Source organism: Triturus cristatus, chromosome 7 (genome assembly GCF_964204655.1).
Source record: "Triturus cristatus chromosome 7, aTriCri1.1, whole genome shotgun sequence".
In the NCBI taxonomy this organism is placed as follows: domain Eukaryota; kingdom Metazoa; phylum Chordata; class Amphibia; order Caudata; family Salamandridae; genus Triturus; species Triturus cristatus.
The window spans coordinates 1,561,631,740-1,561,775,918 of record NC_140590.1 but is presented as its reverse complement, the minus strand read 5'-3'; the positions used below and the strand labels follow the sequence as shown (position 1 = coordinate 1,561,775,918).

The window sequence follows — 144,179 nt, the reverse complement described above, 5'->3', positions numbered from 1 at the left end:
CGAAGGGGACCACCGAGCAAGCGTCAAAGTGGCACGGGCGAAGCCGACACGAGCCGTACCAGGGACCGCAATGTGGCGGTGCGAGAGGATCAAAGTCAATGGGCACACTGGGTTCAGGCGGAGGCAAAGGCACGAAGCGAAGGCCGAGTAAAAACCCAGCCGCACAAAGCAACTCCACTGTCCAGCCACTCAGAGATCCAAAAGTGAAACCGAAAGTGATGAGACGGCCGCCGGCACAGCCCCGATGCCGTTGTTGTTCAACTATGCCCCGGCTCCACAGTTCACCTTCGCACCGGGCACAGCCATCAGTTGGGCCTCAAAAGTTCAAACCACCATAGATCAGGTCTCCCAGGTCCGATTTGGTTTCTGAAAAGAGTTTAGGGTTCAGCCAACGTTCATCTTCCAGAATCCGTCAACCAAGTCAGGATAGAGTCAGGATAAGTTCCGAGGAGCAGCGAGGGTCCGGGGAGCCCTGTGCTCACGCGACCATCTTGGATGCGTGCTAGGCTCCTCCTCTCCTCTCACGTGTTTTAATCCGTGTTGTGTGCTGTTCATGTTTCATTACCTGTTTGGAAGTTTAAATGCATGGCATTCATGTTTCAATACATTGGGCATTTACGTTTCAGTACATACCTTTCGCAGGCTTAGTTGCGTGCCATTCTGGTTTCAATGCATTAACATGTTTCATTCATTCTCTGTCATTCACGCCCCACTGTATGTTAGACACGTGTTTAGTGCATGTCATAAACATGAAGCAAGTGGATGTCATGTTCACGTTTCAGTGCAGCAAATCTTGAAAGTCAAAGTCGCCTGCATGCCTGTTACTGCACTTCCTTTTTAGGTCTCGCTGAGTCAGCGCGCATGCGCTGCTCGGAGAGACATTTAGTAGGTGAGTTTTCAAAGTGCTGCTGGCTGGCCTAGCGGTTGCATTCAAGCGAGCGTGCACACGCGCAGCCGACAGCTTTCAGCTTCCGAGGCGCCATCTGGAGCTTTCACTTTTTCCACCGTCGCACGCGCACCCCTGCTTTCACTTTTGCCGTCCCACTCGCGTGTTTGCCGGCGCGCACCCCTGCTTTTATGTTTTTCACGCGATCGCGATCACTTTCCTTTTGATTGTTTCTCCACAAGCCAAGCTTCACCCATCTCCAAGCCACCTACAACGTCCCCACTGCATCACCGTATTGTATGTCTTCCTCCTGTCCAGCTACTTTTCTCCAGATGCCAAACTTCTTTCCAGCCATTCTCATGTTCTTTGCCTACCCAGCTTCTCCTCTAATGGTGATTCGTATCTGTTCAGATTATAGCAGTACACAAGGAGCATCAGAAGACTAATCTCTCAGTTCCCATGCCTCCTGCAACTCAACACATAAATGCTTCAACTTTCAGCGGCCACTGTCAAGATCTGAATCAGCAGTGGCGACCCTAAACACCTATTAAGCACACAAGTGTCTCTAGCTGGTTAGACTCAGCCTGCAGAATCACACTCCCGACGTAACGGTCAATAAAACGGTCCCTTTTATTACCTATGTTACAGTAAAATATTGTGACATAGTCACACTCCTGAACATGTGGGGTTCACCAGTTCCCGACCCAGAACCATACCTTACATTTCACTCTGAAGCACGCGAATGATCTAGGATCAAGCAAGTCTCAGCCCTCATTGTAACACCTCCTGCTGTGGTTACTTTGTTCTTAGTGCTGCTGGTTCATGATCATGCTCCCCTGTTTGTCTAGCTCTCCATCAAGTTGCTATCCATATTTGAGCAAAGCACTGACCTTTGCTCTTGTACCTGCACGTGGTGTACTTCAGGACCAGCTCTTGATGTCTGTCCCTCAGTGAGCACCATCATGGTTATGACTTTGGTGAAGGAACCTGCACGGAGTGTTGCTGCCGACAAGTAATGTGCTCCTGGGATTGCACCTGCTCACTATGCAGAAATCTTCCCACAGTGCTTTTCACTGCTTGCATATTTTCCCTGTTTCCCTAGCTGGTCACTTGACAGTCTGATACGGCATCTGAACTGAGATTGACTCCATGCTGTCAGAGGTCCATCATAGGCAGCAATCTGTTGTTTAGTCACTGCCTGGTGTAAGACCTATCCAATAGTCGTTCGCAAGCAGCCCTGCTACTGACAACACAAGACAAGTACCAAATACATATAAAAATGATTGGAAAATAATGCCCTTAAAAATTAATGCTAGAGAAGCTAAAGACAAACTATAGCTTTGGGCTGAACACAAAAATAATTTTCACTATAAACAAACCCACAGATATTGGCTTTGTCAGAAAAGAAATCTCTGCATTGCTGACCACTACACTGACCGAGGCAACGCGATGTAGAAGGATCAGTCAACAGCGTTAAACAATGCACCCCTATGTCCAAAGGTATCATCACATAACAAGCCTTGGGAAAGCACATAAGTCTCAACAATACAAGATGTATTCTTCAATTCTTTTGACATGTTGTACAGCAGGGCTAGTAACACGGTTTGAAGTCAAGAAACAACAAGCATTGGCATAGCCAATAGGTCTCGCCTTTGGGACCTTATAAGTGTTTAGCCATGCAGCAGTTGATGTAAAGATATTGTGCTGCATAACTAAATACTTAAGCGAGACCTATTGGCTATGCCAATGCTTGTTTTAGTTGCATGAAAGGTGCATTAAATTGATTGATTGCCAAGGAGGAGCCAGGAGGCCCAGTGATCACAGGCTGGCTAAGGCAGGATCGTTTTAATTGTTATTGGTTACATATTTGTTTAACAGTGCGATCAGCTTACAAGGGCACTAGGTTAGTGCCCTTCCATTTCTGGTGCTTTGCAGAAGTTTTAAGATCTTATTAGAGTTTCTCATTGCTCATATGGGTGTAGTTGTTGATATTTATATGTTTACCTTGTCTTCATTGCTTAATTTTTGCTCGCGCGAAATGTCACTCATAGTTGTTGAATGTCACTCGTAATTACACTGAAATTATGAAAATGTCACACATAAGCAATATGAAACCTTGGCAGCTACGCAGGGCTTGTCAAATGACCAACTGTGTAGACACTCTCGGTCAGTGTGACACGTGGAGGCAATACACACATACATCAGTGGCCCACCACACCCATGCTTGTATTGATCTTATACTTCCACCATATAGGCGTCTGGAGGCGCGCCTTCCAAATGACCCTCAGTGTGAAGACCCTTGTCCGTTTTCCATTGCCCATGTGGAGCCACGGCAGATATCACTAGAGGAGACGCACCAGGTTTGGCAGGCCTCCATGGCGAGGGTTTATGAAAGGGGCGACAAAAATGGCAAACTACTCTACCGGCTGGCCACCAGACCCATGGCATCCCGGGTAAACTCTGCAGTCTTAGACTCTGGGAGTACGCCTTCATAGTGCAGGCCTTTGCCAACTTCTATCGATGGCCCTATGCTGATGTCCTGAGGCCAGCAGATGAGAGAGACTCCCTACTGTTGGGAAGCATGTTCCTACCCACTGTGTCTTGGGCTCTAAGGCAGGAGCTTGACCAGCCGATTACTATCCGAAGAAATCGAGACGGCTATCTCCGACTTTGCCTACAGGAAAGACACCTGGCCTAGGAAGCTACCCTGCAGAATTTTACGGCGCGTGCAGTGACATCCTCTCCCCGCACTTGCTATCACTTTATGAGGAAGCAGCTAAAGCAGGCCACTTCCCAGCGGAGCTCAATATGGCCATCATAGTGTTTATCCCTAAACTGGGTCCAGCGCCCAACACATGCAATGCGTATCGGCCCATATTTCTGATTAATACAGATATCGAATTATTTTCCAAGATCCTCGCTACTCAGTTAAAAAGTGTGCTGACTATTCTTATACACTTGGATCAGTGTGGCTTTATACCATCCAGAGGCTAATAGGCACTGCCCGAGGAGAGTCCACGTAGCTTTGCACACTGACAGTTGCTGCCATCTTCCAGTGCCCTTCTACTTATTGACTTTGAAAAGGCATTTGACATTGTGGACTGGACCTTCTTGACCCACGCCCTTCACAGGGCAGCCTTGGGACCTCGCTTCTGCAGGTATGTCAAACTGCTATATTTCGAATCATTCCCGCAAGTGCAAATTAATGGTATGGGCTCTGATCCGATCCCTATTTGTTGGGGAGCCAGGCCGAGCTGTCTTTTCTTCCCCCTCCTCTTTGTTATTGAGCCACTGGCGAGGCTTATCCGCTGTGATGCGCAAATACAAGGCTGGTTGTGGGAGACGGTCCACGATGATCGAATTGCTCTGTGCGCTGATGACGTTTTATTATTCATGATCAACCCACCAGTGAAGGGCCCGCGCTGTATGCAAACTCTTTATGGAGAGGCCTTGGAACTACATGTTAACTGCGCTAAACTTGAGCTGGTTACCCTCCACCCAACCAAGGAGTGCTTCGAATGGCAGTCATCCATTCCCGTATGGAGCTTGAGCTTACGATACCCAGCAATTCACATCACCCTTCTTCCCAAGCTGGAATGGACCCTTAACTTTACTCCATTGGTCCAAAGGGTGAGAGCCGACCTAAAGTAGTGGGGGCCTCTCCCACTCAATGTAATGGGTAGGGTTACACTATATAAAATTATGGTTTTTGCCACGGTTCCTGTACCTTTTCCAAAACTTCCTGCGGGCGATACCTGGTCATTGGTTCCTGGAGATGGGTGCTATAGCTATGACATTTCTGTGGAACAAATCCAGAACGAGAGTGGCACTGACCAAATGCCAACAACTTACGTACGACAGGGGTTTGGGCATGACCAACCTCTATTTGTACTATCTGGCGTCTCAGACCCTAGTCATCAATGACTGGTTTAGTATGAGCTGGTCGGAACCAGCATACAGGGTCGAACAAGCCTCGATGAGCTTTGGTGCTGTGCTGGGGATGTTATATGTTACCCCCATTACCAGAACGCTCCCCGAGGTCAACAATGTGGTCCTACTCTGCTGCAGTGCAGCTCTCCAACACACAGGTTGGGATGCTAAACTTACAATGCAGACTGACCCCTTTATGGAGAGGGACTTGGTTGCGAGAGACTGCTGGCCTAAATGGTTTCGCCACATGGGACCTGATTGGTATATCCCTGTTAGGGGATGTCTGGTCTGGTGGCCATATACATACTTCAGTTGGCATTTGCGCTGTCATCCACATGATTCCATACATATCTGCACCTGTGACACTCGCTTCGGGCGCACCTTGCTCTGGACATTGAGCTCCCTGAACACAGTCCATTAGAGGCGAGGCTACTGATGGGTGTACAGCCCAAGGTGGTGATCTCCCAAATCTACAGATCCCTGGTCATTAATGCCCAAGACATGTTTGCATCGCTGCAGACTCAGTGGGAGGAATGGGTTGGACCCCTGGAGGAGGAGGACTGGCGGGACGTCAGGATGTCCCCTCGCACCATAACGATCTCATCTAGGCGAAGGTTAATGCAGGTATACTACCGCCATTGCGCCTATCTCACTCCCATTCTCTCTTATATCGCACGCGCCTCCTCCCCAGTCCCGCATGCTTCAGTTGTTCCCATGAACTGGCGGACTTCTATCACATGGTATGGATGAGCCCATTGATTGCCAGTTACTGTGGAGAGGTGGGTGCCTTGCTAGGGATTTTCAAAGGGATTTATTTGACGAGTTTTATATAGCGCTGGCTAGACCCGGAGGTATCAAGAGAGCTTTACATGAGGATTAAACAGTGTTACAAAGTTACATCAGTTACAAGAGCTTGGCATAGAAAAAGGAAATTATATTACTTGGGTATTTAATAACATAGCAATAGATCAATGGGGTATAGAGGGTAATGGGGGAAAAGTAAATGGGATAGAATGCAGATCAGGTCTCAGCAGACCAGGCAAGGGGTGAAGCGCAACAGGGGATACCAGGAAGTCAGAGCCAGCAAGCCGGTGGGGTTATTCATGATCGACCACATCCAGAGCCGGAGTCCCTCACTGCGTCGGGTCGTAATGTGAGCTGCAGCGGGTCCGAGGGAGGTGGCAAAAAGGTGCCTTACCGCGATCCACAAGAGGAAAGGGGTGAAAGGTGCTTCAAGAGAAGGTCGGGTTAGGGCAGGGGTAAATCCGGCGGAATAAAGGCGCTAACCAGTGGGATAAATCAGTCTGGGAGGATTTCAGTCAGCAAAAGGGCGGATCCAGGACATGAACCCCAAAATACCTCGCCACAAAATGGCGGGGCAGCAGGCAAACAGGAATCCGGTCTTAAAGACCAGCAAGAAAAACATACCCAGGTACAAGTCAAAGTAGGGGGGCAATCAACAGCACAGGATGGAGTAAGGCTGGAGGTCGTTGATCCCTTGCGCGTCAACAAGGTCAGGGGAAAGTCAGCGTGGGGAGCCCAGGCAGCGGCACCGGAAGACAAAGGCAGCAGCGGGGTCAGGAGGGCGCGTCGACACCAGGAAGGGAAAACAAACTCAGCAGTACGGGCAGCCGACCAGGCCCTCACAAAGGTTGCTCAGTGGGGGGAAAACACAATCCATGCATCCCTGCCGCAGCCCCGGAAAAGGCACAGCAGGTCGCCAGGCCACCTCAGCCCAGGTCCAGAAGCAGGCAACAGCCAGGAGGAGTGATCCCCAGTCACCACAACATGCAGTCACCAGTGCAGCCCAGCCTGGCTTTGGTCGCGATGTAAGGGATCAGCAATCAGCCGACTCACGGGGTCCACCGGATGGTGGGGAGGCTCACCACTGCTGCACCGCCACCAGCCGACGCACGGGTTCCACCAGATGATGGGGAGTCTCACCGATGCTATGCCCCCAACGACTGTCTATGGCAGAATCTTCAGTGTTTCTTCAGCGAGGAGGAGGGAGAAAAGAATACACAGCGGAGAGACGAGGAAGAACAGTGCCCGATGTCTGGCTGGGTAGGTGACGGCTGCGGCGGGGACCGGAGCCAATTCTCCTCTGTAGCTGTCTGGGCAGCTGCACCAGGCATCGGCCATGTTGCTCGGGGCTCCCTGTACAGCTCCTCGATCAAGTTTTGATCGAAGATCTCGAGCCAGATGCGGGGGACTTGGAGAGACGACGACCGTAGTGAAACGTGACCCCAGGTAAGTAAGAGGTTCAAAAGGGGGGTAGAATATCTGAGGATTTGAGCCAAAAAGGCTATCCCTAGCCGGGAGCTCCTGGCCGGAGCTCCTTACCTGTCGGCCATCTTGCATGAATGGAGGGATGAGAGCAGATCAGGCATTGGTTGGCAAAGCTACGCTGATTGCAAAGCGGGATATAGCCCAGAGGTTGAAAATGCTCATCCCGCCCTCCCTGGCTCAATGGTGCTGACAGGTGGATTAATGCGCACAACAGGAGAAACCAGTGTATGAAGACTGCCCAAGGAAACACACAGAGATATGGAGCAAGTGGTTGGACACTTTGGGCTTGGTGCCTTGCTGTAACGAGGCTCTCGTGCATGCATTTGGGTTCAGACGATGTCTGGCTGTGAATGGGAAGCATATGATACTGCTTTGCGACTATGCTGGTCTTGGGGTCATGCTTGGTTATTTACTGTTTATGTTTTCTCTTGTATTAACCTAATAAACTTGTTTCTAAATAAAAATAAGGAAGGTTTAGGCCTGGCAAAAGGTTTGTTTTGCTAGGTCGAAATGGCACACATAGGCTGCAATGGCAGGCCTGAGGCATGTTTAAAAGGCTACTTAAGTGAGTGGCACAATAAGTGCTGCAGGCCCACTCGTAGCATTTAATTTACAGGCTCTGGATACATGTAGTACCACTGTACTAGGGACTTACAAGTAAATTAAATGTGTTAATTGGATGTAAGCCAATTTCACCATGTTTAAGGGAGAGAGCAAAAGAACTTTAGCACTGGTTAAGTGGTAAAGTGCGCCAAGTCCTAAAAGTCAACACAAACAGGTTCAGGGAACAGGACGGTGAAGGCAAAATATTTGGGGGATGACCCTACAGTAAAGGCGAATCCTACAGACTCCTACATAAATTGTACATCCATTGGAGCAATTCTAATTTGCGTGCCTATTTTAGTGAGGCGCTTCTTGCATACAAATGAAATGTCTCACGAATATAGGGAAGTACTCAAAAATGTACTACAGACCTGGCAACGATGCAGTTTGCTTCACTGCTTATCTGTAAATGTCCTTAAGCGAACGGCCTTCATACAAACTAAAAAGGACTACATAGTACGGAACATACTGTTGTGGCTCAGTGGAGCAACAATAAGGAAAACAACATGACACACGTCTTCCCATTATAACAAAAAATAAAACATACAGTACCTTAATATTATATACAGATACATATAAAACTAGAATATAATGTGCTCAAGTTCTATGGTACTAAGGAAAAATATTCACATAATCCTCCAACCTTTTTAGCTTGGAAATCATCCTGCCAGTTTTTTTAAAAGTTATTCCAGTAGTGCTATGTGTCAACACGCATCCCTAATTTACACGAAGGGTCGATGGACAGGAGAGGGAGAATCGCTCAGTCAAGATTATTTAGAAAACCTGCACAACAAGGCTTTTCCAGTTTTCAGTATTTGTAGAGTTATTAAACTAATATTATTACAGAAAGCAAAAGTCATTAGAGTCAAGGGAATTGGCATAAAACTAAATCATTGTAATGCAGAATGCTATGTGCCTTTAAGAACGTAAGTAGCCACAGCACATTTGGAAATTAATCAGATTAATAGTATAGTAAATAGGCCTAAATACAAAAAGGACCCAGAGCCTCTAGTCCTCTCTAAGCAACAAGCAGAAAAGTCTGAAATCCTAAAGGGAGGATGAAGATGAAAAGATTGTGACTGGCTCTTTCCATATAGCATTCTTTTTATAAGGTTCTGGACGAAGAAAACAGACAAATTCATTGCATGATTTTACGTAAATTTGCAGCACAAAAAAACGTTACTTGCACAGCACCAATCACATTAATATCAAAACAACACTTACTTATACATTAGTTTTATTGGTTGTTTAATGCATGATTTGTTGCACAAAATAAACTGTATGATTTATAAATGCAAAAACACAGGTCAAGTCCAACTTTATTTCGGTTACATCAGAAACACATTATTAACATAAAACTCAAAAAAGTCCATTAAACAAAGATTAAAAACATCGAGAAGTACAAAACACATTACTTGAGAAAGAAAATAGAGAGGCCTCAAAAGGCCACCAGAGAGACTCATCGGGGATATGTATTGGTGCTATGTCAGACCTCATGTAAAGCTACCTTATCCCCAGCATAGGAAAATCAAAACAATTACATGATTTTGACATGACGATTACCAGAGAACATACAAAAATATATGGATAAGATACGGGGCAACATTACATAATTTTTTTTAAAGAGCTACACAGTCTGTCCCAGGGAAATGCGTACTTCATGTAACACAGAATTGATTTCCTTCTGTTAAAAGCACATTTAAACAAGCATTGAAAATGCAATAGGTCTCGCCTTTGATTAAGTTAAAGCCATTTGCTTTGCTAATGGTATTGTATAGCAAAACAAATGGCTTTAACTTAATGAAAGGCAAAACCTATTGCATTTTTAATGCTTGTTTATAATACTTACATTTAAGTATTTCACTGCCTGCGGGGAAAGGAGGGTGTATACTTTTCCCAGTGAAAGGGTTGGCTGGGAGACAGCGAGAGGGGATAATGGGAAGCCGGGAAGGAGCCCCTTGAGTGGACACAAAGCATCTGGCTTTTATTAAACGTTTTGAGATCCTAGGCTGCTGGGAGCAGCGTCTGCCTATTAAAGACACTGTCCCCAGATATCCCAGATGATTGTAGTGTCCTGATGGACGTATCTGAGGGGGCGATTAATCCCCTACCACAACACAAAAATAAAGAAAGCAGTGAAAAACAGACAAGACCGGGTGGAAAGAGGAGATAGAAAATGCAGCGCACAAGGGCAGATCTACTCAAGTGTGACAGACCATAAGAGACCGAAAGGAAGGAACGAAAATCAATGTAAAATTACAGAAGGGTAAATTAAGTGAACGGAGCGACCGCAGTGAACAGGAACAACAGTTTGAAAAGGTAATGAGAAAGAACGCGACCTGACGTCTAACCAAGCAGGCTAAAATGTTGCTGAAATAACGTTTGAAAACCATGCATCTTTGCAGAATCTATAAGTTATTATTTTCAATCCTTGGGAGACAGTACAGTGGGTTAATAACCCATCTGTACAGATCCATGTTACGTGCAGGTCGCTGGTTCTAATCTCAGGCAGAAAACAGCAGCTAGTGCAGGCAACTTTCTTTATCTTGCAGACCGCAGACTACAACGTCACATGTCATTCAGGCTGCTCAATAGGCTAAAGCACCTGCTGCAGACATTTGTGAATACACATGTGATAAGTGTGTAGCGCAGTTTTCAGTTCTAGTGAGATAGGTCCCTTCCAGCGTGGCTCAACCGTACGAGCTCTGCATGAGGAGAGCCCTAAAAATAAATGAAAAGGGCTTAGAAGGCTAGGAATTTGGAAGAGGTACCGCTAGACGTCATCACTGTTGCACCAAAGGTCATCTCAGATACAGACCATCGTGAACCCTGTTCCTGCTCCAAACGCCCACCCTCTGTCGAGCTTGCAAACAGTGGCATCTAATCTATCAGTGAACAGTATGCCGCACAGCTTCACAGGTGGTCTGTGGCATGAAGGCGCTACCTCTAACCAGCCCCTGATATAGAACAAGACGCCCTGCGTTAACATGAAAGATAAGTGTTAGAACATAATGCGTGGCAGAGGGACAGGCGCGAGGAGGCAAGCACGTGGTGGGAGGGCGCGGGAAAGCTAAATCAAGCTCGCGGTGGGAGCAGAGAGGAGACGCCATGCGCGTGCACATCGCCTGTCTGTGCGCGCACATGGTTTGTCTCCCTTCGCGCACCAAACCGACAACAATAGTCTCTCCAAGGCGAAGCCGCGCATGCGCTGCGTTCGCTAGGCAAGACCTAAAAAGGAACAGATATTTACACAAATAAATGTGGAGTCAAGCTGTTGTAAATAGGCCAAGGCTACCCCATGGCTTCTAATGCCATGAGCGGTAATTATTCGGATTTAAAAAAACTTTTGTTAAAATCAGGAAAAAATTGGCATAAAAAAGTAAAATGCAACAGATTCTGAGGCGAGGATTCATCGCATGGGCATAACAGTATTTTGGATGGGTCAAACTGACCAAGAGGGAAACCCAGTTGCCATCTTGCAAAACCCAGTCTAAAGTGGGTGAGTATAATTCTTTCCCACGTTCTTTCAATCCATTCCAAGGATGGCTCCAAGGATGTTGTACTATGGAGCACAACGTACTTACAGAAGGTTTAATAAGTTCATGATCCTCTCTGAGGCAGCATTTCTTCGATTTGAATATGTTTTTTACCCAGGCCATGTCAGTTTTGATCATAGTATCAGGCTCAGAAAAAAGGTACGGCCTTCCCAGATTCGTCAGCTTGGTGTTGATATAATTAAGCCAGGGGATATTCAGGCCTTTCTCACATGAAAGGCAATTCTTGACAATCTCCATATTAAAAGAGGCACGTGGATTTATCCAAATCGAGCACCTGGCGTAGAATGAATGTAGATCACGCAGGTGAGACACCCAGTAGTCTCCTCAACACCCTGTTTTGTTCTCCCTGAAAAGGCTTTGTGTTGGAGCATCCCCAGATGTCTCACCCATAAGCCAAAATTGGAAGACACTGTTTTCTACAAACCTACTGCAAAGGGACCACTGTTTATTTACTAATGCAATTGGAAAGTTTTAAAATGAACCCTGCCGAGCTGACAAGTTTCTGGCAGATTTTGGCAGTGCATGGACCCCAGTTACCTTTTGCATCAAAGACAACATCCAGATATGAAAAATCCTAGATGAGAGTATCAGGGTGTCCTTGTAACAATATACCCCTCATCTTAGTTTGCCTAAGGTTACAGGCCATGCGAAAGCTTTTGGATTGATCAGTAACAAGTCCAAGTGACCCCATAAAGATGACAAATTCTTGAAAGAAGATGTTAAGGCCGTCGGGGGTTCTCAAGAATAGGATTACATTGTCCAAAAAGAGTAAAGCACAGACCTTTTTCCTGTCAATAGAGGGGGCGTCAGAAACTTTATTAGATAGGGCAGCGCCTTAGCAATTAATATACAATAGAAACAACTCACCTGAGGGACCAAACCTCACTGAGGCAGATAGATCATAGTGCAAAGCTCTCAAGAACTGAACCAAGTCACCATCCACCCTAAATTAGTCAGGGTCTCCCGTAGTTTGAATCTCACCACACTGTCAAAGGTGCAGGAGAGGTCTATGAAGGCCAGGCAAATGGAGCCCTGCTTAGCAACCGTATAATTGCTGATCAGCAAGTGCAAATTCAAGTATTGCTCCACCATGCCAAACCCCTCACGGAACCCATACTGCACCTCCAGCAGAATGTCTGACTTCCTGACCCAAGCTGAAAGGCGTTCCAGAACCCCTCTCCCCACCAGCTTAACAGCTGAATCCAACATGGATATCGGTCTGTAGCACACTAGGGAATGAGGGTTGCCCCTTTTAAAAATAGGCACAATGACTGCAGATCGCCATAATTGAGGGAGGCCCATCTTGAAACAGTTACTAAACAGGGGAGCCCACAATTCTGGAGATGATTTATACAAATCCATAGGTACCCCATCCAGCCCTGGGGACTTGTTTAAGGGGCTTTTGATTATTGCTTCCCTAGCCTCATCTAAGGTAAATTCCACTGCTAGTAAAATATAGGACTGTGTTTTAACTTAAAGACAACCCGTTTTTGCAATTATCAACGCTTCATGCAGCATGTATTTTCGTTTCTATTTAACTTCCATGTAACTCCTAGATTGTCTCACTGGCAATCACATTTTATCTCCGTGCGCCCCTGTCACAACGCTCCCTTTGACCTCCTGCTTAGCGCGTCAGTTTCATTCATTACCTAACCGGCTTCCAACATTTTGCGCAGCCTTTAATCACTGTGTTTTAACTTAAATGCCACCATTTTTGGAATTATTAACGCCTCATGCAGCATGTATTTTCGTTTCCATCTAACTTCCATGTAACTCCTATATTATTTCACTGGCAAATCACATATTATGACAAACGCTCACATCCCCCTTGGCTAGCGCGCCGGTTTCTTTAAACCTTTTTTAATCTCTTTAATTTGCAACTTGCAGCGTTCCTTTTACCTTCAAATTAAGCCCCCAATTTTGCGCACTCTTATTATAAATCCCGATTTTAAGAGTGATTTCTTGAATTTTTTGCTTTTTCATATAGGAAGACCTTGTTATTTACTGAAAACCGGTGAGCAGTCTTTCTTGCCACGTGTACAACTAATGAGACACTTTGTTTGTTTCTTTTTTCTTTTTTTTCTTTTGTTTGTTTTTTCGGTTTTTTCGTTGCTCTTGTGAATTTTTCCCCTCCTTTCACCTGCAATTTTCTTTTGACTTTCCTTTCTGGTGTCACTATTAAAAGTTATTGGCGACCTTACCGTATTAACCTGCAGGCTATGCGTTCATTGACTTTTGTATCATCTCACCTTCTGTTTCCTATAATTATGACACATACTTTCTCTTTTCACAATTCACCTCTCGTATAGCATTGTTGGTTCTGTCCCGGGTATGATGGTGCGCCAAGGATGTTTTTTTTTTTTTGTTTTTTTCCAATGCTATGATTCTACCATATTAGCAATGTGACAATGCACTCAATAAGACATTTGTATTAATATTGTGCCGATTATTTATTTATTCGCCTTTCATACTTTGTTTTATGTTAAAACAGAATGTCGCCGCTAATAAGCCTTATGTTTGATCTTTTCTTTCTTCCTTGAACCATCATGTCTTTCTTATCGTCTCTCTCTTTCCCCTCGCATTCTTCTTCCCTCTCTCTCCCTCTTTCTATCTCTTGCCTTGCATTGTCGATTTCCTCTTCCCTTATCACCATCTGTTTTCCCTTGACTAATTTCCCGTTCTCCCTTTTCCCCAAACTAACACTCTTGGTAAATCTGCCACACTCTTTCTTTCTCTCTTTCTCTCTCACTTTTCTCACCCATTTTGTATTCAACTTATTCTTGGTTTTCTAATCACTCTAGCCTTGAAAAAGCCCAAGGCCAATGGGCCACTAGGGCGAAACACGTGTCGGCTTGTTGCTTTTCCTCTCACAATTTATACCTGTTTTGTCTGCCAGAAATAAAAACAACACAAGTAATTTCATTCTGAGCAATGCTCTTGATGTTGATTATCCACTGACGTGGACCAATTAAGAAGGCATCACCCTCCACCGTTTCCTAGCGTATTGAGATTAGCAATATAGTCGGATTCAAAGTACCCATTATAAGAATTATTTAGTATGATGCGCAATCCATTGGGACACGTAGATAAAAACACTTGGAATAAATTCAAACTGGAGGGGAGTGGGGTGATACTATGATCCAAGGAAACTTTAAACCAGATCGTTAAACTGTCTCTGGTACTGCCCGACAGATATGGGACTGCGGAAACCATGTGGGAATATTAGCCATCAATACTGAAAACATCAGTTGCCCATGTCTGTTGAAAGAAAATTATATCAACCCAACATATGAAATGGTCCCATTCTTCACAGCAGTATTCCAGAAAAGGATGTTAACCCCATGGGCAGGGTCCGTGGGGGTGGTTAAATATGCCTCATTAAATAAAAAAAGATAACTCTTTGTAATCAGTATCTATCAGTTTCCCATGATTTACTAAAGCATGAGGTATACATGGTTGGACAGCTGAGGGACCCTGTCTACATGTAACCTCCTCAACGGAGGTCGACTTGGCCACATTACACATACTGAGTCAGTCAATTGCTGACAAGGCACCCAGGGGGGAGAAGCGATTGTAGGTGGGGACATTGTGAAGAGATGGTTGAGGTGCCATAGGACAGGAGAACCATACCCGGGTAATGGGGTTTTTGCCAGGTGCCTATAAAAAAAGCCCAGGGGCAGGATCTTGTCGTTACTGCTTTTAATTTGTCCTAGCTGAGAGGCCCAAATTAGTTCACCAGCGACCTTAGGGCTCCTGAAGGTGACGGTGACAGAGTCACTCAAAAATTCTTTGTGCATCTTTACGATCCATCCCACCCTTCTTGCCATAAGAACCTCAGGGAATAAGCTACCCTGAAACCTGGAATTCCTGTTAATCCAGTGTAAAGCTTATTATTAACTCCACGGTAGACTCATTTGCTTAAGGGCGCAGTATCGAAACATTAGCCATGACTATGACATAGGGGCATGCAGAAGGTGGAAGAGCACATCTTGTGGTGCACCCTAGGGTCAACCCTGTATGGTTAGAGGGTAAAATATGGTTTCCCACTGGGCAATAGCCCCCAACTTGTGTACTGGACATCACAGGGTCCCTCGTACCTGAGGGGATAGACATGGCTAAGCCAGGGACAAGAACTACACCAGGCATGCAGGTAGACAATTGCCCCCTTCCACAGTCCAAGGGCTGATGCTCCTGAGTAGAACTTGAAGTCCTCTGCCTGGTAATAGTATCCTCCCAATTCACTTAGTTTAGCCTCAATGCCTACAACCCTCATAACTTAGAGTCAAGAAGGTCAACAACCTCCTTGCTAAACTGTGCAAATAATTCCCCATAGACTCTTTACAATTAAGGAAGTCATAAGTGAACTGTATGTTTGTGAGTAGGCCATCTTTCTGTTTGGTGTGTGGCAGCAGCGTTTGGTTAGCAGCCTGCATGTGGAGGAGGGAAGCACATTTACCAGGATGGTCTCTACCCACACATTCCTGGCCCGATAAGCTGGCAGAGGCATTGCAGTCAGTAGGTAAAGCAGCTGTTTTCAGCCAGGACGCTTTCTTTGTCTATGGCCCTCAGTGCCTACTTTCTAAGCAGCTGCCCCCTCAGTGTTGGTGTCTTGCTTTATACTCCCAAATAAAAGAAATTCAGCACTCCCCAGCAGAGGCACTCCCAAATAAAGCAAGAAAACACCTTTAAAGGGGTCGCAGCTCACCAAATGAGGTACATCAACACACCGTTTTCAGAATAAAGCGTGGGGTTTTATTAGTACAACACTCTCTAACAGAAAGGCTTTCCCAGATGGCAAATGAAAGCAACATGCAAATGTAAATATATATATATATGTATTTATATATAAAAGCAATCAATAATGAATCAAATAATGTATGGGATAAAACACAAACAGATAATTATGGTAAACACATGAAAATAATAAACACAAGTCAGATAATAATGAAACATTTGCAAGTGAAATGCAAAGGAGCAAACTCTAAGCAGATATTAATAATGGAACATTCACAAGTCAATTGAGAGCAAAAAACATAAGCCGTTAATAATAAAGGAACATTCACAACTCAAATGAGAAGCAGATAACAATAATGGACATCCAATGCATGAAACAAACGCTGTCAAATGCAAGAGAGCAATAACATGAATAAACACTGTCAAATGAAAGACTCAAATATAAAGAGCATGTATACCCAGAATGGAAGCATAGAAAATATATACACAGAATACATCTGATAATGGCAATGAACAAGAACTAATAAATAAAAATACTTCACAGGCTGGTCAGTCAGCACACAGACAAAAACACATGTAAAAATAACTCAATATCTCTGCTTATATCTCAGTACCAATGATCAGAGAAAATACTTCACTGGCTGCAATATCTTCTTCTTAGCACACACAAGACTGCGGGATCCCAAATTACAGGGGTCAAGAGACTCCTTAAGCCAGGAAATGCAGCACTGAGTAGACGAATCCGTCTCTCAGGAGAGAACCCAGTTTCCGAGCCAAGAAACCCCAGTTTTATAATATTCTCAATGCACGAGGAGTTTTTGAGAAGACACCCTCTACGTGTGCAAAACTCAAGCCAGACGGAGTCAGAATTAAAGATGGAGTCAGGGCACGTTAAAGCCCATTGGTAAAACTCCATTGCCCAATGTACAACATAATGCACATTTGTGCATCGCTGCCTACAGCACTATACTCTGAAACAGAGAAGTACATTCCACACATTTCTCACTCTCGAACTTTCAAACGCACATCCCACACGTTCTGTTCCAAGCAAGGCTGTCTGAAAACACTCCTAGTCTGAAGCTATAAGGAGTCACAAAATGAAATCACAGATCAAAATGCAAGTGCAGAAAAAATGATGTCGTACATTCAAGATAGATTGAATTAAAACACACAGAATCAATTAAAACAAAGGTAGTCAAAGGTCATCACGTGGTCCCAATACATATGAGTGCATATAGCACTACAAGCTTATGCTTTGCCATCCTGCGAAGCCCAACAGCAATCAGCAGGAAGGTCGAGTAAGCACGAAGGGGACAAACTGAACTGTGGTTGAAAATAAATAAATCCATAGAAACACTTGAGGAGCGGTCTCAATAGAAATACATAGTAACTTTAAAAAAAAAAAAACAAGGGAGGTGGGCCACCCTCCGACGATCATGGATGTTACTGCTCTTAACTTGGCCTAGCTGAGAGCTCGAATTAGTTCACCAGAGACCCTAGGGTTCCTAAAGGTGACAATGACACAGTCACCCAAAAATTCTTTGTGTGCCGCTCAGCTGGACTGCGGTGGTGCTTTATAGCGCATGGCAAGGGTGTTGTTAGCCTCCTCCCCCTGGGTCCTGCAGTGTCTGCTGGGGCCTGTAGACCCTAAATGCAGGGCTTTAAGTGGGAAACAAACGTGGGGGGCTCTTAAAGGGGTGTGGCAAACCTCGTAAAGGGGTGTGGCCTATCCAAGTAGGGGCATGGTCTAAATCAAGAGGCTCCCTTCAATTTCCATGAGCCTTTAACAAGATACCAGCCTCGCTGTGTGTGAAGGCTTTGCTTAGATGAGGACCATCAGGAGTTTTGCAACCTCCCTGGGAAACGGGTGGCAGGCCTAGAACCCTTAGTTTGAATTTTTGGAGGAGTGCTGGTTCAAGTAGTGCTATCCTCTATGACCGCCAAGTTTCCTGGTCCCACCCACTAAGACACTCCTCAATTGCTGCTAAGTCAGTGACTGGCTCAAAGCATTGCCTCCTTTAAGGTCTCACCTCCTCTCACACTGTGAAAATATTTTGGCTGGTCTAAGTTAAGGTAGAGTAAACCAAGAATAGAAGCAATGCTTTTGTGGCTATGTATCCTTTGCTTTGATCTTGTTCTTAAATCTCCAGCGATGTGAATGCTTTCACTGCAGCCAAGAAAACAACAATTGACATAGCCAATAGGTCTCGCCTTTGGGACCTTATAAATGTTTAGCCATGCAACAGTTGATGTTGTTGCACCAAGGATATTGTGCTGGATAACTAAACACTTATAAGGTCCCAAAGGCGGGACCTATTGGCTATGCCAATGCTTGTTTGTATTAAGCTTGGGTTTTTCCCAATCCATTTGACTCTAGTGGTGTAACGCCAAAGGCAGCACCCCCGCTCTGAAAATGGTTCCAGTACCAGGTTGAAGTCTCCTACTACAAAAGGAGAATGGCCAATAGTGTCCCTAGACTGATATATGGTTATTACAGAGCCATGGTGGCAGCTTTATGGGTGTCTTTGAGAAAATCAACTTGTCAAAACCACCCGCTATGCCTAGGGTATTTCCTCAGACCTCTGACTCACTTTTAATACATAGCGGCTACCTCAGACTCGTTCCACGTTATTACTTTAGGGTGCCAGTGTGGGAGGAAGCCTTCCACTTTACTGTAATGAAACTTTGGTCAGAAAGGGCAAACATTTCCACACTGCATTTGCATTGCACTGCATGGGCGTCGAAACGAGCGCAGGGCTGTTAACCAACTGACAGGTGTCACTCTACAACACACAATTGGCACAAAGCTAAAGAAGAGCACTGTCGTTAACAGGATTCATTTCACATCTGGCATGTTCTGGCACAGCATTGTCACGAACAGGTGTAATTTGATACTGCTTCTCTCTGAACTCGGGCGCACCATTAGCTTTGACAGCTGTCACTGCACGCTCACCGAGCTGAAGCACAGCGTTAATGACATTTGTCACAGCACCAACACCGATGATGTCTCTCACTGACAACTATAGATAGGCCTTACCGGGAAGCAGGTGAGGGCACAGTCTGCGTGTACGGACCAATGACCAGAGAGCACGGTGAGCGCCTGGAGAATGCCGATGGCTGCCAGGGCGATGAGACCGGCCTCGGGGTAGTCCGCAATGCCATACACGGCGACCATAGGTAGAGCCAGGCGGGGTAGAGAACTGAGACGAAGGGCAATACGTTGCAGCAGCCTAACAGGGGCCGGCGGCGGTGTAGTGACACCAGGCTTACAAGTTCATCTCCACCCGGCTCCCCCGGCGCTCTGAGCACCTCTTCCGCCATATTGGCCAGCTCCGCACTTCCGCCTGCCGCATCAGCTTCTGACCTAGCAACGCCGGACACTTCCGCTCACGGCCGCAACAACCACCACTTCCTGTAACCTTAACATAAAACATTGACAATTAAAAATTTGCGAACATTCGTGACAAGAATTTTCAATTCTATTAAGGACAACGGAGGCGAGGATTATGCTTCTCATTTCTTTGCTTTATTCAAACAGCAGCCAATAAAAAAACATCTTTTTATTCCAAACTACAAATCCCATGAGTCCACTGCATCACGATACCATAGAGACTACCACAATATAAGGTCCCGTCGAGGCAGACACCTCCTCTTTCTTTGCGTGACCGTTAACTGTTAAGACCGTAACTTGAAACAAATTAGTCCTCTTTGAACTGAGATCCTGAACTAGTGTCTCTGCGAGCAAAAACATCCGGCAGTACAACTTGAACTTCGGCTCCAAGGGACGAAACCCACATGATCACAACAGGTGAGCGAGCTCCACATCGCGAAGGGGCAACCATGCCCAACGAACTCCTTGGACAGCAAGCCATCTTCACTTGCCACTGGAATCTGAAACAAAGATAAAGGTTCCGTAATAACGGTAATCTCTCAAACCATGTTCCAATCTGAAATGGTATAAACTTTACAGGCATAAAAGGGGAGGGGAAATAGAGGATAAAGAAGGCAATACAATGCAATTCAAAACCATCATCAATTGATTTATATATACATTGCAAGAATCATATAAACTCCGGGTGGGATAATCCTCGCCTCCGTTGTCCTTAATAGAATTGAAAATTCTTGTCACGAATGTTCGCAAATTTTTAATTCTATGTCAGGACCGGAGGCTCCGATTATGCTTGTTTAAAGCCCAGCCACCACCACAGATGCGATATCCACTATAGGTTTATAATAAAACGATTTAAAGGTAGACTCATTAGACCAATCCGCAGTGCTCATGATGTCGGATAGGGTCACACCCAAGGAAAAAGACTTAGACGCCATTGCGCCCCGCACAGAATGCGCACCAAATTGAGACACATCAATGCCTGCTTCATTCATGAGCCAACGCACCCATCGCGCCAAAGTAGCTGATGACACTGGGCGAAAAGGCATCTGCAATGCAATGAACAGTTGACCCTGCATGTCAGAACGGAAGCTAGCTGTACTTACCTCGTACGCTTTGACACATTGCACCACACATAATTTGGGATTATCCGGAAAAGCCGGATAAGTCACTGAAGTGGAATTGGTCTTGGTTCGTCTGGAGATAGAGAAAGTCACCCCTTCTGGGGAGAACTTACGCCCCGCTAGATCTAAAGCTCTTATATCAGACACTCTCTTGCACGAGACCAAACATAATAACATCGCCAGCTTGGCGGAAAGCTGTTTTCGTGACAGGAGTTCATTTGGTGGCCAAGATTCCAAAAAGCGGAGGACCACCGTCACATCCCACAAAAAAGAGTATTTTGGACGCGGAGGTTTGACCATCCGGATACCCCGAAGTAGTTTACACACCAGAGGATGTTCTCCCACTGGCTTACCCTCCAAAGGAGTATGCCCAGCGGAAATAGCGGATCTAAAATTGTTTACTGTCCTATATGCAAAACCGGATGATGCCAAAGAAGCAAGGAAATTCATGACCATGGAGACATTAGCTGTAGTGGGATCAACGTCCCGTTGAATACACCAGCTACACCACCTGTTCCATGCTGATGAATACCGCTTATGGGTATTATCTGACCATGCCTGCTTGATGAAGTTGGAAGCGTCTGCCGAAAGGCCTAGGACCTTCCATCTATCCCTTAAACTCGCCACGCCACCAGAAGTAGTTGATCTGAGATCACTAATGGATGAGGGGCCTTGAGAGGGTCCAGCAATAGGTTCCATCTCTGAGGTAGGAGAACTGGTGTCGCACAGGACATTTCCAGAACTATCGGGAACCAAGCCTGAGCTCTCCACAAAGGTGTAACCAACACCATCTCCGTCCGCTGGCGTCTGGCTTGAGCCAGAACCCTGGAAATCATCACAAACGGCGGGAAGGCATAACAAAGGACTAGAGGCCAGGTTTGAAGAAACGCATCCTAGGCTAATGCCTCTGGATCCGGACGCCAGCTGTAGAAATCCGGAAGTTGTTTGTTCAGCCATGACGCGAACAGGTCCAACTGACACGGACCCCATAGGAGATTCAGCATCCGGAAGACTCGAGGATGTAACCGCCAATCGCTGTAATCCCGTAGGTACCGGGAATGCCAGTCGGCCACCTCGTTCTTCCGACCCGGAAGGTATTCCGCTACTATTGACAGATTGTACTGAAGACAATAATGCCAAAAATCTTTGGCAATCTCCGCTAGGATGCGAGATCGAGTACCCCCTAGTTTGTTCACGTACCGGACTGCCGATATGTTGTCCATTCTTTGAAGAATGCAGCAGTTCATCTTCTGCGGAGAGAGGCTGCGAATTGCGAACGATCCCGCTAGCAACTCCAGACAATTGATGTGAAGGGAGAGTTCTTCCGGCGACCAACGACCCCCTGTCGAGACCGGACCGCAGCGGGCTCCCCAGCCCCTACGGCTGGCGTCCGACTCGATCACCACCTCTGGGTGGGACCCAAAAATGGCTCTGCCATTCCACGACTCCATGTGGTCGAGCCACCACAACATTTCCCACCTCGCTTCCTCTGAAAGAGGGATCTGATCGGTATTGCTGAGGCCTTTGCGGAGATGTTGAATCTTTAATCGTTGGAGAGCTCGGTAGTGAAGGGGTCCTGGAAAAATGGCCTGAATCGAGGAGGCCAACAAGCCCACTACCCGGGCTATGGACCGTAAGGACACAATCTGCTTGTTCATGATCGATCTCAATTCTCTCTTGATCGTTTTGATCTTGGATGCAGGAAGGAGAAGCTGGCAGGTGCGAGAATCCACCTGAAAGCCCAGAAACTCTATAGATTGCGTGGGTATCAGAACTGATTTCTGAGGATTCACAATGAAACCCAGATTTTGAAGGAGAAGAATGGACCACTCTAGATGAGTCATCACGAGACGCGGACATTGCGCCATGATAATGACGTCGTCCAGATAGACGATCAGCCTCACTCCGCAGGAACGCAGTGACTCCATGGCTGGACGAAGGAGTTTCGTGAAGCACCATGGTGCTGACGAAAGTCCGAAAGGAAGAACAGTGTACTCGTAACAGACGCCTTGCCACAGAAACTGTAGAAAACGGCGGTGAGGGGCGTAAATGGGTATGGCCAGGTAGGCGTCTTTCAGGTCCAGACGGACCATCCAATCGCCCTCCTGCAGCAGATCGCGCAGAAGATGGACGCCCTCCATTTTGAAATGGCGGTAAACGATCCATCCATTGAACTCTTTGAGGTTCAGGACCAATCTGTGCCCGCCCCCTTTTTTCTCGACCAGGAACACGTTGCTGAGGAAGCCGTGGGAATGGAGCCGAGACTCGACAATCGCCCCTTTCTCTAAAAGAAAGTGTATTTCTCCTGCGATAAAACTCTGATTGAGTTGGGAAAAGTGGATGGGATGGGGAGGGGAATGCTGGACGGGAGTGTTGTACATCTCCAATTTGTAACCCTGTACTGTTTCCAGGATCCAGGGATCCTGCGAGAGCGCCTGCCAAGCATGCAGGAAAAATTGAATGCGACCCCCCAACTGTACCTCTGAACAAGGGATAAGTCTCACCTGCAGATCCGGACTCCTGGTGGTTTCCTTGGTTGCCACCGAACCTGCCTCTGCGGAAGCGGTTCCGCGCTCGTCTGGTGGGGTAGAAGTTGGAATTTCCGGAATAATTGTCCTGGTAACCTCCTCTGTTGTGGTGTTGACCACGCTGGGCGCCTTGGGGTTGACCTCGGCCGGACGACCGCCCTCGATTTCGTCCGGCCCTGGCGAAAACCGGTCGGAAGGCTCGCCGTAGCGATTCCTGCGCCTTATCAAGGCCGCTGAAAGTAGCCACGAATTTGGTGAGCTCCTTCAAAAAGGGTTGCCCAAAAAGGAGACCCTGGGCTACGGGGCCTGCCTCCGAGGAAGATAATTCCGCCAGTTTAGGGTCTAACTTGAGGAGGATCGATCTTCTCCGTTCGCTAGCCATAGCGCAGTTAGCATTGCCCAATAAGCATACCGCACGCTGCGCCCAACCAATGAGGTCATCGGGGTTCACTGGGGACCCGGACTCTTTTGCCTGGAGACCCATTTCAAGAATTTTTGCCAATGGCCCGGACAAATCCAAAAGCTTGTCCTGGCATGACCGTCAGGCGCGGTCAATGCCCTTTTTCGGGTCCTTAGAATATTTGCGCAGGTAAGTTATCATGGTTGGATCAACTTCAGGGGTTTCCGCCACTCGGGTCGGCAAATCAGGTCTGGGGCACTCAGACTTAAGGCGTGCCCTGACGTCCTTTTCGAAAGGGCGACGAAGGTTGGACTGGAGGTAGTCAGCTACTTCTTGCAAGGGGGTCCATGCCGAGGAATTGGGGTGGATAATATCTGTCGGGTCGAAGGTCAGGTGTTTAGGCTGTGGCGTGGGTTCAACATGATGCTCCTTCCGAGCTTTTTTAGTATGGAGAATGCGTTCCTCCTGATCGGACTCCCTTGTCTTCGTGAGAAGACTCATTCTGGTCAGAATGCGCTAAATAAGCGTGATCATTCGCTAAGGCCTTAGACAGCCTAGCAAAATCCTCTGAATGAGGATTAGCAGTCTTCTTGCCATTCGATTTGGGGTGACTAGTCGTGGCCGGGAGCCAGCCTTGCTGGCGCGCATAGTCATTTAGATGCCGTTTAAGGGGCGCAATCGCTCTCACCAGCGCAGAGCTGACAGAATGCTGAACTCCAGCATCTAAGGCATCAACGAGCTCTTGCTCAAATGAACCCGCAGATTCAGATTCATAGTATTCCTCCTCATAGGCATAAGCAGCCATGACGGTAGCAATAATCTGATAGTACTACAAAGGTGCGCAGGGAGGAATAAATCAGGGGGAGAGGGACAACCCCAAGCAGGCTAGGCACAAGTGCCACAATACGTGATTTTGATAGTCGAGGGAGGGCCTGCTACCTCTCTCGGCAGAGCCTATGCAAATATTGTACAGCCCTGAGCACAATTATCACTCGGGCGTCAGCTGGGGCACAATACGGGCTTAAATGTTTGAAATACGAGCGTTTCCCGCTCCGATATTCCTTCGTTATACAATGCTCAAAAAATGGCCGCCGCGCATGCGTGGAAACGGCCGCCCGTAATCATGAAAAGAGGACACGCGCGAGCAGAGACGCGCCGTCCTCAGGGCCCCCGATTACTCCCGCTCCACTTGAATACAGGCTACGGGCGCAGAGCGCCCTGCCGGAGAGGCCGAAGCGCTCTCCGCTCACGAAAAAACCCACACGCGAATGAGGAAACTCAAACGGACACAGAATAAACAGAAGACGAGCGAGACCGCCTCGTCAAGCAAGTCAGAATAAATGCTCTTTTGACAACTTACACTAGATAAATATCAAATAAGCGGATAATTAGTAAGGTAATACCAAGAATCAAGCACAGTGCGCGTCAACCCATACACCACAATCATACGAAAAGCAGAAAGGGAGAGGCACTTAACTGGCTGCGGGAGCAGCAAAGAAAGAGGAGGTGTCTGCCTCGACGGGACCTTATATTGTGGTAGTCTCTATGGTATCGTGATGCAGTGGACTCATGGGATTTGTAGTTTGGAATAAAAAGATGTTTTTTTATTGGCTGCTGTTTGAATAAAGCAAAGAAATGAGAAGCATAATCGGAGCCTCCGGTCCTGACATAGAATTCGCCTGCTAAAACGTCACTTCCATTAAAAGCGACTTGGCCCCTTCTGTAAACAAGCAAAAGCAGAAGAAAGTTGTAGGCATATAAGAGACATAAAAGGAAGAGGAAGGGAGAAATAGTAGAAAAAAGAGAGATTCTCGGAGAACAGAAAAACAAGCATTTACAATGCAATGGTCTCGGCATTGGTAAAGTTAGAGCTATTGGCATTGCTCATGACATTATTTTTGTTTATGTTTTTGTTTTTAAAACATTTAAAGAAACGGCATTGTCATGAGCAATGCCAATAGCTCTAACTTTACCAATGCCGAGACCATTGCATTGTAAATGCTTGTTGTTGTTTATATACACTTAAAACGTATGACTGGACGTTACTAACAATAACAGCAACGGAGCTTCTACAACACACTGGCTGGAACGTTTAAAATTTCCTGAAATAATCGGAGAATCACAGAACAATCCCCTCACGATGGAACACCTTCTAGAAAGAAGTGCGTCTGGTCTGTGGTAATGACCACCAAACTACGGAAAAGTGAATAAGTCACAGCTTCACGTCAAAACAAGAAACATAGGACATACAAAAGCAACTTAACTCGGAAAAAGAACTACGTCGTTTGTGTTCGGGCACCACAGCTTAAATGTACGCATCTCACTAACCCCTTGGCGACAAGCATGCAACCAAGTTAGTAAAGAGTATTTACTTAACAGGCCCAGTGTCCCCCCTCCAAAAACATACCCACTAAACAGTCGTGATCACGACAGTATTCCAACAAATACAAGGGCAGGACAGGTACGATAGTGACGTACAGAGAGAAGAAAAGGTACGCTGTCACTGGCTCTGTGATGGCAAAGGACGAGCAAACGCAATTAAAAGACCCCTTCCCCAAGGGGCAACACCTCAGCCGTGAAGCCTGTTTGGGGGGGGCTGTGCAAGGAGTGTCGCCGAGGCAACCTCTGCAGAAGGCAGCCCTTCATCCAGTGTGCAACACCACACATAAGGCCTGAAGCCCAACCGGTGAAGGCCTGGACCCACACCCTCTCCATTCCCATGACAGGTTCCCAGGGGCGCGCACAAAAGCTGCGCGAGGGGCCAATCCGCGCTCTGAACAGCGACGCTACTGAAAGAGTGCTGAGACCACTGCCCGTCCCTTCCCACCTCCCGGGTCACAGACACAAAAGACCAAGACACTATGTGCTTCACCTGACAGAAGCGCTGGCAGTACTCGCTGGCCGCTTTCTCTGCAGGCTCCTCGCTCCGCCGCAACGCCTCTTCTAGCGCTCTCAGCTGCTCACCAAGCCCCGGCGGCTCCCTGGGGCGCCCGCCGCCACTCTCCTGCTCGGCCTCCTCGTCCGCCATCTTCACACCGCGCTCCGTCGCGTACGCACTCTCCGGCGGGTCACGTGCGAGGACAATGCCACGTCCGGGGGAGGGGGGGCGACTCGGGCACCGGGGAAGGACTGAGGCGAGACGGATCACGTGACGTACAGCGGCGGAGAGCACAACTTGGCGCGCGGGGGGAGAAGGCGGTTTAGAATGGCCTGAGACTGGCACAAGGCCCGCCCCCTCACATAGGAGAAAAAAACAAAAAGCCAGATCACGCTGCAGAGTCGTTGAGAAGTGTTCATGAAGATACGCGACACTCGAGAAGACAGATCCCCGATCGGCCCTGGAGCCACTAGCAAGATGTATATAGAATTAAAGACACAGAAACGTAACAAATCGGAATAAAAACATGCATAGTCAACTACTGTAAAACTACACAACACAACACCACCGCCTTTCTCCGAGGCAGAGCAGAAATGCCTCGGAGAAACGCAGCGTCCTTTTCGGATTCGGGGGCGTGTTTTGCTGTTGTCTCCTCCCTGAGACTTCTCGCAAAAAACAAGCCCCCCGATCCGAAAAGGACGGGGCCTAATAGGAATGACTGACCTCTTCTCCAATGGCTGGCCAGCATTCAAGAGGCCAGCCAATGGAGAACAGGGGAGAAGAGGGGCGGGTTCAAGCCCCTCTTCTCCAAGTCATTAAATCTCGGAGCGAGACTGCGCAAGCGCAGCCTTCGCAGCCGAGACCTAAAAAGCACACACGGGAAACAGAAAAGTAAACAAGCCCGCGAGTGGTGCGCGCGCGCGCCACAGCGAGCAATCTGGTTTCATTTCAATTATCGCGCAGCGGTTGCGAGCAGCAGCATATGTTTCCAATTATTGCGCCCGCGTCTGGGCACGATAATTGGAAACATATGCTGCTGCTGCGTGTAACCGCAAGCATTAGGCCGTGGGTGTGAACATGGGGGACAAAAAGGTGGGACAAACAGAGCCTTTGGCCAATTGCGTGCTGTCTTTGTTAAAAAGACGCACGCTAAGGCCAATAGCCTGGGACAAAACAAAAAGCACACGCACAAGCTATGCGAGCGTGAGGTGAGCTTTCTGAAAGCCCTTACATAAAGTCGAGCAGCGCATGCGCGCTGCGCTAGGCTCGACCTAAAAACGGACCGTCTGTGCGAGGCCCGAAAACTGAGCCCGATAGAGATCCGTTTTGAGGGTCCCTTAAAAAAATTGCTGGTGCTCAACACTGGACAGACCCGGCCCACTTAAAGGAGAAGGTGTTGTCAGTTTCCTCTCCCTGGATGATGCAGTATCTGCTGGGACACGTAAACTCTCACAGCTCTTTGCAGCGGTAACAAACTGCTCCCAGGACAGTGGGGCTGCGTTGACACTTAGCTCTAGGGGAGGGTGTTGTCAGCCTCCTCCCCATGGGTGCTGCAGTGTCTGCTGGGACACTTAGTACCTCAAAGCTCTTCGCGGCAGTAACAAACTGCCCCCAGGACTGGTGGGCTGCGTTGGCGCTTTATGGCACCAGGGGATGGTGTTGTTAGTCTCCTCTGCCTGGATGCTGCAGTTTCTGCTGGAACCCATAGTTCCTTGTGGCGGTAAAAAACTGCCCAGGACAGCGGGGTGCTTTGTAGCTTCAGGGGAGCGTCTTGTCCTCCTGGTTGCTGCGGTGTCTGCTGGGTCCCGTAGTTTCTCAAGGGCCTCTTGTGGCAGTAGCATACTGCAAAAATACAAGAAAACAAAAAATGGCTTCTGCACATTTATAATATCGACATGGACGTTTAGCTCATAACCTTGTAAGTACCTCTTTTCCCGAGGAAGCTAGAGGTAAAGTACATTTGTGCACAGGGACAGAGATCATGGTTTGCAGCTGAATTTCAATGATATTATGAAACAAATAAAACGTGAATGAATGCAGCTTGTGCACAACAAATAAACATACTTTTCTGCCCTGTGACAAGCGCTCTTGTTAATGAGGCCTGGTTAGGCTTACTAAACCAAACCTATATTAAACACTATTTTAAAATAAAATATTTTACTTTCACATGGGCACTGTCAACTGCCCAGTTCCACTTACCCCTTCCATTTCCACACATACTTCAACAGTCGCTACATTCTCCAACCAATCCAACCTTCTACTCTTTCTATTAGATCTCTCTAGACCTTGCTTGCATTTAGATAGCTGCCCATGTGCAAAAAGAACTACATCCTGGTTGTTATTTTAATATTTATACCTGTAGTTTGGCTTTTTCGATTTCACCTATGTGCCTTCCTCTGATGTTATCAATGTCCATATTTCGTGACATCAGTTCTGGTCTGTGACCTGAGCAATAGTGAAATTAGTTTCAAGAAAATCAAAAACTTAAGAGCTGTGGATTCCTAACTTCACAGATTGCAGTCAATATCTGTATAGCCGTACATAAATAAAGATTTCTTAGGCATTTGTTACATTTCTCAGTCCCATTGTTTAACTTTACATTTGATTGCCAGTTAGAAGAATGAATGTTGAAGTTTGAACTGCACTTTTTGAGCTGGTGACGTTTCTTGACACTAGGTGTACAACTCTGGTACGTTTCCCATTACTGACTATTGTGCACAATGAAACATTTCATAGTAGACATGAAGGAAAGTTTCAATTCTATTAAATACACGGAGGTGAGGATTATGCTCTACTTTCTTTATTTCCTTTCCAGCAGTCTTCAACTATCAAATAAAAAAACTATCCTTCTCATTATGCGCAGGGAAAAGTTTAACAGAGATCAACCAATCAACAATCCAGGATGTCCACAAAGCTAGGAGTCCCCTGGATAACTTCCTCTTTCTTGACTGCGACAGGATCCATTTGACAATTTCCCATTAATCCGCTTTGGAATCCTCTGAACTTAAAACAATCCAGAAACAAGTAGAATGAATCCGAACCTTCCCATCCTAATCAGAATGTAATTGATAATTATACAGCATCAAACATAAGTTAACTCACGGTTGATACAGATATACTGAGCCCAATGCCATATAGACATACATGAGTGAAACAGTACATAATCTCTTTAAAAAGAATAAACCAATACTTAATGCCATATGAATTACTGGAATCATGCTACAAAGGAGGACTCCATTATCTACCTACATCAGGGGTGGGAACAAAAGGGAGAGTCTCATGAAACCTGGGCTGGAATAATTCTTGCCTCCGTGTCCTTGATAGAATTGCAACTTTCCTTCATGTCTACTAGAAAAGTTTTCCTTCTATGTCAGGACCGGGGGCGAGGATAATACTTGTTCAAAGCTTGCCCACCACCAACAATGCCATCTAAACGACTGGTTTAAAATAGAACCTTTTGAACATACAGTCTGACCACCAGTCTGCAGCTTTGATGATATCTTCAAGGAGAGCCCTTAGGGAAAACGCCTTAAAGGCCATTGCCCCTCTCACTGAATGGGCTCCAAATTGCGAAACTTCAGTGCCCGCTTCTTGCATGACCCAGCGAATTCAATGTACTGTGGTGGAAGGTGAGCCCGCTTTGAAAGGTTTCCTGAGCGATATTAACAGGTGATGCTCCCCAGGAGGCCGGTGCTCCTCCATCATGCTTTCACAAGCCTTAAGGCAACGGACCACACACAACTTAGGATGCTTATCGAAAGCAGAATATGACACCATTTTGTAATCAGACTTCGTGAGCCAAGAAAGGGGAAACGTGATTCAATGGGGAGTAAAAACCCTTACGGGGATGTATAAACCCTGCACATTAGACACTCTCGTGCCTGATACCAGACACAAAAGCATGGTGAGTTTCGTCGATAATTCCTTGTGTGACAAATATTTGTTCGGCTGCTAAGAATGAAAAAGGTACACTACCTTGTTAACATCCCACAATTTTGAATATCTGGGCTTTGGTGGAAGCGCCAAACGAATCCCTCTCATCAACTTACATACCAAAGAATGTTCACCCACTGGAGCCTCTTGGATGGGAATATGATCCGCAGAGAAGGCTGACCTGTAAGAATTGACAGTATGATACACCAACCCCATAGATGCTAAGGATGCCAGGAAATTCATGATGTGAACCACTTCACAGCCTGTGGGATCCTGATGGTTCCAAAGATACCAACCAACCCATTTGGCCCATGCAGACCTGTTCCGCTTGTTTATGCCATCTACCCAGGCCGCTGCCAATATTTTCTCAACCTCGTGTGAAGCCAGGGAGTCTCCAGCGCTGCCTGAAATCCGCCTGACCATGAGGGACATGCAACCTTGGAGGACTAATGGATGGTGATTGCCACGGGGATCTGAAAGGATATCCGAATCTGAGGGTAGAAGCATTGGAGAATCCCAGGAAAGTTCCTGAAGAATTGGAAACCGTACTTGAGACCTCCAAAAGGGAGTGATCAAAACCACACTTCACCTTCTGTTTGCGGACCTGCGTTGAGAACCTCATAATCATGAGGAAGGGGGAAAAGAATAACTTGTCTCCCGTGACCAATCCTGGAGGAAAGCATCCGTTGCTGTAGCCAGGGAATTTGGCTTCCAACTGAAATACCCGGGGAGTTGATGGTCCAGGCGGGAAGCAAAGAAATCCACCAAAAACGGACCCAAAAGAGCATTCAGCCTCTGAAAGATCAATGGATTTAGTTGCCACAGACTCATGTCCGACCATTTCCTGGAGCACTAATCCACTATGACATTGGAGGCCCCCGTGAGGTATTCCACCATCACTGAGACTTTGTGATCCTGGCAAAAGGTCCAGAATTCCTTGGCTAGGTCTGCCTAAACTTTGGATTTGGTACCCCTTAGATGGTTTATGTAGTGAACTGCAGACACATTGTCCATCTTAAGGAGGACACTGCAGCTGGCCTTGTCCTTCCTCCATCAGTTCCAAGCAATTGATGTGAAGCTGTTGTTCATCTGTGGACCATTTTCCTCCTGTAAAGGAGTCCCCGCAGCGAGCATCCGAAAAGGATTTGTTGCCATCGGATTCTATAATTATATTGGGAACTGAACTAAATATGGCCCGTCTGTTCCACGCTTCCATGTCGCATAGCCACCATCTCATTTCCACTTTTACCTCGTCTGTAAGCGGGATATGCTCTGAGTATTAGAGGCCTTTTTTTAAGAAATGCTAAGCCTTGAGGTGATGTAGGGCTCTGTTATGGAGGGGATCCGGGAAGATCGTTTGGATCAAGACAGACTGGAGACCTACCACCCTGGCTCTCTGCTTGAGAGATGTGGGTTTGGCCAACGAGACCCTCAACTCCCTGCTAATCTTGGATACTTTCCGGGAGGGCAGGCTCAAGGTCTTCTGTACCGAATCTATTACAAACCCAAGAAAGGTGGGCTGCCTGGCCGGCACTAGAAGAGACTTTTCCTCGTTGACCATGAACCCTAAACTCTGCAGCAAGTCCACTGTCCTCTGCAGCTGCTCCGTCAATCGTGACAGACATTCATTCAAGCGAAGGAGGTCGTCGAGATAAACTATGAGGCGGAATCCTTGAGCCCTGAGGGATTCCACCAGCGGCTTGAGTACCTTGGTGAAACACCAGGGTGATGAGGATAGCCAGAAAGAGAGCATAGTGAACTCATATACCTGCTCTCTCCACATGAACTAGAGGAAACAGCGAAGTGGAAGAAAAATTGGGACTGCCAGATACACGTCCCTTAAGTCCAAACGTACCATCCAGTCGTCGGGACGAAAGAGATCGCGCAGCATCTTGAAATGTCTGTAGATCAAACATCCATTGAACTCCTTTAAATCATTTACAGGGCACTGCCCCCCATCTGCCTTGGCCACCAGAAAAATATTGTTTAGGAACCCCGTGGGTAGATGGAGGTTGGGGCAATTGCTCCTTTTTGCATCAGATCCACTACCCATTGATCTATTAGGGTGGACTGATCTCATGCAAAAACCTGGGTCCTGTTAAACTCTAAATGAAAACCTCTGACAGTTTGCAGTACCCGTGCATCGTAAGTAATCTTTTCTCAATTGTGTGCGAAAAGCGCTAGTCTGCCTCCCACCCTGATCTGGGGGGTGGGGTGGGGGGGGGGACGCAAACTCTCACATATTGAGGCCTGGAATTGCCCCCTGGAAGTGCCTCTGGAACCACGTCCATGGTGACCTCTCCGTTTCTGCAAGAATTCTCCCTGTCTGGATGTATCCTGCGCCTTTTTCAAGCCTCTAGTAGGGCCTTGTGTGTGGAAGCCGCCAGCCAAGCACCCTCTTCCAGAGCAGTCCCGACAAAAATGTGTGGCTGGAAGACTTTCCTAATGGAGGCCTGCGCCTTTTTCAAGCAGGTGAATGTGGCAACAAATTTGCTCAGCTCCTTGATGAAAGGTCCCCCAAAGAGCTTACCTTGTTCTACTGCACCTGCTTCTGAAGAAGCCAGGTCCCCCAACTTGGAGTCAACTTTCAGGAGGAGAGAGTGACGCCTCTCCATTGATAGGGCACAGTTTGCATTCTCTAAGAAGACTGGCAAGTTACGCCCAGCCCAAAATAGACTCCGGGGATAGAGGGGAATTGGAGGACTTGGCCTCCTCTGCCAGATCTAGAATCTTCGTGAGTGGGCCACAAACATCCAGGAGCTTGTCCTGGCAAGACTTTCATGACCTATCGATGCCCTTTTTCGGGTCTCTAATATACTTTTGCAAAAAGGTGGCAATGCGCGTATCTATCTTGGCGGTCACTGCCACCTTGTCCGCGAGGGAGGGGCACGGGCATTCGCCCCTAAGGCAGCCAAGACCTCCTTCTCCAGGGGATTTATGAGACGTCTTGCCACAAACTTGGAGACCTTAGTTGAAGGGGCCCATTTCACTGAACAGGGCTGTACAAGGTCCTCAGGGAGCAGCCTGTCAAAGGAATCCTCCATGTCAAGTAACGGCTCCGAGGGAATTGGGATCAGCACAGGTCGCCATGCCCTGTAAGGGCCAGCCTCATCATTGGACTCACCATGGGAGTCCTCCTCTTCTATGTCCAGGCCGTGAGGGGTGATAAACTAGCCATGTTCGCCAAAAGATCAGGCTGAGCCCGCAGATGGGCAAGCCAGAAAGGCCTTTTTTAGACGCTCAAATGCCCCCAGATCGATGCCAGTATCAGTTTTTTGCTTGGGTGCGCATTTAATGGGGTCAGAACAGATATATGCCATCTCCATAAAGCGACGCTCAAAGGGCCTCATGGCCGCCATAAACGCCTGATAGAGGCATCTACTGCCTCACAGAACTCATCGTCCAGAGGGAGTACCTGCAGGGACTCCTCCTCTCTGTAATTGTCCTATATATTACCACCAATTAAGGGTCAAGCAGAGTAACACACGCAGGGGGACTTGCCAACTGAAAAGCCTCTTGGGATGAAATATGCTCCTTTAATTTATTTGTAAGCCTGAGTCTCAACGGTTTGGCGACTGCTTACAGTCTACAATTTGGGCATGCTGAGCGCAAAAACCATACAAGTTACTGCCCCGGAGCAGACTCACCCAAACATTGAGGGGTGTCAATACACCTAGGTGTGGCCCATAAAGCAGCCGTTAGGAGTGGGGGAGGGGCGCTTCCAAACCCCGGGGAAGGGGCTTTGGATGTGCTATGAGATAGCTCAAATTGAAATGGGTACGGACCCACTTGCACACGCGGGCATCAGCTGCTTGTTTAATCACAATACAGACCTGTGTATCACAGGCGTAAAGGTTTCCGGGCAGCTTGGGACAGGCTCCGCAGGGCGCACTTTTGCCACCTTCCCTGAAACTGTTGACAGTGCACCCTCGCAGAGCAACGAGATGAGGTGCGCGCTATGCGCCCTCTACCATAAAACAGCGATTACCGCACTCGCGGACCCAAGACTTGCCTACAATAACAGCAAAAAGAGCGATGAGAAACACTCCCATGGCCAGTTAACAAGGGCGACGAACGCCGCGACAACATACAACAATAATATGTTACAAGAAATGTCTACTGGATCAGGAAAAGAAAGAAGAAGTTATCCAGGTGACTCCTAGCTTTGTGGACATCCTGGACTGTTGATTGGTTGATTCTATTACAGGACCGGAGGCTTTGGATTATGCTTCTCTTTCTATTTTATTGCCACTCACAGCAGACAATTAAAACGTTTTTGTGTGCAAAAAACACTGCACATCCCATGATTCTTTAGGTATACATCACTTCCTGTATGACCCTATAAAGAGCCACCATACCTATTACGTGAGCCTCTTTCTTAAGTGCCCAAAGTTTTATTCATGATTGATGTGCTAGAATGCTTATTTAAATGCATACACTGATAATTGAAATGACTTAATGTGTTACTATTGTAAGCGTACATCACGCTGCTGTTCATATTTCCATTTGCTGTATATTTGCGGATTTTGCGCATACCACGCTAATGTCTTAAATGCTCAGTTTGTATGTACGCGCGACTCGCGCTGAGGTTCTCACCTCATTTAAAGGTTAGCACGTGCATCGCGCTGGTGTTCTCACCCCGCGAGTGTTCTACCAACCTCCCGCGAAGCAGTGGTAATTAAAGTGTATGGGGGCGGCCCGGTCAGGCTGTTGTGTGATCCCACCCTAAATATTTAAGTGCCGCGCTGCTGTCGGCAGTGAATCAGCTTCAAGATTAACACAACAGGTTTACCCTAATCGCCGATGCATTTTTTATGAGACCTTTTCACCGATTCGACGTGCATAGCCCAATTGAGCTAGTGTTTGGTAGGATTGGGCTACGCACAACATATTCATCCCTAAACTACTCCAGAGCTCATTTGACTCAGAGTTCTTTTGGAAAAGAAATCCTGCTTACGTCTGATGTGGCTGAAAGAGTTATCTGGCCTTGGAGTGTGCACAAACTCCTTTGAAATCTTTGTTCTCTTTTCTCTCCCTACGCCCTGTGGGCTGTAAGAATATCTATACAGCTTTGCTGAGGAGCCAGGCACTTTATTGGTGTGTATGGTGGGTTGGCTCCCCCTCTTACTCCTCTTTTCTGTCCAATATTGTTTTAAGTCTGCCCTGTCATGGAAGATTGGGTCAGTTATGAGGATGTTAACCTATATGAAGAGGAAGTGACAACCCCTTCCTTGGAGGATAATATTGTGGAGGTTCTGGACGCTACAGTCCAGGAGTCCGTGAATAAGGCCATGGAAAAGGCAGTCTCTGGGACTGCGCAGCAAGCGATGGCTGCTGTGCTGAAGCCGATAACAAAACAACTAGAGCGATTTGCCAAACGTCACTGCTTTACTACCCCTGCTGAACCGGCTAAGGATACCACGACTAGTAGGTCCCAGTTTCAGGCTTGGCCTCATGCTGATGCTCTCTCTTCACTACCTCCTTCTGGTAAGACCAAGGGTCCTGACACTGATACAGACACGGACACTGATACCACAGGGACTGACACCCCTCATGAGGCTCCCCTGAATAAGAAGGCTAGGAAGACAAAACACTTGGAGCAAGACCTATCCCAAACTATGTCTACCCCGTTTACTTTCAACCCATCCGGACTGGGCTCCTGCGCCAGAAGTGGTGGCGTATCTGCATGACAATCTCCGACTGAGTTTTGTTAAGGAGGTGCGTAATAGGTTATGCTCAGAATGCCCCAGACCTGATATTCCGGACAAGGTTGCAGACACCTTGGATATCGACGCAAGTCTACTTACCTTCCTCAAGAAGTTCGCAAAGGACCCAAAGAAAGGTATTGACCGGGCCTGGCGAGGCTGCCAGGACAAACTCCTGGACGTGGCAGGCCCTCTTGCAAAGATCTAGAAATGGCCTTAGAGGCGCAAGAGTCGGGCACTGAGGTGGACCCAGATGTCCTTGCAGGGTGGACCCAGCGGGCCATATGCCTTTTAGGCAACGCGAATTGCGCTATATTCACGGAACGACGCAAGTCGCTTCTCATGCGGATGGACTCCAACCTTACTGAATTAGCTGCAGTGGAACCGGGCCCCTTGGCAGAAGGCAATCTCTTCGGGGAACGTTTCGTCAAAGATGTTTCCAAGTATGTGGGCATGTTCACCACACTCGATAAGGCTCAGTCTGGCATCAAACGAGTCTTTCAGGCTGGCCTTTTTCACCGGGCTGGGCGAGGCCGAGGACGCTCACCAGGCCGTCAATTTTCCCAAGGTCCTCAGCGAGGAGACTACGGAAGAGGCCGTGGAGAGTGGGATTCCACTCACGGGGGAACCTTCTACCCCACCAGACAGCGCTTTAATCGGAGGCGTTTCCACAGAGGAGGTTCCGCCAAATTTCTGATACCCTTGGGGGACGCACTCAGTTTTTCTATCACAATTGGTTTCAAATTTCACAAGATGCATGGATCCTACACACAATTCAGGGTTTCCATCTAGATTTCTATCAGACTCCCTATCAGGACAATCGACCCAGATAGATTTATTTTTCCCAACTAGAATGCGATTTTATAGATTCCAAACTGGACGAATTGCTGCAGAAACACGCGATAGCGTACTGCAACTAGGGCCCTCGCGGTTTTTGCAGCAATATTTTCTTAGTACAGAAGAAAGGCGGAGGTCACAGGTTAGTATTGAATTTGAAGGAGTTCAACCAATTCATGACCTACAAGCACTTCAAGATGGAGGGCATCCATCTTTTGGCGGATCTTCTTAAAGAAGGAGACTGGATGGTCCGGTTGGACCTGAAGGACGCCTATCTGTCAATACCTATCTTTCCTCCTCACCGCCGTTTCCTACAATTTAAATGGCGAAACCAGTGGTTCGAGTACTTGGTCCTTCCTTTTGGGCTCTCCTCGGCACTATGGTGCTTCACCAAGGTGATGAAACTGGTGATAGCTCACTTGCAAGAACAAGGTATTCGCATGATAGTTTATCTGGACGATATACTCATCATGGCGCAGTCTCTAACGGTTGCTGTTCAGCATTTACACACGACCATAACTACTTTGCACAACCTGTGGTTCGTGATCAACAAATCCAAATTCGCTCTATCTCCCTCTCAGACAATGGACTTCCTTGGGTTCGTCATAAATTCTCAGACGGCCCAGTTGAGTCTTCCCCACTCCAAACTAAAAGTCATCAGAAAGGAGCTCTCCACACTGTTGTCCAAGCAACCAGTCTCACTGCGAGTGATTGCCAGGATCGTGGATCTTCTAGCAGCCTCCATACAAGCAATCTTTCCGGGTCCTCTTCACTATCGGGCCCTTCAAACACTAAAGATACAACGTCTTCAGAAAGGTCTCTCTTACATGGACGTTGTCCCTCTCTCCCAGGAAGTGCAGGAAGAGTTACAGTGGTGGCTGAGCCACGTGGAGGCATGGAACGGCAGAGCCATTTTTGGGTCTCAGCCAGAGGTAGTTATAGAGTCCGACGCCAGCCGTTGGGGCTGGGGTGCACGCTGCAGAGATATCTCCACAGGCGGGCGATGGTTCCTGCGCGAACTTGATCTTCACATCAACTGCCTAGAACTCTTAGCGGGATCGTTTGCGATCTGGACACTGTCACCCAAACAACTCTTGTGTTGCATCCTACTTCGGATGGACAACATCTCTCCAGTAAGGTACATCAACAAGTTGGGAGACACAAGGTCCTCAATGCTTGCAGAGATAGCGAATGACTTTTGGCATTACTGCCTCAGTCGTCAGATATCAGTGATAGCCGAATATATCCCGGGGCAGTCGAACATAGTAGCAGACTTGAACTCCCGGCACCTCAAGGATTACAGCGATTGGCAACTCCAACCCCAGATAGTCAGTTGGTTGCAAGCGATCTGGAGGAGTTGCGAGGTCGACCTCTTTGCGTCCAGGCTGAATCGACAGATGGAGAAGTTCTTCAGCTGGAGGCCAGATCTGTTAGCGCTAGCGACGGATGCTTTTTCTCAAGACTGGTCCACGGGCCTGAATTATGCCTTTCCCCCATTCATACTGATTCCCAGGGCGACGACACAAGTCACTCGCCACCTGGCAGAAGTGATTTTAGTAACCCCCATGTGGAAGTCGCAGCCTTGGTTCCCAATATTATTGGAGATGAGCTGCGACTCCCCCAGGATGATCCCTCGTCCTTGACGATGCTCCAGGGCCCTCATGAAGAAATGCACCCGATGATGTTATCGGGACAGTTGTCGCTGATGGCCTGGAGGCTTTCAGGCAAAGATGGGAAATGCCGGGATTTTTGGACGAAGCTGCGGCTTTCATCAACCAAGCCTGGGCTCCCCCCACCAGGCTACGATATTCTTCGGCCTGGAAGGGCTGGGTTCGTTGGTGCATGAAACAACACGTGGATCCTGTGGGGGCTGACTTACCCCATGTTGTAACATTTTTGTCTGAAAAAGAGTCGGAAGGTCTGGCGTACCGTTCGGTTAACAATTTTCGTTCGGCCATTTCGGCTGGTCATTCTCAGATAGATGGCAAGCCAGTAGGTATGCAACCGGTGATTTGTAAGTTATTAAAAGGTATTAGGGTAGCGAACCCCCTAAACCAAAGTATTCCTCTCTTTGGGATGTGTCTCTAGTTCTTTCCTTATTTGATAAATGGCCACATAATAACATGTTGACAAGGAAACAACTATCGTGTAAGTTAGCCATGCTATTATGCCTGTCTTCCGATGTGAAAGCCCTGGATCTTACAGGTAGAGTATTTGCTCCAGAAGGAGTTTTCTTTAATATTACAGCCAGAACTAAGACTTTGTCAAGAAGTGTTGAGTACCATGCTTTTCCTGGTAATTCCAAGCTATGTGTAGTTCAATGTCTAAAGGCTGATGAAGAATGTACAAGATCTATACGACCTGATGGTGTGACTCAATTGCTAATTGCACTGCAGAAACCTTATAAACCAGTGTCGGCGGCTACTATAGCCAGATGGTTAAAGTCAGTCATGCAAGAAGCGGGTATTGATACCCAAGTGTATGGAGCTCATTCTGTGCGTGGGGCTATGGCCTCGAAAACTTTTATGTTGGGTTTTACTTATCACGATATCATGCGATCTGCTGACTGGTCTTCTGAATCAACTTTTAAACAGTTTTATTATAAACCGGTGGGTGATATAGCTTCAGTTGTATTTGATAAGCGTTGAACTAGCATAATCCGAAGTCTCCGGCCCTGTAATAGAATCAAAAATTAGCTAGCATTCGCGGCAAGAATTTTCAATTCTATTAAGTACACGGAGGCGAGGATTTTCCTACCCGGTTATATTACAATATTTGTAATATTTTCCCACCCGTATGTATTGATTATTCTGTTTCAGCAGAAGTTACGGATTTCTTATATCTCCTTCCTTCCAGGTTCTGAGAAGAAGATGGAGTAGCAGTACTTCTGGTTAAGAAGAGGTTAACGTTCCAGTTTGGTTTCTCCCACTTTGGAGGATGTTTGTTTGGACTTGTATTATTCTTGGGACTAAAACGTTCGAGCAAAGAAAGAGGCTCACGTAATAGTTATGGTGGCTCTTATAGGGTCATACTGGAAGTGATGTATACCTAAAGCATCATGGGATGTGTAGTGTTTTTTGCATACAAAAACGTTTTGATTGGCTGCTGTGAGAGGCAATAAAATAGAGAAGCATGATCCTCGCCTCCGTGTCCTGAATAGAATTGAAAATTCTTGGCGCAAATGCTAGCTAATTTTTTATCCCTGTTAACCTTTTCCGTGTGCATCGTGAGAAAGATAGTTTTTTGATTTGATAGTTGAAGACTGCTGGAAAAGAAATAAAAGTAGAGCATAATCCTCGCCTCAGGTCCTGACATAGAATCAAGGTGTTTATCCATGACTTGCAGAAAGTTTTGGAGGGGATTATAACAATAATGTCAGTTCAGTGCAGAGAAACCTCAATGAATGTGTGCTTTATGAATAATAAATAACATAACAGCTAGAGCTGCTTCCTGTACAAGAAATATTTGCTCATGTAAGGAGCCTTTCACAGCATTATGCTCTGCCTGGAGATAGTTTCCCCAATGCACCACTAACATTAGACACATTGCTTACCTGGTAACCTACCCAGGTGCGATATTTATGTTTGGTGAAAAAGCCTTCCTTTCACGAACTGATTGTTTCATCATCAGCTTCTAAGAGCTATTCATTTTAACACCCTTCTCACATTCTCTATTTTGAAATATAAATAGTTTTCTTCTCTACAATAACATGTTTAAAACATACATTCAATAAACTTTCAACCAAGCACGTCCCAACATTGTAGTCTTGACACATTTCCTCAGAAAAAAATACCAGCCATTTGTATGTATTGTGAGGTTCTGGATGGGCCAGGAAATACAGACGTATCAACTGTGTCCCCCACAGCCGAATGTCTACACCAACAAATTCTGCTTTTATCCCGAAATACAAACAACCAGACCAGAGTTAAAAGACTGTGTTGTACTCTTACATGAAGTAGACGCTGATAGCCATGTAAGTTCTTTAGTACCTTTATTCCAGTTGTACAGCAAGTTGGTTTACTGGTACATCCAACAGGTAGTACAGGTAACAGGTTAAGGTAAAGTAGGTTAGCCCAGTAGTCAGTCCTTGGTAACATGCCACAGCAAACCCCACCAGGAGCAGCCTGCCTGCTGCTCAGCCCATCTGTAACTGTCATACCTCACCCAGTCAGACTCCCAACGTTCTATGCATCACAGCATTCTCAACATTCTACTCCAAACACACACTGTGGCTGAACAGCAGGTGAACTGGTAAACTGCAAGATATGAAAATACTATGCAGGGCATAACATATCCCCCTTCTTTTAAAATGAAAACCGAAAGTGACATTTGTACTATGGAAAAGCAACAATGCAATAAGAGTAAACCATACACAAGAGAAAATACACTTATAATAAAATGATTCAAAAGTCAGAGATGCCTAAAAGTGTTAAACAACACGAAAGATTCAAAGGCAATAAAAAGAATAAAATAGATTGAGACAATAAGTAGCGTATAGCAAAAGGGAAACAAACCCCACGACCCAACCCAAACTATAAAACATTCTGTTGCATAATGCACATATTGCCAAATCTCAAAAATAGCAAAATTACCCATGAAAGGAATTAATCAAAACCAGGGATGTGCAATTAAGAACATCACGAGAGATAATGAACCATTCATAGTAGAGAACGGACAAAATACAACAATTGTAAAATTGAGTACAACAACCCATCCTCTCCCAAAAACAAAATGAAAAAAATGTCAATGCGTTAGACAACAGGTAACAACCCTGCCACTGTATTTGGGTCTAACTCCCATGCATGCACATCCTGAGTAGGAATGACCTAGTAAAGCATGGGACCCATCCAACGCTACCAACCCTATGTAGGAGTTATGCACGACATATTGGGAGAAAAAAAAACATGACCTAGAGAAATCTCATTTGTCAAAAACCCAATAAACAAACCCAGCAAGTACAATCCCTATTGAAAGGGAACAAAAGAAAAGCAAAGTTCCTAGCATAAGGAACTTACCTTCGTTGTGAAGATGATTATAAAAGCCAAACCTTCACTCCTCTTGTGAGGTACAAAAACTTGGGATTATGACCCTAAAGTCCACCCTACTGTAAGGGTCTAAGACTAAAACTATAAATATGGGACCATATAACTAGAAGATACATCCTGTGTAGGGGAACCGTACCCATAAATCTAAACCAACCCTGTGAAAGGGTAAAATGTTATGTTAACTGGTGGAAACCAAGAAAACATGACCCGCGTCCGGGTTACCAAAAAGAACTAATCTAAACCTTGAATGGGAACAATACCCATAAACTCACCTTAGTGAAGACTGCGTGTAGCGCACAATAAACACATATCTAACACGCTTAACAGAGACCAATGCCCAAAAACTCACCTCAGTAGAGGCTGCGTGTAGCGTACTATAGAAAGGGAATAGTCCCCAAACTACGACCATCCCTATTATAAGGGAACTGTGAGTAGAAATCTCACTCACCAACCCACCTCAATAAAAAGGCCGCGTGTACCGCTTAATGTGTACCATGACCACATACCCACCCCAGAGCAGGGGTTCCATAAATATTTCATGGGAAGGAACTAGAACCAAACCCAATACCCATCCCAAATATAAGGGAGCATGTAAACACTGCCCAACTACAACTCTAATAGGGCATCCCTTGCGTAAGGGAACTAAACCTGTGGAAATAGAATCACTGAGGGAAAAAAAAACACCTCAACCTTACACTCACTAACCAAACCAGGCATACATGTAACCTCTGCCCAATAACAACACTAATAGGGCAACTCTTGCCTAAGGGCACTATAACTGTGTGATGAGCTGAAGACGAACCCCAACCTTGAAACAGAGGATAAACCTGTGATTACCACCCTGACATTAGATGTCCCACCCATAAGTAGGTCTTTGTGGCAAATCACCATACTAAATTACATTCCATAAAGCTTGCACATACTATAAATGCAATACATCTTAAAAACTGTATCTGTGGCTGAACAGCAGGTGAACTGGTAAACTGCAAGATATGAAAATACTATGCAGGGCATAACAGTCTGGATCTCTTTGGCACTGTCAACAGCATGTGTAGAATTACATATTTGAAGCTCGAAAGGTTCATTGGAGGGAGCAAGGCTGCCAAGTCTCGGATTCTCTTGTAAAACAACAGGGCATTCAGACCTGGCCATGTTTTACTGAAAAAAGAAAATTGGTTGCTTAAGTCTACCATCAAACTATCAAGATAACAGTTGTATTTGTGGAAGCGCAATGACTAATGACAAAGAAGAATTCTTGTTTAACCGAGTAAATATTTCTTTAGAACAATGTTTAGCTTTTGAACTAACGTAAAAGGTAGGTAAATTACTAAACCTAGGGTGAAACTAAAGTAAACTTGCTTGTAAAGTAACCTAGCTGAGACTTACTGTCACTTCAAAGCATTCATCTCCCATGTTCTATTGACATCCATTGAGACACCAGTTACTGCTATGAGCTCATATGCCTGCCAATTACAAGTGCACAAATTTCATTCTTGGCACAGCGCACAAATGTTACCAGGTTGTTATGGCCGTGCCACAGAAGCAGCAAAAGATAAGGACTCTCGCCACAATCATGCCATATTCTATCAGGAGAAACCATAACACTTGCTGCTGTGTACTTGGTCTTTACATTCTGGTATTATCAATGGAATTGCACATCACCTGATGCTGTGGTGCATTGGAGTCACTGTGTGCATCATTGTGTAGAAACATCACTGCTCCTGATCCCCCAGTTGTTCTTATCCCTTCAATATACTTTTCACAACTTTCACACAAAATTATTTTGGGGAAAACCTATGAATCTCTGTTCAGATGTATTTTCATGTTATCTAGTTCTGTCCAATAGCATTGGAGCATTTTACTTTAAATGCTGTATTTACCAAACCACTTCACCCAAATTTCTTGGGTAGATACACAAGCTACCGTATAACTTGTTCTTTTTGCCCTATCGACTTCTAACCACTGTGGTGGGCCCATTTTACTCCAAGATGTGCATATAAAGCACAATTTTTTGGGACAGTTCCCCAAACTTCCAGCCTCCTTAAAAAAACCTTTACACACTATCTATATTTTACCTATGTAGCTGGCGTAGTGTGCTTCAATAGGCGCCCTTTATCACGGCATTTGCTGAAAATAACTTTGGGTTGGAAACCACTGTCCTGTTGAAAGTGGGCTTTAAACCACAGGCTCTTGTGTCCAATGTTATGTTAATGACCCCAAGCGTTCTACCTCATTCCACTGCATGATCCATTTGCCATGCAACTTTCACCCTCATTTGGGGTTTCAAAAGTTGACAGGTATGGAGATGAAATACGGTTCTATAAAATCCTCTGAATTCTTTTTAACCATTTAGGAATGGTTTGGATACCCATGGATACTTTTAATGTGGTTATGTGGTTGTCTAGTATTGGTTGCTTGAGGCTAATATTTTAGAGGGGAAATTTTTTCGACTTCTATTTTTAGATGTCTTGGAATTAAAATACTGGTCAGGTGGAAACCCTAAAAGTCTATAAGCTGTTCATTTTTATGATTGGATGAGGTTTATTGTATACTTTATTGTGCCTGTAAAATTTATAATTTGTCCTGAATTTATGTCTGTAATATTGACAGTTTGTTTGTAGTTTTTAAGTCCCTGTCCAGGGTCTGATTTGGTGACTAGCACCGACTTCTGGCATACATTCCAATGTACAATAGCTTTGCAGTGCCAGTCCTGGAAGTTTCCGAGGTCCTTGTGTGAAGAGCTGCTCCAGTGAAGGTGTTTTCTTTGAATTCTGGAACTTTTAGTCTTACTTACTCCATTATCATACATGACAACATTTCAGAACAGGAAAGTGGACGATTTTGGGGAAAAAAACAAATTGGGAAAATGTATTTACCCCATCAATTCCTATGGAAACAGAGGCAATTTAAGATACCTTGGTCGTGGAGGGCCTTGTAGGCGTGTGTCAACATCTTGAATTGGCATCTTTTCTGGATTGCAGGATGCAGTGTAGGTTAGGAAATGGGTTGCAGTGCTCCTGTTTGTATTTTTCAAGAAAGCATTAATTTGTGTTGTTTGTAATTTTGTGTCATGGTGCTACTGGCCCAGTTGCACATAATGAATCTATGTCTCAGTAAGTGTATTTGTATAGTCTAGGGATGGGCAAGGAAAACAAATAGTCATATTTGAGTATGTGTAGTCGAAGAGTGTGTGAAAACATCATTTCTTTTTTTCCCCCTTTCTCGAAAAGGAGACTAAAACTTAAAATGTAGATAATTGTGTAAAAGAAAATGAAGGTAAACGAAGAGGTGGTTTATGAGCTTACAGAAGGAGAATGATTGTGTTTTGTGCTTGTTTAAAAGTAACACAGATGCAAAAAAACGACAACTGTTGTAAAGATAAAAAGTGTGTGTGACACTGAATATGGTTCTGGTGCCACTGTACTTGTTGCACCAATGGAAGTTGTGCCCTTAAAAATGTAGGAGCACACTGTATGGATATGTGATGAATATGTAAGTGGATGAGTTAATGTATTAGTGTGTATTTAATGGGTTTGCGTGTGGCACAGGCACAGTGCAGTGTGTGCACAGAGATAAGCATTGGGCAAGTGAATATTGTCGCATTGTCAACGGGCTGGAGAGGAATACTGAGATTAGTGTGGAGGTATTAGGCGCGCACCACAGGAGACAGGAAGGTGGTGGTGTATCTGAAAGAGACACGTTAGTGATAGATTCCTTACCTTAGAATATCCCCAGGCGTCAGACTGGATCTGGAAAGTTTTATTGCTAGCAGTACCCCTGTGCGTCAGTAGGTGGCGTCGTGCGGCTCCGCATCCGTCGCTGGCGTCGTATGCGCCGAGATGACATCATGGAGACTACTTAGGCCCCACCCATGCGCGCTGACGTCAGTTCTTCCTTTTTCCGCGCCAGTAAGCGCAGATCCGGTTAGAGCACGTACCTCAGTCACTTTTTGACTATCTTTTTGAGACTTTTTGTCTCCTGTCAGTTGTCTACTCTGGTGCACGTAGGGATGCCTGGTTTTAAGTCTTGTGGGGCCTGCCGTCGCAATATGTCGGTGGCGGACCCCCACGACGTCTGTCTCTACTGCCTGGAGAGCGACCACGACTCCCGGGCCTACATGGACTGTTTGGCCATGGCCCCGAAGGCCTTGAGGGAGTGGCGCCGGAAGCTGAGGTCCGGCACTCGTCCCTGCACTGTTCGCTCTCCAGGGGCCACTCCAGGGAACGCTCGCGGGGCTACCATCATCGCTCTTCGGGCTCCAAGTCTTCACCCTCGGATTCAGGAAAGAGAAGACACAAAAAGAAGGCGAAGAAGCGTTGTCGCTCTCCGACGTCCCCCAGTCGAAGGGGTTCTGCCCCTGCGGCTCTTTCGGAGCCTGGGAGTCCCGCGGCCTACCCACCTTACCCGGGTCCATCGGCGACTCCCGCTCAGGTGCAAATATTTCTTGCCACCTTGGACCGCCTGTTTAGGCCTTGGGCTCCCGCCGGCGCACCCTCGGGCCCCGTGGTCCCGTGTCAGGATCCTGTCGGGCTGTTGGCGGCTCCGACCCCGGTGCCGCAGGATCCGGCCAGGGCACCACAAGGTCCCGCGGTGCCAGCTCCGGACCCAGCACCGCCTCCGGCGCAGCAGTGGGTACCATTTGTCCTGCCCCTGCCCAGGTTCTCGGACACTTTTGTCCCTACCTGGGATCCGCACTGGGACATGGCGCCGGTTCGGCCCCGTCCGGCGCCATTCCCGGGGCCGTTTGTTCCTTCCCCGGTCCCTGCCCTGCCACCGCAGTCTGTCCCGCATGCGGCGGAGGTGGAGGATGAGTGGGAGGGGTCCGAGGACCCTCTTGCTTGTCAGTGTGACTCTGAGCAGGACTGGGCGTACGAGTTAGAGGAGGCCGGCGGCCTCGACCTTTCCTCTGACCCGGGGTTTGCCTCTCCTCCCCCTACCATGGAGGAGGGTGCCTCGTACTTGATGGTGCTTCGTCGGGCCACAGAGGTCCTCCACCTTGATCTCCCTACGGTGGCCCTAAGGGCTAATCGCCTCACTGAGGTGCTCCAGACGGCGTCCACTTCGTCGGAGCCCCTGCTGCCATTTAACGACGCCCTCACTGACGTCTTGCTGGGCACTTGGTTGCGGCCCCGGTGGATAAGAATGTCTCCAGGCCACATCACCTGGTGCCGGGTGATCCTGCCTTTCTGACCACTCATCCTACGCCCGAGAGCCTGGTCATACAAGCTTCGACGTCCCAGAGTGCCATTTCCACGGCTCCGCCGAATAAAGACTCTAAGAAGCTGGAGCAGTTTGGCAAGCGGTTGTTTTCTTCAGCCAGCTTAGGGCTGTGGTCGGTGAACACAGCATGCCTCTTGGGCCGCTATTCCCACGCGGTGTGGGATGCTGTTGCACAGATGTTGCCTCAGTGTCCTGAGGAGGCCCAGGCCGTGCTGCCTCAGGCTGTGGCAGAGGGTAAAGATGCGGCTAAGTTCGCCATTCGGTGTGGTTTGGACACCGCAGACTCACTAGGTAGAGCTATTTCTACGACTGTGGCACTTCGTCGCCACGCCTGGTTGAGATCTTCCGGGTTCTCGCCAGATGTACAGAGCTCTCTCATGGATATGCCCTTTGATGGCACCCGTCTTTTTGGCGATAAGGCTGACAGTGCGTTGGAGCGTTTTAAGGACTCGCGGGCTATGGCCAAGTCCTTAGGTCTTTCCACGAAAAGCCCGGCCACTCCTGGTTTTCGTTCCTTTCGTGGCCAAGGCAGGAGTGCCCAGGCACGTTCCTTCAGCAAGCCCGTACAGAACCAGCCTCTGCGCGGATGTGGCTTCCGCAGGGGCAGGTCTGGGAATCAGCGTGGGGGTCAGTCTACCTCTGCCCCCGCTGCTTCTACTTCCAAACCTTCCTAATCTGAGCTTTGTGGAGCACCCCACGCCAGTGGGTGGCATGATCCGCCATCAACTCCCCCACTGGCTCGCTCTCACATCGGACACGTGGGTGTTGAAGATCATCCTTCCCTTTCAGTCCGCCCCTCCAGCCATGTCACCTCAGTACCACCGCATGTCTGGGGAACACTTGGCAACTCTCCATCAGGAAGTTACGGCCCTCTTGGCCAGTGCGTTTCTGGGCCGGAAGTAGGGAGTGGTTGTTATTCCCACTACTTTCTGGTCCCAAAGAAGGACAAAGGGGGCCTGCGTCCCATCATGGAACTCCGGAACATCAACCGTTTCCTCCGGAAGGAGAAGTTCAAAATGCTGACTCTTGCTCAGGTCTTGGCTGCCCTCGACCCTGGAGACTGGATGATAGCGTTGGACTTGCACGACGCCTATTTTCACGTCCCCGTCCTGCTGGCCCACCGGCGTAACCTGCGGTTCACGGTAGGCCAGGAGCATTTTCAGTTTGCCGTGCTCCACTTCAGCCTTACCAGCGCCCCTCGGGTGTTCACAAAGGTGATGGCGGAGGTCGCAGCTCACCTGCGCAAGTCAGGGGTGTCAGTCTTCCCTTACCTCGACGACTGGTTGCTGAAGGCGGGCTCGCCCAAGGCAGTTGTCGGTCACCTTCAGACTACGGCCGACCTGCATTTGCTGGGGTTCTCCATCAATGTGCCGAAGTCGCACCGGAGTCCCTCTCAGAAGCTCCCCTTCATCTGAGCGGTTCTGGATTGGACGCGGTTTCGGGTTTATCCTCCCGAGCAGCGAGTCCGGGTTATTCAGACTATGATTCCGATCTTTCAACCTCTATCCCGGGTTTCAGTCAGGATGACCCTCCAGCTCCTGGGCCTGATGGCCTCCTGCATCCTGCTGGTGCCACATTCCAGATGGCATATGCGGGCTCTGCAGTGGGATCTGAAGTTCCAGTGGGCACAGCATCAGGGCAATCTGTCCGATCATGTCTAGATCTCGGAGGGCACTGCACGACAATTGCAGTGGTAGCACACGAACCGCGATTGGGTCAATGGCAGATCCCTCTCCCTTCCCCAACCGGAGCACACAGTGGTGACGGATGCGTCCCTCCTGGGATGGGGTGGCCACTTGGGAGAGGCGGAGATCAGAGGACTCTGGTCTGGTGGAGTCCCGGCTCCATATCAACCTTTTGGAGCTTTGGGCGATCCGCCTTGCACTGAAGGCATTTCTTCCCTCTGTCCGGGGAAGTGTGGTGCAGGTGTTCACGGACAACAACACCGCCATGTGGTATTGCAACAAACAGGGCAGGTGGGGTCCTGCACCCGATGTCAGGAGGCTCTGCGCCTATGGACATGGCTGGAACATCAAGGCATTACCTTGGTGGTTCAACACCTGGCAAGTTTTCTGAACGCCAGGGCGGACGAACTCAGCCGCCGGTGCTTGATAGATCACAAATGGCGTCTGCACTGGGACGTGGCACGAGGTCTCTTTCTGCAGTGGGGAGAGCCTTGGTTAGATCTATTTGCCACCGAAGAAAACACACAATGTCATCAGTTCTGCGCGTTGGGATTTCCAAGGCGGCTCTCGCTAGGCAATGCTTTTTGTTGCGAGTGGAGTTGCGGTCTATTGTACGCCTTTCCGCCTATACCACTTCTGCCCAGAGTGCTGAAGAAGATTCGGCGCGACCGGGCCCAAGTCATCCTTGAGGTTCCGGATTGGGCATGAAGATACTGGTATCCCGAGCTACTCAGCATGGCGATCAACCCCCCGATCCGTCTGCCTCTTCGGGAGGATCTTCTGTCGCAGCAGGGGACAGTCCTCCACCCGAACTTAACCAGCCTCCACCTCCAGATTTTGATCTTTCTCCCGAAGTCTGTGATGTCATTCTGGCGGCCAGGCGGCCCTCCACTAAAATGGTATACGCCTGCAGGTGGAAAAAGTTTGTGGCATGGTGCACAGCTAAGGCTGTGGATCCCCTTTCTGCCCCTCTTTCCGACGTCCTTCTGTTCCTTCTTTCTTTGGCCCAGCAGGGCTCTGCACTGGGCACTATCAAAGGTTATCTTTCGGCCATCTCCGCCTTTTTACGGCTTCCAGATCAGTCTTCTCTTTTTAAGTCCCCGGTTGTTAACAGTTTCCTAAAAAGCATTACGCACACGTTTCCTCCCGTGCTGTTCATAATGCCTCAATGGGACTTAAACCTTGTCTTGACATATCTGATGTGCGCTCCCTTCGAGCCCCTTCATACCTGTCCTTTGCGTCTTCTCACTCTCAAGACGGCTTTCCTGGTAGCTATCACCTCTGCCAGAAGAGTGAGTGAGCTCCAGGCTCTTTCTTCCAAACCTTCTTTCCTTTCTGTTCATCCGGACAAGGTGGTTTTAAGGACCCGTCATTCTTTCTTGCCAAAAGTTGTCCCGCCCTTCCACATCGGGCAGACCATCACTTTGCCCACCTTCTTTCCACCTCCACATCCTTCAAAAGAGGAGGAGCGGCTCCACCATCTGGACCCAAAACGTGCGCTCTCGTTCTACCTCCAGCATACTCGACAGTTCCGGATGGATGACCAGATCTTCAGATCTTTGTTGGCTACGTGGGCGCCAAAAGAGGTCTGGCTGTGCACAAGCTGACCATCTCTCGGTGGGTCGTTCTCTGCATCAAGGCCTGTTACTAGTTGGCTAAGAAGGAGCCTCCTGTGTGGGTGCGTGCCCATTCTACCAGGGCAAATGCAGCGACTACTGCCTTGGGACGCGGCGTCCCCTTGCAGGACATTTGTCAGGCAGCTACGTGGGCCTCGCTGCACACGTTTATCAAGCATTACTACCTTGACAGTCAGGTCCGGAGAGACGGCTTCTTTGGTCGTTCTGTTCTCCGTGACTTTCTGGTGTGATCTATTCGCAGACTCACCACCATGGTTGGTATTGCTGGGGTATCTATTCTGAGGTAAGGAATCTATCACTAACGTGTCTCTTTCAGATGCACAAGTTACTACTTGTGTAACGACATATCTGTAAGAGACATTAGTTAGTGATAGATTCCTTACTGAACTGATTTCTAGGGTTAAGGTCATCCCCTTTCAGGGCCCTAGTTTCATGGCACCAGTGGTCAGTTTTTTGCATCGCTCTGCGTTCCTGGCGCGGAAAGTCGTGTACAGAACTGACAGCGCGCATGGGTGGCACCTAAGTAGTCTCTGTGATGTCATCTCGACGCATACGACGCCAGCGACGGACGCGGAGCCGCACGACGCCTCCTACTGACGCGCAGGGGACTGCTAGCGAAAAAACTTTCCGGGTCCAGTCTGACGCCTGGGGATATTCTAAGGTAAGGAATCTATCACTAACTAATGTCTCTTACAGATATATTGTTACACTAGTAGTAACTTGTGCTATAAGAGCAAAGGCACCAAAGAGGATCTTTGTTATTTAACAATGGACTGGGTTTCAAAATGTTTTGTTTTGTGCATTGCAGTAGACATTGTGTGAAATATTCGGAAGTGCATTGAAGGAATTATGCTCCTTATTGTCTATGTGTAGTCCAAAACTAAGCATTATTTTATTTGAAATGGATGCTTGAGGCCAAGATGTGTTTGAGCGACTGCACCTACTACACAAATGTAAAGTAATGTTATGGAATTGCGGTAACAAAAAGAGTGCATTGAAGAGCGCTAAGCCTAGGGATGGGCTATAGAATAGTACTGATGATGGTTTGTTGTTGATTCTGAAGGACACATTTCCCTATGTTTGAGTTGATAATGCAAGAAAATTAAGTATATTTTACAAAGTGTGCAGTTGAAGTAACTAACTGTGCTGCTGGGGTCTTATGAAAATTAAAAAATAAATCATTATTGTGTGATGATATTGGCTTTGGGCTAGGATGTTACTACACCTGCTGCACATATTGAAATTGCGATCTAGCGTAGCTCTGAATGACAGATGAAGAGGGAGAGGTGTGTTGTTGATGGGTGCGCGCTGAAGATGAGTGTTAAGTTGTGGTGGTAGGGTCCAGCCTGATTTGCATATAGCTAGGTCTTAACTGGGGTGGCAAAGTGAGCTAAAGAACGATGATGGATTCAACCCAGATCTGTGACTGGAGTGAGTGTCTGAAAAGTTTCAGCGCTCCGTCCATCATGCCCAGACGTGGGTCCCTTGCTCACTTTGCTCCACTGGATTAAAACTAGCCTGGCTAGTGGGGGGTGTTACCCTGAAGCTGGTCTCAGCATGCTTGTTTCTGGTCCAGGGAAGACCTGGTTTGGAAGTTCGGGCTGGATTGTTCTCATGAGGAATAGGGTCAAGACTGATTTGCATATTGCTGGTTCTGAACTGGGGTGGCGAAGTGAGCTAAAGAATGATGATGAATTCAACCCAGATCTGTGTCTGGGGATAAGTATCTGAAAAGTTTCAGTGCTCAGTCCATCATCTCCTTGTGTTTGCTCTGTGTTTGTTCAGCACCGCCACAGAAAATACGTGCATCTCCTCCTTGACAGCGGAGCAGCGCTATAATGCATGATTAATGCATTTCAGTGCTGTGATGCAGACCACCACACCGGAATGCATGAGTCTAATGCCTGATGTGTGGTACTTAACAGGGCTGTTTGTGTTTAGATACACTGCAAATGTGACAAGATAAGAACACGATTTAAAGCCTGTTTACAGAAAGTGCGATCTCGGAAGGATACTGTAAACAAGTTTGGGTAAGGGAAGGGTTCAACTCAAGCTAGACAGCCTAAAACAAATAGAGCCAGCAAATAGAAATCAAGGAAATGTGAGTTACAAACCACAAAGCCAATTAGGCAGATGACATTCCCAGGGAAGCTTTCTGAATTTCCCCAAAATGTCTTCAGCAAACCAGACAATTGTGCTGTCTGGCAGGCTTCAACCTAACCAATACTACAAGTCCCAGAATTCAAAGAAAAAATCTGGACTCGAGCAGCACGTCTCAAATGGACTTTGGAATCTTAGCAGCTATGTTTCAGCCAACTTGCAAAGGGCACATATTTGTGTTTTTGGTTTAAGGAAGATACGAAAATACCACAAATTCAGAAAAAAAAATGTAGATCACGTGAACAGGCATGTTTTAGGATTAAATCTATTTTTATTAAAGAAAACAAAGCATCGGAACGGCAGCAGCAGCTAGCGCCTACAACCCTACGGGCCGGCGGATCACTGCTCCTGTAAGTCAGCCCCCCAGGATCCCAACTCGCACCCCGTAGGCAGACCCCCCTTAAACACAGCATGTCGCCTACAACCCCGTGGGCCGGCCGCGTCTTAACTGCAAGGTTCAAGCGGATCCCCGGGTTCTCCGCAGGGCGACTCTGACCATTCTCCCCCCCGTGCCATCCAGTGGAGCCCGCCCATGGTGAGCCTCCCCGCCATGTGCCTACCCGGGAGGGATACTCCCCTAGGAAGGCTAAGATTCCGTTCTGGACGTAAGGCTTCGTGACCATGGTCTGCCCCAGAGGGCATCATCCGCTTCGATACTTCCTGAACCAAAACAAAAAGTAAGAACGAAAACATTGCCCCTAAACTCCCCCCCCCCCAACCCGTCCAGTAACCCCGCCCCTAACTACCCCCCCCTCTCTCAACAGGCATGTTTTAAAAAAAGCATGTTTAAAAAAATTTGCGAACTTGTTTATTGGTAGCTTTCTGTCTGCTACATTTCAAGCACCTGTGTAATCTTTTTATACAAACGTTTTCTCCCAGCAGCTCTTTCCTCTTCGTTATGCGGGCTGAGCTTCGTTCAGGCTTCTTTTCCTGGCAAGTGCGCAAACTCGTCGGACCGGCCCTCTCAGTGGAGTGTCACTGTGACCGGCACATCACATGATATTATTGAAGAAGAGTCAGGTGATAGGAAGCGGCTGAGCAGACCAGGAAGGAAAATAGGGGAAAGAGGTAAGCAGTTAAAGAGCTGCGTTGGCCGGAGGAGTAACAGGGGGAACGGGAAAGTGGGTGCCATTGCTTTATCTGACTACTGGGCTGCAAAATGCGCGCGAGAAACTATGTTATGGGTGCTGACTGTGACCGAAGTATCGGACGAGGCTAGACACCCGTCTAAGGTGAACAGAGAAAAGAAGTGGTGCAGTCAAGAAGATTGCTGAAGTGTATATTTTCTGATGAGAACCGATGCTAGGTAGGCTAAAAGGATACTGTACGCCGATGCTAGGTTCGTTATTGGGACACACGACACCGATACTATGTTCGTTAAAGGGGCACACTGAAGATCGGTTCAATAATGGGCCACAGCAATGCTCGGTTCATTAATGGGTAGTACCGATGCTTGATTCAATAATGATAGGCCCCGAGTCTCTGTTCATTAATGGGTCCTACCGATGATCGATTCGGTAATGGGGCATGATAATGCTCGGTTCATTATTTGGTCGCACCCAGGGCTTTAAGTGGGCTAATAAAAAGTGGGAAAGTAGGGGTGTCTCTAAACGCGACATGGCCAAAGAGACGTGGCCAAGAGTTCTGCATGGCATATGTAATTAGGGGTGTGTTCTGAATCAAGTGACTCTAGAATCCCGTGACTCATAATTTTTAAAAGTGAGGCTGCTGCCTGAGATGTATGAAGGCGCAAGGATGTGCAGAATGTGGTAGGAGAAACCATAAAAACAAAAAAATACATCGAATTCCATTATCACATCTCTGTATCGAACCTATTGTCAGAATCGTGGCAAGTGTGTCCTGGGCCCTAGTTCAAGGAAAGAAATTGGCTCCTGGCTTTAAATTATAAAATGCAACAACATTCGTGGTTCAGTGGGCCCTTGTGCCACTGCACTAATGGAAGCTGTCCAGCGTTGCTGGTCTGAGAGAGGTCTTTCTTTCACAAATACATTAGTTCCCTACCCATAACGGACGCATGACCACCTGTGTCCTGCAGCTGCAATATAACAAAAAAATAGCTCAGTTGGATTCCGGCAGGCTCAATGGCTCGTCATTTACTTTCACAGTGTGTACTGAAAATTATATATGCCCCCAGAGCGGAGCAGATACAGCAGCAAAAGAAGGCAGGGTGCCCTGATCCTATGTGCAATGCAACGGCACAGGATGTGATTCTCTTAGAAGAGCGCAGTCTTTGGTAAGGATAACCCTCATCTTCAATTAGAACAGAAAAGAAAGCATCTCAGGCCTTCTCCCTCCTGTTGTTAATTCTCTTTGATGCAGGTGCGGGAGGTGCACAGTGACCCAGGTAACTGACTGCCAGTCGCTCAGGGAAACGTTTTGTTTATTTGTCCTCCTGCTGCATTATGCGTTTTTCTGCTTCCTAAATTATGGGGCTAAAAATCGAGCCAGAAAGGAACCTGTTGAAGTTGCCCTTTTAAATTACTGTCGGTGCTGAGACCCGGCAGGACCCAGCCCACTTAAAGCCCTGGTTGCACCAATGCGAGGTCCCATAATGGCCACACTGATGCTGGTTTGGATAATTGTGCGCCCAGATGCTAGGTGTGCTAATGGGGAGCACCAGTGTTATATTCGACTATGGGCTACAGTGATGCTGGGTTTAATAATGAACACTCATAAAGTGATGGGCGGACTGCTCGCAAACAGACTAGTCTAACCGCTGGCGCCAGGACCGGTTCTAGGATTTTTGGGGCCCCGGGTGAAGGGAAATGTGCGAGGCCCCTCGAATTTTCAAAGTGACACCTTCAGGGCTCCGGAAGCTGCTTTGTGGAGACTTCTCATGGGCTGCTGCTGCTCCTCCTCTCAGCCACCTACAAGCACATCTTTTACAGCTCATATCGGGCTGAAGGTGTCAGAATTACTTGGGGGCTGAGAGTTAAAACTGTGGGGGCGCTAAAGTGCTGGACAAAGGGCGTCCGCAGTGTCTCTGAATGGCCTAATTGCAGGGAAAACCTGCACAATGTGTCTCCCTGAAACTGGGACAAGGGTCCCCCACCCCTAGGTCCATCCACACAATCCCTGAGAGGATCAAGGGGCCCTCCCATAAGCCCAATTGCAAAGAGACACCTTTCTTTCAATTGGATCGGCAGGGGTACATGAGGACCGGTGGTGTATTGCAATTGTGTGGGGCCCCATGCAGGTAGGCTGAGTGGGAGGCCCTGGGCAACTACCCATGCCTAGCGCCAGCCCTGGCTGGCGCTCGCTCTTGGTATCATTTCATCCATCACCTTGTTTGTTGCAGCTGATGCCCTAAGTGTGACAGGCGGGCTCTATGCTAACTGCTATTGGACTCAAGTAGCACCCTACTGATGAGGCCCAAGTTGGTTGAAACTGGTCGGGGTTTGCTTGTGTTCCCTTCTGAAAGGGGCCTCCCCTGGTAGTTCAGAATGGATTTTTCCACCATTGTTCGAGTTAGAGACAGCTAGAAGTTGTGCTGACCTCTTGAAGTCAATAAGACAGATGTTGTTTTATTCTCGTTAGCAACAGCAGTACAGCTAAATGCTCTTGATGTTTGCTGAGTATTCCTTAGGGTGCTACAATTTCTGGTCCAGAGGAAGACCCCATAGGAAATTACAGCTGTAAAGGGGTCAACACATTGACAGGTTATGGTGTTTTGGGATTACAAAGAGACTTTATAGTCAGTCCTAAATCATTCACTATGCAGTGAATTCTCCTCTTCACACACTGATTAATATCGACTGATATTGCAAAATACTTAATCTTTGCCTGAAACAATTTACAAGTTGAGCACTATTTTTATTTGTCACTTGCACTGCGTCGTTTATTCACTTAGGGCACCTTCATAGGAATGTATTCCTTTTGGATTATCGTGGATGCAAACCAGTACAAGTTTCATGTTGCTTGCTAAATTACTTTTTAGGTCTCGGCTGCGCTTGCACAGTCTCGCTCCGAGATTTAATGACTTGGAGAAGAGGGGCTTGAACCCGCCCCTCTTCTCCCCTGTTCTCCATTGGCTGGCCTCTTGAATGCTGGCCAGCCATTGGAGAAGAGGTCAGTCATTCCTATTAGGCCCCGTCCTTTTCCGATCGGGGGCGTGTTTTTTGCGAGAAGTCTCAGGGAGGAGACAACAGCAAAACACGCCCCCGAATCCGAAAAGGACGCTGCCTTTCTCCGAGGCATTTCTTCTTGACCTCGGAGAAAGGCAGTGGTGTGCCTTTTGCTCTGCCTTGTTTTTTAAGGAATCAGCTCACGTTTCTTCAAAACACTGTGAGGAGTGAGCGTAGGGCGTTGCGCTACAGGCGAACGTCTGGTGACGTCAAATTATCCCGTCCAAACTTCAGAGATTAGCCACGATCGAAGGAACATGGAACATCGACTATGTGACGAGTGAATGGAAGGTGAGCTGCGGAGCGTGAGGGCGTCCAAAATAGTTTGAAAAAAAATCAGAGCTCCACATGGCTGCAGCTGCGCGCTGCACTCAATGCTCGTTTTTGTAATGCTTCTGACGTAGCCCTCCCACCTCTATTTTTCTTTCTCACGATCTGTCTCCTGTCTATCTCTATTTCCTCTGCTTCTCTGTTTGTAAATATCTCTGCCCACCTCACCGTTACCTCTCGCTGCCTTCCCCTCTGCGTCCTCCTCGTCCCTAGATCTTCCAACCGCCCTCTTTCTGTCTCTCCTTCACCCTCTTCCCTCCCTCGCCCTCTCTTACACAGTCACCGCATGCCTGTGTCTCGCGCCGTCTCACTGTCTCACACACTCCTGCTTGTTTCTCTGCCCCCTCTCCTTTTTCGTACCTCCTCTCTCAACACAAACCGAAAGTGCCTCCCAGCAGAGCACACGGGCATCCCAGCACTTTAAGGCACGGATGGCGTTTTGAAAGTAGCAAGAACGTGTCTCGCAGGCACCCCGCCCCTCGAAAAACACCCAGAAAAGAAGCGTTAATCTGCATTTTTTTCCTGTGGGGGTGCCAATCTTTGGCGCACAATACAGTTTAGAATAAGGGCGCTCCCCCCCCCCCCCCCCCGTATAGTTTGTGCAGAGACCGGGGTTCTTTTATTCAACCCCCACTCTTTCGGCTGTGCATAATTCTGTGCGTGTAGTCGGTCATGTGGGTGAGGTAATTCCTTCCTGCCCCTGAGGGCGGGTGCGAGGGGTGTGTGTGAAGTGGGAGGGGATCAGTCGCCCAGTTCGGGGGGGATAACAGATAACTACCTTTTGGTGTGCGCGGTGCGGACTTAAGACAGCTGTTTTGTATGTGGGGTGGGGGCGGACTTCTGCTAATACCTTATTTTCGTCCTCCTGTAATGTCATGTCCCCCCAACCCCCCCTTCTCTGGAGGAGGGGTGCAGTAGCAGCTTCCGCATCTTCCCCTGTTGAGCGGCACCATCTGAGGGCTCTCGCGGCTGCACATATCCCGTGCGTTGCACATCTTCCCTGTCACGCCCCCCGTACTGCCCCATAGAGCTCCTGGCCCCTCTTGCTCAATGGATGGGAGAGAACTGCTCTTCCCTACTTTTGAGTGAATTTTGCGTGCTGTCGAGGGTCACTTTACGTGGGCTTGTGTGTGTGCAGAATATCTGTGCTATGCACAGTTTTAACCTTTAAGCTTTTTTTGAATCCTCCATCCAACATTGTTGTACCATAGAGCTGTTCCTTGTATTATGTAGTACTCTCATTTGTCTTCGTGTGTGTTTGCATTGTGTCTGTGTGGGCACTCATCTATACAGATTAGTGTGTTTGTACGGATGTGTGTGTGTGTTCATGTCTGTGTGCGTGTGTGTGCCTATTCACTCGCGGGTGCGTGTTTGTGTGTGCCTCTTCATTCGTATGAGTTTCCAGAGTGTGGGCATTGTGTTTGTGTGGGCACTCATCTATGCATATTAGTGTGTTCGTAAGGATGTGTGTATATGCGTCTGTGCCTATTTGTGTGCGTGTTGTATGTGCCTATTCACACGCGGGTGTGCATGTCTGTGGTGTGTGTGCCTATTCATTTTTGTGTGTTTGCCTGAGTGAATGCGTTGTTTATTTCTATGTGCGCCGCAATCATCAATGCAGATTAGTGTGTTTGAAAGGATGTGTGTGTGTGTGTGTTTATTTTCTATATGTGTGTAGTTACCTATATGCGTGCCTGCGTTTGCACAGCCAAAATGCATTTTTGTTTGTGTCTGCACTAGTCTTTATATACAAGTGTGTTTTTAAGGCATCGCGTGAATAAATGTGTCTTTTCAACGCCTGTGTGTGTATATGTGTAAGATTGTGTATTTGTTAGGGCTACACTGAAATAAACGTGTATGGAACTTGCCGACAATGAAAAATACAACACTTACTCCCCAAGCCTTGTTTACTCATAATGTTCCTTTCAACAGTGTCATTTTGTGCCTACAGATACCCACTTCGACGTGCTCCTGCCTGGCATTCAGACTTTGTAGGTGTAGTAAGCCTGTCGTATTTAGCCCTCCCCTGCTGCACGTCAGCGTAGAGTGAAATTTCCCCGCGGCCACAGATCACCTTTTTGGCCCACTGACAGCCACTGCGAGAAACTCTTTGCTTTCAGCCTCAACTCTGGATCTCTTAATTGTTGCTGTTATAAACACCTGGAGGCGACTTGTTTCAAAGCATGCACTATACAAGAGTAAAAAGCTGAACAAAAAATGAGTGCCGGTGAGTGCCACCTGCAACCACCGGTTCACGTTTACCGGTGTGTGTGTGTGTGGTGTCAGTGTTATGCCGTTATGTGTGCTGCGGAATGCACGCATGCATGCATTGTGGTTGTGTTAACTATTGTGTTAGGATTATTTTGGATATAGAAATGTGTTTAAGCGTTGAGCGCGGTTCCTTATGCCAACGAAGGTGCACTCATATGCAGAAATGTGTGTTTGTTGAAGTTTGAGTGCGTTTCTTGTGCGTGCTTGTGAGGCTGTAAGAAAATAAAGCTTTATTAAAGATAATAAAAACCCTAATGTGTATCCGTGCTTTGCGGCGAATGGCTATACCGGTTGTGTTTGTGTATTTAGAGCAGACGATTGTCACACCATCATAAGCACCTTTTAATAACTCTGTGTGTGTGTATGTGGCTCTGTGGGTGGCTCTATTTGTGTGTGGGTTGCTCTATGTGAGTGGCTCTCTGTGGGTGGCTCTGTGTGTGTGGGTGTGGGTGGCTCTATTTGTTTGTGTGGCTCTGTGTGTGGGTGCAAATGCAATAGGTCTCGCATTTGAGAGTGATTAAGCTATTGACATTGTAAATAACAATGCCGTTTCTTTAAATGTTTTAAAAACAAGAACATAAACAAAAATAATGTCATGAGCAATGCCAATAGCTCTAACTTTAACAATGCCGAGACCATTGCATTGTAAATGCTTGTTGACTTTGGCCCTGTCTGAAGCACTAAAAGGTTGTGCCTTCTTTGAACTCGTTCACTAGACGAGTTTACTGCATCTGTATAAATCTGATATACATATAGGAGTGGATCTCTCATGCCCTAAATTAGAAAGTGTCTTAAGCAACTAGTGTTTTTGTTAGTATTTAACTGGTAACGATTCACTTGGTTTACCATGCTTGCTCCACAGTCTTTTTTTTTTTGTTGTTGTTTTTTAGCACGTTCGTTAATGAGGATCACCAATGCTAGGTTGGATAATTGGGTACAAAGATGCTAAGTTCGATAGTGAGGTACAGTAATGCTAGGCCCGATAATGGTGAGCACCGATACTAGTTTCGATAATGGGATATACCTATTAGTGTAATCACCAGGCAAGAATGTATATTATGGATAGTGACATAAATATTCTCTACAAAAGGCACACCAATTATGGACAAATGGCCATTTTTAAAGATGCATCTGAGAACGTTGCACAATTATCAAATAGCCTGCAGAAGTACAAGCTAAAATATGTTTTTTTTCTTTAGTTTATACTATTCATTGGAGCATTGAGCAAACAATCATACATAACTGGACGTATTGAAAGATGAAAAAACTAGCAAAGATATACACTCCAAGCAGAATTTGACAGCTGACTTAAGGGGCAGTTTTCTCAATTCTGCCCCAGTGCCATGATTAATAGTGCCTGACCAAGCGCTGTGTTGCTGAACGTAAACTTTGAGTTCACAGGCAGTAGCACTTCGAGAGAGCGTGAAACACAGAAGGAAATTATGGTGAGAAAGGAGGAGAGAGGAATATATACAGAGGGAGAGATAGAAGTTTGGAACAGTGATAGTGAACCTTGAGAGAAGAGGAAAGAGAGCGAGGATCTGCCAGCTGAGACAGAAAAAGAATGGATGGAGAAAGGATTTCAGAAGACTGGGCAGAGAAAGGCCAAAAATAGATACCGAAAGATTCTAAGGGTGGCAAAGAAAAAGTTGAAAAGAGAAAAAAGCTAGAGGAGGCATATAAAAGGCAAGGTAGTGGGAACTGAGAGCAAGCTTGTGGGGGAGGGGCAGAGACAAATGTCAAGGGAGGAGGGAACAGATAGAGAAAAGGGAACAGAGAGAGGAAGAGGTTGAATAGGGACTTAACAGAGAGGATGCGAGGGTTCACTTTGTAACTTGCATGTCAGAGCTTTCAATGTCAATTCCAATGCACCATATCTTTGAAAATATGTTGCTGTTCTGCTCTTTTCCTTTTATGCAACACAACACAGCTGCTTCACTTACTGCGCTGTGTTGCGTGAAATCTGCCCCTCAATGATTTAGCATAGGTTTCCAGACATAAACTTTGACTTGGACCTTGTACAGCGCTTTTCCAGACATAAACTTTGACTTGGACCTTGTACAGCGCTCTGCTGCCTTTTGGACAGCGTTGCGCTACTGAAATACCATATACATACAGACAGACCATCACTGTTTAAGAAAAGGCTATTTTTCAAAGAATCCATTTAAGGTTCTAGTACGGAGCATGTGTCTGGCAGGTTCCAGTGTGGCGCAAGCAGATTTTGTGATTAGTGCACATCGGTAATGTTATTTTAGGTGTTTCTAATTGTACTCTTCGTTGTCCATTAACTGCAAAATGTGAAGGGGTTACAGTGTAATCCCTCCGTTCATAGGCTATGCCTTCCTACCAGTTTTTCCCACAATCTGCTCATGAATTGCTTTTGCTTCACGGTCTGGCGCACTGCAAAGGCTTAAGGAATGATAGATATGCCCAGGGGTGGGCGAGCCGTGCACACGTCGAGCCCTGAAATGTTTGCCATGTAAATCGTGGAACAAACATCACATAAAATGACAAGTCTCTTCATAATTCAAAAAAGTGTATTTCTTTAACATGGAAGCTTTCACATCAACGCATCACATTATAGCACTACCCTGGGAAGTGTTTATTAAAAGTGATCGTTTTTAGGTCTCGCTAGCGTAGGCTGCGCACATGCGCAGTCTCGCTGGTGAGATTTAATGACATTAGTTATTTTCTGTAAGGGGCATTAAGCCCCGCCCCTCTTTTCTATTGGCTGGCGTCACCGTTTATGCTAAACGGTGGCCAGCCATTGGAAAAGAGGTGTTTGTGACGTTTTTGCTCGGCTTTCTGAGCCGTCACATTTGGACGGGCTCGTCTGCCTTCCTTGCGTCGCAAAAGGTTTCTTATCTTTACGGGGCCAAACGCATGGCCCCATGAGGATAAGAAACATTTTAGCAGGCGAGGCCGTACAAGTGGGACGGCAGAAAAAAGCAAACAAACGTCATGGCGAGCGCTTGTCTTTTTTGTTTTCAATTGGCAAAACTCGCTCTGAGCGCAAAAAGTACCCGTTGAAAGGACACATGGGCTCTCTCTTAGGGTTTCTTTGGGTGGAAGGGGTTTTATTCCCTTTTTTAGCATCCCACGCTTGCTGCACCCTTCAGGGTTAGGGTGCATTTGGTAAAAAGCGAGCGAGGAGGAAAGCAGTTTGAAATACAGAATAAACGCTTGGGTTTCTTGCTTGCGCAAAGGTTAGCCTTGCCCGCATTAGGGCTGTTCCATATTTGTACTCAGTGGTTGCTGTTGGTGCCCTCATTCGCTTTCTTTGTTTATGGAAATATTTGTTGCGCCCGGTATGTTTTTAGGTCAGTGGTGGAGGGTATTGGAGCTTGCAGGTGTCTTTTGCTTGCGGAAACATGGCTCGCAGCAGGATCAGAGCCAGATATCGTTCAGTCACTCCCACCGGATTACCTGATTAAATTTCACAACAGACCTGTAGGCATCGGCGGAGGAATCGCTGTTATTTACAGAGACTATCTCGCATGTCAATTCAGAGATAGTCCCATACTGGGCTGCGAAAACATCCTTTTCTCAGTGAGTCGCCCACCATCGCTCACACTCTCGGGACTATTAGTCTATCGCCCCCCTGGACCAATCCGCCACTTTTGCGAGTCTCTTATTGACTCTGTCTCCTCCCTGGCCTGTACTACGCCGAATTTTACGATACTGGGAGATTTAAATCTCCATCTCGACGACCCCTCCAACAAACCGGCAATGGACCTCAAAGCCGACCTAGGTTCGCTTAGTCTCGAACTACTTAATAACCTCCCGACCCACATCAAAGGTCACCTGCTGGATCCTGTGTTCTCCAACCTCCCCCGTCTCACAGCTAGGCCCCCTATCCCCACTCCATGGTCAGACCACTTCTTGGTCCCATTCGAGCTACTGCTATCCACAGAACCTATGGGTAAGCCCCCTCCCCAACCCCCAGATCGCCCGTGGAGAAAACTGGACAAAAGCGCCTGGGCTCAGGTTCTATCCTCCACCTCCCCTCTCCTGGACGAAGACCCGTCCTTAGCAGAAACTCAGCTACAGGATTGGATCCATCAATCCCTTGATGCCATTCTGCCACCCAAACCAATGCCTAGCAGGAACAAATCGACCAACTATCCCTGGTATTCCCAGGAACTCCGTTCCCTAAAAAAGAGCTGCAAAAAATTAGAACGCGTCTGGAGGAAAAATTGGTCCACAGCCTCCAAAATCGAATACAGAACCGCTATCAAGCTCTACAAAGCCGCAATTAAATCCACCCAGGCCACCTTCTTCGAAGGAAAGATTGCGGCAGCTGCTAACTCAGCGAGGGAAACATACCGCATAGTTCGGCTCCTCACCAAAATCCAGGACCCTCCCCCCCCCCCTCCTGACCCTGAAGGCGTGAGATGTAATCAAATGGCCAACTTCTTTTCCGCAAAAATCGACAAAATACTCACCTCACTCCCCTCACCCCCTGCTCCTCTTCATCCTATCGCACCCCTCCGTCGGCCGGAGGCTCCCTGCCTGCGAGCCTTTGATCAAATCTCCACGGAAGCTTTCTTAGAAACCCTGAAAGCTGTTAAAAGTGGCTCACCAGCGGACCCTGCCCCCATCAGCAAGATGAAACTGGTCGCCCCCACCATTGCCCAACCCTTCACCTATCTAATAAACGCCTCCTTCAGGAGTGGCACCGTGCCAGCCAACTGGAAAAAGGCGACGGTCAAGGCCCTCCTGAAGAAACCCCACCTGGACCCCCTAGACCCCGCCAACTTCAGGCCGATTTCCCTCCTCCCAGGGATCAGTAAAGTGGCGGAACGAATAGCTAACAAACAGCTATCCTCCTTTTTGGAGTCCAATCACTTACTACGCGACTCCCAGACTGGCTTTAGACCGGGTCAAGGCACCGACACCGCCTTGCTCGCAGTTGTCGAAGAGGCGAGAGCCATCTTAGACGCAGGAGGATCAGTGGCAGTGATCCTCCTCGATCTAAGTGCCGCCTTCGACACGGTGGACCACTCCATCTTGGTCCACCGGCTGAGCCAACTGGGAATCACTGACTCGGCCCTCGCATGGATTAAATCCTTCCTCAAGGGAAGATCATTCCAGGTTTCAGACGGCTTCTCCACGTCCAAACCCCTACCTATGCAGTGTGGGGTCCCTCAGGGCTCCTCCCTTAGCCCCACACTTTTTAATGTCTATATGGCACCTCTCGAAGACCTCATCACTCCCTTTGGTGTCAAGTCAGTGATGTACGCTGACGACACCCAGTTGGTCGTGTCCATTAACCACTCTGACTCTAGCCTAGGAAACTTGGCCAGTTGCCTAGAAGAGATCTCACAATGGATGTCGGACTCTAGACTCAAGCTTAACGGCGACAAGTCCGAAATCCTCCTACTGGGCAATCAACATAAATTACCCGTCAACTTTTCCTGGCCTGCCTGCATGGGCACCTACCCTACTCCCAAAACAGAAGTTAAAAGTCTAGGCATCTGGCTTGACCAGGACCTTAACTTCAAAACCCAGGCCAGGAAAACATCAGGGACCTGCTTCGGCCTAATCCGTATGGCCCGTAAGATCCTCCACCTGATCCCTTTCCATTCCAGGAAGCTACTGATGCAGGGACTGGTCAACTCAAGACTTGATTATGGTAACATCCTATACTTGGGAGCCCCTGCATCAGTCACTCAAAAACTCCAGGTCGCCCAAAACGCCGCAGCTAGAGTCCTCACGGGAACTAAAGCACGGAATTCGGCGAAACCTGCCCTCAAGAGCCTACATTGGCTCCCAGTAAAAGAGCGCATCACATTCAAAACGCTCTGCATATCGCACAAAATTCTGCAAGATAAAGGCCCCCCAATACTCCGTTCCTTGATGAAACCTCACAAAGCTAGTCGTCAACTAAGATCTGATTCACTTGTACTGGCATCCATCCCGAGAATAAAAAAGGCAAGATCGGGTGGCCGCAGGTTCGCCTATAACGCGCCTAAACTATGGAACTCCCTCCCACTACCCTTGAGGAGTGAGCAGAATTTACTGGCATTCCGGAAAAAATTAAAAACCTGGCTCTTCCCCTAAACATTTCCCTGCTCCGACCCCACGGGGAATAAACTTAGTCCTCTCAGCGCTGGGATGCCCAAGGGTAGCTATGCGCTCTATAAATCCAAATCCAATCCAAATCCACGATTGGTCCTTCCATTTGACATTACAAAACAATGGGCTTATAACTCGTGTTTTATGTAGCGCTAAATACCGCACTTCTGGCCTTTCTAAGAGCTGTAAATAATGCACATTACTCTTGTAGAAGTAATATTACGTGTGTGAGCACGTCCGTCACCGGCGGCCTTCCGTGTGTGTGTATTCAATGGTCCCCACAACTGTACGGGTTTGCAGCAGAGTGTGCGCGCGGGTCCGGCCTCCCTTTGTTTTAACCCGTCCTAGAAAGTGCAGAACGGAACCACGTGCAGCGCTGTCTCCCTGTATTTCTCCTGTTTCTCACACCATTGACTCGTGCAGTGGTTCTGGAGGTGTAAAGTGGGAACAGATGTCCCGGGGGACCCTGACGCGGCGCACGCCATACCTTGGGGTAGCCACAGGCCTCGGTGGGCCATCAATACAACGCCGGTTCACAAGTGTATCTTGTAGCTGTCCATGGCGCGGGTTCCATCGGGTGAGACTTTTTCATTTCCATGTGACTGGAGACCTTAAAGCAATCATTGAAGAAAGAGATTCATAAGTCAGCCCTCGTGTCAAGACAAATCAAAATAATGCTTCTATTATTTCAATCGATAGCGCCTCTTTATGCGCAGCGTCTGTTCCGTGTGGGATGCCACGTGTGCGAGGGAAGGCACGCCTGTGGGTGTGCTCAGGAATAGAGCTCTCCTATGTGTTCACATCACTGTCAGTGGTGCTGGATACCATGTGGGGCGTGCGGTGCGAACAAACCGTGCTTAGCGAATGTACTCGAGTGGCTGCTCTTGGCGCAGGAGGCCTGTGGTGCGTAACCACAATCTGTGTCCGCAGTGTGTGTTTACATCATATCTAGTGGTACAGGAAGCATCCTGGTGCGTGAATACAATCCACGCACCACCATTGTGGGTGTTCATCACATCCAGAGGTGCAGGAGGCCCATGGTGCATGAATACAATCCGCACGTCCCCAGTGTGGGTGTGCATCATATCCAGAGGCGCAGGAGGCCTGTGGTGTAAATACAATCTGTGCAACCACAGTGTGGGCTTGCATCACATCCAGAGGCGCAGGAGGCCTGTGGTGCGTAACCACAATCTGAGCGTCCGCAGTGTGTTTACATCATATCTAGTGGTACAAGAAGCCTCCTGGTGCGTGAATACAATCCGCACGCCCCTAGTGTGGGTTTACATCACATCCAGAGGTGCAGGAGGCCCGTGGTGCGTGAATACAATCTGGGCGGCCCCAGTGTGGGTGTGCATCGTATCCAGAGGCGCAGGAGGCCTGTGGTGTAAATACAAACCGTGCACCCACAGTGTGGGCTTGCATCACATCCAGAGGCGCAGGAGGCCCGTGGTGCGTGAATACAATCCGGGCGCCCCCAGTGTGGGTGTGCATCACACCCAGAGGCGCATGGGGTGCACAACCACAATCTGAGCATCCGCAGTGTATTTACAACATATCTAGTGGTACAGGAAGCCTCTTGGTGCGTGAATACTATCCGCGCTCCCCCAGTGTGGGTTTACATCACATCCAGAGGCGCAGGAGGCCCGTGGTGCTTGAATACAATCCGTGCACCCCCAGTGTGAGTGTGCATCACATCCAGAGGTGCAGGTGGCCCGTGGTGCGTGAATACAATCCCCGTACCCCCCAGTGTCTGTTCACATTTCAGCCGCTGGTACCATGGTGCTTCAACAGAATGCGTGCGCCCTTGTGTGCGTTCACAATCATAGTTAGTGGTCCAGGAAGCACTGTGGGCCATGCGTGCACAATTGAGTGTGTTCCCATGCCATCCACTAGTATTTCTTTGGGGTCGGTAGCTGTAAATAAACCGCCCAGGGGCCATGCCGCTCTCAGGTCAAAGACAAACATTGTTCGGGAGACACACAAACAAGTCGGTCGTCCGAAGCGGTGTTTTTTTTTTTTTTTTTTTTTTAAACCCCAAAACCGATCTGTGACATACCGAAACTGTGAATACTGCAAAGATAGCAAACTGGACGAGCTAAGATAATAGTAGGCACAAAACAAACCCTTGCCATTGCTAGGCGTTTTTCCCCTTTTTGTTGGAGCATTTCCTGCCAAGCGTCCTAAACCGTAAGTAAACAAGCGCTTGCCAGGCAGCCACGGTTTATTTTTGCATCTCGCTAGCCAGATGCAACAAGCATTTACAATGCAATAGGTCTCGCATTATAAAAGTGTGAGCAGTTGGCATTGCTAATAATAATGCAACACTAGCTATTGGCATTGTAAATGATAATGGCATTTATTTACGTGTTTGTTTTATAAAATAGATAAAAAAGGCATTGTCATGAACAATGCCAATAGCTTAAACTTTTGCAAATGCGAGACCTATTGCATTGCAAATGCTTGTTAAACATGAACTTAGAACCACTCCTGCCTCTGCCCCACTCTGACGACAGTACCGTTAGTGAACTAAGAGGCAAGACACTTGTAATTTGAACCCTGTTTGTGGCCCAGTTGTTATGAAAAGCAACATTATAGTTCGTGCCACTGTAATTATGCAGTTGTGCGGCTCTGCATTTTTTTGCATTATTATATATTTGCCGCATTTTCCACATAATCCATCATCTTCTGAATAATCTGCAGATTTAAACAAAAATATTGTTTCTAGCTCAGACAGTTCAGAAGTTACTAAAACCGCAGTACACGTGTTGCCGCGCAGTGGAAGGCCCTTTGCAAAGGTTGAGTGGTGGCCATCTGTTGCTTATTGCTATATTTGGGTGTTAAACCGATACAAATGAGAAGTAACCTATGCCCAGAGATTGCTAATAAGTGTAAAATCGCAAAGTAATACTATCATAAAATGTGCCACATTAGGCTGCATAATTTGCCCTTTCTTGCTGCATTATTTAGTGAACCCTGACAAATAATCTAGCCCTCCTCTGATGCATAATTTCAGTGGCCCTGATTATAGACTATTAAACCAAATTTAGTAGCTTTCTCTATAACTGGTATTCTGAATTCTCGTATTTGAAGGTGTCTTCAAATGCGAATGTGAAGAAAAGAGGTTTGGTAAAATATTTGCCTAAGATCATACAATTTGGTTAAGAAGAAGCCATGATTAATCATTGTTTTGTACAGATTAGCCACTAAATGGGCATCCATTTGTGTCTCCTTTTTATGTCGAGCCTAGAGCAGCGCGCATGCGCTGCGTCCTGTCTTTTAGTAATGGACTTTAGAAAGCTCACCACACGCTCGTGCGTGTGCTTTCGTTTGTCTCCCAGGCTATTGGGCTTTGCGTGCGTCTTTCTAAGAAAGACAGCACGCAATTGGGCAAAGGCGGGTGCATGTCCCGCCTTTGCCCCGCCCACGGCCTTTTGCTTGCGGTTACCCGCACAGGCCACCTCTGTTTTCAATTATCATTCCCAGACACGGGCGCGATAATTGAAAACAGATCGCTCGCTGTGGCTCGCGCGCGCACCACTTGCGAGCTTGTCACTTTGCCGCCGGGGGGGGGGGGGAGTTTACTCGTCTACACGTTTAAACTAGAGCAGGTGCTTGCATGGCATGAAGGATGTGAGTGATGAGCGCAGCACGGGTACCCTTGCGTGCTTATAGCACTGCACAGATATCCCAGGGTGCTTATTCCGCTGCATGCACAGAAATCATCTATAGATTATAACTTTGACTCCCTTGAGGAATCGGGTTTGAGTGCATTGGTTCGTACTGGGACACAGGTGGAGCATGCATGCAATGTTAAAGAGCGAGGTGCCCAGTATACTCTCACCTGGGTGGCTAAGTTGCAGTGCTGCCTACCGCAGGTCACATGAACATTTAAGTGTCTAATATCACAGGTAGTGCGTCTGAGTCATAAAGCACCGATCGCCTTGGGATGGTGTGGGGGAGTATTCTAATCCTGACTTTGCAGGGCAGGTATGAATGAACATGAGAATACTACGTTCAACAAGCGTTTCACTCAGATTGGAGGCCAGTAACTAGTTACAAACGATAGAATCTTTGAGTAATTGGTGGTAAGTTGAAAGCCCATTAAAACAGTTGGCACCGTGCAGGTGGTTGTGTTTTTAATTTGGGGCGGGGGGTGTTATTATAGTCTAGATTAAGATAGTGGCAATTACCAGTCGCAGTACCTCCTTTGTGTGATTCCTGTTAAAGAATCTGTCCTAGATAATGTTTTCTGCAATATCACTTTAAGTTTAACTCTTTCATGGAAAAACAAACATATAATAAAGAATTAATGCCAGTGAAACTAAAATAAAGCGAATAGGTAATGATTGTAATATAATGCATGGTACTGCATAGGAAACCAATATGAAACGACTCCAACGCATCCAGAACGCCTCCGCACGCCTGATCCTTGACATCCACAGCCACATCACACCCCACCTGAAAGACCTGCACTGGCTCCCCATCAACAAGAGGATAAGCTTCAAGCTCCTCACCCACGCACACAAGGCACTCCTCGACACCGGACCAGCGTACCTCAACAGACGACTCGGCCTCTACACCCTCGCCAGCTCCGCTCCGCAGACCACACCCTCGCCACCGTCCCCCCGCATCCGAAGAGTGACCGCCGGCAGCAGATCATTCTCCCACCTCGCCGCCAAGCGTGGAACACCCTCCCATCCGCCTATGGCAGACCGAAGACCTTCTAACCTTCAGGAGACTCCACAAGACCTGGCTCTTCGAACAGTAGCAGCATTCACCCCCCCCCCCCCCTCCCCCTAGCACCTTGAGACCCTCACGGGTATGTAGTGCACTTTACAAATGCTATGATTGATTGATTGAATATATATATATAATAAATGGGCTTAACAAACTGAAAATGATGCAAGTAAAATTATGCTTAAAAATTCAAAATCAATAAATGAACGTATAAAGGTAGAATGAGGGGATAAGCAACAAGAAAAGCATGAAGTAGAAAAGAGCTAAATACGGGGAAAGAAATACAATATCACTTTAGTTATATCGTTTTACACTGTGTCCTGCCTTGATAATAACCAGCATCTTACTCTCTTTCTGTTGGGACAGAGAAAGGTCCATTGCATTGCTCTGAAGAGAGGGCTGATTTTTTGTTGATCTGAAGAGCGTGCAACCTGTCTTGAGTTCCCCATAGTAAGCTGTAGCATGTTTATCCTCACTTCAGTGCACACGACTATCGCACGTGTGCGGTGAGGCCGCCCGAGAAATGGAATGAGACTCAGAGCAGGGCTCTCAGGTCAGTAGAGTACTCCATGTGCACTTTCCTTTTAAGGATATTGACTACTATCATCTCACTGGGCAGTGTAGGACTACAGTGATGGCAGCAAAGTAATTCTAGTTACACAGCAGGATTTTTACTTGTTGCCTGCTGTAGTTAGAGGCCAACTGACATCTCTCATTCTTTTACATTGCATGCCAGTCTCCCTAAAGCCCGTTCGCGCCTGGACCGCGCCCAGCGCCTGAACTCCTGGACCCTACGACCGCCACGACGCCAGACTCCGATACGATGCCAACACCCTCCATGGACCTTTCTCCTGCCGCACCTGCAGCTTCACCTGTGACAAAACCACCAAGGACCGGACCCAACCACCTCCGCTGCATGCTCCTAAACACACGCTCTGCACGCAAACACGCTGTAGAGCTCTGGGACCTGCTCAACACCTCCGCCCCAGAAGTTGCCTTCCTGACCGAGACCTGGTGGAACGACTCCTCGGCACCCGACATCGCCATAGCCGTTGGGTGCCGAGGCACCCGATGGCTACAAGATCTCCCGCAGAGACCGTACCAACGGAATTGGAGGAGGAATAGCCATCGTACACAAGTCCACCCTCAAGGTCTCCACCCACGCAGACGACACCATCCGCACCGCCGAACACCTGCACTTCCGGATCCACACCGACCCCAACACCACCCTCAGAGGAACCCTCGTCTACAGACCCCCCGGACCCCGGCCACAGTTCAGCGAATCAATCGCCGACCTCGTCAGCCTCCACGAACTACATCCTCCTCGGAGACCTGAACTTCCACCTCGAACAACAACGACGACGCCAATTCCGCCACCCTGATTGCCAACCTCGGCCTCAGTCAACTCGTCACCGCTCCCACCCACGCCTCCGGCCACACGCTTGACCCCATCTTCTCCTCAAGCCCCCCACGTCTCCTTCGACCACACCACCGAACTCCACTGGACCGATCACTGATGCATCCATTTCACCTACACGAAGCTCACCACGCACCACCACACCCAACAGCTGCCCCGCCGCTGCTGGAGCAAAGTCACCGGAGAACAGCTGACCGCCACCCTCGCCCAGATCCCACCCACCGACCCAGACACCGCCGCACGCAACTTCAGACAATGGATCAACGACTGCGCCTACACCCTCGCCCCGCTCAAGAAACCCTCCAACAGCCGCACCAGCAAGAAAGCCACCTGGTTCACCGAAGAGCTCCAGACCTCCAAACGAGCATGCCGGACACTGGAGAAGAAATGGCTCCACGAACGAACATCAGACAGCTTTGCAGCCCACGAAGACTCCACCCACAGACATCACCTCCTCATCAGATTAGCCTAGAGATCTTCTTTCAAAGCCCGCCTGGACAACAATGTACACGACAGCAAAGAGCTCTTCAGCATCGTGAAGGAACTCTCCCACCCCAGCACCAACACCAATGACATCCCGCCCTCACAAGAACTGTGCGACTCGCTGGCCACCTTCTTCCACCGCAAGCTCGGTGACATCCACGACAGCTTCAACACCACGACAGCCCCGACTACGCCAGACTCCACCCTCCCTGCGAACACCACCCGCTTCAACCGCCTGACCTCCTGGACCAACGTCAACGACGACGAAACACCCAAGATCATGAACTCCATCCACTCAGGATCACCGTCAGACCCTGCCCACACCACATATCCAACAAAGCAGGCGCAGCCATCGCACCCCAACTATGGAAGGTAATCAACATCTCTCTCGAGACAGCCACTTTTCCGGAAAGCTGGAAGCACGCCGAGATCAACGCCCTCCTCAAAAAACCCAAGGCGGACCCCAAGGACCTTAAGAATTTCCGGCCCATCTCCCTGCTCCCGTTCCCGGCGAAGGTCATCGAGAAAGTCGTCAACACGCAACTGACTAGCTACCTCGAGGACAACAACATCCTAGACCCGTCCCAGTCCGGATTCCGAGGAAACCACAGCACCGAGACAGCCTTCATCGTCGCCACAGACGACATCAGGATCCAACTAGACAATGACGAAAAATCAGCCAGCATCTTCCTGGACCTGTCAGTCGCCTTCGACACGGTCTGCCACCGCACACTAAAGACACGCCTCCAAGAAGCCGGAATCCAAGAGAAGGCCCTGGACTGGACCACATCCTTCCTCTCCGGCAGATCCCAGAGCGTCCGCCTCTTTCTCCCTCCCCCCTTCCACTCCGAAGCCACCGACATCATCTGCGGCGTACCCCAGGGCTCATCCCGACGCTGTTCAACGTCTACATGGCCCCCCTCGCGCACGTCACTTGCCAGCACGATCTCAACATCATCTCCTACGCCGACGACACCCAGCTGATCCTCTCCCTCACCAAGGACCCACACACTGCCAAAACCAACCTCCACGAGGGAATGAAGGCCGTTGCCGAATGGATGAGGAACAGCCGACTGAAGCTGAACTCGGACAAGACGGAGGTCCTCATCCTCGGAACCACCCCCTCTGCCTGGGACAACTCCTGGGGGCTGACCACGCTGGGTACAGCACCAACACCCACCGACCACGCACGCAACCTGGGGTTCATCCTCAACTCCTCGCTCTCCAAGTCAAAGCAGGTCAACACCGTCTCCTCCTGCTTCAACACCCTCCACATGCTCCGCAGGATCTACAAGTGGATCCCCACCGAAACAAGAAGAATGGTGACCAAGGCCCTCGTCAGCAGCAGGTTAGACGACGGCAACGCACTCTACGCAGGTATCCCGGCCAAACACCTGCGACGACTTCAACGCATTCAAAACGCCTCCGCCCGACTGATCCTCAACGTCCCTCGCCGCAGCCACATCACCCCCCACCTGAGAGACCTACACTGGCTCCCTGTCGAAAAGAGGATCACCTTCATACTACTTACCCACGCACACAAAGCACTCCACGACACCGGACCAGCCTACCTCAACAGCTGACTCAGCTTCTACACCCCCACACGCCAGCTCCGCTCCGCCAGCCTCGCACTCGCCGCTGTCCCCCGCATCCAACAAACGACCTCCGGTGGCAGATCCTTCTCCTTCCTCACCGCCAAGACCTGGAACACCCTCCCTGCCCACCTACGGCAAATCCAGGACCTGCTCACCTTCAGAAGACTCCTCAAGACCTGGCTCTTCGAGCAATAGCAGCACCCCATCCCCACAGTGCCTTGAGACTCTCACGGGTAAGTAGCGCGCTTTACAAGTGTAATGATTGATTAATTGATTGATTGAATAGGACTTATAAGGTACCAAAGGCGAGACCTGTTGGCTATGTCAATGCTTGTTCCCTCGGATGTTAATGCTTAGTTTTTCCTTTTTATGCATGAAGTCGTGTGAAAACGTGGCTTGTATTGGCTTGATGTTCCAGTGGGACCTCGCACTGAGCTAGAGTTGAGCTTCAGGCTGGCTCGAGCTATTATCTGCTCGCTCACTTCCAGCTATACTTCTGACAGGGTTAGCTTTAGTGCTGGTGGCAGCTGGCAGGGCAATCTTTGCTGGCACGCCCCCAAAGACCAACTTCTCCACATATTTCATCAGCACCATCCTCCAATAGTTTGCTTCATCTCTTCATAGACCCTCTCATGTGTTTGGGTTTTTTTTTTTTTAAATTCCTTTTGTAGTGCTACTCATCCCAAGTATATAGGGCAGGGTGTTGAAGTGTGTTACATCACACACCTATTAAACAGAAACAATGACCTTTAGGAGTGTGTAAGTAAATGCATCCGAAATGTTACTTAAGACAATGAGGGCGTTGGTGGTTGGAGGGGACTTTAACGCGGTTGCCTCTGGGTCTATGGATCGCCATCCCCCTAGGGACCTCCCCCGGGCACAGGCGTGGCTGCCCGGCCTTTTAGACACGCTGGGCCTGGTGGATTGCTGGCGCTTAAAGCATCCCGTATTGCAACAGTACACCTTCCACTCGGGGGCTCATGGTAGCCTCTCGCGGCTTGATTACATCCTTGTCCCGGCGGCCCATGCAGGGAGGGTGGGGGAGGTGCGCCATTTGGCACGGGGTATCTCAGACCACTCCCCATTGTTGTTGCATTTCGATGTCTTCCCGAGGGGGGATGGCAGGGTGGCCCCGATCAATGCATGGTATTTGCGCGACCCCACCATTCGTGCTGACTTGATCAAATCCTTACAGCGCTATTTCGATGAGAATGTGGGGTCGGTCCCGTCTGCCATCTCCCTGTGGGAGGCTTTCAAGGTGGTTCTTAGAGGGGAGGCCCTCTCCTTTATCTCCAATGCCCGGCGGCGCGAGCGGGAGGAGGTGACCCGGGTTGAGGCCGAGATTGCAGAACTGGAGGGTGACCTGGGGAGCGGGGTAACAGACGCTAAGTTGCATGTTTTGCACTTAAAGCAGGCGGCCTATCGGGCCCTCGTCACGGAGGCGGCCAGGGGCCTCAGTAGAGAGCAGCAGGGGCGATTGTATGATGTGGGTGACAAGGCTGGCAAATTGATTGCGTGGTTGGACAAGAGGGAAAGAGCGAGCCGCGTGGTGCCTTTGATTGAGAGCGTGGATGGTGTGTGCGTCACTGAGCCGGAAGCCATTGTCTCCTGCTTCGCGGATTATTTCCGCGAAGTCTACTCCCCGGTTTCTCCCTGCTCGGAGGAAGATTCCCATGCCTTGCTTCGGGACATCGCACTGCCCTCCCTTACGGTGGAGGACAGGGATTCGCTGGATGCCCCGCCCACCTCGGACGAAATTGCCTCGGCTATTCGCTCGGTTGCATCCGGCAAGGCCATGGGCCCCAATGGTATTCCCATTGAGCTATACAAGCTACGCCCGGATGTGTTGGCGCCCCACCTGCGCGCGATGTTCCTTGCGGCCCACTCGCAGGGCTCCCTCCCGCCAGACCAGCGTCTGGCTACAATTGTGGTGATCCATAAGGAGGGGAAGCCCCGTGAGCGGGTCACATCCTATAGGCCGATTTCGCTTCTGAACGCGGAGCCCAAAATCCTCGCCAAGGTGTTGGCCAACCGGTTGGTTGGCGTGGTGGGCGATTTGGTCCACCAAGACCAATCGGGCTTTATACCACATCGCAACACGGCGCTTAATCTGCGGCGCTTACACGGGGTGCTCGCACGTGTCCCGTTTGTGCGGGAGCCGGCCATCTTGGCGTCCTTGGACGCCACCATGGCGTTTGATACGCTCGAATGGCCATATATTTGGGCGATGCTGGCGAAGTTTGGGTTCGGCCCGGGTTTCGTCAGCTGGGTCAAATTGCTATATTCGGGCCCGTTGGCGCAGGTGGTGGTGAATGGGCGAGTATCTGCCCCATTTGCGCTGGGGCGGGGCACGCGACAGGGTTGTCCCCTGTCGCCTCTCCTGTTCGCCCTGGCCATGGAGCCCCTGGCGGAGTGGCTGCGGTGGCACCCTTCTATCCGTGGTCTCCGCTGGACCCCCGAGCATGAGGACCGCGTGTCCCTCTATGCTGACGATATCCTTTTGTATCTCGCCTCCCCGCGCAAGTCACTGATCGTCCTGGTTGATGTTTTGCGCTCCTTCGGTCGCAACTCAGGCCTGGTCATCAACTGGGCGAAATCCTGTGTCTATGTGCTCTCCGGGGAGGCCCCGGTCCTGCCACGGGACTGTCCGATCCAGATTGCCTCCCAGGGTTTCCGGTACCTGGGTATATATATCACTCTTGACCCGGAGGCCCGCTATGAGCGGAACTTGTTGCCCCCCCTCCAGCGTCTGAGGGAGGACGTGGTGCGCTGGCGGCGTCTGCCGCTCTCGCCGCTTGGCCGAGCGGCCTTATTTAAAATGATGTCCCTGCCGCGCTTCCTCTACGCCCTCCAGAATACCATGGACTTGGCCCCGGCACGCTACTTTCGCGAGGTGGAGGGCCTCCAGCGGCGCCTGTTCTGGGACGGGAGGCCGCGTATTGCTCTGGCTAAATTGACGCTCCCGTGGTACGATGGAGGGGTCGCCCTCCCGGACATCAAACGGTATTACTGGGCCTCCCAACTAGCTGCAATTAACCATGGCCTTTACGGGCCCGCCTTGAACCCGGCATTTGAGATGGACAGGACGCTTCTGCCCGGTGGCGATTATAATCGAGCGCTCTACTCTGGCGCGCCCGACTCCCGTTTGACGGGACCGACGCGTGTCATGGTGCGTGTCTGGCACGCGGCTAATGCAGCTATGGGGTGGAAGGACCGTTTGACCCGAGCGTCTCCGCTGTATGCATCTGAGAGGTTGGGCTCCCTGTGGACGTCGAAGGGCTTCGAGAAGTGGGACACGATCGGAATCAGCACGGTGGGAGATCTCTGGACGAGGGGGGGATTCAAAACTTTTGAGACGCTGCAGGCGGAGTTTCAGCTGCAGGGCAGTGAGTACTTTCGGTACCTACAGGTCCGCCATGCGCTGGGCTCCGTCTTCCCGGATGTTGCATCCATTCCGGAGTCTTCCCCCCTGGAGGACAGAGTGCTAGATGGCCATGTCCCGGACAGCACGATCTCCCTCATATACAAAAAATTGATTAACGATAGATCGTGTCTGCTGACTAGTCTCCGCGAGGCTTGGGTTGCCGACGGGCTGGAGCTGGACGACGAGGATTGGATTTCCGCGGTGGCCTCTCCGAAAGAGGTGGCCATCCCGGCTCGCCTTCGTTTCGTCCAGCTCAAGATCCTTCACCGGGTCTATGTGACGGGGCCAAGGCTTTTACGTATGGGTTTTGCCGGTGATGGAATGTGTAAGCGTGGCTGTGGTGCGTTGGCGACTTTCATGCATATACTGTGGGAGTGCCCGAAGGTGGAGCGATTCTGGCGTGGTGTGCATGAGGTTCTACGAATGGTTACGCGTGTCGCGCTGCTGCCTGAAGCGAGGAGATGCTTGCTGAATGTCTGGGAACCAAATGACTACTCGGTCCCGCAGGCGCGGTGGGTGACTCTGGGATACATGATAGCCAAGCGTGATATTGCCCAATTGTGGGGATCCCAGAGGCCCCCTGCGGTGTCGGCCTGGAAAGAGCATATGGATTGGTGTATGTTTCGTGAAAAGGTGGTGTATGTGGCGAGGGGTAAGCCTGGGGCGTGGATGAAACTCTGGGGCCCCTGGAACGCCTACCGCGGGGGTATTTGTGAGCCGCCGCTGCTACCAGCGGCCTCGCCGTCTCCGTCTCCCTAGATGGCGCCCCTCCCTTGGCCGCGGGCGCGCGGTCCCCCAGTCCCTGATCTACTCCCGTCCCCCTCTTCAGAATTTTGCTGCTGGTTTGGATCCCCCACTTATGGAGCACGTGTTGTCACTTTGGATCGAGGGTTGCCTTGCGGTTGTGGTTTGTTTATGTTGTTTTGCATTAAGAAAATGGAACCGTACTGTGGGCATGGAGCTGTGAGGCCTGCACCATTGATCACTCCTGTCTTCCTACTGTGCACCGCTGAGAAAATATTTTGCTGTATGTATGTAATATGCTTTTGATGCTCTAGCGGCCGGCCGTGTGGTTGTAGGCCCATACCTGTAACTTCTATAAACTGCAATAAACGGTTCCAAAAAAAAAAAAAAAAAAAAAGACAATGAGGGCTACAAGTTGTAGGTGTCACATGTCATCTATATCTGGGTACTTGAAGGCATTATATGAGAAGAGTGCCTGATCTGGAAAAATGCAAACTCTGGATTTAAAACAAAACCTAGTGGTTGTTTTTTTTTTTACTACTACTAATAATAATGAGAAGTATTCATTATTATGGTAAGGAACCCTATTTAGCAACCTTAGAATCATGAATGATTGAGGAAAAACAACTGTAAGTAACCCTCTGAGCTATCTACATAAGAAAACAATTATTTGATCTGCTTGTTACACCTTTTGCTTTGCAGGAGGTACATTATCCCACTGCACTACTTTATAAGTCAGAACTGGGACTAGGCAAAACTCTGAGATCTCGCGAATGGATACATTAATTTAATCACCAGAGTTGAACTTCTATTTTCATTATTGCCTAAAGATTGTTGGCACACAAGGATCTCTGAAGTCTATTGAAGATATTGTAACATGCAGTTCCCCCTTGTCCCCCAGCTCCTCCTCTCACTCCCCAGAGCCCCCATCCCAGAGTTTGGTCTCAGGTGCAATGCTCAAGGCCCTGGATAGAAACCGAATGCCCTGCCCTAGGCTGGCACAGGAGGAGGACCAAAACATGCTGAGACTGCTCCATTGTAATTCTGTATGAGACAATTGGCCAGCAGATAGAATGTCTATGGGCTGGTTGATCGTCAGTGTGAGGTCGGGAGAGGCTGCTCTTGTGCTGAGAGAGGAGTGCGAGCTGGCACCAACAGGGAGTTGTGCAAAACTCTGAGGTTTCTGTAGGGGAGCAGCACAGCTCCCTTCAATCCCCAGAATTATGGACAAAAGGCGTCTGTAAAAGGGATCATCACAGAAAATGGATGTAAGGCCCAAATAACGGACGGTTCGTAAAATTTACAGACTGGTGGTAGCCTAATACCAATGCTAGGTTGGATAATGAGTTGCATACAACAGGGGCAACCCTATTACCTGAATCAGGGGCAAAGTAACACTGCAATCCAAACAAGGGTTCAAGTATAACACTCAAATAATGAAACCACCCATAAAGGAGACATGTAAGAAAGAAAAGGGAAGAGAGAGAAGAAAAGACAGCCCAATATTATTTGGGCACAGGATACCCATATATACAATATTTCACTGAAGTAGAATATTTTTTCTTATTATTAACAAAATTGGACTAACAATTGTAAGGCAGTAATGGCGCTCATAGGTTTACACAAACAGTACCAACAATACAGTGTATAATCAAACAAAGTGGCTGAGGGACAATATACAAGGGCGGGGTTCAGAAAAAACAGAAACCGCACACAGCAAAAAATGCGTCCTCTTCATTTAGATCCACATTAGAGCGTCGACGACGTTTCGACAAAAATGAACTTGGGTCATCATCAGCACAAGACAATAAACTTAGGAGCGTCCAAGCAATTTTCAATAAAACATTAAATGATTTATCCAGGAACTAATACAGATGAGAAGTCACATGAAGAGCCAAAACTCAGTACGGATACAAATTGAACCGTTCCATATTAAAAAGCCTCATTGAATTATGGCAATTCACGAGGCCAAAGTTGATTAAGTAGTTCAGAGGACATCAAAAGTTATTGAAGGAGACAGGGCTAATTGAGCTGATCTCCAAGGGTCCGAAACTACTAGTAGATGTAATAAGTGAAGAATTAAACAACCGGGCTGGTATAGGAGATCACAGGCGATGGGCTCACCTAAGTGCCCCTCTTGGCTTTGCCCGGTCCCACCAGCATAACTGTCAAGAACTAGTCCGGAAAACAGAACCCCGCCCTTGTATATTGTCCCTCAGCCACTTTGTTTGATTATACACTGTATTTTTTGTACTGTTTGTGTAAACCTATGAGCGCCATTGTTGTCTTACGATTGTCTAATTTTGTTAATAAAAAAAATTCTACTACAGTGAAATATTGTATATATGGGTATCCTGTGCCCAAATAATATTGAGCTGTCTTTTCATCTCTCTCTTCCCTTTTCTTTCTTACATGGTTCCTTTTTGGGAGGTTGGATAATGAGACACAGCAATGCATGGTTGGATAATCGCGTTCGTGAATGCAGGGTTTGATAGCAAGACGCACAACACTAATTCTGGGTTTGATAGCAAGACGCACGACACTAATTCTGGGTTTGATAGCAAGACGCACAACACTGATTCTGGGTTGGCTAACGGCACACAATACTGATGCTGGTTTGGATAACAGAACTCACAACACTGAGGCTGGGCTGGGCTGGATAACGGGGCGCACTGATATTGGGTTGGATAACGGGGCGCAATGATATTGGGTTGGAAGACGGGACACAACACTGATGCCGGGTTGGAAGACGGGACACAACACTGATGCCGGGTTGGAAGACGGGACACAACACTGATGCCGGGGTTGGAAGACGGGACACATCACCGATGCCGGGTTGGAAGACGGGACACATCACTGATGCCGGGTTGGATAACGGGACACATCACTGATGCCGGGTTGGATAACGGGACACATCACTGATGCCGGGTTGGATAACGGGACACATCACTGATGCCGGGTTGGATAACGGGACACAACACTGATGCTGGGTTGGATAACTGGACACAACACTGATGCCGTTTGGATAACCTGGTACACTGATACTGGGTTAGATAATAAAGAACACAACACTGATGCCAGGTTGGATTACGGGGCATACCGATGCTGGGTTGGATAACGGGACACAACACTGATGCTGGGTTTGATAACGGGACACAACACTGATGCTGGTTGGATAACCGGGTACACTGATGCTGGGTTAGATAATAAAGAACACAACACTGATGCTGGGTTGGATTACGGGGCATACCGATGCTGGGTTGGATAACCGGGCGCGCAACACTGATGCTGGGTTGGTTAACCGGGCGTGCAACACTGATGCTGTGTTGGATAACCGGGCGCGCTGATGCTGTGTTGGATAACCGTGATGGCTTGGCAGTTCGGGCTGGACTGTTCCCATGAGGCACAGAGTCAGACTGATTTGAATATGGCCATGTCTGAACTGAGGTGGTGGAGCGAGCTAAAGAATGATGATGGATTAAACCCAGATCAGTTGACTGGGGGTGAGATTTGCTCAAATGCTCCGTCCATCATCCCCTTTGGTATCGCTGTGTTGGATAACTGGGCGCGCTGATACTGTGTTGGATAACCGGCCGCGCTGATGCTGTGTTGGATAACCGGGCGCGCTGATGCTGTGTTGGATAACCGGGCGCACTGATGCTGGGTTGGATAACCGGGCGCGCTGATGCTGTGTTGGATAACGGGACACCACACTGATGTAGGTTGGATAACGGGACGCACTGTTGCTGGGTTGAATAACGGGCCGCACTGTTGCTGGGTTGGATAACGGGCCGCACTGTTGCTGGGTTGGATAACGGGGCGCACTGTTGCTGGGTTGGATAACGGGGCGCACTGTTGTTGGGTTGGATAACGGGGCGCACTGTTGTTGGGTTGGATAACGGGGCGCACAGTTGCTGGGTTGGATAACGGGGTGCACTGATGCTGGGTTGGATAATGGGGCGCACTGATGCTTAATTCTTTAAAGTGTCACTGATGCTAAGTTCGATATGATATATATTTGAGGTGTCATTGATCTGCTGGTCTTCTGTCAGTCCCTGTGTAATGCATCCTGTTTGTTCTCTTGCCAGATGTTTTATCTGCAGGTCACCGTTGTTCTGCTGGCAGTGCTGCAGGTGCTCTCTGCCCCTGCTGGAGATGAAATCACTTACCTTCCTGGGCTGCCGAAACAGCCTTTCTTTCGGCAGTATTCTGGTTACCTGACTGTATCTGGCAACAAGCACCTCCACTACTGGTGAGTGTGGGGCACCTCCCTGGCCAACACCCATGCTCACTTTCAGGGCTATCCGGGCTATAGAATTGGACGCCCTTTAAGTATGACTCCATCAGCTCTACCCTACAAGTTATATGTTCTAATCTCATCATTGACAACGCTGATTTTCTTTATTCCATGATAGATAAAAGAAGTATTGTTTCATTGAGGTAATTATGATTTTAGTGCCAAGAGAAAAGCAAGTTTTTTTGATTTGTGCTTCATAAAACAACACAATTCAGGCATTTCTTCAATCAAGCTGTGAAAAACCTTCTTGTTTTTTCCAGCCCTCCTGTTTACTTGCATCCATGTTCTTTTGCCACTTGGTGTAATGCGTGTCACCAGGGTTGTTGAGGTGCTGGAATGGGCAACTCTTACCACTGCTTAATTTTTTAGAATTTGTTGTATGTATCTTTTGTTTTACTATTTAGGCGTGACCTGCTACCTTTAATGGGATTTGATCCTGTAGTTCGTGTTGTACGAAAGCAAATTACGTCTGTAACCAGCCCTACTTGGAAGCGGAATGTGTCTGAGGAAGCCCAGAGATGAAAGCAGGTTCTGGAAACTGGCAGGGGTGTCATGCACATCACTATGGATGTATTGATCAGTGCGGACTAAAAGCCAGCATCTCCCTTGCTTGTGATACGATTATTTACACTGGGCCTGATGTGATGGGTTACTTGCTTCGGACGCTTGTGATTCTTTTGTTTAATGCATTTATTTCTTTTCCTTAATATTTACTCAAATTCTGTTGTTTTTTTAATGGCTCTTCCTCATTTTGATGGACATGCAACTTTCTTACGAAGTGTATGTTCTGGAGTCATTAGGATTTTAGAAGATAATGTATTTCCTCTGGAGGTGGATGCTTCATGCCCTAAATCTGAGGTGTTCATATGGAGTGAGTAAAAGCCCTGGTGAGCACTTTTGGTTAAATCCCTCTGTGTCCACCTTCTGGGCCATGAAGCATGCCTTTACCCCACTCATGGATCTCCTGATTGTGTAGTGTTGACTGGTTTTTACAGGCTATATCACATTCTCTCTCGAGAAACAGCTACTTAATCTGCTCTTGGCCTCAGTGTTTGTATGGTCCTGATGAGGGATGTCACTGATGAAATCCCTCATGTAGTGGCTTTTTTCTTTGTTGTGGTATTAAGGGCGTCTTAAGTTCTCACTGACCTTAGTACTTTGTGAAAAGAGACACTCATTCTTACGCAGCTAGAGGGAAATTATAATTACGCCAGCGAAATTCGAATACTTTCTGAATTATGTGTTACATAACATTTCTCCAAATTGTTATAAACAACAATGAAACAGCAAGCCTATATGGAAACCGCACCTCCATCACCGTTACACAAAGTAAGTCCAAGGTCCAAAAGATTTTTTGAAACTGCTTAGCGTGCACATCCACAACTCCCACTGTTTCCAGAGAGAGTGATCCCAGGGGCCAAAGTAATTTCAAACACCACTGCGAAGTGCTCCGCAAGGAAAAGTGTCCAAAAAAGACGTAATTCATTTTGTCAGACTGTATCCAAAGTATTCTTTAATCTTTAAAGGAATATCATAAAAACAGCCAACGCGTTTCGTCCACCACCTGTGGACTTCATCAAGGCGTAATAGTATTTTCCAATGCGGTTGAAATCATCAACTCCAACCCTGCAGTATTCTGGTCAGTGGTTCATTCTTGTATATTCCTAGTCCCTCATATTACCAGGGCCAGGAAGATTTCCTTATACCTTTTATTTGAGTAATTGCAGCAATATTGCCTTGATAAGCACCGATTATCGTTTCAACAAACTGCGTCTCTCCGTATCCGTGGAGAGGGGGAGGGACAATTTGTCTAAATAGTCAAGTGTACTGGCAGACCTTAGGCTAACAGTTACTGCTTCTGCCCATCCCTTAGCAATGCAGTTGAACCTCTCCACCAGGGAAATTTGAGGGTTAACAAGGTTAATGGTTTCCATTTCCATCACTGCCTACCAAGGGTTCTTATTAATAAGGGAGCGAGAAAGGTGAAGAAGTTTTGATAAAACAGGATCCTTGTTTTTAAGCATTTCCACTTTAGGACAGGAGTGATTGAATATTTCAGGTAGGTAAATGTGCTTGTTCTTTACTACAACAGTGAAGTAGGCAGGAGACAGAGAAAGAATTTGGGGACAGATTCTGTCTTTGAGGTTTTTATTCCTTTAAAATCACAGTACGTCATAGTGGGTGTTTGTTTCAGTTATCAACTTGTTGATTTTCCTGGTCCTGAGAAGGGTTATTGTGCTCTTGAAAGTTGGTGATGTAAAGCAAGTACGCAATTATTACTTAGGACAAAACTTAAATGGTGCTGCGCTGTATCCTGTGGTACAGTGATGACCACGTCATGAAATAAATACAATGAGATTGGCTGGCTCTTTGTGGAATGTTATGAGCGTGGTACAATCAAGTGTGTCGCACAGCCTGGCCCTGCCAGATGCATGTCCGAAAACCTTCGAACAATTTAATATTTATGGGTTTTTAATGCTTATATTGTGTTACTTTGTCTGCAGGTTTGTCGAGTCTCAGACTGACCCCGCCACATGCCCAGTAGTCCTGTGGCTCAACGGGGGACCTGGCTGCAGCTCGCTTGATGGACTCCTGAGTGAGCATGGCCCTTTCCTGGTCAGTAAATGCACAACTCCGCACTGTGTTCTGTGATAGCAGCACTTGGCACTCTGTTGACCTCTAATAACTTCTTCTCTGCATTGTAGTTTCAACAGAAAAGGAATCTGAGGGGCTCCTCTAAATGATCCTTCCTTTCCTCTATTTTTCACCACATAAGTGACTCCTCATTTTTCTCTCCTTTCTCTTTGAACTGCGTGACCCATCAGCGTTACCTCCCTCCTTTTGTCACCCTCCGGACCTTTCTCACCTCTGTCTGTTCTTTTTGTCACTTTTTTCTCCTGTCCTGAATCTATTGCTTTTCTCATGTGCTGTCTGTCTCTTGCTTTCTTCTACATCTCTGTTCTCGGACCTTCTCTTGCCCTCTCCTTCTTTTTCTCTTTTATTGCTCTTTTGCACCCCTACAACTGGTTTTTGTTCCCATTAACGGAACTTTAAAAACAGGATAGCAGAGCTTCGTACCAGTTTCAGATCAAGAACAATACTGTTGTTTATAAGTTGTAACGCTTAAGGCCTTATACAGCTTTTTTTAGGCCACCCAGGCTTCCAATTTCTATTCTGAAGAATGTGGTCAATGCTGTTTAGGCACACCGAAATGTTGACCTTTCATCATGGATCATCAGCTTTTGGAACCCTGAGAGTCTGACATGATTTGTAGCCTTTAAAGTTACAGCTTCATAACAACAACATTGTTACAGATGTGTGAAGGGTACCCTACTCCATTTCAGGTTTTTACAGCACGCTCCACTATCATGCAAGCCCACTTCAAGCACTCCTTTACATTTGAGACTTTTGTTGACGTCAGAACAATGCCCTCATGTCAAGTGAACACTCAAGTGTGCTTCCTTTATGAATGAGGGTTGTTTTCTCAACCCAGGCTAGGCGATGAGTGACAGTGGTTTTAGATGGATTCTGGTCCAAGGACAAGGTATTTTATCCATGCTCCCCATGCGGCGGTTACCAGACAACTACTTTCTTCCTGCAGTAGATTTCCTTTCCAGAGTGAAAGTCTTCCATTGCATGCGTTATGCCCATGTCCCTAGGTAATGGGAATTTAGGCAGGCCTCAGTTTGAGGCCAAGGCACAAAAACCTTGACAAACCATAAATGGTCAGACTGGACTTGATAGCCTACAAAATAAAGGCAGCAACCAGGGCAAGGTGCTCCTCCTGATTCGAACGGCACACTGACCTCCTGAATGTGGCAGAATTCTGAACTGAAACTTCACCTTAACCACCAGACTGATATAAGTGCACTGCTTGCTTCATCAATATTTGTTGTCTAGATATTTAGAGGGGGCGCATCTTGTCCTGGTTGCCACCTACACAGGTGTAAAAGAGTACAGCAGAACCCGTAGTGGACCTCTTCATAGTTGCAGTTGCCCCTTCATACCAGGCCTTCGAAAGCATACACAGTGCCATTTCTGCTGTGACTTTAAACTGGGAATAGAAGAAAGACCTGCATACCTGCAAGGCAGGGTGAAGTCTGAACCTGAACGGACTCATTTCTTTTTTGATAAACACATTTTTATTGTTTTAAGTGACACAACAGAAAAACATTGAGCCTGTCAAACCACCGGCTTACAACCACACAGCCCAGGACTACTCCATCTCCCCACCCACCCCCCAAACTCTCCCCCCGCCCCCCCTCCCCCAACAGCATGTTCATAATACATTGCCCAGCCATTTCCCCCAGACCCTACGATACTTCTTAAGACAGCCCCTCGCCTGGCAGAGAGCCCGTTCCTGTGCCGCGCACCAGTCCACCCCAGCACTCCATTTGGCCAAGCTAGGCGGCTGTGGGTTCTTCCAGGCTGCTGCAATGTCTCGCTTCGCCACCATGAGCGCCGTCATAAGAAATAGCTTCTCTGCGCGCGTGCCGTCTAGGCCATCTGTGATACCCAGTAGGCTGTGTCGAGGGTTATGTGGCACCACCCACCCCAAAACTTCCGTGAGGTCCGCCTCTATTCCACTCCAGTAGCCTCCCAAGTCCGGGCCAGACCACACCATGTGGATAAAGTCCGCCGGGGCAAAGCCGCAACGGGGGCAAGCTGCGTCAAGAGGCCCGCTCGGTGCAGACGAGCCGGCGTAAGATAGGCAGTGTGGAGGTAATAAATTTGAATAATCCTCAGTTTAGCAGAGGCCGTCACCAGCCTGGGGGCCATGAGGGCATCTCGCCAGTCGACCTCGTCCAGGGGACCCACCCACTCCTCCCCGGTTTCCTTCAGGCCCTCCCGTGGTGTGGGGGTATTGTTGACAAGGGAACGGTGTATCCTGGAGATACCCCCCCCCTTCCCAGGTTACCCAACAGGACCTGAGCCTCCGGGGGGCTGTGGTCCGGCAGCCTAATGTCTAGTGGGGTGTAGGTGCGTATGGCGTGTCGCAGCTGGAGGTATCTGTAAAATTGAGACGAGTGGAGGGAGAAGCGCGCCTGTAATTCTGAGAATGAGCACATGCGACCCCCCCCCCGCCAGACATCCCCCAGTTGGGAGATGCCGAGTAGATCCCAAGATTTAAAACCCTCCAGTTCCGCAACCTCCCGCATCCATGTCCCATGCCAGAGGGGGGTGGCGCGGTCCACCGGGTATGGCGGAGCGCCGCTCTCCAAGCCAGGAAGACCGCCTTGGTGATGTCGGGACAGGAGGTGGGGATGGGGGCACCATACAGACGGTCTTGTAGACGGGAGAAACCCAGGGCATCTAACTCCACTCTATAGGCCGGGTCAGACCATCCCGAACGGACTCCTTTCTAGTGGGGATTGGAGCCATCAGTGACTGCTAAGGTTTCCGTCGGACTTGATGTTACATCCACCAGCAGAAAATCTTTACTGTAAGAGGTAGATTCCAAGATACAGTCACTCCTGGAAAAGGATCCATTGAAACTCAATGGTGGGAGCGTGTCCACTATTTTTATCCATGCCATTAAAAGGAAGTAGTTGGGTTTCTAACTCATCCCTTGACTGAACAGTGTCTAGAACTGGACAGAGTAGTTCCCTGTCTGACCAAGAGCACCACATCTGTACCCCTTGCCCACCTTTAAATACCCCCATTAGGAGCATAGCTTCTGCTAAGGAGAATCCTGACCGCTTGCAAAGTTCCGTCTGTTGAAATGAATCTTGTCCTATAGAATAACAATGTTTACAGGGCTAGAGTTGTCAGAAATAAACCAATAAAGCCCTTAGCGTTTTATAAAGTAACGGAGTGACGGGACATTGGTGTTATTGATTCTTTTTGAATCGGAGTTATTTGCCTGTTCCACCTCCTAAAGTATGTATTGACTGCTCATCCTCGGTACCCCAAGCCAGTTTGTGCGTAGCATTGCTGGCAAGTTTGAGTGGAACAGTATTGTGGTTTTGGGACATCAGTGGTAAACAAAAGGAAATGAAAGAGGCTACGGCACAGTAGCTACTTACTGCTCCAGAAATGCATGAAAAAGTCCTCACACTTGCCTCTCAGCCCACATCGCACCACTCACGCTCCCCCTCCTAAATAATCTGGCCGCTTTCTCACCACACATTTCATTTGTCTCGCCCCATCTTATCTTTTGTTCTGTCCCCATCCTCTGCCCTTCGTCACCATCTTTTTATGATCTGTTCTCTCTCCCTCTCTTTTTATCCATAACCAACGTGTGTCTGCCATTCCCTCTCTTTCCCACCGATTGCCCCCCATCTCTTTTGCTCCTTCCCATCTCTCTTGCCTCCTCACTCCCTCTTTCGCGTTCTCCCCCCCCCCCTTTTTCCTTCCTCATCGCAAGCAGCCCTGACCCCTTCCCTCTTCCTTGCCCCCTCTTCTACCCCCCTTTTAATTCTCCTTCCCTTTCCTAGTTCCCTTCCAAGGCTCTCTTGCTTCACTCCTTAGTTCATTTATTCCTCCCTTTCTCCTTTCCCCTTTTTGCCTGTCTCATATTCCCGCTCATGCAAAATAACCAACAGTAGACTGGAGGGTCTCCTGCTTTGCATGGCGGGCCTTGCACATTACTCTTTTAAGTTTCCTCCTGCTCTGTGCAGCTCTGTTGCCTGAGACATGTCTTTATTTTCTCCTTGTCGGTAGATCCAGCCGGATGGTGTTACCCTGCAATACAACCCGGAATCCTGGAATCAGGTAAAAGTGCCAGTTTATGTGCTTTGAGGCAACTTAATGTGCCATGTGTTTCACTCAGGATCCCATTCCCTTTTACCTTCTCACAAATAGCACGACCACAGGGTTGGAACTGGGACAGAAAAACCGATTCGGACAGCAAAATAAAATTACCAGCATTAGCTAATGAAATAGCTAAGAAAGCGGTCCTCATTTGAAAATCCGGATAGTTTTGAAATTATAAAGGCACGCTGTATAGTAGTTTTGCAAGATATGGGAGACTGCATGCATCTGTGCTTGCTGCAGACAATGTTTGTGCTAATATCGGAGACTTTTAAAGTCCAAACCGGCCTGCCAGACGATAAAACAGGTCCGCAAACAGTCAGAAATCAAGCCTTCCAGCCCTTGGGCACTGCCAGATTGCCCTACAACCCAGTACGACCCTGCCTGATAGGTACTGATAGTTTGCCTTAAGTGCGTCTTTTTAAATGCCCCTGTTTCTCTCCTGCAGATTGTGCACATGCTGTATCTTGAATCTCCAGCTGGGGTCGGGTTTTCCTACTCGGATGATAAGAATTATGCAACCAATGACACAGAGGTGAGTGGTGCCACTGCCTGGTGAACATTTCCTGATTCATCTGCATCCTAGTCTGGATGACATTAATGTAAGACTGAACAGAAGTGCAGTATGGTTGATGGGATGTTGAAGATCAGTCTGAAGACTTCTGTCTTTTTTTGCTGCATTGTCAGTATTTGAACACATCCATAACAGCCCGTTTGTGTTCTGGAGAGTGGTTCTTATTAATGCTAGTTCTTCAGGAATGATCTGTCATAGATTCACTTGCTCAAATTATTACTGCTTGTCAGGCTATGCATCCTGGTTAAAAGCACTACATGTGGTAGGAGTTCCTTAGCCAATTTTAATTCGCATATCACCACCACACACACTGTCACAATCGCAAAGAAAACCAGCTCCGCTGCAGTCGCGTAATAGCACACCCTGGAAGCATTCGGTGACCAGGGTTGGGAACCCAATGATGAAGTATGTCACCGACTATGTTAGTGAGTGAGGGTCCTTAAAAACACCAGTGGAATCCAAGGCACACTTGCCACAAGGATTATGAGAACCTAATCTTCTAATATTTAGTTGAGTAGGACACAAACTCCTTCTTGTTTGTTATATTAGACCCAGAACAAAAGCCTGTCTGGGAATACGGTGTAACACCCTCTTCTGTAGGATGTCCTGCTGATTAGTCTTCCTTGGTCGTCAAACCTCAAAGGGCTGCTGCCTTTGAAATTGTAATCTGGCTCCCCCTCACAGAAGAGGAAGCCGACCTCTTTGTCCAGGACCCCCTTGGCACCTGTACAGGTGGTAAAATTGGCTAGTCCGGTAGGCATGCCACCTCTAGGCTAGTACCACCCCTAAGGTGGGCCACTGTGAGGTGGACACAATATTTCAGAAGTAGCCATCTTTGAGATGGCATACTTAAGAATTCTGGGACAGGGTTATGCCAACTTCCCACAGGAAGAGGTCCTATTGGGGGCTTAGTGACCCCAAGGGTCAGAAGCTCATTGACTACTGCCCTACACTCCCCTAACGCCCCTTGGGGAGTCCCTGGTACCAGAGAGGCAGATCCTGACGACCTATGAAGAGAAGACACACGAGCTGTAAAAGCAGAGAGGAGAGAAGAAGCAGCTGACCTGGTACCAACCCTACCGGCCTGTCTGCATTCCTCATCGAAAACTGCGCCAAAGTTGACTCGTCCTGCAGCTCTTGACTCCAGAAACCTGGGAGGACTGCCTGCCTTTGAAAAAGACTCAAGACCTCCCTTGAACAGCAGACCTGTTCTGAAGAAACTCCAAAAGAGAAGGCTTTGAGGCCTCTGGAACTGCAAAGACCCAACACCCAAGCCACCGCTGCATCCATCGCCACCAGCCTGAGTTAAAGTTGACCACGGGAGTCAACAAGGTGCCCCAGCCCCCCAGATGAGAGTCCATCGTGGTTTCAACCCTCTTTGTCGCCTGCAGCCTCTGCACACAGGCCCCCTCAATCGCACCTACTCCGGTAAGAAAAAACCCTATGTCTAAGGACATCCCTGCACTCGTTGCCCCTGGGCCTTGGGGAAGATATCCATTAAAATGTATTGGGCTCCCGATGTTGTTTTGCACCCTGCACCCGGCTGCCTCCGTGCCAATGATGGTGTACTGCTGGTGCTGCCTTGGATCTTGCCCATCACTCACTTCAACTCCTGGAGATTGGTCCTGTAAGTTGCACTATACCTGTTTGTAGATAACATTGCAGAACTGTCAGTGTTCAGTTTTTAAAGTGAAAAGAACTTGTTTAAAAACGTACTTACCTAAACAATTTCTCTCTGATGCCGAAGCATAGATAACGATACTTGCTATTTTTTTTATTGGTGTGGATCTCCTTCTTGAGTCGTGTGTGCCATTTTGTGACCATTGTGTTATATCTGCAAATGTCTTGCCCTCCTTCGTGTTAAGCCTAAGGCTGTTAGACCACGCTACCCCCTAATAGAGCACATTGGGATTGCATAGCAAGCCCCTGTCTAAACATAATAGAACTAATGAAATCTTTACACAGTATATCAGATTTTTGATATTTCACATTAAGAACCATCATCCTACACATGAGTGTGCCAAAATCGCTCTGCTTTGTCCATGGTGGATGGTTCACGCTGCATATCCCTGAAATTGGGTCCCCTCTGAAACCAGCCTTATCTCTTGGGTGGGAGATGTTTGATGTTTCTGTCCCTCTTTTGGTATTTAGTGTTGGTTTCTTGTGCCGCCTCCTTCCCTTGATGTCTAGCAGTGGTGGCCAACTCTTGGGGCCTGTCAACCGTCACAGCCCGACCCTACCAAACTGGTCTGACCTTGGTCTCCCTGCTCTAAAAGACCTTAAAAGCAAGATGCACTTCTCCTGGACTGAAATAATACTTTAAACTTTAATTGAAGCATGACTTTGGTTGGGCCAAGCTCTCCACTTTGACCAACAAGTTGGACAATTACTGGCATCTTCAAATCTTAAAACAGACCTCAATAAGCGTAGTAGGGTCACAAAACGTATGAATAATGAAGCGAAGTAGTATGTAATGCAGGCCCTCAGTAGTGAGCCACAGGACAGTAGATAGGGTAAGTTATTGAAAGAGTCTGGGCCTATACCTCAGGTCAGAGGAATCTAGGGTGTATATCCTTCCCAAGAATTTGAAAGTAATATGCCCATACCTCACGGAGTGAAGGATTGTGTGCTGCGCCTAGTGGGAGGGGTGGTGAGAGCTTATCTGTCTCTGGGAAAATGTGGCACTGGAGAACTTTATATGCTTTATTATACAGCATGTTTGACAAACATGTGGTAGGAAAAGGTCAATTATGCAACAGTAATATTTCACTGTTTTGTAATTTTCACACTCATTAATAATGGCTTGACAAATGTTTCACCTCATTAGTGGCAGTTTAACACCAATTTTCAGTAAGTAAAAGGTGACCTGTTAACCTTAACAAATGGTCTCCCACTGCTTAGCACCATATCTGCAACTTTTTGCTGTAACTTTTAATCCATTTGGGCTTGAAACAAAAAGATTTTCTTAAAATCTGCGAATTATGCAGCATAAAGTTCTGCCTCTGCAAAATTGCATAATTTGAAATCCCATATAGGTCAAAATTCACAAGGCTGTCTCTTTAAATTGGTCCAAGGCTTTAAAGGACTTTGTGTTTCCTATTTTAGATACTCGTGTTGCTGTGCAGTTGGTGTACCAAACCTTTATTTACTGTGGTCTGTCTGAAAATGTTTCTTTGTATGGCATGGGCGGTAGGTGGTTGTTGTGCAGGGGATTGTGTCCATTCTGTGATAAGTGTGGCCTCCTGATTGTGAGGGAAGTTTGGAAAAGGAATTAGTTTAAAAAAATATATTTGAATGTTTTATTACCGGTGAAGCTGGTGACTGCTGTTATGCATTTGTTATGGATGGAGGGGAAAGGGGGGGTTTGTAATGAATTGTTTGTTGTCATGTTACTTTTGGATTATGCACTGACTTTTTGTAATGGGGTATTAGAATTGCATGTTTGCATTATTGTGCTGTGTGTTTAGGCTTCTTCTGCGGAGAGAGGATTTATATGTAGTGTTTTAATGTAGGTTTTGTGTCTATAGTGTGATTTCAGCATCCTGTTTGCATTCTGGTGCTGACTGGAGTTGCTTAGTCAAATACAGGGCTCATGTCTCATGTTTCCACTTTGTCTCAAGGTTGCAATGAACAACTACTTGGCGTTGAAAGAGTTTTTCCGCCTCTTTCCCGAGTACAGCAAGAACGAGTTCTATATCACTGGAGAGAGCTATGGAGGAGTCTACGTACCAACTCTCAGCATGCTGGTGATGGAGGATTCCAGTATCAACCTGCAGGTGAAAGTTGGTAGGGCGGAGGAATGGCCCCTGTTGGGGTGGAGTACATTACACCAGCACAGTTATACTTGAGTGGCGTATGGTAGTGTATAGCAAGGATGGGGGCTAGGAGGTACCAGCAAAGGATAGTGACTAGTTCATGGAGCAGTTTGTACCTCTGATGCATGTAGGATTCCTGTTGGGAGTGGAGTGTATTGCAATGCTTTGACACCTGAACAATGGTGCTTGCATAGTGTGGGGGTGATGCTCTAGGGGCAAGTGCAGGCACTCGTCCCATATACATGCCCCTGCATCCATCTTTATGCAATCACCTTTCATTAACATTACTTCTTTGTCTCACAGGGAATTGCTGTTGGAAATGGGTTGTCAAGCTACGCAAGCAACCAGAACTCTCTGGTGGATTTTGCCTATTATCATGGACTTATTGGCGACAGGTAAAGAAGATATAAAGGGACTCAGGGGTTTCGGCACCAATATCTCTGGCAGCTTCCTTTTGTTTACTTTGCTGTCTGTGTCAACAAATAACACCTTTTCCTCTTTCAGCTTGTGGGCAGATCTGCAGACCTACTGTTGTCCCAAAGGACTCTGTAACTTCTATGACTCGTCTGATCCAAACTGTACTCTCAAGGTCAGTGTGACGCCGGTACAGTATGCCCCACCTTATATAAAGCATAAGTTTGGGTCCTGTGTTAAAATCTTGTGCTGTGTACAGTGCTTCGTATTTGCATTACTGACTCCACGCTGACGTACATTATGTTGTAACCTTTTCCCATTTGTGGCTCACTAGGTTCAGGAAGTCATGTACGTTGTATACAACATGGGCCTGAACATCTACAATCTGTATGCCCCATGTGTTGGAGGAGCACCTGGTGAAATCCGGTATGTGGAGTATCACTTAAGATTTAATTTCCAACTGAGTAGATGTATGTGGGATCATGTGCATGAATCTCCCTATCACATTTGAGGTATCAAAGGCCCCTAGGTGAGAACAAGTGGGAAAGATGGCCACTGTGAATAACTTTCACAGGGTCTGGAGTTCCATTGAAAATCTGCCTGCTATAGCTTCATGTGTTAGGGTTATTATATGGGGCAGCTTTCTGGTGGTAGGAATTTTCATCTCTCAAGTTTTAGTAGTTGTTCTAGGATTTCAGAGAGCTTGGCTGCGAACCTCCCTGACATCTTAAATCATTAGACTATGTGGTATTGCCCTTTCCCTAAAACAAGTTAACTGTTCAATTGTACTTCCAATTGGCAAGACCTTTAGCACCTCATTAAGTCCATAGTAAATGGTACCCCTGGTACCTAGGGCCTGGGTTCTAAAGATGGTCACTAAGGGATGCAGCATGTATTCTGCCACCCTAAGGAACGCACTACGAAACTCATCAGACTGCCATTGCAGGCAGCGTGAAATGGTGCAAACAGGTGTGAAAACGCAACCTGGCACCACCCTGCATGCCATGTCCACAGACACTACATACAATATGTGTAAGTCACCCCTACAGCAAGCCTTGTACCCCTAAGGCAGGGTGCATTATATTACATGGAAGGACATATCTGCATAAGCAGATATATCCCTGTGCTGTCTAATTCGATTACTAGATAGTACAAGGGAGCAGGGAAGCCACATTAAGTATTTTGTTTCTGGGCACTGGTCCTTTCCCCAGCGACATGGTGGCTTTACTGAAGCTGATGGTGTTTGGTATCAAACACCTTGTCTTAATAAATCCACACTGATGCTATTAGTGGATTTATGAAAACATGCACCCAAATGGCACTTAGATGTGTCCCCTGAAAGCCCACTAGCCCCTTGGTGTGCTGGCTGACTGGTTATCGTCCAGCCTGCCACCACAGACTAGTTTCCGATCCCCCTGCAGGTGAGAGCCTGCATTCTCTGCGGTCAAGAAACAAAGCCTGCTCTGCTGGAGGTGTTCTCACTCCTCCAGCAGGATGGCTAGTGAATCTATACCAAAGCCATAGGCTTCAAAGCCCCTGCTGCCTTTGATATGCGACCAAGGCTTCCCCCAGACCTGGGAGATGCCACTCTCTGCCCTGAGGCCCATTTGACACTAGGACAGGCAGGAAATTAGCTATGCAAGGATGCGTGTTCTACAACCAGGCCAGTCGCACCCATAAGGTGGGCTGCCTGATGTGATCCACAAAAGAATTGTTCCACCATCTTGATTTGGGTAGAATTTGGAATTCTGGAACAGGGTTATGCCTGCTCCTCACTGGAAGTGGTCATATAGGGGGTGTAGTGAGCCCAGGGGTAAGTAGCCCATTGGCTACTCACCTTAACGCACCTAAATTCAGTATTTAGGTGGCCCCCTGACACCAGGAAAACAGATTTGACTGACTCCAGAAGAAGGACAAACAAGAGCCAAAGAATGTGAGAACAGAGGACTAGCTGTGGACTTTGGCGCCAAATCCTGGCTGCCTGCTTCTGTCTTCACAATCGCAAAGATCTGACTCGTCCTGCACCCGTGTAACCTGACCTGCATGTCCAGGGACTTCACCAGAGGCCAGCTCCTCGCCAGAAGTCGTCTTGCTGTGTTTCTTCTCCCTCTTCTGCAGGTGCACTAAGAACTGTGGGAGCCTAAAGCTCGCCGACCTGCCGTAAAAAACACCTATGCACCCGAGCCTCACAGCCCGAGTCCATTGAAACTGACAGTCTCTTTCTGGCTCTGAGACCCCCAAGAATGGAGCCCCCCCCCCTTTGGATTCTACCGGACTGGTTCCCCAGGCTCCCCCTCTCCCCTTCTTTGCAGTCTCTTTACTACAGGTACTTTTTCTATTGACTACAGCGTGTAGTGTTCAAGGCTACCACCGCTAATAGCACCTCTGCACCCGGACACCCCAGGGCAGGTAAAACTGAACTCTTGGTGCTTTCTTGGACCTTAGCCCCTACTCGCCTTAAGTCTAGATGAATAGTCTTGTAAGTCGTTTAGAAGTGACCCTGTCCAGTGAATGATTCTCCCTTAAGTGCGTTCAAGTCTCATTCCTCAAATCTGACAGCTGTTTTTTACTACCGTTTTTACTGTAAAATTTGGTGTCTGATATTCTATAAAAAATGTATTTTTCTAAATTGGTCTTGAGTTCCTTCTTGAGTGTGCATCTAATTTTTTGACTCTGTGTGTACAGCAAATGCTTTACACTACCCTCTGATAAGCCTAAACTGCTAGCCCAAACTACCACAAAAGAAAACATTTGGGATTAATAATTTAAGCCCTGTAAGCCAATATGGCTCATTTTGGTACACTGCATAAAAAAAATCAGCGTCCTACATTATTGTGTTTGGGCTTGGAGCCTTAGTATGTGCTCAGAAGGACCAATCCTGCTTCAGCTGATTAATTCTTTCCCCGTGTTTCAGGGAGGACAAAGACAACATTGTTGTGCATCATTTTGGAGTACCACTTCACCATTCACCGCTACACCAGCACTGGAATAAGGTTAGTGCTTCATTCCATTTTAGACAGAGCTGACCAAATAAGACATGCATAGTAACGTAGTGTTGGTTAAATTCATAGCATGTTTGCTTTACACCAGAATAAATTGAGTGGCTGCATTTATTACTGAATATTGTGGTGTGGAAAGTAGAGCAGCTGCCTAAACCCTCAGCCCTTGTGGGTGTGAGGGATGCAGCTGCTGCTTTGTCTTGGGTATGCTGCATTCTTTTAAGCATGTGAAATACACTGGACATCCTTTTTTGGAGTGTGCGAGGTGAATGTGATTCATTTTTGTTGGGTCTTGAGGTGCCCTGGATTCAATTTGCATGAATGTGGGCTGCACTGGGTGTCTCTTAAATGCATTATGATAAATAATAGTTAATCTTTTTTTTAAGGTGGCTGTTGAGCTGTGAAAGCTTTGTGTTTCTGGCCATGAGACTTAAATACTGTGGTACATACGTTGATGGGTGCACCATTGTAAAGGTCAGAGGCTGGTCACAAGAATAGAGTACTCACAAAAGGAGGCACTGTTCCCTAGTGAATCTGGTCAAGAGCGACCTGGATCCACCTACGAATTAGAGGGGTAGAAGAGTCAGGTCAGGGATTAGGTACTCAGGAAGGCAGGGGAGACACACTATTGTCTCTTATTGCCCTCACACACGCCGAAGGATGTCATGCATCATCATCGGGCGTTTGCTCCTCGTCGGGCCGGCGGTGCAATGCCCTACGGGTCCCCCGAAGGGTCTCTTTGGTGGAGATCTTTTAGAGAACTGCCGATGGGTGCATACGGGTATGTGGAAGGGGAGTACCTGAGTAGTTAGTGCAAGGTAGTGTGTGCAAAGTGAGTTAAAAGTACCTAAGGGTTGCCGAAAACAAGTGGGTGATTTAATAAGAAGGTACCCTTGGTACATTAAAAACCCGTAGGTTGATAGTTATCTGTCGAGACGTTATGTGTCTGGATAACTTACAGAATGGTCGACATGTTTCGCGCCTTAGGTGGTCAAAGTGATCCTTGGTGTTTCATCAGGACCAGGGGTGATGGTGAAGTGAGGTAAGTGCACAGACTAAGTATAGCGAGTAGGGTAGTATTAGCCCTCTCGCTGAAAAAAGGGGGGGTTATATCTCCTGCACAAGTTGTGTCTGAGAGAGGAGTAGGTTATGCCCCCTTTGAAACTGACCTAGCAGAGGAGTGAGGGTTACTCCATGAGTCTAGTGGCGTTGGGTGCCCACACCTTCTAGGGGGGTTGCTCAGGTGACGGCACTGGAAACCTGCCCGATCCAGACGCCTGCTCGTAGGCCACCAGGTACCTCCAGTAAGTGCCACAGAGCTGCGTTGCAGAGAGGTGTAAAAAGGGGCGTGGCCTCTGAACACCTCTCTGCAACGCAGCTCCCTGGCGCATACTGGAGGTACCTGGTGGGCTAGTTGGCCCCCAGGGACTCTCCGTATTCAATTGGAATTAATTCCCCAACTTACAACACACCAGGGGGTGCGTTTGCACAGTGGGGCATGGAGGTGGCGGGGCCCAAGATGACATGTGTGCAAACACACCCTGTGGCGCATTTTAAGTTGGGGGGGGATTAAGTCCGCTTGAATCCTGATGGTTCTTGGGGTCCAACTAGCCCACGAGGTACCTTCAGTAAGTGCCAGGGAGCTGCATTGCAGAGAGGTGTTCAGAGGGCACGCCCCTTTTTAGGTCTCGGCTCGAGGGCTGCGCTTGCGCAGTCTCGCTCCGAGATTTATTGTTTTCAGAAGAGGGGCTTGAACCCGCCCCTCTTCTTCCCTCTTCTCCATTGACTGGCCTCTTAAATGCTGGTCAGCCATTGGAGAAGAGGTTTGTCTCTCCAAACAAGCCCCGTCCTTTTCGGATTCGGGGGCGTGTTTTTTCGATTCTTTCTCTCCTTTGGAATGTAAACATTCCAGCCAATGGCAAGAGGAGAGAAAAAGAAAAACAGGCCCCCGAATCCGAAAACGCCACTGCGTTTCACCGAGTAATTTCTGCTTCACCTCGGAGAAAGGCGGTGGTGTTAATGGCGTCCTCTCCCCCTGCTGTCGGCTCTCAATGCGTCACTTCGCAGCTTGCACAGGTATTAGCATACAATAGTTCTGGGCGTTGCGTGTCGGTAACTCCTATCATGGGCCCAATAGCAGTCTAGCGTTCACAATATCGCACTCTCCCGCAGGATGCACTCCGCAGCATGAGCGGTAGGCCTGGTTCTTGATTTGCCAATTCCTTCCTGTAGTGTGAGCAGCAGCAGCACACACGGCACTTTCTAGTGCATGAGCTGGAACCCACGCTCACCCTTTGCTCCGTCTCCGCTCTGGATTTTGGTGAAGTTGCAGTGTGGAGTAGGCCACCTATTCGCCTGTATATTGTCACCAGACACTGCCACACTATTTTACTGCTGCATAATCACGGACCGCGATCCAGTGGCGCCTATTGAATATAGGAGGGGGGAGTGAAACTGCGCCGGGTCCACACACCACCCGCAGCCGCACTTACCTTATAGCGAGCTCAGTGCAATCTCTCTGCGGCGCCCGTCTCCACTTTGACTTTGCCTCTAAAACGGCATACGCGGCAATCCTATACTATCCACATATATGGCCTTTATAACGAGCAGACAGGCAGGGGTGTCCTGTTAAACAGTTCCGTGCGCAAGCAACTCACCCGGTCCAGGTTTTTTCCGTTGCACGCTGGGATTTGTAGTTCTCGCTCTCCACTACCAAACCTTGGAACCCATTAAGACACGGTACTCTTACCCACTATTCCACTGCATCTGCCTTTACCCAGGTAGGCTCTAAATTAGCCTGTACCCAGACAGCTAGACTGAATTTGGGGGATGGGCTAGGCACAGGTATTTCCTTTCCCCCTCCCTTCCATTTTACTGGCATCGTGCTCTGGTTGGCTGCCATGAGCTCAAAGTTTGTCCGCCGAGGACTTTGTACACAGGCAAGTTTGGAAAACAGGAGGCAGGGTGATCTCGCTACGTCCGTATGACTGCCACTGTATTTTAAGGGCGTCCCAAAAAATGGTACCCAACCAGAACTTTTCTATTGCCTTCGAATGGGATGACTGCTTTCTCTTCTAATTTCTGGTTGGTTTACAACTGGTATTACAGTGCCTTAAATGTATTGGCTAGTTTTGAGGCAGCGGAAACGTAGCCAACGTGTCACTCCCACTCCTAGTTACTGATTGGCCATCAGGGTACCCGGCTTTGGCAATGATTGGCAAAAAAAGTTATCACATCCTTCGATTTAGAATGTGGCGCGTCCTAGCGTTTCTTGTCGAAGCAGTATAAATGAAGCGCTAAAGTGATTGAGGTGAGTATCTCTCTGGGACCGTGAAAGTGCGATTATTTTGAGGTCGACGTCACGGAATACTGAGGTAGCCTGGCGAACAAAATGATTTATTGACGGTAGATCTCAGTGACTGTGGCTCTGTGTGTGGCTCTTTGTGTGTGTGGCTGTGTGTGTGGCTGTGTGTGTGGGGGTGGCTCTGTGTGTGTGTGGGGGTGGCTCTGTGTGTGTGGGGGTGGCTCTGTGTGTGTGGGGGTGGCTCTGTGTGTGTGGGGGTGGCTCTCTGTGTGTGGGGGTGGCTCTGTGTGTGGGGGTGGCTCTGTATGTGGGGGTGGCTCTGTGTGGGGGAGGCTCTGTGTGTGTGGGTGGCTTTTTTTGTAGGTGGCTCTATGCGTGGTGGGTCTGTCTGTGTGTGGGTAACTGTGTGTGTAGGTGGCTCTGTGGGTGGCTCTATTTGTGTGTGGGTTGCTCTATGTGAGTGGCTCTGTGTGGGTGGCTCTGTGTGTGTGTTTGGGTGTGTGGCTCTGTGTGTGGGTGCAAATGCAATAGGTCTCGCATTTGAGAGTGATTAAGCTATTGACATTGTAAATAATAATGCCGTTTCTTTAAATGTTTTAAAAACAAAAACATAAACAAAAATAATGTCATGAGCAATGCCAATAGCTTTAACTTTAACAATGCCGAGACCATTGCATTGTAAATGCTTCTTACACCTCTCTGCAACGCAGCTCTGTGGCGCTTACTGGAGGTACCTCGTGGACTAGTTGGATCCCGGGGACACCGCTCTGCAACACAGCGCAGTGGCGCTTGCTGGAGGTACCTGGTGGGCTAGTTGGTCCCCAGGGACCCCCAGGATTGAAGAGGAATTAATTCCCCAACTTAAAAAGCACCACAGGGCGTGTTTGCACACATGTCACCTCAGGCCCAGGACCCGCCCCCTCCCTTCACCACTGTGCAAACGCGCCCCCTGGCGCGTTGTAAGTTGGGGAATTAATTCCCCTTGAATAGTGAGGGTCCCTGGGGGCCAACTAGCCCACCAGGTACCTCCAGTATGCGCCAGGGAGCTGCGTTGCAGGGAGGTGTTCAGAGGCCACGCTCCTTTTTACACCTCTCTGCAACGCAGCTCTGTGGCGCTTACTGGAGGTACCTGGTGGGCTAGTTGGACCCCAGGGACCGTCTGGATTCAAGGGGACGTAATCTCCCAACTTAAAACGTGCCACGGGACGCGTCTGCACAGTGGTGAAGGGAGGGGGCGGGGCCTGAGGTGACTTGTGCAAACACGCCCTGTGGTGCGTTTTAAGTTGGGAAATTAATTCCTCTTCAATCCTGAGGGTCCCTGGGGACCAACTAGCCCACCAGGTACCTCCAGTAAGCGCCACTGCGCTGCGTTGCAGAGAGGTGTTCAGAGGCCACGCCCCTTTTTACACCTCTCTGCAACGCAGCTCTGTGGCGCTTACTGGAGGTACCTGGTTGGCTAATGGACCCCAGGGACCATCAGGATTCAACGGGACTTAATCTCCCAACTTAAAACAGCCACAGGGTGTGTTTGCACACGTCACCTCAGGCCCCCCCCCCCCCCCCTTCCCTTCACCACTGTGCAAACGCTCCCCTTAGCGCGTTTTAAGAGGTAGTTGTAATCCCCCTGCCCTATTATGTACTGGGGCCTTACAGAGGAGGTCATGCTAATCACATGAGTACCCCAACACATAGTGTTCCCTAGTGTATGTAGGTGTTTTCACTGTATTCTAAGTGTCTTTTAGCATAGCACTGGCTCTAGGCCTGGTTAGTCAGTCAGTTACCACCAGTACCCGCCTGAAAAAGTTGTGGGCACTGGATGATTTTGGAACAAGGCCTCTTTCTGCTCCTCCGTTGGTTCTTTCTGCACATGTCTTGCTTCTTCCTGCACTTTTCTTCGTCTTTGTGGAATTCTGTTGCTTCTTTCTGCATTTCTTTTGCTTCTTTCTGCATTTCTTTTGCTTCTTTCTGCATTTCTTTTGCTTCTTTCTGTGCATTTTTTCTTCTTTCTTCACATGTCCTACCTCTGTAGGCATAGTTAGAAACTAGCATTTAAAAAACCTTTGAAATTCACTGAAAAAACCATAGGTTTCACACACGTTATAGTTAGAAATTAGCATTTAAAAAAACCTTTGAAATTCACTGAAAAAACCATAGGTTTTAGGGAAAGTTATAGTTAGTTGGACATTTCACTCGTACACAACCAGAGAAATTCTCCCGTTATAGTTAGTTCAGCTAAATATAACTCGCGCCCCCACAATGCACTGCTGATGACATCACATATTACATCACTCATGACATGGTCAGTGACCTCACTGATGACATCTCAAATTACATCTCTGATAACTTCATCCATGTGATAATTTGATGCATATTCTTACACCCTAATATAACCTTTGATACACCCACTCTAAATTACAGACTGCCATTCTCAAAACCATAGACACTCCAACAGCAATAACTACATACACGCTCACTGATTCTTAGGTTTACACACACGTCCACTCACTCACCCGTACAGTCACTCATACTTATGGTCACTCAGTACAGGACTATCATATGCACTCATACACCTATATAAACACTCACACACCCCCACTCATCCATAGAGGTACTCACACACCTAGTCAGTCATGCAAATAATTAATCACACTGCCATTTACTCACCTATACAGTTATACACACACTAGCTCAATCACTCATACAAATACTAGCACATTCTTACACTCTTATACAATCACTGATACAAGCACACACTCATCCATACAGCCACTCTCTCAATCACACACTCTCACTTATAGCCATTTATATACTCCAACACACATAGATACTGCCTTTCACATATGTAGTTACTCACAAATGTACCACTGAGATATACATTCACTCACTAACACACCCATACACACACTCCCCCACCCATACAGTCCATCACAGATGCACTCTTGAAACCATGCACCCACTGAATCACCCACTCACACATCCATGCACAGTCACACACACCCCACTCACATAAACACTCGGGCACCCATACAGTACACAGACAACCAATCAATAACCCATATAGACACTCATGTAGCTATTCACAAACCCATGTAGCCGCTTACACACCAACAGACAGACGGATACAGACATTCACACAGTTTAGTCACTAACCCATACATTCAGTAAGATACGTTTAATCACTAACTTATAGAGTCAGTCACGAACCTACTAAATCATACATTCAGACACTTATACACCCACTCATTCTTAAATACGCCTTTCCCTATATATATATTAAACCTATTTAAACTTTACAGGAATACAGTCACTGGATGATGTCATGAGTGATGTCATTTGAGATGTCATCAGCAGTGCATTGCGGGGGCGCGAGTTATAGTTAGCTGAACTAACTATAACGGGGGAATTTCTCTGATTTTGTAACAATTGAAATGTCCAACTAACTATAACTTCCCCTAAAACCTATGTTTTTTTCCAGTGAATATATATATATATATATGTGTATATATATATATATATATATATATTACCTACTGGCGGTCGCCAGTAGGTAGTTATAGTTAGGACCCTGTTTCCATAGGAAAACCGCAACATTCTATTTTGAATAACTTTGGCGCCGGTCGACGAATCCTCGCCAAATTTTCAAAATAGGTGGGGCGCTGCGCTCCGCTCCTACCCTGAAAGTCTCGGGGGGATTCGTCAAGCGGGGGCTGAGATAAAAGGGGGGTCCCAAAACGCGTTTTTCCCATGCATTTTTCCATAGGACCTTTAGACACAGCCACAGCCCGAACGGCTGAACAGAGTTCCTTGAAATTTGGCAGAGAGGTAGTCTACAGGTCAAGGAAGTGCCTTTTGTAGGTTTGGTGTAAATCTGTTCAGTAGATTCTGAGAAAATAGCCTTTAAATCAATATATATATCTGAGCCAGCTTACAGTGCGCTTACGGTGCGCTTACCGTACGCGTACGGTGACGAGCGCGATTCTGATTGGCTGTTCGATCTAAGTAAACATTCGAATCGGTCGAAACCAGGAAGCGGCGGCCGCCATTTTCTCTCTCGCACTCTGAGGGGGGCTGCAAAAACCAAGACAAAAAACATCTACAGGGGGAGTATATTCTGTTCTTAAACACCCAGCATCCATATATGTGTCCCCAATCAACCCCCAAGGCCAAAAAAACAAATTTTTTTTTTTTAAAAAAAACGCCGATTACGCTTACCGTACGCGTACGGTATTAAAATTATAAAAAAAAAAAAATTATCCACACTTTCCCCACCCCGTGTGCAAATGGTGCCCGTGGTGCACCATTTGTGCATGGCATACGAAAATAAATGGAAAGTACAAATGAATAACGTTCTCAACGAAGCGCATAATATGTTCCCCCATGTGCGCGAAGCGCATCGTGCGTACATGGCCCATCTTGCGGTCGCGTGAGTTATAGTTGCCTGCACTAACTATAACGGGGGAATTTCATTGGTTTTTTACGAGTGAAATGTACAGCTAACTATAACTTGTGTGAAACCTATGGTTTTTTCAGTGAATATATATATATATGTGTGTTCGAGGCATGTGGGCTGCTGAATTCATATCTGTGCATAGATCACCGCCTAGTGTTGGGTCCGGATGATTGCACATTGTTGTCCTGGAAGAGTCTTCGAAGTTTCACGAGATAGGTGGCTCCTCCCCTGGACTACAGTGCGCATGAGCATCCTCTCCATCCTTAGATTGTTTTTTATCCGCCATTGGGTTCGGATGTGCTTATCTTAGCTCAAGTTAGGAAAATTTAGTTTAAGGCCAAAAGGCCTTTAGTTCTCGTCGGTACTGTTCCCGTTCGGTATCGACCAGTTTTTATTAGTGCTCTAGCACCTTCTTCAAGCTTTTCGGATCCGCTTGGTCCGAACATCGAACTTCGATCGACGATGGAATCGAGGACTCCCTTCAAAAGATGTCCTTTATGCCACGCGAAATACCCACACATCAACGTCCACCCGGTATGCAACAAATGTCTCTCACCGGATCACGATGAGTCGCAATGTATGGCCTGCTCGAAGAAAACTCTCCGGAATCGACGGGCAGCGAGATTGGAGGCGCAGCAATTGGCGCCTGCCCCGGCCAACATCTTTAGCACCGAGGACGAAGACGCCGAGAGCGTAGAAGACGTAGACTCCAGTCACGCTTCCGAACACGACTCCCGATCAGAAGACGACGATGAGGTGATCTTTGAGGGCGAAGACGTCGTCTAAGAGGTAGGAGACTACGATGAGGCCCTTGGGGCCGAGGAAGATAGCTCCAGCGAAGAGCTAGGCCAACCCGTCGATACGGAGGCCGAGACACTAAGTCGTCATAAGGCTCAGGTCGAGGGATCGCCTGTGGGCCTTACCCAAGATCGATCACAGGGTTCTTCGGCCCCGCCTCCGGGCCCGGCCTCGAACATTTCACAGGAGCCATTATTATCGAAGACGACTGGATTCCCTTCAGCGAAACCGAAACCGTCCATCGCACCGGTTCCATGGAACCCGAAAGTGAAACTGGTTGCGATCGGCTCGACGGCCTCGAAGCCCTCCACTCCTTCGACGCCGGCAAAGGTCATCGGCTTTGACCGCACAAAAAGAGATTTCGGTGAGGAGCGCACCGCAACGGGTCCGCGCGTCGAGCCGAAGAAGAAGGCCCTCGGTCCCCACGCGGCGCCTCGGCCTCTGGCACCGAAGATTACGGCCCAAACCACCAAGGTCAAAGTCGCCGAGCCGTCTGCGTCGACGTCGAAGACAGCGGCGCCTGCCAAGTCATCGACTCCGATAAGCGTCGATACCTCCCTTCGGATCGACGACCCAAAGACTGCAAAAAAGTCGGATGCCGTTTCGACGCCTACCTCCATGGTGCCGATCGGTTCCAATGCGCCATCGGCGTTCACCGTGCAACAGGTCTCAGCATCATTGCAACGCATCAGAGACCGGGCAACCCTCCACTCTACATCGGGTCCTGAAACGCACAAGGCCGCAAAATCACACTCTGCGCCAGCGAACATCACATTTGGGTTGCCGCCACCCACGGTGCCGAAAATGTTCGAAATTCGGACACGTGTCCGCCAAACACAGTCCCCATCCACTGGACAAACCAATATCGAGCCTTCACAGGCACACTTTATCGACGCCGACACTGGTAGGTTGATGCTCCGCAAGCGGAAAATCACGCCAGAGAGGGGCTTGGACTCATACAAAATTCCTCTGAAACACAAATTGCCGGCAGGATCAGAACCAATGCTTCATGAACACTTTCAACCCTTCCATCAGGATCCACCGTCCTTTTCTCCTACGCATTCAGACACAGACGCAGGAGAGGACTATGTAGGGGATGATACCACCTACCCTGGGGATATCGATCCTGATGATCACTTGCAAGACCCAGATCAGGCATGGGATGACCCCACCGACCAGGGTAACGCACCGGATACTCCTGACACGCAGCTTTACAATATAAAGACATCTCCCACAGAGGACACTGCTGCCTTTAATGCCCTCATAGAACGGGCTGCTGCCAATCATGGAGTGCAACTCCATTCTGACACTGTAGAGGAAGACTTCTTAGTGGACACTTTCGCCTCCTCTGAAAAAACTGTCAAAACTCTGCCAATGTTAAAGGGAGTTCTAAAACCTGCAAAAGACATTTTTAAAGAAACAACCAGGGCACGGGTGCTGAACCCCAGAATCGAAAAGAAATACAAGCCTGCACCCGGAGACCCTATGTACATTAGGGGTCAGTTACCTTTAGACTCCATGGTTGTTGCTAATGCTCGCAAAAGAGCCCACTCACAAACAACGGGTGATGCTCCTCCCCCAGACAAGGAGTCCAAAGTGCTGGAGACATCAGGCAAAAGAATAGCAGCGCAAGCGGCAAACATCTGGCGCATTGCCAACACACAGGCACTCCTGGCCCGTTATGACAGGTCCCACTACGACACACTAGAATCACTGCTACAACATTTGCCAGATGAATATAAAGAGGCAGCGGAGCTCCTTATCAGAGAGGGACAACTCCTTACCAATGCGTCCATCAAATGCGCACTGGATGCAGCCGACACTGCAGCGAGGGCGATCAACACAAGCGTCATGTTGAGGAGGCACGCATGGTTGAGAATCTCAGGCTTCAAGCCTGAGATTCAGAACAATATCTTAAATCATCCGGTCAACCCAGACTATTTATTTGGCCCTGAAGTTGACACTACCCTCGAAAAAATTAAGAAAGACACAAACTGCAAAATCAATGGGGGCTCTACAGTCGCAGCAGTTTCGTAGTGGCTCCTTTCGTCGCCCGGGAATAGAGGAGCAGCTAGAGGTCAGGGGTCCCAGCAGCAGTACAATAAAGGGGGCACACAAAGTAACTATGATAAAACCACCAGAGGTGGATATCGTGGATCCAGCACCAAAGGCAGAGGACGTGGGTACGGCAACACCAGGTCCTCCCCCAAAAACAAACCGTGACGCCTTCTCCCTGCCCCCCGACCACATAACACCTGTCGAGGGGACACTCCGGCAGTTCCTGTCAGTCTGGAAAACCATCACCACAGACAGGTGTGTCAGGGATGTTATCCAGCACGGTTACTGTCTCGAATTAACGTCCACTCCACCCAACATACCGCCAAAGCACCGTCCTATGTCCGTAGAGCACTTGGCGTTATTGCAGCAGGAAGTACTAAGTATGCTGCAAAAAGGTGCAATAGAGGTCGTGCCCGTCAACCAACAGGGGACAGGGGTGTACTCTCTGTACTTCTTAATCCCAACAAAGGACGGTTCGCTCAGACCTATACTAGACCTGAGACCCCTCAACCACTACATTCTCTCAGAGCATTTCCATATGCTCACCCTACAACAGGTTCTACCACTACTCAGTCAGGGAGACTTCCTTGCCACACTGGACTTGAAAGATGCGTATTTCCACATACCCATACACCCATCACACACAAAATATCTCAGGTTCACTATTCAGGGGAATCACTATCAGTTCAAAGTTCTCCCCTTCGGAGTAACAACGGCACCCAGGGTCTTTACCAAGTGCCTAGCAACAGTGGCTGCACATCTACGGAGACAACACATACACGTCTTCCCTTACCTGGACGACTGGCTTGTTCAGGCAAAGTCAGCCCAGCAATGTGCCAGCCACATGTCCCTCACCATTCACCTCTCTCCAGGGTTGGGAAGCTCATGTACTCACTTACACAGTGCAGGGCCTATGGACGACACAGCAAAAGAAGATGCACATCAACGTTCTGGAACGGATGGCAATCTTCCTAGCCATGAAGGCATTCAAGGTACACTTGTGCAACAAGGTTGTGTTGATCCGGACGGACAACATGACTGCCATTTACTACATACAGAAGCAGGGAGGAACACACTCTCCACAGTTGTCTCATCTGGCTCAGAGCATGTGGAAGTGGGCCATTCAAAGGAACATCTTCCTCATGGCGGAACACCTCCCCGGCAAGGACAACCAGATGGCGGATCTGCTCAGCAGACACAGCCACCAGATGCACGAGTGGGAGCTACACCCGTCAGTACTCCAACCGTACTTCCAACAGTGGGGTCATCCAGAGATAGACCTATTCGCCACAAACAAACGCAAAATGCCAAAGCTTTGCCGCCAGGTTCCCACATCCGCAGTCACAGGGCAATGCGATATGGATGAACTGGTCCGGCAGATTTGCGTACGCTTTTCCCCCGCACCATTAATACCGCTAGTGGCACGCAAACTGCGACAACACTCACTGACACTCATCCTAGTTGCTCCCACATGGGCACGCCAACCATGGTACACCACCTTTCTAGACCTTTCCGTGGTGCCGCATCAAAGGCTGCGGATCAAACCCGCACTTTTAACGCAGAACCATGGCGAAATTCAGCACCCAGATCCGCAACAGCTGAACCTGGCAATCTGGCTCCTGAAGTCTTAGAGTTTGGCTACCTCAACCTGCCACCTGAATGTATGGATATCATCAAGGAGGCCAGAAGACCCACTACCAGAGCTTGCTATGCGGCTAAATGGAAGAGGTTTGTCATTTACTGCAACAACAATGATATTAACCCGCTAGACGCATCCATTCAAAACATCATCTGTTACCTCTTAGACTTGTACCGATGCAATCTGGCATACAACTCAATACGTATCCATTTAACCGCGATAGTAGCCTATCTTCAAAACAGGCAGCACCTCTCTTTATTCAGAGTGCCTGCCATCAAAGCCTTCTTGGAAAGACTCAAACGAGTAATTCCCCCCAAGACACCCACCGGCACCGGTGTGGAACCTCAATGTGGTCCTCACCAGATTAATGGGTCCACCCTTTGAACCTCTCCATTCATGTGAGATTCAATTCCTCACCTGGAAAGTAGCTTTCTTAGTGGCAATCACTTCGTTACGAAGAGTTAGTGAACTCCAGGCACTAACCATTCAAGAGCCATTCATACAGGTTCACGCAAACAGAGTTGTACTACGTACCAACCCCAAATTCATGCCCAAAGTGATATCGCAGTTCCACATGAATCAATCTATTGAACTGCCTGTTTTCTTTCCAAGTCCACAAAATGTTGCAGAGAGAATGCTCCATACACTAGATGTAAAGAGGGCCCTCATGTACTATATAGACAGAACTAAAGATTTTAGGAAAACAAAACAACTTTTCGTTGCCTTTTCTCCACAACACAAGGGCAATGCCATTTCCAAAGCAGGGATAGCCAGATGGATCGTTAAATGTACTCAAATTTGCTATCAAAAAGCTAAACGCACATTAACGATTCCCCCACGAGCCCACTCAACACGAAAGTTAGGGGCGTCCATGGCTTTCCTAGGAAACATTCCTTTACAGGAAATATGAAGAGCAGCCACATGGTCCACTATACATACATTTACCAAACACTACTGTGTAGATGTACACTCAAAACAGCAGGCAGCTATAGGACAGGCTGTTCTCAAAACTCTTTTTCAGACTGCTGCAGCTGGCACGGGCAGCCGCCGCTAATGGAGGGACTGCTATATAATCTATGCACAGCTATGAATTCAGCAGCCCACATGCCTCGAACTGAATATGCTACTTACCAGTATGCATCTGTTCTTGGCATGTAGGGCTGCTGACATTCATATCGCCCACCCTCCTCCCCGGCGCCTGTAGCGGCTGCAGCACTCAGAATTACTGTATAACATGGTCATCACTTACTGTATCTACTCCATCACTGCCACAATGGCGAAAAACAATCTAAGGATGGAGAGGATGCCCATGCGCACTGTAGTCCAGGGGAGGAGCCACCTATCTCGTGATACTTCGAAGACTCTTCCAGGACAACAATGTGCAATCATCCGGACCCAACACTAGGCGGCGATCTATGCACAGATATGAATGTCAGCAGCCCTACATGCCAAGAACAGATGCATACTGGTAAGTAGCATATTCAATTCCAATTACTCGTACTGCACACCATTCCTTTTTGTGGAAAACAGACGATACGGACCCATATTCGTAGTGCTATAGTTTATTTTGGTTTAACCCCTTCGGTGCTCATGACGGAACGGTTCCGTCATGAGCCACGGTTGAGCTGTGCTCATGACGGAACCGTTCCGTCATGACCACGCCCGCGCAAGATTCCGTCAGCACAGCGGCGGAATCTGCGCAGCATGGAAGGGGTTAACGCCCAGCACCAACCGATATATATATATATATGGACTATGCCTTTGAAAAAGTTCGAAATGAACGAAACGCGTCAGGCTGCATGTCCTAATGAAAATAAAATTCAAATGAACTATGGATTCGTGAGTGCGTCTTCCTTCGTGATCGAGGGAGCTTTGTGTGTATATATATATATATACGGCTTGGTCCTGCCGTTGGACGCACCACCCGCAAAGAGCGCCACAATGCCCCAAAACGGACCTTGCTGTGCTGTTGTCGAGAGACGCCAAGGGGTAATGGCTGCCGCCACGGACTTACCGAGGCTGGGATCCCAGTCAGCTTTGAAAATGGGCTGCGCAGGAACGAATCAGCAGCACAACAAGTGCAACATTCAATTGGACAGCAATAGACCAGGCATTACCCACTGGAGGGTTTAATTGTGAAATGTTCGCGCAAACCACGAGTCCCACAATGCCTCAATTTGCATCCACGGAGGAGGTCCAATGAGGGCCAAGATCATATATAAAGCTAATGGACGAATGGTTTGCGAGAAGATGCTGGACTATGCCTTTGAAAAAGTTCGAAATGAACGAAACGCGTCAGGCTGCATGTCCTAATGAAAATAAAATTCAAATGAACTATGGATTCGTGAGTGCGTCTTCCTTCGTGATCGAGGGAGCTTTTTGTGTGTGTATATGTATATGTGTATATATGTATATATATATATATATATATATATATATATATATATTTATTCACTGAAAAAACCATAGGTTTCACACATGTTATAGTTAGCTGTACATTTCACTCGTAAAAAACCAATGAAATTCCACGTTATAGTTAGTGCAGGCAACTATAACTCACGCGACCGCAATCCTCTGCTGATGATGTCAGATATTACATCACTGATGACATATGTGTCTTTATGAAAAATAAATATTTGTAATATATGTATAGCTAAAGATACAGTATTAGCATCAACAGAGGATTGCGGTCGCGTGAGTTATAGTTGCCTGCACTAACTATAACGTGGAATTTCATTGGTTTTTTACGAGTGAAATGTACAGCTAACTATAACGTGTGAAACCTATGGTTTTTTCAGTGAATTTGTACGGTTTTTTAAATGCTAAGTTATGTATTTATTTTTAATTTTTTTTATTAAAATTTTTGCGCGCACGGTGCGCTTCACGCACCATGCGCGCGCTGTGGCCGCTCGGTGCGCTTCGCGCACCGAGCGCCCACGTTGCGCATTTCGTACCGTGCACGCATCGCCATTTTTTCAAAATATCAATTGTTTTTTTCTCCCTTGGGGGTCCTTAGATTTATATTTTGAATGTGTTTGTTACTTTTTTTTTTTTATTTATTTTTCGGCACAGGACTACATGTCCCAAAAACACTTGTGATAAATTAGCATGAATAATCGTGAATAAAATCACCGGAAATGTTGATTTAGCGAGTTTGTGTCACTGCTTGTCATCACTGCCCAGGAAGAAGAGGCGTCAGCCTCGAAACACGTCGGCATGAAGTGAGTGCCAGGAGGAGGGGCGAGTCTGAAGAAAATACGCCGGATGGTGGGCAAGCTGTCGTGTGCCCTTGAAATTAGCTTTTGGCACCTTGTGATTAATATATATATATATATATATATATATATATATATATACACACACACACACACAGATATATTAATACACCTGCGTATCTGTATTTTTCCTGCTGAAAACATATCCACCATTTCAGAAAAAGCAAAAAAGGCTCCACACAGATGACCCTCATCAGGACTACATCTACTGCCTATACCCATCGCATAAAGCATAAGGTATGTCATACCTTTTCTGCTGAGACTCTTAAAGAACGTGAGGGGAGACTACTTTTACGGCTCCAAAAACTTAAAACATGAAAGGAGCCCGTGTCAGACACTGAAAGTGAAGACTCGAGAAAATCGCAAAAAAGAGAGAGAGACTCTTCCCATCCTCATTCCTCTCTAGAGCCTCCCAATAATTCCTCTAAAAAGTCCCCTTGTGGTTCTCACTCAGAACCCTCAAACGAGGCACAAGTCTTCTCGCCATCCACAAAAAAAACAATCTTCAAAGGCGACTTCAGAGTCTCCTACACCTCCACCACAGATCAGACATTCCTTCAAAAAAACATCTTCGGCTCTTTCGACGGACAGATCATCGATGAGTGTCTCACCGTTGACAAGGAAAGGATCATCCATGCTGTAGACGACAAAGGTGTCCACCACCATTACTTCACTCTCAACAGCCTCATTGCTCTTGATGGCGACCTTATCGTCGACAAGCCAAACACCTATACCGTCAACGCCTAACACAGTCATCTCCAGGAAGGCTATGCTGTCTACAGCACTCCCTCCGACGAAGACACCACAGCCCACAAAGACATAACTGCCTATAAAGGAAAGCTTTTCAAGACGATGGTGTTGTCGACGTGGCAGACCTCAGAAAATACTAAAAAACCTCCTCTCTCCTCACTCCTGCACTTACTTCTCCCAGTAAAGTCTCTCAATTATTACCCACTCATCTATTTGATCAAGATGACTTGGATGAAGAGACTCCCTTCCGAATTGCATGTAAAGTGTCAACCAGAGGACAATGAGGAGGGGTATTATGATCAAACTCATTACGCTCCTGCAAAGCACTACCGTCAAGAGGTATCAGGAGGAAATGATCTCTCTACCTTCATCTATGGTATCTGACTTACAGTTCCTTCTCAGTGATTACTGCCAGCGCTTTCCTCCATCGAGCCCTCCATCTCCACCAGCAAGGACGCCACCTAGGCAGGCTTCACCATCACTGCCTCCACTACAACTATCGTCCACACCAATTCCGCATACCCCGCAAATAGCTCCCCTTCAGGATCCTACATTCTCAGAAGATGACCGGGAAGAGGGCGAGCTACCGGACACCAATACCGACTGGGATGATTTTATGATACAGCTTTACTCATCTCCTAACTGGCTCCGGGGATTTCCCCTTCAGAGCATATTGGAGGATTTCACAACCTGCTCGAGAGAACTGAAAAAAGGTACGATCTCCCAATGACTACAAAACAAACAGATTGTTTTCTGTATGACTTTAAGGAGCTGTTTCGTAAAACTACCAGGGCTATGCCCATTATCGATTTTTATATTTGGGATGAAGCCAATTAGGTCATGAAGATCCCGGCTTCGGTGGCGGCAGTCTTACAGCACCTTCACAAAAAATACAAGGCTCCTGAAGAGGCTCTAGCATGTCTTAATGGGCACCCTTAACCAAAATCCGTTGTCACCCAAGCAGACCAGCGCTGCTCCAAGAACCCTGCCGCACCTATCTCAACACTTCCAGATAAAGAGGGTAGGCGCCTTGACAATATTGGGACTAATCTTGGCACTAACGGTCAGGGCAGCTGACTTTTTAGCACCTCTGGGAAGGGCCGACCGAGAGATGTGGATGGACATTGCCCTGTACATTGACCAGTTACCAGAGGAATTCAAAGCAGAGGCTAAGAAGGTTTTGCTTGAAGGTGAGTGTACAAACTGCGCCATGCATAATACCATTATAGGTTTCCGGCAATTAGCAGGTGCTGCAGTGCTCAGGGGTCAAGGTTAGCTTAAGGCTACATCTTTCTGACTAGAGGTTCGGAACAAAATCTTAGACCTCCCTTATGACTGAGAAGCCCTGTTTGGGAAACACATAGATGAGGCCCTCCAGGCTATCAAGTCTAACACAGAAACACCAAATCTTTGGGGACCTTTCAGTTTAAGAAAGTGCTTTTTCGTGTCTCATGTGGAAGAGGACAACCATCATACAGAGGGGGCTACCAACAATATCGTGACTCCTGATCCGCTCAACAATATCGTCCCCAATACCAGCAGAGGAACCCACTGCAGTCTTCATAAATCAGACTCCTTAGCCGAAAATCAGGACATCCTAGAAAGAAAACCGTCCAACATCAATGCTGTACCTCAGGTCCAGCTACTTCCTTCATTCCTGCCGCCCCTCCTCGGCGGCAGAGTTACCAACTTCCTCTACTGATGGCAGGAAATTACTAACCATCAGTGGGTCTTAAACCGTGTCCGATTCTGCCACACATTAGAATTCCTCCAAAGACCACCCCCAACTCCGCCCCAACCTTGCATCTGCAACTCTGCAAGTCAAGGCAGTGGTTGCCGATTCTGGACCTCAAACCTCAACGTCTTCCTCAGGAAACGATCATTCAGCATGGTAACACTGCAGGAGGTGCTGCAGCTCTTGAACCAGGGAGACTTTGACAACACTCGACCTGCAAGATGCATATTTTCACATACCCATCCATCTAAAACGCAGGAAATTTCTAAGGTTCACGGTACCAGTACAAGGTGCTCCTCTTTAGCCTCAAATCCGCCCCTCGCATTGTCACAAAGTGCCTCACACTTGTAGCAGGTTTCCCCAGACAACACCACTATCAAGTCTTTCCTTATGTATACGACTTGTTGGTCAATGCTCCTTCCAAAAGCACCGCACGTGCTTCCACAATAGCCTGCACGGATCTCTTCAAACAACTAGGTTTCACTTTGAACCTAGAGAAATCAAATCCTCATCCGTCACAGACCATAATATTTTTGGGTGCCACGCTGGACACAGCATCCTCCAACGCATATCCTACACAGGAGAGACAACTGCGACTCATGACGCTGGCACAGTCCATCCAAAGAAAACTTTCTTTCTGTTTGTCTCTACAAGTACCATCTAGGGATGATGTCCTCTTGCATACCTCTCGCCCCATTTTGTCATCTAAGCATGTGTCCACTTCAAGAGGAATTGGATAGACAATGGGTGCAGGTGACAGATTTGATGCCCCTCATACAGGTCACTCCAACAATGGCCAGTGCCTTATCCTGGTGGGTGAAGCAGGAACAGCTTTCAGGCGGACTCTCTTTTTGCCCTGTAACTTCCCCTCTAGTCATTACTACCGATGCTTCCGTGGAGGGATGGGGAGCTTTCCTCCAAGATCTCCAAGTGAGTTGAAAATGGCAACCAGCTCAATGTCACTTACACATCAACTTACTAGAGTTGAAAGCAGTGCATCTCGCCTTACAGGCTTTGTTTCCTGAGAATTCACAATACTGCAGTGCCTGTCCGCATGGACAATACAACTACAATGCACTACATCAACCAGCAGCATGGCACAAGATCCCACCTGCTATCCCTGGAAGCATAAAAAATATGGGAATGGTCTATCTATCAGAAGGTGCGTCTGCGAGAGGAATGTGTTCCCTGGAAGCAGAGCACTATAGTGGACACTCTAATCAGTAGATTTTACATTGAAATGGCCACGCATATTTCCACTGACATGCAGCTTTACTGATAAAACTATATAGTGTACAAACAATAATGTCTGGAAATAGAGTTTCTGCAAATATGTATCATATGCACATAACCAAGTAAAGTGTTCTGGTTTGTTTTGTTCCTATTTAACTCTTTGTTTGCATCAGGCTTCTCAATTACAAAACAAATTGCTTTTATAATTCCTGATATATTTTGAAATATTTGGAATATTAATTTACAGGCTATTTATTTAAATGTTATGTTTTAGAGAAAAATAACTGACGTCTTCAGACAGCTCATTTGACAAAAACCTCCAACTCTAGTAAGAGAGAGAAAAATAAACCACATTTTTCAAGCAGCAATTTGTTAAAAGGCAAACTGACATTTTTCCCCTTTCGTTAAACAGACCACAAAAGTGTCGAGATAAAATCAAGATTCAAGGGCATCTTTATTGCTCATTCACTTTCTGAATGATCTGAATGAACAGAACACCTGTTCCTTTCCAGCCTAAGTTTCATCACCAGATGGGACTAGTAAGTGCTAAAAATAGCTCGACATGATGAAATTTTATTCTCGATTGGGCGAGTCGATTTTTTTTTATGCCTGAAATATATATATATATATATATATATTCACTTAAAAAACCATAGGTTTCACACATGTTATAGTTAGCTGGACATTTCCCTCGTAAAAAAACAATGAAATTTCCCCGTTATAGTTAGTGCAGGCAACTATAACTCACGCGACCGCAATCCTCTGCTGATGACGTCAGATATTACATCACTGTATTTAGACACCTATTTACCCATGTCTTCTTCCATTAATCTTTAGCTATACATATATTACAAATATTTATTTTTCAGAAAGACACATATGTCATCAGTGATGTAATATCTGACGTCATCAGCAGAGGATTGCGGTCGCGTGAGTTATAGTTGCCTGCACTAACTATAACGGGGGAATTTCATTGGTTTTTTACGAGGGAAATGTCCAGTTAACTATAACATGTGTGAAACCTATGGTTTTTTAAGTGAATTTGTACGTTTTTTTCAATGCTAAGTTATGTATTTATAAAAAAAAAAAAAAGTCAGCTTTTTCACCGTGCGCGCTATTGTGGATAAAATATATAATATATGATTTTTTTTATTTGTGTACTGCTATTTTCTTTGAGCATGTTCTAGTACATACATACGTATATGCAAATGAATTTCTTGTATGCGCTCTGCATTCTTCAACTGCTGTTTAGTCTGATTCAAGCGTTTGAATCTATGAAAGTTCCAATACTGGAGTCAGAAACTAGTTACTTACCTGTAGTTCTCTGGTATTGGATTATTTTAATGGATTCACATGCAATGCAACCCAACCCCTCTCTCTTCTCCCTCCCTTGCTCTAAAATCTGAGGGACTGGAGCTTCTTACAGGAGTGGTCTAGAGGGTGGACTATGATAGGTTACTACACTTAGTGGCCTAGGCCTTGTCTAATCTATACCTATAATTACATTGCTTTCTAAAGGTACTGGGGGACTCCCATCTTGACGACGAGGAATGATTCAACCATGTGAATCTAATAAAAGCTTCCAATACTGGAACTAATTTTATCCCTAGGAGCAGAAGGCATGGGCCCAGAGGACTATGTTGCCATCTGAAATTATGGCCTCTGTTTAATTAGTAAAGAATTTACGCCAATGGATGCTCATTCATTTCCTGAACTACACATTGCAGTGTTTTTTTGTTTTCCTGCTGTGACCCACTAGATCACCCCATTTCCCAAAACTTGGACAGACTGTTGTGTTCATTGTCTTACACCTGTAAGTTGACCAAATGTTGAAGCAACTCTGATTGTAACACATAAGATTGTGTCAGCTTCTCTAACCCCAATTATAAATTGTAGCAACCCTCCTAGCACCCATGAGATGTTTGACATCCCTGCCTTTGTGGAAAAAAATATTTCCTATTGCAGCATATAGGGATTATGGCAGTGCCTCCTTTTGCCAGTTAAAGGATGTGGCAGCCCATCTTGTACTCTGTAGAGATTGTGACCATTCCCATTTAGTAGATAGAGGTGGTGGAAAGCCTTCTCAGACTTGGCCCACACACTGGGCAGAAAAACTATCAGCGCCACATTGCGATGCATAGAGGTAGTGTTACCTGTTGCAAAGAATATAGTGATATGGCACCGACTGGAAATCCTGAAAGTTTCATAGTTTCCATTCGATAGAGATTTTGGCAATGCCCACTTTTAGCAGTTTGTGTTTGCAGCAGTGTCCTGTGCAGTGGTAGAATGTTGTTGTAGCTTACCCTTCAAGCCAGTAAGTTTTTAAGAGATTCTACATCTCTTTGAGGTTTTAGTGTCTCTTTTCTATTGTATCTTTGCTCTTTTACCCTACCCACAGAAGTTGCTTCATTTATCAAGATCTTCAAAGCCTGTGAGGATGGATCCACCTTGTGTGAATAGTACCGCCTCAAGAACCTATTTGAACAACCCGTATGTGAAAAAAGCCCTCCACATTCCTCCTGAGGCCCCAGCATGGGAAGTCTGCAGGTAACGCTCTACAGCATCCAACAATCCATTAAGGGTATAGTTGGGGGTCTGTTAGCCTCATGCTTAAGTAGCCCTCTCCTGAATATGGCGGGGTTATTTTGGCCTAGCGTTGTCTATTCTATCTACAATAATGGCCATGTCTGACTCTTATCCTTTTCACTTCAAGTTAAGGAACATTTTCCCATTTGTGCCTTGCACCCTCTCCTGTACTTCCTCCAACTCACTCCCTATGTCTTTGTCACTTCCTCTGTCTCTTCAAGTACATTGCTTCTCTCCGGTTGTTCGGTTTCGTGCTTCCTGATGCTGCTTTGATTTATTTATTTTTTGTGTGCAGTTTACAGGTTTATCAGGGATACACACGCGTGGTAGAGAGCTTGGAGAAGCAGTACTTGAAGCTACTGAGTGCTATGGTAAGAGGGAATGTCTTAAAGTCTAATTAGAATCAGATGAAATGGGGGACTCCGCAAACTAAACCAATCCCTCTGTCTCATCTTAGAAATACAGGGTTCTGATTTATAATGGTGATGTGGACATGGCATGCAACTTCCTGGGAGATCAGTGGTTTGTGGAAGGGCTGCATCAAAAGGTAAGCTTTGCAGCTACTAATTGCAGGCCACAGCATTCGTGTGATATCTAGTGTCTGGAAGTGGCTCTGGCTATATTTATCACAATGGTCTATTGCTTCATGCCTATTAGTGTGCTCCATGGGAGGTGACGTGGGAAGGTAGTGGGGGTGAGGTGGGCTGAATCATGTAATGTCACTGTCTTTTTGTTGAATATTCTTATTCAATGTTCTTCAGGTGCAGGTGAACCGCAGAGTGTGGAAGTACAAGGATGAAAACGGACTTCAAATTGGAGGATTCATCAAAGAATTTCCCAACATTAGTTTTCTTACAGTCAAGGTGAGCTCTGCTAATTCATCAGTGCATTGGTTGTCTGTCTGCCTGCAGCTGAAACATTACAATGCCCAGGATATTTGTTGTCACCGTCTTGATAATTGTGTATCTGATGTATAGGGATTTTGCCCAAGGTGCATGTTTACCAACGGGCCTCCAACCAGATCCCACTCTCTGTGAATAATACCTGTGCTATTAAGTTTAATATGTGAACAAACAACACGAAGATGCCTGAGGCTCGTGCCCTACACACTCAACTGTTCCTTCTTGTGGTCCTCATCGCATCTTCCACTTTCTTCTTATAGCCCTAAGATTCTACCTGCCCAGTGTTGCTGGGCCCATTATATTTCTAATCCCATCTCCCATCCTTATCAGTTTATGCCTTTCCCAGACACATTCAATCACCAACCTGTGTTGTAATCTCTTCACTCTTATGAACCCTACATCCTTAACGTCGCTCACACCTCTAGGAAGTCCAGTCTCTTCTCTGCTTTCAAAGTCCCAATCTACTCCCACATTTTCCCAGTTTCTCTAACACCTACTACCAACCCCCAATTCATTCCCAACCTTTCTTGCAAACCCCTTTACACTCTCCTTTGAAGTCTTGCACTCTTCGTTCTCCTGCTCTTCCATAAAACGATTGTTTTCGCTTCCAGTTTCTTCTTCCACTATTATATTTCCAGTCTCTTTTTCTCCTCTCTCCCTGCAAGTTTTGTCTCCCATAGCTTCATGAAGTTTTCATTTAAGGCTTCCTCTTTTTTTGAGTTTCTCGAAGTATAAAAACAGTGGAACAACAAACTTTAAAAATGAAAGCACATTTGTTAGTAGAAGCTCTCTCAAAAGAAGATTATATGGGAAAAAATATTTTCATGCACATTAAGGAGTTATTCATTTTTGCGATTCCCTTTGAATACTGGTTTTCCTCTGGGACTGCTTAGTACAAAGGTTGCTACACAAATCTATGCCTAAATTAACAGAGGCATCATGGAAGTTCTTGAGGCAAAATATAAGTAAATACATTTCGTTTAAAAAAAAAAAAAAAAAAAAAAGCTATGACTTTTGTCAATGAGTAGTTTTCTGGGGCTCAGCTTAGGAAGAAATATATGCATTGAGAGGTAATGAAATGGAAGTCAAGAATGTCTTAGTTAAAAAGAAATGTAAAGTGATTTGACCAAAAACTTTGTGATCTATGGAAAACTCTGCAGACAGGTAAATTTGGGGTTCAAATCGGTGATGTCTGTAGACCTCACAATGTAAAGAGCAAAATGTGTTAAATTAACTATCTTCAAGGTCAATATGGACCTTTGAAATGTAATCCAGGCAGGGTACACCTTCTCCCCAGCCATCTTGTCAGGAAGATTGTCTCCGCTCCTAGCTAGGTTCCCTTTGTCTCATTGTCTGTATGCAATACACAAACCCCGCAGCTGATCCATCCACAGTCATGTGACCCAGGACACTAGTAGCAAGGCACAGTTGGATTGCACAAGAAAATGCCAACTTTCTGAAAGTGGCATTTTCGAAATTGTAACTAAAAATCTGACTTCACCATTAAAGAGGATTCTAATTTACAATTCATTTGAGTGTAAACAACATATCTTTATCTGCTCCCAATCTGAAGGAAGCACTTCCTTAATGTAATCAGGTAACCCACTGTTAGTCAATGGGAAAGATAGGCTTCACAACAGTGAAAACTTACTTTGGGAGTTTTTGACTGCCAGGAAATGTAAAACTTAAACAAGTTTCTTCTACTTTTTACATGCTCTACACCCTGCCCTATAAGCCTTTAGGACCTACATTAGGGTTGACTTATATGTATTACAAACGAAGGTTTAGGCCTGGCAAAAGGCTTATTTTTCCAGGTGGAAATGACAGCTTAAACTTCACTACAGGCAGCAATGGCAGTACTGAGACATGTTTTATAAGGCTGCTTTGGTGGGCGGCACAATGAGTGCTGCATGCCCACTGTTAGCATTTAATGTAGAGGTCCTAGGCACAGGTAGTAGCATTTACTAGGGTCTTAAAAGTAAATGAAATGAGCCAATTAGGTGTAGGCCAATTTTACCATATTTTAGGTGAAGAGCACAAGCACTTTAATACTGATTACAAGTGGTAAAGTGCACAGAGTCCTAAAATCAACAAGAAACAAATTCAGTAAACAGGAGTGGTGGTGACAAAAGATTTGGGGGTGTCCCTTCCAAGAGGGACAGGCCCAAAATGACCCTTATGTGTACATGTAGTACCATTTTCTTGGAACAAAAAATAAATAAAGGTGTCAGTTAGGTGTAGGCCAATGTTACCATGTTTTAGGGAGAGAGCACAAGCTATTTAGCACTGGTTAACTGTGATAAAGTGCACAGAGTCCTAAAATCAAATTCAGCAAACAGACAAAACTTTTGGGGTGACCCTGCCACAAGTGGCAGGTCCAATAACAAGATATAATAGATCTGGTAAACAAATTGATTCATGGGAAGGATTCATGAATTACTTTAGGAAAAATTAACTACATCCCTATCAGGCTTTGAGAAATCTACTCACTATGGCAAGTCAGATTTTATCTGCGCAAGCTGTTTTCAGGGCCTAATGTCTGGATGTTTGCGCTTTGTTTTTCTTCAAAGAAGTCTTTCCAGTCACGAGGCCGGTGACTCCTCCTTTCGGTGATAGTGCGCATGGGCATCGACTCATTGTTCGATTGTTTTTTTCCGCCATTGGGTTCGCATAGATTTTAATAGGAGCAAAACAAATGATAACTCTTAACTTGGTGATGTACAAATAAATGTTTGCGGAAACCAGATTTCCACACATTGTTTGTACACTATATAGTTTTATCAATAGAACTTCATTTCAGTGGGAAAGTTTGTGGTCATTTCAGTAGAAATGCGCTGTCTGTAAATGACAGTGCACTACCACAAGCTTTAGTAATATATTTATTAAGAGTGAGAGTTTTAAACAAGAACTGAGAAACATTCCTACCCCGCCCTGATAACAATGCTATTATTGTACTAAGATGCAAGTCTGCGGCCGTGTGTACCCTATATCTCAGCTAGATTTTTATTATACATGGAGCAAAAGTTTAGTCTATTAAATCAAACAAAAGAGTTTTTGTATAGCAGACAAGCTGACATGACATACGCTCCAACAGCTTTATTCTTTTTTTTTTCTTTCTTTTTTTTCATAGCACAGCGCTCCACAATGATCAACCCGGCCGCATGTTTGTTTCTACTTTATTTTTTTTAATTGCCCCATGCCGCACTTACTTTGTTTACCACGCCCCTTTCCTTAAATGAGCCGAGTCGAAGGAAAGTGGCCTGGTGGCCATTAAAGTGAAAGCGTTGCATTCCGCGCTTGCACTTTAATGGCAGCCACGCCCCTTTCTTTAGACATGTCTAAAGAAAGGGCTTCGGCCGATATTAAAGGTAAAGTGCCGCATGGGCGTTTTTACAAACTAGCATTTGTAATGCTAAAGGCGTCACATTTATGGATCTAACGTAAATGCGAGACCTGTTGCATTGCAAACGCTTGTTTAGTTGTGTAATGGGTTCGCAGTTGGCCAGGTCATCTGTATGCAGTCTAAATTTGACACTGGTTTCCTGAAGAACGGTGGTGCATTTTTCCATGGAACTGTTGATGGGTGGTTTTGTAGTGGAATTCACCCTGTGCCTGATTGGCTTAGAAACATTCTCTTTTTCTGTTTCATTATTAGTTATTATTGTGGTTTAGCTGCTTGCTTTGGTTTCTGAGATTAACTTTATTGTTATTGTTTATTGGAGTGTCTTAAGGGTTGTGTGGTTTTGTTGAACCTACCTTGATGTCACTTATTCCGTTGTCTGCTGACCATGGGTTTGCTATACCAAAGTTCTACGATGTGGATAGAGATTAGGACGATGCTTTGAGGAGCTGTGGTACATGGCAGGTGAGGTTGGTGCAGACTGTGCAGAGGAATAGCAGAACATTTGTTTTTGCTGGGTAGACTAAGACCTGTTTGTCGGCTGTTTCTGTATGGGTGGAGGAAGACTTCCATCATGACCTTGGCTGTCACCTTGGAAGTTGAAAAAAAAAGATTATTTTATAATGAGCAGTTGAGTGTTGAGTTGGGATAGGTTTGTTGAAAAGGGATACTCAGTGCTAGGCTATGTTCACAGTAGTGGTCTGGGCTGTCGAGTGCACAAGGAGGAACAAGAGGAGGCCAAACGAGATAGTGGTGGGGTGTGCAGGCCTATATTAATGTGTAGACTAATGCAATGTCTCCACTCTGCTCGATTTATCATCCTCCCTCATCTTGTTTTCTTGTATGTAATTAAAAGTACATGTATATTGTGTGTGGATATTGTGTATGTATACACACACACCTTGTATTTAAAATATATATATATGTATGTATATATGTATATATGTATATATATGTATATATATATATATATATATATATATACTGAGATCATTATAAAAAAATTTAACTATGGAATTCTTTGTTCCCAGGGAGCTGGTCATATGGTGCCAACAGATAAACCAAAAGCCGCATTTACCGTTTTCAGTCGCTTCATAAAGAAGCAGCCATTCTAAAGAGGAGAGGATAATGGATGAAGAGAACAACTTTGTGGCACCCGAGGGACCTCTGATCGGCCTTTCACTCCCACCTATTGACTTTGCTTTGCTGCTACGTGCTATGCCATAAACACAGGAATTTACTAGGAGCAGAGGGAAATTGTTTCAACCACTTAATGTGCACCTTTCCTACTATGCACAGACCTGTTCTCATTGCAGTGCCACACAGTGTAACCTTTGCACGGTGTTGTAAGGAAAGAAAGATGCATATTTTTGGTCCAGCTACAGTGAGTAGCAGTCCTCAAATAAGGCTATGAACTGCCTGGTGTGTATCCTTGATTGTACACTTCTATAGAAGGGTTGAATTACTGTTGTCCGCCCTTGTCGTTCTTGCACTGAGTGTTAACATCTAACTGGAAAAGACCCTTTATTTAAGGCTCCTCTTTACAAGGAGTAGCTCACCAGATGTCCTTAGTGTTGCTTTGAGGTCTACCTCATTTGATGCCTTTCCCTCATTTGTTTTGCTTTTATAGTGCAGGGGATGCTGGGAGCTTTGGAAGATTGGACTTGGTCATATATGGTACGTCATCAAAGGGTGAAATGTACTTCATGACGTGCTAGGCTTCCCCTTTGTATGTCCAGGCTTTGGTTGTGATCTGGAATTAAGGTGCATTCAAAAGAAGAGTTATGGGTAGAAATGAACCGCAAAGCTATTGGAGCACATCTTGGCAAACTCTTCCTGTGCAGTTCAATTGCCCCTAATTTATTTCTGCAATGTATCCTCTCCAGTCTCCCTCCTTCATTGCCCCTTTCCGGCCACAAACATTCCTCATGCTCTTAGGAAGGGGCGGTCACTTGAATCAAGGGGATTTCTGAATGTTTATTTCTTCGTTGCTGCTGATAGGTCAGTTTGTGTGGATTCTTGCTGAAAAAGAAAAGTTTGCTTAAAGTTTGGGATCAATGCTTGGGTTAAATTTGATTTTATTATGGGTGAAGCATTGTGAGAAGACAGGAAAAACAAGATTGGTCTCAAGTAATAGGACTGTATTTTATTGAGATTTGTACATCCTCTAATCGTGTTTCAATGTATAATTTGAGTAAATAATTTCCAATTGTGAAAACTGCGCTGGTGGATTAAATGGAGACCGCATGGGGGTGTGCTGAGGAGTCTCTGCATGAATAGCTGTGTAGACCGGTTTGCTTTTTCCCCACACTTAATGGTCCCGGCATTTTAAAATCCTAGAATCTAACATTTTTTCTCATTTCAGGATGACAAGTATGGGTAATAACATTTCCCCACTTAAGCATTTCAAAGTTTCCCTTTCCCAGATTGCCTGTTATAGTGAGCTGGTACACCTGATACCATTAATATGTCCATTTCCAATACCATTGCTTTTTCAGCCTAATTAAACTGGAACTCTCTGTGCCTCGGACCTCAAAACACCATTTACCCAATCCTCTTTTAAATAAATTCTCCCACATCTTGCACAGTGCCTGGAACCAAGCAGTCATCCCGCGGAATCACTTTTCGTAAATCTCCTCTGTATGTGTTGGCATTATGAACAGGAAATCTACCATGATATCCTCATGCCATGCATTTATTTCTGTGCAATTAAACTAGTAGAGCCATGCAGACAGTCTAGCTATCTGTGTGGGGGCCTTAGCTATGTCCACACAATTGAGTGACTTGTAATCATTCAGGACCTACTGTTTGCAATATGAATCTGTTACATATCCCCATGTTGTGGATATTCCTGCCATCTTGTGCTTGGTCTGGAAGGTGCAACTTTATTTTCTCAGAAGTTTTTATTGTGAGCGGTGACAGTAGTAAAGACCTCCACACCACCCAGTGAGATGTTAACTACTACTCCACAATGCCCAATCAGTATCATCTTAAAAGGAAATGTGGCAACTGGAGCTAATGCTTCATTTATATTGACTATCGTCCTACATTTTGAACAGTGCTCCTGCATACAAGCGCACAAGGCCAACACATGTGGCATCAACAGCGAACACGTGATAATCTTTGTCAATGCTATTTACAATGAGCTGAGTAAAGATAGCATTTTTAATGAGTGGGATGACTTGGGGAGAGGATGTAGCCTTACGGCTAGAGCGGTCGACCTCGAAGCTGGGGAACTGGGTTCGAGTCTCGGCAACGACCCTCAACATCCTGTGATTCTGGGCAAATCACTTAATTTCCCGTGCCTAACAAAAATGAATGTGTCCTCATGCAACAAAACTGGTGCTCATGTAAAGCGCTCTGATACCTGATGTCTCGGTCTAGTATGCGTTATATGAAACGCAAAAAAAACGTGCTTTTTGGATTTCACTGTACATTTTAAATGGAGTATGCCTCTTCATTAGGGATCTTACACGCACCCAACCATGTTGGTGAATAGGGTAGTAGACTCCCTGATAGTTTTTTATAAGAAGGTCCTTAGGTAATGTCCCTTTGCTAGAGGTTTTTTTGTTTGCAGTTCATATTACAGTGCAACAAGTGGCTGTGTAGGAGGAACAAAGTTGTTATTGCAGAGTCTCTTGACCAGCCTAGTCATTTAAAAGAGGGATTTAAGAAAACTTTGCAGGAATCGCATTCATCTTTGTAAAGCTGTCAACCAGTGGTCTCATCACTCAGTAACCTTGTACACAGCATCAGGAGCTGCCCCAGAGACTTTGTGAACTCTAATCTCTGTGTAGGACACCCCCCATCGTTACCACCGTCCCCATCCTCACAGGCGACAGTCAGCCGAGAAGAGAAGGGATCATCCTTCACCATGCTGAGCTTCGGAGCTGGAGTCTTGCTTTACTACTTTGAAGATGTCCTTTGCTTGTTGGAAGGTGTCCCGTCTGCCCCACTCTCCTCCCTTGTGAGGCTTCTCGGTCAGCGACAATTAAACAATCTTGCACGTTCTTACTTTCAACACTTCTGGTTGGGGACCCAAAGGCTTTCTTTCATAAGCTGCTTACCCAGCAGTGGCTCGTTCTTATGGGTGGAGGTGGCCATGCCCACTCCCCTCCCACCCCCCCACCAGACGTTAGGACTGTCTATGTGGCAGAGGAAAGGTCAGCCTTACAGACACTCTTTATGTTCGGTCAGGCAGCCAAGAACTAGACATGTGTTAAATGTGCCGGTGCCTGGCTGCCTAATCTGAACTTTGCCGGGCTGAAGATGTCACAGCTCCTGTGGGCGTGACCTCTTCAGCCTGGCAAAGCGTTGATAGCCTCAGACCTGAGCGCTTCAGTTTTAAGCCCTGAAGTGCCCAGGGACGAGTTTCTATCACAGACCCCTCGTCAGAGTGGAGTGTGGTCAGCAACTCTTATTGATCCCAGGCCACACTGTGATGAGGCAGGGGCAGTCCAACCCCTCCTGGAACCCCTTAGGCTTCCCTCCAGTGGCACTGTTGCTTAGTGTTATGTTTTTATTTAATGTTTGGTGTCTTTGTTTATGTGTATATGAGAGTGCGTGGTGTGTGAATGCCTGGGAATCAGTGTGCGTGTGTTGCTCCCCAACACCCACTATGCTCAAATTACAGGCCACCACTTTGCTTACAATGCCTTAAAATTGCACTTGAACAGAGCCCACTGCCCCCTTCTTTTAGGATTGAGAGGCCGACCTCTCCTTGATTGGGGCTGCGGGCCTTGCATCATGACCCTTTGCAACATAATCAACATAAGGGGTTAACATTGTAATTTTGCAGGCACTCATATGCAAGGGAGCAGAAACCACCTTTTATTTTGTGATGCACAACTTTATTACACATTTCCTAAGGGACAGTGTTGCAATCAAATGAAGATATAATCGAAACCTTTTGAGGGACAGCTATTTCTGAAACGCACTAAATCTGAAAGACTTCTAGCCGCAGATTCTTTGCCTTAGAATAATCCTGAGGCATCAGACTGGATATGGAATTTTTTCTGTGCAGTACCCATGTGCTAGTAGGTGGTGTCAACAGTTGTTTCGTAGGGTCAAAGGGTTGTTGGTCCACCAGATTAATTGTCTCCATCGTGTCTCGTAGGTATGCCCTTGTTTCTGCAATGGGTTTCAAGAAGAAGTCTATGTATCTGCCATCGGGCTCGGATGTAATACTTCGCGCTCCGGTTCCGAACATTTCCAGTTCGACGATCGAAGCGGAATCCTCGCTCATCGCGCTATTGTTCAGATCCAGATCTCCTCAATTACCTTCTCTTCGCACATCTTCGATTCCAGTCGTCGACGGCGGCCTTCGGGCCTATCCAAACTCTGGTCCCGGCTGATGGAAAGAACTCCATTCAAGAAGTGCCCTCGATGTGGGTCCAAATTCCCCCACACCGATCTTCATGAGGTGTGCAACCTCTGCCTCTCCCCTGAACACGAGGCTCGAAACTGTCCCGCCTGCAAGTCTTTCAGATCAAAATAGACTATTCGAGATCGAAGAACCAGACGAAACATGGCGCACTCCTCGACCTCCGTTCCAGTCGACATTTTCGGGGACGACGTCGAAGCTCCAGGACAGCAGCACACCGAAGAGGACCTCGTCAGTGCTTCCGAAGCCGACGACTCGGATGTGGACGGCATCACCCCGGCACAGAGGGTCGTGAGTACTATACCCCCTCCCACACCCGCGCCGACACCCAAAAAGGCTTCGGTCACGCCTTCGCCTCCGGGCCTAGGCAAGACCAGAGACACTGCTTCAAACACCCCACCTTTGGGCCCGGTGAAGAAGCCAAATAAGCCTTCCGGCGGCTCGGGCTCGAGCCAGCCTTCCAGCGGTGCCGAGAAACACACTTCGGCACCGAAAAAGAGACCGACCTCTACCTCGACACCGAGCTCCGCACCAAAGTCCTCGGTGTCGAAACCCAGCCTTTCGGTACCGACCAAACCCCATAAGGCCCTCGGCACCGACACTTCTGCACCGAAGCCCACCTCGGCGCCAACCAACAAATCGGAGGTTCCCAAAAAGCACGGCACGGACAAGCCTAAAAAGTCATCGGCCCCGAAACCTTCGCCGCCGACAAACATTGTCACAGGAACTGATTACACCGGATCCCTTGCAAAAGACACTTACCAAGGATCCAAAAACTGGGCATTTGGCACTCTCGTCTAAAAAGAGACATTTGGACAAACCAACTCCGCCTCCACCTCCAAAGAGGAAAGACTCTGCTACCTCCCCTTTCAGAATGCCTTCCCCCACCTCCTCCACCCTCTCCACCTCCGCCTTCTCCACCCCCACCTCATCGCTCCCCGACCCCGTCTCCAGACGATGATGATCAGGAGGACCCATATTACGATCCAAGGGATGTGCCACAAGACCCCACCCCTACAGGAACCCCAGACCCATGGAACAACTATAATAATCCAGACATTCCAGACGTCCCACAAGATGACCTTTACCCGTCCAGGCCATCCCCACCGGAAGACTCATTAGGTTTCCACCACCTACTTCAGAGGGCGGCACATTATCACGGGGTAGAGCTACACACTGACCCGGTAGAGGAGGTTTTCCTCCTTGACACCTTTGATACCGCACATAGGTCTACCTCCATACTACCTATGCTCAAGGGGGTAATAAAACATGCGCCAGAGGTTTTTAAAGACCCAGTCAGGGCTAGGGTCATTAACCCACGCATAGAGAAAAAGTACAAAGCTGCCCCCACAGATCCTGCCTATATCAAAGGGTGGTTTCCACTGCACGGAAGAGGTCAAACTCCCAGGCGTCAGGCGAAGCACCACCACCTGACAAAGAGTCAAAGCTACTGGAGGCGTCAGGAAAGCGCACTGCGTCACAGGCAGCCAATATATGGCGTATCGCCAACACTCAAGCTCTATTGGCCAGATACGATAGAGCGCATTATGATGAATTAGAAACCATCATACATCATCTCCCAGAAAAATACAAAAATAGGGCCAATGAATTAATTCAAGAGGGTAAGTCTATAACTAACACCTCTATACGCTGTGCCTTAGACGCAGCAGACACAGCCTCCAGGGCCATTAACACTAGCGTCCTCCTCCGTCGCCATGCTTGGCTTAGAGTTTCAGGCTTTAAACCTGAGGTACAGGCCTCCATCCTAAATCATCCCTTTGACCAAGAACATCTATTCGGCCCAAAGGTAGATGAGGCCTTCGAGAAAATGAAGAAGGACACGGATACGGCGAAATCTATGGGAGCCCTGCAGTCACACCCTCCTAGGCGCTCCTTTCGCCGCTCTTCCTTTCGGGGTACGGCTAGAGGCTACTCCTCAGATAGCGCGTCCACTTCCTACAAATCCCCTGCTCAATCCACCTTCACAAGGGGTTATCAAAGAGGCGGCTATAGGGGCAATAACAATAAAGGCAGAGGCAAAACAAATACCGCCCGCTCTGCCACACCGCCAACCCAATGACTCCACCTCCCACCCCCCGCCCTGCTCCCTCCAGACCATCCCACTCCGGTTGGGGGCAGGCTACAAAATTTCCTTCAGGTCTGGGAGACCATCACCTCAGACAGATGGTTGACCCAAATTATTCGCTCAGGGTACTGCCTAGAATTGACATCTACCCCCCCAAACATTCCACCCAGGCAACGCCCAATGTCCAAAGAACATTCCACATTACTAAAATAGGAGGTAATCTCCCTCCTACAAAAACATGCAATAGAACAAGTCCCCGCCAATCAGCAAAATTTAGGGGTCTACTCCCTATATTTTCTGATACCAAAAAGAGACGAGACTCTACGACCTATTCTAGATCTTCGGCCTCTAAACACATACATACATTCGGACCATTTTCACATGGTAACACTTCAGCAGGTACTTCCGCTCCTCTCCCAGAACGACTTTCTCACCACACTGGACTTGAAAGACACATACTTTCACATTCCGGTACACCATGCTCACAGAAAGTACCTCAGATTTGTAGTGGACGGGCAACACTACCAGTTCAAGGTGCTGCCATTCGGGGTCACAACAGCACCAAGGGTATTCACCAAGTGCCTAGCGGTAGTGGCGGCACACCTCAGAAGACAGCACATTCACGTCTTCCCATATTTGGACGACTGGCTAATAAAAGCCACGTCCTACAACCAATGTGTACATCACACCGCTACTACAATCCAACTACTTCACCAGCTAGGCTTCACGGTGAACCACCAAAAGTCCCAGCTAACACCATCCCACACAAAGCAATACCTCGGTGCCACCGTAGACACCTCAAAAGCCATAGCCTACCCCAATCCTGCCAGGATTGCAAGCATTCAGGCTTTGCGTCAAAGATTCATACCTCAACACTCTCTCCCAGCAAGAGTGTTTATACAACTGATAGGGATGATGGCCTCTTGCATTTTCATAGTGCCTCATGCAAGACTCCAGATGCGTCCACTCCAAGATTGCTTAGCGCGCCAATGGAACCAGGCCCAGGGGCAACTGACAGATCTGATGTTGGTAGACGGTCACACCCATCGCTCTCTGCAGTGGTGGAACACCACAAATCTTTCCAGAGGTCGACCGTTCCTGGACCTGGTTCCACAAATAATCCTGACAACAGACGCATCGCTCTCCGGCTGGGGAGCTCATCTATTACACCTCACAGTGCAGGGCACATGGACGCCACAACATAAGTTACTCCATATCAACAATCTGGAGTTACTGGCAATCTTTCTAGCTCTAAAATCCTTTCAGACACAGATTTTAGGCAAGGCAGTCCTTATTCGCACAGACAACATGACGGCCATGTACTACATTCAAAAACAGGGCGGCACACACTCTCCACAGCTCTCTCAACTAGCACAGAGCATATGGAGATGGGCAACTCCACACAAAATCTTTCTCCTAGCCCAACATGTCCCAGGAGTCCAAAACACCATGGCAGATCTGCTCAGCAGACAGACGCAGCAGATCCATGAGTGGGAACTTCACCCACAGGTTCTTCACCCGTTCTTTCAGATGTGGGGGCATCCACAGATAGACCTCTTCGCCACCCACAAAAACAAAAAATGCCCAAGCTTCGCCGCCAGATACCCACACCCATTGTCCAAAGGCAATGCGATATGGATGAACTGGTCAGGCAAATTTGCGTACGCCTTTCCACCTCTCCCACTAATTCCATTAGTGGTGTGAAAGCTACAACAGCACTCCCTCACACTGATTCTAGTGGCTCCAACGTGGGCCAGACAACCGTGGTACACCACGCTGCTGGAACTCTCTGTAGTACCACACCAAAAGCTACACCTCTCACCATGCCTCCTAACCCAGAACCATGGAGAGATCAGGCACCCGGACCCAGCTCAGCTCAACCTTGCGATCTGGCTCCTGAGATCCTAGAATTCGGATACCTTAACTTTCCCCTGACTGTATGAACGTCATCAGAGAAGCTAGACGCCCTACCACTAGAGCCTGCTATGCTGAAAAGTGGAAAAGATTTGTTGTTTATTGCCATAACAACACAATCAACCCTCTAGACGTATCTATACAGCACATCATATGCTACTTGATCCATCTATAAAGGTGTAACCTAGCATATGCATCCATTCGGCTACACCTCGCAGCTATTGCCGCTTACCTACAGAACAGACAGCACCTATCACTTTTCAGAGTGCCTGCCATTAAAGCCTTCATGGAAGGCCTCAAACGAATAATTCCCCCCAGAGTACCACCCTCACCTGTGTGGAACTTAAATATAGCTCTCACAAGGCTAATGGGGCCGCCCTTCGAACCTTTGCATAAATGCGAACTGCAATTTCTCACATGGAAAACAGCTTTTCTTGTAGCCATCACTTCCCTTAGAAGGGTCAGTGAGATACAAGCACTTACTATACAAGAACCTTTTCTCCAAATGCACCAGAACAAGGTTGTTCACCGTACCAACCCAAAATTCCTACCCAAAGTCATTTTCCCCCTTCCATCTAAACCAATCGGTAGAATTACCGGTATTTTTCTCGCAACCTCAAACTGTTGCAGAAAGGGCTCTACACACGCTAGATGTTAAACGGGCCTTACTTTACTATATCCAGAGAACACAACCTTTCAGAAAGACCAAACAACTGTTTGTCTCCACCACACAAGGGAAACCCCATCTCAAAATCAGGGATAGCTAGGTGGATTGTAAAATGCATACAGATTTGCTAACACAAAGCAAAACGAACGCTATCTGTTCCCCCTAAAGCCCACTCTACACGAAAGATAGGGGCTTCTATGGCTTTTCTAGGGAACATCCCATTAGATGATATCTGCAAAGCAGCTACATGGTCAACACCGCACACTTTCACTAAACATTACTGTGTAGATGTGCAAACCAAGCAACAAGCTAGTGTGGGCCAGGCTGTACTAAAAACACTATTTCAAACAACTGCAACAGATACCGGTGGTCGCCGCTAAGGTTGGGAACTGCTATATAGTCTATGCAAAAGTGTGTAATCTGCAGCTCATATGCCTCGAACGGAATATGCTCCTTACCAGTATACATCTGTTCTTGGCATGTAGAGCTGCAGATCTCCACACGCCCACCCGCCTCCCCGGCTACCTGTATCTGTTCCAGTCTATCTTATTTAGATACAACACACATGGGTTTCTTCACTGTGATTACTACACTCCATCTTTCCCTGCTGGCAAAAAACAATCTGAGGATGGAGCCGAAGCCCATGCGCAATACAATCCAAAGGAGTCACCAACCTCGTGACTTCCAAAGACTTTCCAAGAGGAAAAACAAACTGCAAACATCCAGGCCCAACACCAGATGGCGTTCTATGCAAAAGTGTGTAGATCTGCAGCTCTACATGCCAAGAACAGATGCATACTGGTAAGTAGCATATTCCATATTTTGAATCATATGCTGACTAACCAGTACTGAGGAATGTTCAATGTGATAAAACAACATTGAACTGAATAATCTGTAATGCATTCGAGTTATTTCATTTTATTTGGTAGTAATTTTCACTGTCTGTAGCAATTGCGCACTGGGACCTCTTTCTCATTGTACACCGACCATCATGGGCATCACGTGGGAGACAGGATACTCTCATCACCTGTGGCACTTGATGTCAATAACATCCGACCGCTGGGTTTTGCAGCTTGTCCACATGGGCTACTCCCCCTCTCCCCCTATTGTGACCACTCCACCGCCTATGCCACCTACTTACAACAAGCTGACTGGAGGACCACCACTCCTTGGTTCGTCAGGAGATGTTAGCTCTCTTGGCCAAGGATGCTATAGAGAAGGTGCCGCATTAGAAGCAGGACGTGGTTGCTATTTCTGCTACTTTCTGGTTCCCAAGAAGGACGTAGGACTTTTTCCTATTTTAGACCTGTGCCTACTCAATCTCTTCCTGCAAAGGAGAAATTCTAAATGCTTGCACAAGTCCTGTCTGCCCCGGACTCAGGAGACTTGATGGTATTGCTCCCCTTGCAGGATGCTTATTTACACATCCCCCCCCCCCCTCCCGTCCCTGCCCACAGGGGCTACCTACGATTCACTGTAGGCCAAACCTTTAGTTTACCGTGCTCCCTTTTGTCCTTATTAGCGCCCCTTGGGTGTTCACAAAAGTGATGGTGGAGGTTGCAGTTCATTTGGGGAGGACTGGGGATTCCGGGTTTTCCCTACCTCAATGATTGCCTGTTGGAAGATGGGCTCACCCCAGGCAGTCATCTCCCACCTCCTGACTACGGCGAACCATATGCATTTGCTGGGTTTCACTATCAACGTGCCGAAGTCACAGCTATCTCCCACTCAGATGCTCCCTTTCATCTGATATTTTTTGGACACAGTGCAGTTTCAGGCCTATCCTCACGAGCAGAAAGTCCATGATATTCAGGCTATCATAAAGATTTTTCAGCCTCTATCTTGGATTTCGCTGAGACTGGTTTTGAGGCTGTATAGCCTTATGGCCTCCTGCATCTTTCTTGTGACACATGCCTGCTGGCATATGAGGTTTCTGCAGTGAGACCTGAAGTTCCAGTGGGCACAACATCAGGGGAATCTCTCTGACATGGTCCAGATCTCGGAGGGAACACCAAAAAACCTACAGTGGTGGCTAATAAACTGCGATTGGGATCCGTGGCAGACCCCTCTCCCTTCCCTAACCAGAGCTGACTGTAGTGATGCATCAATTCTGGGTTGGGGCAGACATCTGGGAGAGGTGGAGATCAGAGGACTTTGGTCTCCGGCGGAATCCAGACTCCACATCTACCTGTTGGAGCTCTGAGTGATCCAAATGCAATTGAAGGCCTTCCTTACTTCATCGGGAAATGCCGGTTCAGGTGTTCATGAACAACACCACTGCCATGTGGTACTGCAAAAAACAGGGCCGGGTGAGGTCATGCACCCTTTGCCAAGAGGCTCTGGACATGGCTGGAACATCAGGGTATCTCCCTGGTGGTTTAACACCTGGCATGCTCTCTGAATGCCAGGGCAGACAAACTCAGCGATCGATGCCTAGCCGATCATAAATGGCATCTCCATCCAGAATTGGTGCAAGGTCTTTTCAGGAAAGGGGCGAGCATTGGTTGGGTCGGTTTGCCTCTATTAAGAACACACAGTGTCAGCAATTTTGCGCACTGGAGTTTCCATGGCAGCTGTCGCTCTGAGATGCTTTTCTTCTACAGTGGAGCTCCTGTATGCCTTTCCACCAATACCACTCCAGGACTAGGCCTAAGTCATTATTGTGGCCCTGGATTGGGCTTGGAGAGTCTGGTATCCCATGCTATTGAGCATGAGCACGGGTCCTTCAATCAGGCTGCTTCTTCGGGAAGATCTTCTGTCGCAGCAACAGGTCAATCAATCAATCAGTTAATTTGTAAAGCACTCTACTTACCCGCAAGGGTTTCAAGTCGCGGAGAGGGGGTGGTGCTGCTGCTACTGGCCGAAAAGCCAGGTCTTGAGTCGTCTCCTGAAGGTCAGCAGGTCTTCGGTCTGTCGTAGGTTGAGGGGGAGGGTGTTCCAGGTCTTGGCGGCGCGGTGGGAGAAGGACCTGTCTCCGGATGTGGTTCTACGGATGCGCGGGACCGTGGCCAGGGCGTGGTCGGCGGAGCGCAGTTTCCTGTTGGGTACGTAGAAGTGGAGTCGACTGTTGAGATAGGCTGGGCCGGTTTTGTGGAGTGCCTTGTGTGTGTGGATCAGGAGCTTGAAGGAGATTCTTCTGTCGACGGGGAACCAGTGCAGGTTTCTCAGGTGGGGGTGATGTGGTCGCGGCGCGGGACGTCGAGGATCAGGCGTGCAGAGGCGTTTTGGATTCTTTGCAGTCTGTTGATGAGCTTGGTCGGGGCTCTGGCATAGAGGGCGTTTCCGTAGTCGAGTCTGCTGCTGACTAGGGCCTGGGTGACTGTTTTCCTTGTGTCTGTCGGGATCCATCTTTGGATCTTGCGGAGCATGCGGAGGGTGTTGAAGCAGGTAGAGGAGACTGCGTTGACTTGTTTGGTCATGGTGAGTTTCGAGTCGAGGATGACTCCCAGGTTGCGTGCATGGTTGGTAGGAGCCGGGGGTGTCCCCAGTGATGCGGGCCACCAGGAGTCATCCCATGCTGAGGGGTTGGACCCGAGGATGCGGATCTCCGTCTTGTCTGTGTTCAGCTTGAGTCTGCTTTCCTCCATCCAGTCGGCGACAGCCTTCATTCCCTGGTGGAGGTTGGATTTGGCGGTGAGGGAGAGTATCAGCTGCGTGTCGTCGGCGTAGGAGATTATGTTGAGGTCGTGCTGTTGGGCGATGCGTGCGAGTGGTGCCATGTAGACATTGTCGGGCTGAGGGAGGATCCCTGCGGGACGCCGCAGATGATCTCGGAGGCTTCGGACCGGAACGGGGGGAGGCGGACTCTCTGAGTTCTGCCGGAGAGGAAGGAGGTGGTCCAGTCCAGGGCCTTGTATCGGATCCCTGCGTCGTGGAGGCGCGTGTGTAGTGTGCGGTGGCAGACGGTGTCGAAGGCGGCGGAGAGGTCCAGGAGGATGAGAGCCGCTGTCTCGCCGTTGTCTAGAAGGATCCTGATGTCGTCTGTGGCGGCAATGAGGGCGGTCTCGGTGCTGTGGTTGCTGCGGAGTCCTGATTGGGAGGGGTCCAGGATGCTGTTGTCTTCGAGGTGACTGGGTGAGCTGGATGTTAACTATCTTCTCGATGACCTTTGCTGGGAACGGAATCAGGGAGATGGGCCGGAAGTTCTTGAGGTCGCTCGGATCCGCCTTGGGTTTCTTCAGTAGGGCGTGCTTCCAGCTCTCAGGGAAGGTAGCGGTCTCGAAGGAGAGGTTGATGACGTTGCGCAGGTAGGGTGCAATGGAGCTGCTGGCTTTGTTGAAGATGTCGTGTGGAAGAGGGTCAGACGGGGAGCCGGAGTGGATTGTGCCCATGGTCTTGATTGTGTCCTCGATGCTCACGTTGGCCCAGGTTGTCAGGGAGTCATGGTCGATGGGGTGCGGTGGGTCCGGCGTGTTGAAGCCTGTAGGGGTCGTCCGGGGGTTGAAGCTGTCATGGATGTCGCTGATTTTGCTGTGAAAGAAGGTGGCGAGGGAGTCACACAGGGCCTGCGATGGCGGAATGTCGTTGGCGCTGGAGCTGGGGTTGGAGAGTTCCTTCACGATGTTGAAGAGCTCCTTGCTGTTGTGTGCGTTTTTGTCGAGGCAGTCTTTGAAGGAGGTCCTTTTGGTGGTCCTGATGAGGTGGTGGTGGTTGCGGATGGCGTCTTTGTGGGCAGCACGGCTTTCCGGCGTCTTCTCGCTGTGCCATTTGTTCTCTAATTTCCGGCAGGTGCGCTTTGATGCTAGGAGTTCCGGGGTGAACCAGCTGGCTCTCTTGCTGGTGTCTCTGTTGGTTGGCTTTTTCAGCGGGGCTAAGGTGTTGGCGCAGTCGTCCATCCAGCGTCTGAGGATGCGTGCACCATCGTCTGGGCTGGTGGTGTTGGTCGGTGGGTTGAGTGCGAGGTTTGTCTGTAGTTGTTCTTCAGTGACTTTGCCCGAGCAGCGGCGGGGGATCCGTAGGGTGCGGTGGTGTGTGAGGGGTTTTCGGAAGGTGAAGTGGATGCAGTGGTGGTCTGTCCAGGTGAGTTCGGAGGCGTGGCTGAAGGCGACGTGAGGGCTTGAGGAGAAGATGGCATCGAGCGTGTGACCGGCGATGTGGGTCGGTGTCGTGATTAGCTGTTTTAGTCAGAGGTTGTCGATCAGGGTGGAGGAGTTGCTGTCGTTGTTGTTCTCCAGATGATAGTTCAGGTCTCCGATGAGGATGTAGTCGGTGGAGGTCAGCGCGTGCTGATGAAGTCGGCGATGGAGTCGCAGAATTGTGGTCGGGGTCCGGGCGGTCTGTAGACTAGGGTGACTCTTGGGGTGGTCTCGGGGTCCGTGTGGATCTGGAAGTGCATGTGTTCGGCGGTGCTGAGAGTGTCGTTGGTGTTTGTTGAGACCCTGATGGTGTTCTTGTGGATGATGGCGATTCCTCCTCCGGCGGTGCGGTCTCTGCGGGTGATCTTGTAACCGTCGGGGATGGCTATGGCGATGTCTGGAGAGGAGGCTTTGTTCATCCAGGTCTCGGTCAGGAAGGCGACGTCCGGAGATGCGGTGTCGAGTAGGTCCCAGAGCTCGACGGCGTGTTTGCGTGCGGAGCAGGTGTTGATCAGGATGCATCTGAGCTGGTTGTGTTCCGTCGTGGCGGGTGTCTCTGTGCCTTCGAGGCAGGAGAAGCTGCAGTTCCGGCAGGCGAAGGGACCGTGGGTGCGCTTCGGGCGGCCTTGCAGCAGTTGTGGGTCCTTCCTGAGTTGAGAGCGACGAGGGTGCTGGTGTCGTAACGGAGGCGGTCTTCATGGCTGGTGCGGGGGCCAGGGGTTCAGGCGCTGAGCGCGGTCCGGGCGCAGACGGGCTTGCCTTAGGCGCGCCTTCGGCGCACCCGCCATATATGGGGAGGTGGGGAAGGAGGAGCAGCTGGGAGGCGAGAGGCAGGGGCAGCGAATGGGCACGGAGGGGACGGGGCCGCGGGGGATGCAGCGGCAGGGAGGGGAGCAGGTAAGCGAAGCGGTCGCAAGGTGGGAAAACAAGGCTAAAGGGGTACAGAAGCAGGAAAGGGGGCACAGCAGCAGATGGGCAGGGGGCACAGAGCAGAAAGGTCGCAGCAGGGGCGGGAGGCAGACGAGGGACAGAGGGAGAAAACTGGGCAGTGGGGGCACAGAAGTAAAAGAGGTCACAGCGGCGACCGGGGGGGCAGGGCGGTACAGAAGAGGAACGGGTGTACAGAAGGAGGGCAGAGGAGTACAAAAGAGAAACGGGCAGACAGAATACAGGCACAACAGACCAGATACAAACCTAAGGCCAACACTGGCCACCAGGGATGAGGCACAGGTGGTGGAGGGCCTCGACTTCAGCGGCAGCAGCAGGAATGCAGGCGGAGCTGCAGCGTTGGGGAGCGACCTACCAGGCAAGGTCACAGGTCATAGTTCTCCACCCGAACCTGACAACGCTTTGCCTTCATGTGTTAAGATTGAGTGGTGACCGTTGACAGTATTCGACCTTCTGCCTGAAGTCTGTAACATTATCCTGGCAGTCTGGCGTCCCTCCTTCAAGATGGTATACGCCTGCTATTGGAGCAAGTGTGTGGCATGGTGTACAGATAAACAAGGTGACCTCTAATCTGCACTCCTTTCCCAGGTTCTGTTTATTCTTACGTTGGCCCAGCAGGGCTCTGACACCTTGAAAGGCTATCTTTCAGCCATCTCTGCATTCCTGCGGTTGTCAGATTAGCCATCCTGTCCAAGTCCCCTATTGTACATAGGTTTTTGAAAGGTCTCCAATGCATGTTCTCAGCTTCACCCTACCTCAGTGGGACAAAATTTAGCCTTAATGTTTTGCGTGTGCTCCTTTTGAGCCGTTAGGGCAGTTGTGTATCAGGCTCCTAACTATAACCAGCAATGCGCGTAGCCAATAGGTCTCGCCTTTTGGACCTGATAAGTGTTTAACCGTGCAGCACATTATCCTGAGTGCTGTGCTGCCAGGGATTAAAGAGCTATACAGTTACTACACACTGGGCCATGCAATGTGATTAAGGAATACATGCTTGCCTCGGGACAAACAGGAAACATTACCCACTAAGAAATAACGTTTTTTTTTTTTAAAAGGACACATAACCGTAAGCAAATCAAAAGCTGCGTGCGGGCTGTAAGCCCACTGAGTGAATACAGCATGTCTCAAAGACAGCTCATGTCCGCTGACTAGGTTCGACCTAAAAAAATAACACACATGTCTTTTTTTTGTGCAATGTTGTACAATTCTCTGGTAAAACGTGATTTTTAGGACATGACGACCAATGGTGGAAAATGTTTTTGGCAATTTATGAAACATTGTATTTTGATGTGTGATTCGGGAGAGGTGTGGTCCTTATCTGATTATTTAAGGACAAGCACAGTAGTAAAGAATGGGGGTGTATTAAAAAATCTTCACAATGATGAACACACACATGCATTACCATCAAGCTCACTTTCAGGCAGTATAAAATCCTGAGAGAGCCTTTCCTGTATGTGCAAGGTGAGACCAGATCTGTGGGGCTTTGAGAACTGTTTAATGAATCTCCGCTTCTGAAAACTGCACAAATTATGTAGTGATCCCTTAAGTCGATCTGCTTTCTTATCAGATGGCACCAATGTACATGCTCGATTTGGGCAATAAACAGAACTATGAACACAGGTTATATTTTCTGTTTTATATTGTCAACGCCTGCAGTGTCATTCCCTGCCAATCTATATTGGTGGGCACATTTGGAAGGACAATTGTAAACAATCTGGAGGCCATCATACCATACTGGATTGTTTGTACATTCCTTGTTCATTGCTGTCATGCCTTTACCTCAACACGGAATAAAATTAACATCAATGCGGGAACAAATAAATGAAAAGATAACAAACAAAAATACTAAATGCCAAATAATGACTACATGAGTCTAATTTATTACATCGTATACATGCAGACCCTATATTAATGTTATGAGCTCAAAGATATTAACAAATGCTGCTCTCATACATGCAAAAGCCTTTTCGAGGACAGCAGATTACTGTAAAAACTAACAGCGGGATATAATCTGCAGTGCACGTGAAATATATGGTTGGACATACAAATAATTTATATTTGAACCACACAGAAACATGTAGATATGGGTGTTCCGAAGGTGTAATGGACACTACAGTAGCTACTTATGTCTCCCAGTGCTAATGGACTACTGGTACTGACCAGATTCTCTGGTGTTGTGTTTGTAATGTTCAGCCTGGCAATTGTCAGGAGCGTTGCAGTAAATTATGCAACACTGGAACAATCAATGTAAAACCTAAGTGGGCAAAGTAAAAACCTATTAAAACTGTACCTCATCCTGGAATGAAGGCGGAGATACATGTCACTCATGGATGGAGTCATCTTGCCTTCCTGCGGCATTCCTTGTGGCTTTCCTCTGAATAAAAACCTTTGGGGAGAAGCAGAGAAATGCACAAAACAAGCCCATATACCAAAGCAACTTTATGGAAAGTTGACAAGGTCATTTTTGCCCTAAAGATGAGGGATGCGGAGAAGGAGATAAATAGACAACAACATTGGCTGCAGCTCCAGTCCAAACAAACAGCCACAATAGCAGAACACCAGAGCCAAGGAAGAGTACAAGTCCTGCGGCAATACTCAATGGGAGTTAACAATTTAGTAAAGTTTGCGATGTGAGAGGATGTGGCATAACAACATACAAAGCCGCTGACTTCGCGACTGGGAACCGGATTCAAGTCTTGACATCAGCTCTCCCCGTGCCTACAAAAAACATGCAGATTGAAATAAATAAAATTAAACAATGGTGAATTGAAACAAAATACCGAATGGAAACAAAATTACAAATGCCGATCGGTACTACGGAGAACGCCCTTTGCGTACAGGAGCAAAAGTCCACATTTTTAAAAAACGGGCAGAAAAAAAATTAAAACCCACTATAAACTGCGCAGGACCAATCAAAAGAAAAAAAGAGTGTGCCGAACAAACCATAAATAAACAAAAGAGTAGGGGGTCATGTAAGAGGGCCATGGAAGTGAAAAACGCACCCACAGTCGGGATAAATAGCAATGTATCACAAATGAAAAGAAAGGAACTCAAAAAGGCACACGGGAATGAATGAAAAGGGATGGGCGTGATGAAAGCCCACAGAGTAGATACAGCATGCCTCAAAGAGACCGCAAATGCACTCTCTAGGAGAGTCCTAAAAACAACCTTTCTAGCGGCAATAACATCTGCCTGGAGAGAAAGTGAGCAACAGGCACCTTCGTCTCAGCCTCCGTACCTTACCATCTACCCAGACAAGCTGGCTCTATGGACTTGGGCATCTTTCCTACTGAAGATGGTAAGTCCCTTTTTATGTAGGCCAGTCCAGCACCCTGCCTACCTTTTATGCACCACCACACCCCTCTAAATGACAGGAGAAACTCCATCGGCTGGACCCAAAAAGAGCATTGCCATTCTACCTTGATCACACAACAGAGTTCCAGGTGGAAGTTCAGCTCTTTGTGGGGTATGTTGTACCCAATAAAGGAGAGGCTGTGCAGAAATGGACTCATGATAGATAGTGCTCTGCATTTAAATCTGCTACGTGTTGGCCAAAAAGCAACCCCAGAAGGTTTACAAGCTCATTCTGCCAAGGCTGCAAGCACTGTGTTAGCTCTTGGGGTACCTATCCTTGATATCTGTCAGAGAGCAACGTGGACTTCCCTGTACACATTTACAAAACACTACTGCCTGGACAGCCGAGACTCTATCTAGCCACAGATTCCTTACTGACCCAACCATCCTCCCGGCTCTGTGAGCAGATGTGAAGTTCTGTTTCCCCATAAGGACCCTAGTTTTACGCACCAGTGGTCTGCGTTCTCCGTAGCTCTGAGCTTCTGGCATGGAAAGTCGTGACAAGAAACTGTCACCATGCTAGGGTGGCACCTATATAGGCACTGCACACATCACTACCAAGGACACCTACAGAGTCGAACGATGCCACCTACTGGCTTACAGGGGTACTGCTGACAAAAAAAGTTCCAGATCCAGTTTGATGCCTGGAGGATAATTCTAAGGTAAGGAATCTGCAGCTAGATACTCTCTACCAGATAAGTTGTTAACAAAGGTAAGTAACTTGATTGTGCTCACTGTTATACACCATTTAAAGCTATTTAAGGTATGTACCATCATTGTGTTATAAAACAGGGCATGTTCTGGGTCAAAAACAAAGTACACTGGAAATAATTTTTTTGTTGTTGCAAAAAGCACCATGACTGTTTTGTAAAATGACTGAGTTTAGGCAAAAAAGGGCCACAAATCAACTTACTAAAGGATAAGACAATTACGTTTTGGGTCAAAAACAATACTGGCAAAGGTGAAACGCAGGGACACAACTGTAGCTACCAAAGGCGACTGAGTTGGGGCAACATGGGCTGACAAATTACACTGTAAGGGGTAAGACAACAAACTTTCTAGTCAAAGACTAAGCATACCAATGAGGGTATAACCGGGGCCTCAACTCAATTTCAAAAGATAATTGCGTTTGAGCAAAAATGATCTATGACTTAACTTTGAGAAACGATTGAGTGCATGTAAAAGATGACATAAACTAGAGTTACAAAATACATTAAAAAAAATTAATTATTAAGTAACAGGACTGGGCTATGAAGGGTGGGTTGGCTTTGTTTGTAGAAGTGCTACCACTTAACTTAGAATAATATCGAGGTTAAAAAAATTGACTTCTAATGAAGTTGACTTGAAGATCTGCTATTACAAGACACTGACGTCGAACACTCATACGGGGATCTCAATCACAAAAAGTAAGAGTTAGATGACCTACTGGATGATTGCCACAACCTCACGGCACTGCTAAAGGAGCTCCCAAACAGGGAAAAGTAATATACCAACTAATGCCCATGCTGGGCGCAGCTCCCAGAAAGGGGGAGAGTGATCACAAATCTATCTCCTATATAAAAAATGGTGAAGTCCATTCCTTCCATTATGGATAGATGGAAAATAATATATCGTTTAACAAAAGAGGGCCCTCATTCTTTGGAACCAGGGGCCTTGCTCCTTTTACAGCGCAGCACTTAAATCAAGATGTACGCAAGAAACAAAACAAGGCTTTGCTTTGTCCCAAAAGCATTGATGTACAGCCAGCACAACTACAATACCATGGCACACGCAGACAGACAAAAAATGTACAGATTACAAAAGATGAAATAACACCATTGTAGGAAGCTGGTTCTCCATATTGCGTACTAATACAAAGTACACTGTGAGTCCAGTGGGTCTTCAATTGGTTTACAGAGGTAAAAGTAGATAATTGTAACGCTATCTTTTGTGTTAATGTGGGCGAGCAGTTAGGCTTATCAGAGGGCAGTGCTAAGCAGAGGCAATTAATAAGACACACACACAAAG

At 47.5% G+C, this 144,179-nt stretch overlaps 1 protein-coding gene across 3 annotated transcripts; it reads left to right on the top strand.

The window, feature by feature from the left end:
* The first annotated feature begins 53,479 nt into the window (after nt 1–53,479).
* CTSA (cathepsin A) lies at nt 53,480–124,963 on the top strand. 3 transcript variants are annotated; one of them, XM_085619375.1, is made up of 15 exons: nt 53,480–53,607; nt 81,852–82,015; nt 84,565–84,676; nt 88,724–88,774; nt 89,262–89,348; nt 93,008–93,163; nt 93,506–93,597; nt 93,707–93,791; nt 93,951–94,042; nt 96,531–96,609; nt 118,256–118,404; nt 118,739–118,814; nt 118,901–118,990; nt 119,205–119,306; nt 123,777–124,963. In XM_085619375.1, the coding sequence occupies exons 2-15, from the start codon at nt 81,852–81,854 to the stop codon at nt 123,858–123,860; spliced, it is 1,419 nt and encodes a 472-aa protein (XP_085475501.1). In that variant the 5' UTR covers nt 53,480–53,607; the 3' UTR covers nt 123,861–124,963. The 3 variants fall into 3 exon arrangements, with proteins under 3 accessions (XP_085475501.1, XP_085475503.1, XP_085475502.1); XM_085619377.1 differs by having other exon boundaries at nt 53,580–53,845; XM_085619376.1 differs by lacking the exon at nt 53,480–53,607 and adding an exon at nt 56,753–56,975.
* Nucleotides 124,964–144,179: the final 19,216 nt, after the last annotated feature.

What these genes read in the sequence shown, in the direction of transcription:
- CTSA (XM_085619375.1), top strand. Translation starts at nt 81,852, where the DNA reads ATGTTTTATCTGCAGGTCACCGTTGTTCTGCTGGCAGTGCTGCAGGTG. An exon ending in ACCCGGAATCCTGGAATCAG is followed by an intron (nt 88,775 to 89,261) that starts GTAAAAGTGCCA and finishes TCTCTCCTGCAG; the next exon opens with ATTGTGCACATGCTGTATCT. An exon ending in CATGGACTTATTGGCGACAG is followed by an intron (nt 93,598 to 93,706) that starts GTAAAGAAGATA and finishes TTCCTCTTTCAG; the next exon opens with CTTGTGGGCAGATCTGCAGA.